The 131,148-nt window shown below is 43.6% G+C and overlaps 2 protein-coding genes and 1 long non-coding RNA gene across 8 annotated transcripts; 2 read left to right on the top strand and 1 right to left on the bottom strand.

Moving 5' to 3' along the window:
- Positions 1-9,535: 9,535 nt before the first annotated feature.
- Positions 9,536-54,098, top strand: MFSD6 (major facilitator superfamily domain containing 6). 5 transcript variants are annotated; one of them, XM_072979983.2, is made up of 8 exons: positions 9,536-10,004; positions 27,196-28,813; positions 38,631-38,728; positions 42,568-42,729; positions 44,358-44,456; positions 47,532-47,812; positions 51,014-51,032; positions 51,422-54,098. In XM_072979983.2, the coding sequence occupies exons 2-8, from the start codon at positions 27,252-27,254 to the stop codon at positions 51,433-51,435; spliced, it is 2,235 nt and encodes a 744-aa protein (XP_072836084.2). In that variant the 5' UTR covers positions 9,536-10,004; positions 27,196-27,251; the 3' UTR covers positions 51,436-54,098. The 5 variants fall into 5 exon arrangements, with proteins under 5 accessions (XP_072836084.2, XP_078249582.1, XP_072836072.2 ...); XM_078393456.1 differs by having other exon boundaries at positions 51,009-51,032; XM_072979971.2 differs by lacking the exon at positions 51,014-51,032 and having other exon boundaries at positions 9,537-10,004.
- A 5,937-nt stretch (positions 54,099-60,035) lies between these two features.
- Positions 60,036-90,485, bottom strand: NEMP2 (nuclear envelope integral membrane protein 2). 2 transcript variants are annotated; one of them, XM_072979777.2, is made up of 10 exons: positions 90,378-90,485; positions 84,062-84,177; positions 81,193-81,421; positions 79,944-80,016; positions 77,410-77,503; positions 75,025-75,139; positions 72,893-73,118; positions 65,364-65,540; positions 62,266-63,040; positions 60,036-60,448 (listed from the first exon to the last, which is right to left on the bottom strand). In XM_072979777.2, exons 1-9 carry the CDS (start codon positions 90,460-90,462, stop codon positions 62,806-62,808), a joined length of 1,350 nt encoding a protein of 449 aa, XP_072835878.2. In that variant the 5' UTR covers positions 90,463-90,485; the 3' UTR covers positions 60,036-60,448; positions 62,266-62,805. The 2 variants fall into 2 exon arrangements, with proteins under 2 accessions (XP_072835878.2, XP_072835872.2); XM_072979771.2 differs by lacking the exon at positions 90,378-90,485 and adding an exon at positions 89,455-89,931.
- Positions 90,486-96,169: 5,684 nt separating this feature from the next.
- LOC140703661 (uncharacterized) lies at positions 96,170-106,278 on the top strand. The gene is made up of 2 exons (XR_013545209.1): positions 96,170-97,553; positions 100,705-106,278. It is a non-coding gene; the product is annotated as an uncharacterized LOC140703661 (long non-coding RNA).
- Positions 106,279-131,148: the final 24,870 nt, after the last annotated feature.

Below are 131,148 nucleotides of genomic sequence, written 5' to 3'. Positions count from 1 at the left end.
CTGGGTCTAGAAAGATTACTAGCGGGTGTCCAGATTTATTGCAGAGTCAGTCAACTAGCTTGGACAGTCTAAGATGTTGGTTTTGTGGCGGGGGGGGGGAATTATATACCATTGATAGAAAGAAAGTCATCTGATTTATTACGTTAACTCCTGCAAGTACTTGGGCATTCTCATCTGTGGGCTTGTTAAACGTATGGTGCACAGGAAATTTGTTTCAGCTACAGCTGAACTGTGTACAAAACTGTTGTTTCATTTATTCATCGTGGAAAAGGGTAGGTTTGTCCTTGCCACATCTGAGGTCTCTAAAGCTAAGCTAATGTTGCAGTTCTCATATGCAGTCCCAGTGTGGTAAAACTCAATTGCCAAGCCAATCGACTTCAATCAGTTGCTTTTGGAAGGGAAGGGACACCCTCTTATCTTTGCCTTAGGCCAACACATTCCTCAGGCCAGGCATATATCCCAAGGCCCTCGTCCCTACTTAGATATCACTGGGTAAGACCCCCAAATGTTCCCTGAGTCTAGACTCCCGATACATTTACATAAAATATATTCCTGATACCCACCTGCCTCAGCTACAAAAAACAGGACTGTCCTGCAATATGCTGGACTGTGCAGATGAAAACCCACCATATGGAGTGAGGTAGGTTATCCTGCAACCTACCTAAACCAGACAATTTAAAAAATGTAATTCAGTAAACAAATTTATTAACAGAGCATAACAATTATAACAAGACATACTAGTTAAAACAATTATGTTGTTTAGTTGTTAAGTCGTGTCCGACTCTTTGTGATCCCATGGACCAGAGCACGCCAGGCCCTCCTGTTAAAACAGTCTCTTATTAAAAATGGGGGGGGGACAATAGGCTAACCCAGTCTAGCAGACTCCCTTTTCAACAGCTATCCTAACTGCCCAGGTCTTTCCTTTGTCCTGCTTTTCCGCAACTGCTCACAATGGACTTTCTGAACAGAAGCTCCATCTCTGCCACTGACTCACAAGAGAGTCCCTACCATATCTTCTCAATTTCCTGCTGTTACTCATTCTTCTGTTACAGACAGTCAGGCTGTCCCTCTTTTTTAAGAGGCAAGGGAAGAAAAGGAACAGTGGGCCAGCGAGTTGCTTAGCAACAGAGATGCCGTGGAGAAGGAAGGTGTGGGGCATTTTCTAGAGAGCAAGACCAATTACATGGTGTTCAAGTGTCAAGAGTGTCAAGGTGATCCCCTTGCTCCAGCAATTAATAATGTGGCTTTGCTTCTGAAGGATGATCTTAGCAGATAGTCAGGGAATGAAAAATATAATTGTTAAGTGGAGGTTAAATGTTTCTTTCCTTTTCTTTTCGAGGGGTTCTTAATTCATTCGAATTCATTCAGATAACAACTGTTCTTTCTAAGAGTGTTTGCTCTTCTAATTAAAAAGCAAAGGGCATTTTTCAATTACATTCATTAAATCTGAGTGTAGTTTCTGAATCAAAAGTGTGCAATCAGAAACAAACATTACAGGCTATCCTGCCAGGGCATCACAGTGGTTGCAGAGTCATTTGTGTCCAGCCAGTTCAAGTCAAAGCAGAAATCAGGACCCTGGAAAGCTCCAGTGGTGGTGGCACAGCCAGGGAGAGATTGGCATAAGGGGGGCAAGCAGGGAAAAGCCCTGACGCCTTGAAAAAAATCAGCCATGTTGCTTAAAGAGTTATTGACAAATTCTGAATCCCTCCCTAGCATGATGTGGCTTGCCTTTCCGTAGGTAAACCATTTCCGTAGGTAAACCATTTCCAGTTCTTCAAAGAGCCTCTGGGCTTATGCCAATGCTGCCCCAGCTTTGTTCTGCAGAGCACTTACATTTTTTGTGTGTCAACAACTGCCATTTTTGTGTGTTAACAACTGCCATTTTGTGAACCATCTCCAGTACTGGTCCTGCTGGGAAGGATAGTGTAAGAGATGAAGAAGCTCTAGTATAGGCTTAGGGCGCTGCCATGTGCTGAGTCAGAATCTTGACCAGCAGAAAAATGGATGCTAGGCTTTTCATAATAAAGTGCAGCCTGAATGTTGATAACATCAGTGGAAGCAGTCAGAATCTTGACCTAGGTATCCCCCTATTACCAACACTGACCGGCAACAGAGTTTCTTTTCTAGTGTTCGTTTTCTAACCCTCCCTGGATATGAAGGGGGTTGAACTTGAGACCCTTTGCATAGAAAGATATTATTGGTGCCTGAGAGGGCACTAATAAATTGTCCTGATAGCAGGATCCAGAATTCTGTAAGCCAACTTTAAAAATAGGTGCCCCAAACAGAAATGTATAACTATGACACTGGATTTCAGATCAGCACCAAATTCGGCATGGATGTAGTGGAAAGTCTGTTCTTTCTCGGTGCTAAAGTTGGGGGTCTGAATTACAATTTTTTTAAAAAGTAACACAGTTTTACCCCTGTACAGAGCCCAGTGACCTTGAGTTCCAACTGATTTAAAAATAGATCAAATACACTGATAAGACCAAATTTGCATACCTAGAAAAAATTGTCTGTCCCAGCTGCTTTTTTCTAAATTTCATTACCATTCACTCTTGTTGAAAAACAGCCCCAAGTATTGCTTTGTGTTTGAGTGAGAAGTGGTTAACTGATGAAAAAAGGAGTCAGCTTCTTGGGATTTTCTCTTGTGTGGTGTCACTTTGTGAATGATAGTGAGCAGAAGAGGGTATCCTGTACCACCTTGACTGCTTCCACTGATGTTATCAACATTCAGGCTGCCCTTTGTTATGTAAAGCCTGGCATCCATTTTCCTGCTCGCAATGCGGGCATGATATAGTGCAGCAATATTGGGCCATTTCCTGGCTTTTTGAATTGTGGGTACAGAAGCATTTTTTTAAAAAAACAAACTGAATGTTCTGCTGAGCGACTGCTGTTCTTCCACTGAATGTAGGGAGTCAGTGATGGGGAGGGGCGCGGAGAGGGATTCATCCTCAAATGGAAAGGTGAAGCAGGCCTGGTGTTAACATTGCATGTGTGTGGATGTGTGCTTTTGGACTACAACTGTAGTGCCAGGAGAATTCTGGGAGTTATAGTCCAAAACCCACAAATCTGCACCCCTCTACTCAGGGTGCAGTACCTTCTGGCAATTCCTAAGCCTGAGGCACCTGCACCAAGTTGCTGAAGACAAGGTATTCTTGTTTCTCATAACCCTTCTGAATGCAAGTGTTGTTCCAGGGCACTGGAGAAAATTAAAACAGCAACTGAGACTTTATCCTGTGTTGTGGATCATATTGTGGCCACTGCCCATGATGGCTGATACTGACGTGCTCCAGCTAAGCAGAGTGTAAAAACTGGGAGAATGGGGACATCACAGGGTCCTCTGTTGAGGCTGCCTCAGAGCTAGAGGCTCAGAGCTAACGCCAGCCTTAGAAGAGTTTTGAGGTGAGGTGGTTGAACTGCAGTATTGCAGCCAAAACTCTGTTCATGACCTGGATTCAATCCCAGGTAGCCAGCTCAAGGTTCACTCAGCCTTCCCTCCTTTCAAGGTCAATAAACTGAGTAGCCAGCTTGCTGGGGATGGAGGGGTTTAATGTGTAGACAGCATAATTGAATTGTAAACTCCCCAGAGACTACTTTGGGTGCTATAGGGTAGCATACTTTCCTTTTTAGTGTAAGAGGAAGGTAGGTATTGTCCTCTGACCCTGAAAAAGCGTTGATTTAACCCATGCGCTAGTTTATTACACTAATAAAGTTAGCACCTCAAAATGAAATAAAAACAGACTAGTCTAACTGTGAAATTATTGCTGAACACATGTTTCCTAAAGTCTCTTTTTCTTGAATTCTCCAGTCAATGGAATACAGGATTGTCTTGGTTAGTAAAATTAAACACAGATGCTCTTGAGCAGGAACATTTATCTTAAATGAATTGGTTCCAACCATTTAAAGTAGGTGAGATGCAAAGTAGGTAAGAAGCAGTAATCACTGTAACTACTGGTTAAATAATTACACTACAATGTTCTATAATGAAAGTCAGTGGGGCTTTGCTGAAGAGAATAAATCTTATTTCCCACCCCTTGTTCTACCCAAAATGGAGAAACTGGCAAGCCAGCCAACTAAGGGAGGATATTGCCCTAGGCAGCATACCATGCATACATGTTGGAAATGCCTTCTTTGTGAGAAGCCTTATTTGTCTTCAGCTTGTTACCTAACCCTTTTCCCGGTACATCAAAGTTTCTATGGTTTTGTCATTTCATGCATCCTGTTTAGAAAAATGCTGAGTTTCTGAAATCTTTGCAAGTACTAGTGTTTGTTCCTGATAAGTGCTCTAGCGTGAAGGACATCCAGCCAATATAGCCTGGTGAGGACAGGTCTGCAGATCTCCACAGCGGCCTTCAGGTAAGGAGGGGTGTTACATACAGCACTGATGGTACCTGTCTGTCATGGGTTTGGAGGGAAAGTTCCATCCTATGGGGAGTGGAAGGCGGGACATCAGGGAGGAGGGGCTGTACTGTATATATATTTGGAGCTGATGTGGAGAGTTAGGAGTTGGAGTCTGTGTGTCAGACTGAGTACAACTGTGTGTCAGTTAGTACATACCTGATAGGTTCAGGTTTCTTTATAGGTAGCCAGAACTGATAGGTTCAGGGTCTGTGCTTTACTTTAAAGTGTTCTGTGTGAACCAAACTGTTGTATGTATGATTGAGACTAAGCCACGTTGCAGTATCTTATTTACCTGATCTTTTTATTTACCCTGTTTGTTATTTAAACAAACCTTGTTCTTTTGTTTAGTAAAATCCATTCCTGGTCTGTGTGACTCCTTACAGGGAATGGTTGGTGGCAGCATAATTAAAGTGTGGCATATTCCAGTAGGTCTGGGGTTGTCACAAGGGGAAACTCAGGTATGGTTCAAACTAGCACAGACTTAGGATAAACAACACCTTGGAGAGGACAACCTTTAATGACTCTTGCCCCTTTGATGCCCTATCTAATCAGTTTTCCAGGGCTAAGTTGCATGGTTTGTACAGAACTGCAAACGCAGCAATATAAATCTACATTCCATAGATTTTTATGATTTTTATGTAGAACGCAATAGACACTAGTTCAGTAAAGCATCTGTTCCCAGCCATTGGCCCTGAAGATGTTTTGGATTTTTCCTTCCTCAGTTCCTGGCCATTTGCTATGGTGGCTCGGACTTCGGGAAGCTCAGGTCCAAATGCCTGGAGGTACAAAGATGGAGAACCACTACGGGAGATCAAATGGAACACTGCTCCACTACCTCAAGACTGCCTCCAACCAGGGATGAGACCCTTGCTTGAACTCCCAGCGCGATCACACTCGAGGGTGGAGGAGAACGAAATTGAGGAAGTGAAGGTGAAAGAACCCATCAACACTCCACATTGAACCCAAGTGCTGAGGGAAGCAACAGGAACTTTTCTTCAAAGCCGAGACAAGGTACATCTTTCTGCTCTTTGGCTGAATTGTGCAGTGAAGGGATGGGGCGGGAGTGAGCTAGTGTGTGCCTCCCCACCTGCCTCCCTCCCTCTTTGGGAGGACATTAATACCCACCATCTGCTTCTGTGTCTTCCACATGAAAACCACAGTGCCGACAAACCATCAGTTAGACCAAAGCACATATAATGGAAGCAGAAGAAAAAGGCTTTGAAGTGAATTAATGGAAGTTTACTTTCACAAGTACACAAAGAATATGTCAAACATCAAGGGCTGGGAGTTTAAAGACACTCACTGCTTTTAGGGGACATCCAGGATGCTCCACTGCAGACTGTACACTCATAAAACACTAAGCCAAATGCAGCTTGGTCCATTGAGCCAAAAAGCACTCCGCTGGCCCTGGGTGCAAAACAGCTTGAAAACAGCGCTTGACAACAGCCTGCCCAAAAAGTAGGCAAAAGGTTTCTGCATCTAGGCCAGCTGATAAATTGCTGCTTTTAAATTCTTAAAATTGCTGCTTTTAATTGCTTTTATGCTATTTTATTGTAAGCCGCCCAGAGTAGATGTGGTCTAAATGGGCGGGGCATAAATTTAAGAAAGAAAGAAAGAGAGAGAGAGAGAGAGAGAGAGAGAGAGAGAAAGAGAGAAAGCACACCCATGAAGTGACAGTGTGCCAGTTTAACATTTGCTGCCCAGTGCATACACCGTGAGCTGTGAAATACCGTATACCAGTGGCCAATGAACCTCTGCAGTTACATGAGCATTACAAAGTAAAAGCTCAGCAACACATTCAGCTTGGGGTCTTCATACTTTACCCAGAGCAAGCACTACTTGGTTTATTAGAATACTGTACTATACTTATTTGAACACTACGTATTGTACTAAGGCAGTGATTCCCAACCTTGGATCACCCAGGTGTTCTTGGACTGCAAATCCCAGAAATCTTCACCACTAGCTGTGCTGGCCAGGGCTCCTGGGAACTACAGTCCAAGAACACCTGGATGACCCAAGGTTGGGAACCACTGTACTAAAGCAATACTTCCAAACTGTCAACCCACCCCATTTTTTCTTCAATCTTGATTGTCGAAAATCTCCTCTTCTTAGGCCTCCTTTTGTACTCCAGTTGGGAGTATCAGAAGAATCCAGCCCCAAAAATACATCAAACAAACAGGCACACTGGAGAGAGCCTGCGTGCATTCTAGAGAAATTTAGGCAAACCACTTGTTAGATATCCTTTGATTTGGATTCCTGCCCTGAGCAGGGGATTGGACTGAATGGCCTTATAAGCCCCTTCCAACTTCATTATTCTATGATTCTATGACTGCAAGTCATTTTCGTCTTGCTCTCCAGATCAAAGTGTACTTTGTGCTCCTTGTAGCACTAAAAAAATACCTTGTTAAACTCCCACTCTCCCAGGAACGAACAGGCACTTTTCCTTGGCAGTTAAGGCACTCCCAGAGTTTGTTTAGCAAGGGCGTTTGGCCACCCTTCCTCTCCCTCCTTATACAAATGGAAAGATATCTGTCCTTTTACAGGAACACACTTCAGAAGGGCAGTCGTCTTTACACAGCAGCAACAGCAAAACATCAGTCTGGTGACATATTTAAAATCTACTTGATTTATACTCTATAAGCTTTTATACCAGGATGAAAAATCTGCAGCCTGTCACCTGTGTTTGGGCTCCATCACTTGGGAGTGATGAGAACTGGAGTCTAAGAATAGCTGGTAGGTCATAAATTCCCCACACCTATTCTGTAATATAACCTACTTCCAGCAGGCACACACTGTGAATCGACAACTAATAATTATGTGCCCACGGCCTGAGGCTGCGACTACATTGGCCAATATTCTAGGATTTGCTTTGCAGCTCACATGAGTGAATTTGAAGTTTTTTCTCAATGATCACACAACCCAAAGGCCAGTGCAAATCAGTCTGGCCCTTTTTGTTTCCGATTCAGAGATTCTCCCCTGCCACTGGGATAGGGTGTGGGGGGGTAGAGTCTACTTTTTTAAAGCCAGAACTACTTGAACAGTATTTTCTCAATGTGATCGTCTGCTTCGAAAGTGTGGGTGGGTGACCCTTGGTGGTATTATGGTGACGTATTAGGCTATGGGCATGATGTTTTGGAACAGTGGGAAGACCCACCTCAGTAACCTTTCTTCCTAGTTGTCCTGCAGTTTAAGTTTTATTTTTAAAAACAAACTACCAAGTTTAGTGCTAGATCACTGCAGCACAGAAAACATAAATATATAAGAAAGGAGAGCGGTGTGTGTGTGTCTTCAGGTGGGCAGTACCAAAGCAAGACGCATCATGGGCTGTGGGCCCATATAAAATCATATCAGATTGAAGGCCAGTGTGGACATTGGTTCTGCAACAATCCGGGATCTTTATGTGATCACCTAAAGTGAACACAACTGTAGAAGAGACTGTGAATCCAGTCACAGCAAAGCCGAATCACTCTGAATTGGCTTGCCAGAGTAGTTGCACCCTCAGTTTATAATTTTAGAATTGAAGTGCTGGAAGGGACCTTATTGATGGGGTCCAGCCTGTATCAAGGAGGTACAGTTGGGGAATCGAATTCTGAAACTCTGGCTTTGCAGTCAGATACCTAATCCACTGAGAAAGAGAATCAAATGTCAATAAGACCAATGGAGATCATTGTTGAACTTTAAATGCTAACATATTTTATTTGTCATCAGATGCATCAGTGGACCGTAGTCCACAAAAGCTGATGCCAAATAAAGGTTTTTAGCTTTTAAAAAGCTCTGGAATGTTAATAAAGCAGTTTATCTTTCAGTAGACCTCAACTCAAAGTATCTTCATTTTTTCTTTCTCGTATATGTGGTTATTTCTGTAATTAAGGGGTGTTTTTTTAACATATTTGCTAGCATGGATGTAGGCACAGACAAAACCCTTGATTCTCAGTGTTGTGTGTAGAGGATAGAGTGACGCACTAGGACTCTGGAGAACAGGGTTCGAATCCCTGCTCAGGCATGGAAACTCACTGGAGGAGTGGAACTGGTTAAACCAGTCATTAAATATTTCACTTTGAAAGCCCTATTGGGGTTGTAATAAGTCGGTTCCGACATCGGGGCACAGAACACACAGAGAGAGAGAGAGAGAGAGAAAGAGAGAGAGAGAGAACCCTTGTAATTATACCTGATCAAAGGTCATTAACAGCACATTTCTCTATATATCAGAAGTATCTCGTTATTTCATTTGTGCTTTCTTGCAAGTAAACCTGCACTGTCGGGCGACCCAGAAGCACTTAACAGCGGCTGAGAGGAAATAATATGGAAAGTCTAATTATCTTTAAAGGAATGTCTCCCAAATGGTGACATCCATATTTTTTACCTCTTTTGCGGCCTCTCTTTCTTTGCTCTCCTCCCACTAAGTGCGGTGCCCTGATATCTGTGGAAGCCCCGAGGGGTGCCAGGAGGCCTCTTGAAATGCTGAACGGAAAGGTGTGGTTTGTCATCCATCGCTGAGGCCCTGCGTGAGAGCAGCAGTGTGGTTAACTGAACGAATGTCTGCCTTATTGGACTATAGAGCAGAAGAGGAAAAGGTTGCAAAGCACTTTTAATTAGGATGGGGGGAGGGAGAGAGAGACCTGTGGCCTTCCAGACATTACAGGATTGCAATTGCTCTTCAGCGTTGGCCAGTGCTAATGGAGGATGGGAACTGTAGTTCAACACCCTCTGGAGGGGCATGGGTCTTCCAGCAAAGGAGGAAGGGGGCACCCCACTGGTGGAAAGCTCCTCCCCCCCGCAGAAGTATGCTTGATATCTTATTGTCAGTTTAGATGCCAGCCACGGACCGTTCAGTTTTTCCAAGCATTTCAGGTACAGTTTTAAATCTCTCCCCTCTCCTTCCCATACGCCTCTGTGGCACTTTAATTTGTTTTATTTGCCAATTGCTTCACAGTTGCTTTTCTCTTGCTTGTGAGTCACCCTGGGAATGCGACTGAGAGGCGCTATAAAAACATGGGCGTAATAACTAAGAAAGGTGAGGGCACTCTGCACATGCTCTGAGGCACTCCGTTCATGTTTGCGGGGAGCCGTGTCACTCCGCTCTGACGGGCAGCCGTTGAAAAATCACACCGTGCAAAAAGGCAAAGCCAGAGGGCTGGGGGGGGGAAGAGAAAGCAAGGCAGACAGACCAGGAAGGCGCCCCAGTCACCGCCGCCGCCGCCGCCCCTGCCCGGGGTGGGAGGAGAGAGGCGCGGCGCTGGGAGCTGCGGGGAGGCGGAGCGCTTCACCGGGCGGCCGCCGGTCCTGCCTTCCGCGGGCAGCGCCTCTTCGCCGGGGAGTCCCGCGGGAGAAGGACGCCGCCCACGACGACGCTTCCTCCGCCGGCCGGGGTAGACTCTTCCTCCGCTCGGCCACCTGGAACAGGCGGGCTCTGAGGGGCCCGGACGAGGGCGAGGCAGCAGGAGATGGTGCGCGACGCCCGCAGCACCGCCGCCGGCAGCAGCAGCAGCAGCCCAGCCCGACCTCCCTGCCGCGCCCGCACCTGCCTCGGCCGAACGGCGGCCGCCCGCTCCCCGCCGTGACGCCCCCGACACCCCCATCCCATCCCACCCGGGCGCACCCAGGTGAGAGAGTCCCCTCGGACAGACGCCCCCGCCTCCGCCGCCACCACCGGCGGGAGTGGCGAGGAAGAAACAGAAGCGGAGGCAGAGGAGCCGCCCAGTCTCTCTCTCTCTCTTCCCCCCCCCCCCCCCGCCACCGTGAACAAAAGGCTCGGGGAAAGAACCGGGCCGGCGGGGAGAGGGGCGGGCGGGCGCTGCTGTTGACAGGACTCATGACTGGCAGACGAGGGGTCCTCTCCGAGGCCTGGCCGCCGCCTCCCGCGAGAGGGAGCCAGGCAGGCAGGCGTCCCCCTCCCTCCCTCCTTCCCTCCACCTCCAGGCACCCGGCCCGGGGGGGGGGGGAAGGAGCCGGCGGGGTGGGGGGGGGGTTGCGCTTTGGACATAAGTGGAAATGAGTAGAAAGGCCGTGGGGATGCGCTCCTGGGCGTTTGGAGGGAGGCCCCGCCCGCCTTGCAAAGTTCCCCCCCCCGTGCAAAAAAAAGGGTGGGTGGGAAAAGTCGAGAGCTTCGCTCCTCAGGATGCATTGGAAAGGGGGGGGCTGGTCGCTCTCTCTCCCACCCCCGACACCTTTTGGAAAGCCTTGTGTGAGCTTTCTTGGTCGTGAGGGGAACGGACAACGGCGGGGAGCTGAGCGTCACCGGCCAAATCCACCTGTTCCTTTGGAACTAGCCAGTCTCCCTGCGTTCCGCGGGTCTCCTCGGGAGGTGTCACAGAGTAGCTTTTGCCAGGGCAAATGTTTAGGAAAGCCTCGCCCCCCTCCCACCGCGGGCTGAAAACCGAAACCTGCCTCAGCGTTAAGGAACCTTAAGAGAGCAGCTTAAGGATCTTAGCTGTGAGAAAGCCTGGCCCGTGGCCGCTTGTGTTTGCTTCCTAAGCCTCTGCTTCTCCTTTCTGCTGAAGTTTTTGCTCCTTAATTGTAGACTTTTTTCTTTTTAAAAACGGATTAATACCTATATTAGGAGTAGTCTACGGTTTCAGTGCCTGAGGGACCTCGAGACAGTTCATAAATCTTTGTTTTCCTGAAGTGCCAAGAGAGCCGGCATCACCCGGGCGGAGATTTCCGCAAATATAAGAGAAGCTTTGCAAAGCAAAGGCAACTGGGCGGTTCGCGGTGCCAGAGGACTGACTCATGGGCTAGAGACGCTGCCAATCACAGGCAGATTTGACTCCTGTGCCTGTATGCACAGTAGTTGCCGTTGGGGGAAAAAAGGAACCTCCTGTATCCTTTTCTTATGACTTTTTGTTGTAATTTATTAATTGTTAAATCAGTTAAAACGCACGACGTTCTTTAAGAACACAGGAGTGTATCAGACTCCGCCAGCATTCTTCTTCTGATGATGATGATGATGTATACATGTATACTTGGGTTTCATTTGAGTGGTGTAATGAAGAGTATAGTGTTCTTAAAGTCACAACGGTTAAACAGGCCAAGCCTAATGAGTTTTATTTTTAACAACCCAAGTGACTCTCCCCGACCGTATAGAAAGACAATTAGAAACCAATAGATATTATTAGGTGGTGTCACTGGCATATGGAGGCTGCTGAAAATCATGTGTCCTTCGCCATGATGAAGGTTTAATGATTGTTTCAGTATTACAGTATTCTTCCGTGAATACTAATAAAAAAACTGTTCACGTTGGTTTGTATTGTGCCCTTGAAGGGGAATTTCGGACCAGGTTTTCATAGGGTGAGTTTCTTTATCAGGGCAGGGTCTGGAGGCTAATTATTTTCGAAATATCCATTTAAATAGCAAAATGCTTTCAGAGCAGAAATGAGGAAGGAGCAGACAACATTCAGCATCCAGGCAGACAGTTCTTAACTTTGAAGCACCTTCAGTACCTCAAAGGAATAGCAGATCCTTGAGGACAGTGGAGATGGCCTGGTTAAATGGAAACAGACCGTTCATCCACCTGCATTATTAGCATTGTCTATTTCGTGACTAGCAGCAGCTTCCTGGGGTTTTCAGATGGGATTTTCCCCCAGCCCTGAGTGGAGGGATCAAGGACTGAGCCCAGGAAGTGAATGTGTGTATGAAACCATAGGTACATAGCGTGTGCTCTGCCACTGACCTATGGCCCTTGCCTGACTGCCTGTAAACCATGTAAAATTATAGCCTTCAGCCTTCAGCGTGGCAGGCGCAACATGACAAATGTTCTGGCGGCTTGGAGTAGCTACCAGCCATCAAAAGTTGCTTAGCAGGTATGTCCATCTTTCAGCTTATCCAGAAACTTCAAAAAACATTGCTTGTACCCAATAAGTTTAAATCGATATATTATTAGAACGACACTGTGAAGTACAGGAGTATTGTTAGCATCAGAGAGATCCAGTTTGCCGTGTGTGTGTTTCCCCGAAAATAAGACAGGGTCTTATATTAATTTTTGCTCCAAAAAACGCATTAGGGCTTATTTTCAGGGGATGTTTTATTTTTATCATGTAAAACAATCTACATTTATTCAAATACAGTCATGTCATCTTCTTCTGCTTGCTGCACAGTGGTGGAGGGTGGGGTTTCACTTACTGGTAACTAGGGCTTATTCTTGGAGTAGAGCTTCCAGTATATTACAAGCATCCTGAAAAATCATATTAGGGTTTATTTTCAGATTAGGTCTTATTTACGGGGAAACAGGATAGGATGGCTGCGAGCATGTCTTTAGCCTTGCTCTTGCCATAATGGTAACATGATTTATTTGGGCCGGTGTGTGGTTCACGCCAATCCACACAGCTGAGAGAGACAGACAGTGGACTGGTGTAGCCTATGATATGATCTATACTATTGATTTTCTGGTCTCGCTTGGAGAAGGGATAGGAGAAATAATACTGGGTTTCCCAAGGTATATTGAGATCTTTTAACTGAATGCTGAGTGTGGGTAAACATGAAATGTGGAATGTCATTGTCTTCAGAGTCAGAGATTTGGGGGATGGCCCCTAACACTAAATGATGGTTTGATGTTACAATTATGAGCCAAAGTCAGTTTTGGATCACTGACTTCATCCTTTTTCCTCCTCTCATGTGAAATGAAGAGAGATTGAAAGCTATTCTGTCTATTTTAGTCTAAGCCCAATTTAATGCCAGTGTTCTTAATGCATGAACTTTAAGCTGTGGCTAAGCCTAGTTATGTTTTGCCTTATGAAACTGGGATGAAATTGGCTTGTTCCAATAAACTATCATTAAGGTTAACCACTGTTTGTTGAATTTGGGTGGCGCAGCAACTTGTGGTTGATTTCAGAAATGAAAGCTTCTGACCTAGTAGCTGTGCTTGAGGGGAGAAGGAGGGAAGCATGCAAATCTAGCTTAACCTCAGATTTGCTGTCCTAATGGTAAACTGTATTCTAATCTTAAACTGTGGTTTAGTGTTACCTCTGAACTGATATGGGACAGGTTTAACTTGTTTCGCAGATCTATTCTTGGTGTCTCTGGCAGTTCTTAGGAGACAATGAATACGAGTACTGTAGCTGGATTTGTACCTGCTTCTTAGAAGGATAAAGCAAACAAAGCAAACCTTTCTGCTTATATGCCACTCCATAGCGCTGAAAGCTGGCTGGAGTATTTAGGCCAATACTGTATATCATTTAAAGAGTGAGAAATAAGGAGTTCTACAGATCTGGCCACCTGCCTGGCCAAGATCCATTCTGTATCTCCCAGTAGCCTCTGTCTTTCCTTTTGTATTGTAGTAGTGCCATTTCTGCTAGCTTGTCTTAAGTTTTTTAGATCCTCCCACGGAGTTTCTGTGCTGGTCTGTTTCTCAATAGGTATTTTCTTCTTAGATGCTCCCTTTGTTTCTGGATATTTGCCTGTGCTGTTTTGCGCGCCTGGTGTCCTAAAAAGTGCCACTGTCGGCTTCTTGATTTTTATAATACTGTATGGTGTTTCCTGAATGTGTTAATATTTTATTGATATGGCATTTTTTGGGTTGGGTTTATTGCATTCATATCTATCTATGCATCTGTGGTATGAGTACTTGTAATATATCATTAACCATTCCAGTTATTTCATCTCAGAACAGATGCTGGAGTGCTGAAAAAGGAACAGGGAAAACAACCTGTCAGATAAAGTTGTTAGGCTTTTTTTTAAAGCTTAGAATAAAAAGGTAACAAGTGAAGGAATTTGAAGTTTTTTTAAAAAAATTGATAAGATGGAGAGGGTGGTCCCCCCCCTACTTCTTAATAATAGAACTCGGGGATATTAATTGTCCCAATTTGGATGTAAATCTATGGGTCGCTAAGTCCAGCTCCTATCAGGAAGGAATAGGGGGGGGGGGAGAGAGAATCAAACTCCCAACCTCTGGCTCAGCAGCCAGAGACTTCAACCACTGAGCTATCTGGCAGTTCCCATTAAAACACAGGTTTCTTTAAATAAATCAGGACCAACTTGTGGTTTATGATCCCAGTTTTTTAAAACTGAGGATAGTTTAAAGTCACCAGTTTAGATGAGAAATTCGGGTTCATTTGAGAACAGAACAAAAGACTTCCAATCTTCTGTCAGGAAAACGTGAGTCCACCATAACAGGTTCCTATGACTAGGGAACATTGAACTGCAGCTTTTCCCAATCTGGTGCTTTCTAGATGTTTTGCTTTATAATTTCCTTTATCTCTGACTGTTAACCACTCAGGCTGGTAGTGTAGCCCAACATCTGATGGGAGACACAAGGTTGTTTTTGAAGAGAACCATTGAAATGGATAGGGATCAGAACTGGCAAGAGGAAGTTGTTTCCCATGTTATCACAAGCTGTACAGGCAAAGAGAAAGCCACTAGGTTAACGCCACAAAGATTAGATAAAGGTACCCACCTCCTTACCTTGAGTTTCATTGTGAAAGTAATTATGTTTAGAGATCCCAAGCCCTCCACTGTTTTTGTTTTTTAAGAGGAAAATCATACCTCCATGCCTTGTTCTAGCCTCTGAGTCATAGGAAGTGGCCAGTGCTGGAAGTGACTAGCTTGGTTTGCAGCAAATTGAAGAAAAATGGGAAATGCCCTTCCCTCTTCCAATATTGCCTGCTCCTTTTCTATCTCTGTTAACTCTTGTATATTTTAAGACTTGAATTTTTTAAATTTTATCTAAGAAATTATTATCTGTGCTTCTCCTGCTCAGAACTTGAGGTCTGCTTTTCACATGATCTCATGTATGATTTATATCTTCTGCTGTTAGTTACTTCATAACATGGGGTTCAGGAGGATTTGAAAAGTGATTGCTTGGAGCCTGATGGAAAATTTTTTCTTCTATCTTCCTTCACAGCTGATGGCCTTGGAAAGTGACTTGTGGCTAATCTTTTTATCAATTCATGCTAAAGGCTCTGTTATTATGTCTAGGTATGTAGTAAGGTGGAAGAGATAATGCTTCTTATCTTGATTTTGCTTAAGGCCCTTCCTTAAAAAACAGAATGATAGCTAAGGAAGAAATCAGCTCAGTCCTACAGGAGAGTGAACAGAAGTATCTCATTTTAATTTCACCTATAAAAATGCGTAACCTATAAAAAGAGTTTCATCATGTAAATAAAAAGAGCAAAGATAATTAAGATTTTTTTTGTGAAACCTTTAAGGCTAACTGATCTATTTTAGTTAGAGATGGGATTGAATATACTGGACCCAGGTGGCCAAGATCTCCCTGAACTGAGCCATCCTGGATTGCCGTGCAGTGCACACGGCCAGCATCCTGCTCGTTGCACCAGTCTCGGAAAAAGCCTGGCTGGCGCTTCTCTGCCTTCCTGCTCATCTGGCCACTCCAGCCAGGGGGTGGAATGATGAGTCTCCCTTCTTGGCTGCTGACTGGTCAGAAATGATTCGTAATTGTTTATGAATATGAATCTCCCATCTCGAATTTTAATATGAGCTTTCACAACTATTTTTTTGAGAGACTGTAAAACATTGGTTGAAGACTACAGTTCTAATTAGCAGTAGCATATCTCAAAGACTGGCAACTTTTATTTAACATAAGCCATCACCATGTTGTCCTTCTGACACCTACCTTACTTGGAAAATAGTTGAATATAGCTGACCCAGACTAGCATTACATACCTCCCAATTGTCGCAAGGAACCATTTCTATTTTATGATACTTGTTTTATAGCATTATGGCTCAAAATCCTGTTGCACTGTTATGAAAAAAGGCGTAAATTTTTGAGGCGATTGGCTGTAAGTTCAGAAATCTCCATAAGCATTATCTGTTGCATAGTGAGTTGTGTAATTTATCATGTAACAGATAATCCAGGGATTAAGGAATTTTAAAACAATTTAAGGGTAATCTAGACAAACCATTTGTTCTTCTCCCCTTTATGCTCCTCGGTGTTGAATGAACATGGATCTCATCAGAGTACTGTCAGCATCTAACACTCCACTTCTTTTTCCTTTATGCAGTCAGTCAACTCTGCAGAGGTGGATCTTTTTTCCTTTTTTGTAATTTTTCTGCACCATCCACAGATACACAGTACCTTGCCTGATAGAGGCCCATATGGGCCAGATGGGAACATTTGTTTGTGATTTTTCTAGTGGCGTCATAAAGGTATTACCTGCCCTTGGCCTTTTTGATGCTGACGTACGTTTTGCATTATCTAGATGGCAGGAAAAAAACCAATATCAGGTGCATGCAAGGGAACACATTCTCCGTCTGGATGAGCCCTGATATTCCAGAACGCCAAATCCGTGGCCCACAGACCTAATCTGTTTAGCCAGAATTAGGGTTGTGGCAGATCCCCCCACCCCCAAGAAGCATCTCCTCTGAGCATGCCTGAAAGTTTCAGCAACTCAGTTTGTTGAATGAATTGATTAAACCTGTCTTTTAATCTACTGAAAGCAATTGTAATTGGGCAGTTTTTTTTTTGAAAAAAAAGTTTAATTACTCTCTCTTAAAGTCTACAGATGGCAGATACTGCTTTGGATAAAACATTCCCCTTTGCTTGAAACCTCAAGGAAAAGCTTCTTCTAAGAAAGCACATACAGTACTTACTGTATATGCTTTCTAAAATGTATTTAGTAACCTTTTAATACCAAAGCCAACATACTTGTTTCCATTCAGAATGGCTATTGGACATTTACAAAATTTTAATTAATCAAACCATATGTAAATGGAATCAGTTAATATAAAGTCAATTTGATTAAATCATATTTAATTTTGTGACAGCTTTATTGTGTTTGTCTGAGTGTTCACATACATACTAGACGTTTTTGGGATGTTCAGCTGTCTCCCAAATCTTCAGAAGTCAAGGTTGTGGTTTTATGTGGAATTATCTGTGAGTAATTACAGTGAACATCATAGTACAGTACTTACTTCTGAGTAAGCTTCCACAAGATTGGGCTGTTAAGTATTTGGACAGAGGAGAGCATTATCTTAAGTGGTGTAGAGACAGGATCTCTGAGGTTCCTCTCACACAATGCTGTACATTAGCTGCAAAAGTTCCTTGTGGTTAAGGAAAGACCATAGCTCAACGGAGGGCATGTGCTTTGCATGCCGAGAACCTGAATCACAGTCTCTGCAGGTAGAACTGAGAAAATCTGAAACCCAAGTGGTAAAACGGTGTTTCCAAGTCGGTATATTGTAATGTCTCAGTTTCTCTCTTCTGTTTAGGGTAAGGGTTCCTAACCTTGAGTCCCCAAATGTTCGTGGACTGCAATTCCCCGAAAGCCTTCAACACTAGCTGTGCTGGCCAAGATTTCTGGGAGTTGTCATCCAAGGTTGGGAATCACTGGCTTTTTGGGGTGACAGAGACCACCCATGCAGTACCTGGTTATACCAGTTTGAGATCACTTTGAGTTCCATCCTCTGGAACCCTGGGATTTGCTGTTTGGTGAAGTTCTTAGAATTCTCTACTGAGTTCAGGGAAGGGCACCAGCTCTCTCTAGCACAGCATCCAAAATCTTTCCCCAAACTACAGCATCCCAGATTCCTCAGGATGGAGCCTTGAGAAGTGAAAATAGTACAGGCTGCTAAACTGTGCAGGGTAGAGTAGGTGCAGTTGTCCAGCTGCCAAGCACTGATGGGCTTGCTTACCCCTCCCTTTCCCTGCTGCCTTCCGCTCCTCCATACGAATCCAGGTTGTTCTGGTCAAGCGTTTTATGAGTTGCCTTGCCTCATCAACTTCATGAAATTTACCAACGTCTGTGGAAGGGAAAATACATAACAATATGCAAACTGAGTGTGTAACACTTTTAGATTGCTAATTTTGGGAGCCTTGTGTCTGGAACCACCTCCAGGGGCCAAACACTTCTGAGTTTCGCTGAAGCATAGAACTCTCCACTTTTTAAATGAATAGTTCAAAGCACACCGGGGGGGGGGGGGGAGAGAACACGAAAACACTATGAAAAATTCATAGCAGATGAAAGTACACATCATCATTTAAACCCTCTTTCTAAAAGTCATAATTAATACCTTTTAGAATAAACATCTACAGGAGGCACCGTATTCATTGTGAAAATAAAATCCTAACGAACACAGCAGTATTTTAGAGAAATGTTGTGGTCAATTCAGAAGCTAGCTCAGGTCAAGCAGAATAAATTAAACCAGCAGGGAGGGGATGTACATGGTATTTAAACAATTGTTTTCTTTGAAAGAAATAGTTATTATAAGCGTACTGTTTTCCTCATTACCATTCAGTACTTCAAACAAGAAGGTTAATGACGAGTAAGATTAGGTGGTGAAATATAAGATGACTGCATATACAGTAGAAGGTGTATCTGGTTGCGCTTTCCCCCTTAAACCTTGCATTGGTCGGGGTTTAATGAGTCTTGGAAGAAATGATGTGTGTAGGAGCCTTCCTGCCTGCCTGCTGTGGGTCCAGGCTGGATTGGGGCAGCATGAGCCTCTTTGCGAGTATGAAAGAAAGAGACCCTAAATTTCACAGTGGACATTTAACATAAGATGTAGTTTAGCTCTGAGGAGAGAATTTAGCGTAAGCAATGCCTGATCTTTTAAGGAGTCATGCTTTCTCATGTGCATCGCCTTTCAGAATGGAAAATTGTAAATGTTGGAGATCCATCTTTGGTTCTGTGATATTATGTGAAACTTCTTATTTAATCTTTCGCCTGTCATCAAAGCTGGAGGCAAAGACTTTTCTCCTTTTTTGTTCAGGCTCTTTTTAATGCATTAGTTGTTTTTAGCAAACTCTTAATATTTTTAACATTTTAAATTAGCCACATGACTGTATCCAAATACCTCTGTGTCACAGGTGTGCCATCACAGTTGACACAAGCTGTGTTCCTGCCTCAGACAGAGCAAGAAATGGGAGCCCTTTCCTTCTTAAAATGAAACTACCCAAGTTATTTTGACACCCGAGGCAGCCTTTTTTCCTTATCCTTGGCCAAATAAATAAATAAATAAATAAATAAATAAATAAATAAATAAATAAATAAATAAATAAATAAATAAATAAATAAATAAATATGTGATGACCTTTTATGACACCCCAGATCTTTTCCCTGAGGACGGTTCCTTGCAATACCTAATGGTAGGACAGGCTCCGTATATCATTGCTCCAAGGATTGCTTAGGTTGTCTATATTTTGTTGTCAGCCACGCAGTCTGATAGTCCATGTACAAGAGTGCTGTTCCACTGGCTATTGGAAGAGGGGATGAGATGGTGCCTAGCAGAGTTTAGCATGCACTTAGCCATTCCCACCACCAAATTAAATAAATAAATAAATAAACAAACAAACAAATGTATGTATGTATGTATGTATGTATGTATGTATGTATGTATGTATGTATGTATGTATGTATGTATGTATGTATGTATGTATGTATTTATACCTGTCATGTTCCCGCCTGTCCTTTGGTTGTTTCACAAGTGACGTGTCATTCAGCTGCCACCACTTGATTACATCAACTTTATTCACTATTAATGACAGAACCAAGTAGAAATTTTAAGAACCAAGTAGAAATTGTTTATTGTTACAAGTGATAAAAGTTCAGTCAATGTCGTTTACTCTCAACTAAACAAGCTTATTTCTTCACTCTCAATCGCCTACTCTCTCTCCCTTTCCCTCCTTTTGTTCCCCCTCCCCAGTTAACTCCACACCTCACCAACTCCTCTTGGTGCATTCAAATCTCAACAAAAATATTAATGAGCAGGGTGAACGCTACAATACCCCACCTTTCTCCTCGAAAGGACCCCAAGAACCATACAGCATTGTGACAGTAGTTCCTATAAAATTGAAAGAGCTAATTTATTATGCACAAAATTATACAGTAAATGCAAGCTATACAACATTAGAACGGATTTGTATCATTGGAGCAGAATCACTGTGCATCTCACCTGAATGGAGAAGACAGTGCCCACATGGCCTGTGTGCCCCTACTGACTTTGCTAGCCGAGTCCTGCTCGTGGTGGATGCATGACTTGAATGTCCCCTTGTCTGCTTCTCAGAGGTTCTTTATGTGCAATTGAGATTGGACAACCCTGTTAATAGAGGATTCCTTCAAAAGGGGACTAACCTCTAGTTCTTTAAATAGAGGACGGTTGTGAGCCAGCCCCCAACGCCCCCTCCATGAAGGCACCAGAAGTGTCACCCAAAACAGGTCTTCTTATTGTAGCAACTTCAGAGTAATGGAGCCAACATGGCTCAACCACAAAACTTAAATGCTTTTAAGAGGTCTATGTGGACATGGCTGGGCTCACCGCATATCAAGGTGCAGCAGGAGGAGGAGGACTGGCCAACTGGCGCTGGGGGTACTGCTCTTGGCAGCCTGGTGGCAGGGTGGGTTGCCTCTGCTGCTTCCTCTGCCAATGGGATGCTCTGCACTGGTTCTCCCGTCGCTTTGCCTTTCACTGTCTCAACCAGTCTTGGTGTACATGGGCTGCTTCCTCTGGCAGCACAAAGAACTCCTCCCAACGCCTGTTTTCCGGGTCCCAGCAAGGAATTGTCTCCCAACCAGCCATAGAGCACGCTCCAGCTGTGCTGGCACTTTCTGGGCCTCAGACGCTTCCTTGTCGAGGCCGTCCACCCAGCCTCCTCCTCTTCCCCCAACTCTCCTCCTTTAGCCCCCAGCCCTCCATGTACACACGTGTGGCCTGTAAGGCGTGGTCCATGTCACCACCCAGTCGACAGATGAGCAGGGTCAGGAATCTCCCCCTTACTTGTGGGGAGGCAAAACCCCCACACTCTCTAGTAGGAGGAGGAGCAGGACCAGTCCCAGTCCCACAACTGTCCTCTGTAAAAGAGGACACATGGCCACTTTGGTGAGGTAATAATAGAGAAAAGGCTACACAGATGTCACAGTAGTAGATTGGCAAATCACTAATTTCAGTCAGTGGTCCCTGGAAGAAGACAGAAGTTAAGGTAGGCTTTTATAAACTACTTAAAATGCAGAACAGTGTATGTTTGCGGTAGAGAGCCCTACATTAGCATACTAATTAATATCAGGGCTTTTACTGTTCAAACCTTTTGCATAGCAATTTAAAGTTCATTTTGTTGAAATGTTCTTTAAGCACAGTTGTTTAGGGTGTGAAACCATATACACTTAACTGGGAGATGGGCCCTACTGAATTCTCTATAATCTACCTTTGAAGAAACATGTGTCAGACTACACTGTTAAACTCTGTATTTGTAACACATTAAGCTCTGATTTTATTGAGTTTAATGTGTGGGGGAAATTGTTTAAAAGTGATGATTTGCATTTGCACAATCCACAATCTACCAGTGAAGGTGTGCTAAACATCCTGTGTGTAATTATTTCCACTGATATGAAAATATGAATTGGGAAGCAGTGCCTGCTAAACTCAAAGGGACTTTCATCTGGATAAACAAGTTTGGCGTTACTGTATGTTTCTAGTCCCTTGATGTACCTTATCCATTGAAATCAGTAAGCCTCGTCATATGACTAACAGGGCACAATTCTGCTTTTTATAGGTATCAGCAGAGCTGCTTCTGTTTATTCTCTAGAATGTTGTTACTAATACATTTATTACAAATAATGTCTGGTGACATTTTTTAAAAAATCACACATTGTGCAGGTAGCAGTGCTAGGTGAGTAGTACTGTAGTAGTAATACTGTACATACTAAAGATAGTAGTAATTCAGTTGCCAGAGTAGCTGTGTTAGTTTGTATAATATAATAAAAAGTCTTGTGACGATTTAAATGTCTAACAGATTTTATTTGACACAAGTGTTTATGGACTACAGTTTATGAGTGTTGTCTCAGTTTGCGTATTATTGTGTATATACTTGAGTGGGAGGATGTAGTTAACAAAATGAGGAACATAAAATGCAAAAACTGCAATACAGTGACAGTTACTTCAACAGTGGATATTAAGAAACAATGGTTGCCTGCTAACACAAAAATACTTGTGTAGTTTAACTAATTAACATATAGTGGCATGATTGAAAAGCTTCATGAGACGTAAGAGTTGAATCTTTTGATAAATGCTTGTGGATTGGGGATTGTAATCAGTGGGTTAAAAAAATATAGCTTGTGATTGTTACCTTATCAGTGGTCGCTGACAAACTGTATTTAGTGGTAACACAGAATTCTTGTTTTGATTTCAGTTCGTGTAGTTATATTTGATTGCAGTTCTTGCTTACAACTGCAAAACAAAATGAACAGTGAGTTAGCAGCTAGACATGGTCAGATGATGCCTTCCTGACTCTGTGTGTGGTGCCTTTGTGTGGCTTCTACATGCATAGCTTTTTCAGTTTCCATAGCTCTTGGGGTAAAATTGCATGTTAAGGGGCTTGAGTCTGTGTAGTTCAAAGGAGTAGCAAGCAGGCTTCCTATCAATACATCTGGGAGCTTCTGACCCAGCAAGTGTTCATATATTGCTCTGTGGACATGGTGGCAGATAGGGCTCTTAAGATGGGTGAGATGGAAGATGAAATGGTAAACTCACCTTCTTTTGCCTGCTCTATGAACTCATGGGCCTGCTGTGTAATTCTGCATATCAATTCAGTGAGTGGCCTTCTTGCAGGAAGTCGATTTGCTGTAAGGTTCATTAAAGGAAGTCACTCATGAAAGGGTGGTGAAGAAGGATCATGAGGGCTGAACACAAAACCAAAGTATCTGTATATGAGCCGGAGTACAGTACTGGAAAACAGGTTGGAATGTCTTTCCATTGCATTGTTGTGTTGCATGGCAGTTTTACAAGTGAATGTGAATTCTGATTTCTTTGCAAGTTCTATACCAGTGGTTCTTAACCTTGGGTTACTCGGGTGTTTTTGGACTGCAACTCCCAGAAGCCTTCACCACCAGCTGTGCTGGCTGGGGTTTCTGGGAGTTGCAATTCAAAAACACCTGAGTAACTCAAGGTTAAGAACCACTGTTCTATGCCACTGATAGCTGCTTGAATACTAGATTTCTGTACACGTGTGTACACACGCACACACAAAGCACAAATCTAGCTCTTCTTGATTGTAAGGGAAATGCAAATGGGTATTTGGCATGTCTTTTCTGGCAGAACTGAAGTGATTGCTTGATTCCTCTTCTAAGGGACTTTAATTACCTTCTGTTTAATTACATGAAGTGATATGCTGTCATGCTTTTTGGACAGACTGTTTCTTAAGCCCTTCTCAAGAGGTTTTACACCGTGTTAGTAAGGGACAATGTTTTGGCACTCAATGGACTTAACCTTCATTTGGAGATTATCTGGCTGCTTAGTTCTCTTTTACTTCTGTCAAGACTCCTCACAGGACAATCAGTGAGGCATCCTGGTGGATGTAGCATTAATCTTTTTTTTTTTGTGAGGGTAGCATTAACCTTTAAAGCCTTCACTTACAGCCAATCTCCTTATCTGCAAAGGACAGCAGTTCCCCCTTTATTCCTCAATATGTACCATCCCACTTGTGATCCCCCAGATAATTTGCTGTGTGGATCAGCACATTGGAAAGTAGAAATCTCTATCTGTTAGAAATCCTTGCCTTCAAAAATGATCTTTGCTGGAACATGTCTGCACATATTTGTTTTGATTGCAATAGATAGATCAAGAATCTACCGTAATAATTCTGAGGGTGCTGGCGTCCCTCTGCCTTAACTTCCAAGGTGATTGAGATAGACCCAGAGAGATACCTCTGCTGAGTGGAGTGGATGGGAACTGCAGTCACCTGGCGTCTAGATTCTGGAAGACAAAACATGACCCACTCCTGCTCCACCACATGGTTACAGCATTTCTTACACTCCAGGGCAAGCTTCTTTTTCCTATTATTTACCTCAGGTTACTAAACAAGATCTTAGCTCAATCAGCAGCTGTTGATGTGGCTGAACTACCGAGGGCTCTTTCAGAGAGATGTACTGGCTCCAGCAAAAGAGCTAGGGTCCTTTTCATGTCTTTTTTTCTTTCTTTGCCTAATGAACAGCATTTGTTATTAGACTCGAAATAACCTAGTTTGTACCTTTGGAAAAGCTTCTGAGAACCCAGAGTCTCCTTCCTCGGTTTGCAGTGTTGTATTGCATGGAGACAGAAATGCTATTGTTTAGGCAGCAACTTTCATCTGCCTTAAAATAGTACTGACGACTTGACTTTTTCCAAATAGTTGTTTGCTCTTTTTCACTTTATTTCATTTTAAAGTATCTTTCTTAACATTAGGTGGGCCCTATTTTTTTTCCAGGCTACAAACCAAAAGGAAGAAATATTCAGTGTTTTTATTGTTCTCGTTTGTATTTATAGAAAGCATCCTAGCAGCAATAAAAGCTGTTTATTGTAATGTTTATAAAATTTATTACAAGTGTATAGCTTGCTGGATCAGGGCTACGCCTAGTGTGTACTATTTCTCTTCCCTCCTTTTCTTCAAGCCAAGCTGGTTAAACTTTACAGCCTGGTCTGAATTGTCAGGATGAGTATTGGGAGCGACCTTGTTTACAAAACAAGAGAAAGAGAAAGGACCAAAACAAAGGCAGAGGTGAAAGACTTCAGAGTGGGGCAAGGATCAACCTAGAATCAGAGCCACAGATCAGTGAGGGATGGGGAACCTTCTCCTCAACCTCTAGGCCAATACAGTATTCGTTTGGTGAGAAAGTGTTGGAGGCTGCAGGCCGTAGCTGTAGTAGGCCAGAGCTGAAGATGGATGGGGGTCGGCCAGATCGTTCATCCATGCTTTCATTTGCTTGTTCTCTTATCCTCTCTTATATTTTGCTACCTTTCTGCCTCTCGGTTTCTCCTAGTTTTTTCTCTCCCTCTCTTGCAGGCTGCCAAGAGAAGGAAAGATAACTCTTGCGGGGGGGGGGGGGTTGCACAAACTACTTGAGGGGTGGCTTGCTTTTGAAATTAAGCCAAGGGACACATGTAGCCCTCTAGGCTGTTGGTAATCCACCTCTGCTTCGTTCTTTGTTCCTTTACTATGCGCCAAGAGAAGAAAAGTGCCTTTTCTGAGGAGAGGATTTCTACTGTAGTGTCTTATTAAAATGAGGCTCCTGTTTTGAAGCTTGAAGTTCCTCTGAACTCTCCTCACCTTTCTTTCCCTTCCAACACATAGCCTCTGAAGCATTCTCTGTTAGAGGGATAAGGCTAATTTCATCCTCTTAACCTTGTGGATTTCTGTCAAACCATATTGCCTGTCTTTTACTGCACGCTGAAAACTAGTTTATGATCAGTTATTGCGAGGATGTTTGATACATCTTCTGGATTTCATATCCTAAATTATAACATTACTTGGATGATGGTAATGGGGATGATGATAGCATTGTAAATTTGCATATTGCTTTAAAATTCCGGTCTGGAAAGTAGGTTCTTGTCCAGATTTTGCGGAACAGAAGCTGAGGCAAAAGCAACTATCTTGTTCAGAACACAACACTGAGTGTGAATTTGAATTCAGGTCTCTTTTTTTCAGTAGTTAGTCTGCTGAACATGGTTCTCTCCACTGTTTACTTTCTCCTCTGTTTACACAGGGGAGAAAGTATAGAGTGTACATGTTAATGCTGTTATGGCAACTCTTTTAGATTACTTGTCAGCTCTCAAAGGGCTCCTAGTGGGCTATAAATCCAAACTTTATCCACCTGAAGCATTTAACGTGGTGGCATTTTGAACCTTGTGTTGAATCTTTCCTTATGATTTTCTGGTAGAAAACAGTGCTTTTGTGGAAAGGGAGTAAATGAAGAGTAGAGAGCTTCGTGGCACAGTGGTTAAACTGCTGTACTCTGCTCATGACACTCTGTTCAGTCCCAGGTAGCGGGCTCAAGGTTCACTCAGCCTTCCATCCTTCCAAGGTACTGTGTTTCCCCAAAAATAAAACAGGGTCTTATATTAATTTTTGCTCCAAAAATGTATTAGGGTTTATTTTCAGGGGCTGTTTTATTTTTTTCATGTACAACAATCTACATTTATTCAAATATAGTCATGTCATCTAGTTGCTGCAGAATGGTAGGTTTCACTTAACTGGGGTATTTTTGGGGTAGGGCTTATATTAAGAGCATCCTGAAAAATCATACTAGGGCTTATTTTCAGGTTAGGTCTTATTTTAGGGAAAATAGGGTAGGTAAAATGAGTACCCAGATTGTGGGGGTTGGGCAATGTGTAGCCTGCATAATTACTGTAAATTGTAAACGGCCCAGAGAGTGCTTTAAGCTCTATGGGCAGTATATAAGCAGCACCCTTTACTTTGTTTTTTTAAGAGATAATTTCCACCCATCTTGAACAATGATCCTATTTTCTCGCTTGGTTTCCCCATCTGCTTCTGCTTTGGCACCTTCTTGTCCTTATTGCGTGTTATCCTCTCCTTCCTAAATCTCTTGGGCAAACCTAGCAAAAGGAAGGTCATATTTTCATAATGCTACCAAAGCAAATCAGATTTGACTGTGTACTGATGAAGGAGAGTACACACATTGCATGCATAAAATCCCAGGTTTGGCCCCTCACAACTTTAGTTTGAAAGATCAGTTAGCATCTGATGCTATTCAGAAAAGATAATACTGGGCTTGATGGAATCTATAGCCAGTTCAGAGTGTGGGTGATGCATCTTATATAAGTGAATGCTTTTGAATATTTGACAAATTGCTAAGAAGACTAGCATTTCTCATGGGAATTAACAAATCTGTTTGTAATCCATGTGTTATCATTAATCACAAATTTTAAAAACTTTCATCCTATTTTAGTCACTAGTTTTTGTCACTTGTAATGTGGATTCGTAAATATGGGTCCATCCTGAGGTTCTACTTAAGACCTTGAATGGCACCTGCAAGTGATAAATATTACCCCTTCAAGGTGTTAAAAATATCTGCATTTCCCCCTTGTATCATTGAGTAAGGTTTTTTTTAAAACTATGGTGGTTTTTGTATGTTTCTACAGGCTTCTTAAATTCTACTCTGGAGGGCCACGTCCGTGTCTCCTATGTGCTGTAAACCATGGCCACAGATGATAAAGTAGCCATTTTAACTGATGACGAAGAGGAGCAAAAGAGGAAATATGTGCTTGCAGATCCTTTCAATGGTATTTCCAAAGAGCAAGACCTCCAAGCCCGAAGTGATACACCTTCAACAGAGACTACAACTACCATTCCAGATGAGGAACTAGATTGGCTCGAAAGGCACTGTGTCAAAGTGAACAATGATCTCCTGGTCTCCAAGGTCTTTTATTTCTTCTTCTATGCTGCCTACGGTTCCCTTTATCCGTTGCTGCCTGTGTATTACAAACAGCTGGGCATGACGCCAAGCCAGAGCGGACTCCTGGTGGGCATTAGGTACTTCATTGAATTCTGCAGTGCTCCTTTCTGGGGAGTGGTGGCAGATCGCTTTAAAAAAGGGAAAGTTGTCCTCCTGTTTTCACTTCTCTGTTGGGTGTTGTTTAATTTGGGAATCGGCTTTGTGAAACCAGCTACCTTAAGGTGTGTACCCAAGTTCCCAGTGCCAGTATATCCTACCAATGCCAGCCACCTCTTAACGACCACCCCACAAAACGTCTCGGTTTCTTCGGCACTGCCTGCTGTTGGAGCTACATCGCCACCAAACAGCCGAGGCAAAAGGGACCTGCCGGCTTCCAGCTTGCCAGTTCTGAGCTCAGCGTTGCCTCTGAACCTTGCAACCGTCCTCCCTCTGACTACCACAAATGGAGATGGGATGTATTCTTCAAAGAAGGAAGAAGGTATAATCAGCGAGAGCACCCCAAAAGTCACTCTGACCATGAGATCACCGGAGCATACAAGCCAGGCCACCATCTTGCCTGCAGTTACCACCAAGGCCGCGTTTTCTGATCAGGTCACTCTGGTTTATGACCCCCAGGAGGTGGGAGCCATCTTCCTGCTCATCCTTCTGGTGGTTATTATAGGAGAGTTCTTCAGTGCATCATCAGTCACTATTGTGGACACTGTGACTCTCCAGTATCTTGGCAAGCACAGGGATCGTTATGGGCTACAACGGATGTGGGGCTCTCTGGGTTGGGGTATCGCCATGCTGTCAGTGGGAATTGGCATTGATTCTACCCACATAGATGTGCCTTTTGAAGGTCAAGGCTGTAAACCTCCGGAGTATAAGAACTACAGGATTGTTTTCATTGTCTTTGGGGTGTTGATGACTGTTTCTTTGATTGTGGCAACCCAGTTCCGGTTCCATTATAACCACTACAAGCAAGAGGAAAACGAAAGCAAAGAAGCTGAAGTCTCGCCGGTGGATAGAAATTCTTCTACAGACTCTTCCAATGAGAGCCGTAGCAGTGACACCAGCCAGTTGCAATCCTTTAATTTTTGGGATTTGATAAAGCTGCTCTGCAGTATCCAGTATGGTTCTGTACTGTTTGTAGCTTGGTTTATGGGCTTTGGGTATGGCTTTGTGTTCACCTTTCTCTACTGGCACCTGGAGGACCTGAATGGCACCACTACCCTTTTCGGCGTCTGTTCTGTCCTAAGTCATGTATCCGAATTGACAGCCTATTTCTTCAGCCACAAGTTGATTGAGCTGATAGGTCACATCAGGTAAGCGAATCATATAATAATGTTTGAATATCCATAATTAAAACTGCATCAAGAATAGAAAATACAAAATGTGAAGAATGACACAGGAGTCCGAATAGAACAGTAAGCTGGAAAAAGAGAATAAAGAAAATTATATGTTCTTATGGATGTTTGAGGTGTAAAAGTAAATTGTCACGACTGAGGGACTGAACTGTATATAGATCAGGAAGTCACTTGTTTGATTCTCAGCTCCACTGTGAAATCACTAGGTGGCCTCAGGCAGGTCACTGTCCCTCAGTGTCAGTTTCCCCATTTGCAGTAGGGAGAGGGAGCCTTGTGGCCCAGTGGTGAAACTGCAGTACTGCAGCCACAGCCACAACTCTGCTTAAAACCCGAGTTCAATCCCAGGTAGCTGGCTCAATGTTCACACAGCCTTCCCTCCTTCTGAGGTTTGTAGATCAAGTACCCAGCTTGCTGCGGGGGGGGGGGGAGAGGGGGGAGAGGCAGGAAGAGACTCAACGAGTAACCTGCATAATTAAATTGGAAACTGCCCAGAGAATGCTTTAAGTGCTGTGGGGTGGTATATAAGCAGCATGCTTTGTTTTTTTTTGTTTTGCAGTATGCAGGATAATACAGCAGCAATATGAGGTACAAAGGTTTGCGAATAGATAATGCATATTGAATCCTTTAGACACTTGAAATTTATTATTATTATTTTATTTGTTAAATTTATACCCCACCCATCTAGACTGAATCTACTCTGGGCAGCTAAGAATAATAAAAAAAGGAATGAAAACAATGTAATAAAGTAAAAAAAACAACAACAATAGCAATGTGGCAGAAAATGGAGAAAAGAAAAAAAATGCAAGTAATGACAGGAGGGAAAGCCTGACTGAAGAGCCAGATCTTAAGTTTGCTGTTAAAAACACCCAGACAGATCTCTGGGGCCAGACTGTTCCATAGCCGAGGAGCCACTGTTGAGAAGGCCCGGTTTCTTGTTCTTTCTCTCCGGGCCTCCCTTGGCGTTAGGCCCCTCAGCCGCCCTTCCTGGCTGGAACGGGTGGTTCGGGTAGATCCAGGTGGGAGGAGGCCATATAAATTGAAAGTGCCATATAAATACTAAACATAATTACATGTTTTAAAAATATATTAGAGGAGCATGCGTTGTTGTTTCCATGTCTTCCTTTAACGAACAAAGAAATATAATTGTGATACTTTTCTTTCTTTCTTCATCCCCATCAAATTTGTACCAGTCACTGTTCTGACAGGTGCCACAGCTCTTTGCAATAACTGTCCACAAAAATGTCTTTTTGATGTTGTCTTCTCAAGAAAACAGACCAGGACAGTTCTTCTTCGAATGCCATTGTTCCATGGCACACAATCAGTTGTTAGGTGGTGTAAAATCCTCTATAAGTCCCATTGATTTAATGGACCTACCCAAATTGCAACGTATAACAGGATTTTAGCCATTGAATTCAGTGGGACTTAATTCTGTGTAGGCATCTTTGGGAAATAGCTGGTAACAGGGTTTTTTAAAATACTTCAGTGCTCGGATAATAACCATCCTTTGCCAATCTCTAACTTTGAAAGAGGATCTTTTAATAACTCCTGTGGGGCAGGGTGGGGGGGGCAATATTTGGCAGCTGTGATTTTTCCTGGTGGGGTGCTGTAACACCTTTCCTGCTCAGGACAGATTTCCCTGTAGAAATTAGATTCCAATCTCCATGTAGATTATTACGAACAGTGATCCCCATGAATGTGCTTTGCATATAATTTATTTATTTATTTATTTATTTATTTATTTATTTATTTATTTATTCATTCATTCATTCATTCATTCATTCATTCATTCATTCATTCATTCATTCATTCATTTATTCATTTATTCATTCATTCATTCATTCATTCATTTATTTATTTATTTATTGCATTTATATGCTGCCCATCTAGACATAGTCTACTCTGGGCGGCTCACAACACACAAGATAAAAACAATTTAAAATATACACAGTTTTACATAGATAAAAACAAAGAGATATAAAATATAAATCATAGATGTACAATTTTAACAATTAATTTAAAGCAAACAGTCCCAAGATAGCATGAATCCAAAGAAAAGAAATAAGAACTAAGAGTCACTCAATTGACTGAAGGGAAGGCCTGCTTGAATAGCCAAGTTTTCAAGTGGCTTTTGAAAACGCCCATAATTACATCGCTACTTGTCTGAGTATCACTTCCTAAGATCTACTACCCAGGCTACCCAATCATTTCATTTGGATACTTGTAGAGTGACAGGTGATCACAGCTTCTCAACATTTGTAGGAATGACAAAATATAGCTGTGTGGATTTGCCACATGTGGATGGTACAGGTTTTTTTTAAATATACATACATTGCCCCTCCCAGCATGGCCCTCAGGTGGGATTGCACGATAATTCTGCATTTACGATTGTACTGGGTGAACACATTCTAAGTCCTATGAAGTATATAGTTCTGGCTTTTAAATATTGTATGAAAACACCATCCTCGCTTTCTCTTGAAGTGTGGCAAAGGACCAAACTAGACATTCCAGATAACCTACCAGTGGATGGGTAGATGGATGGTGGCCTGCTCATCCAGGACCCAAGATTGGGCAGTATAATTCAGAGTTTGGTTAGAATGGAATTCTTCCTTCCTCTGCTCCCCAAACCATTTCTGAACAGAAGCTCATCAGCTGGCCTAAATTTTTCATAATACTTGCAGATAGTGTAAACCAAACCAGTTCTTTTTATTGATCATCTAGTTAGGAGAAGCATAATGGTTAGGCATGTTTCCTCTGAGATGGCAGATTTGAAGAACCACTACAAAAATTACAGACTAATAATAAAATAAATAAATAAAAACACTTTTCACAGCTTAGATATAATATAGGTGCCTTTCTGTGAGGATGCAAAATAGAGGTAGGTGGACCAAGGTTCTTGCAAGATAGCTTCCTCTGGGGTTAAGGAAGGCCAGCCAGTCTGTCTCCAGAAAAGCAAAAGCAAGCAGAAGTACTACAGCATCTTCAAGACTAACACCTATGTTTTTAGTGTGAACTTTCATGAATTACAATCTACCTGCCATTTGGAGAAATGGTTTGTGATCTACAAAAGCTCACATTGAAATGAATGTGTTCCTTCTAAATGCAATTGTTTTGCTTTTGCTGTTGCTTTAAAAAAAGTTAATGGAGTAGTAGCCAGATGTTTAAAATAATAAAGATTATTCAAAAATTTCAAGAACGTTCCCGTAGGCTTTTTTCTTGAGTAACTCCAGAAAAAAAGCTCAGACTGCAGGTTGGATAAAAAATTAAAAAAAAAAAAATTAAATTGATTTAAATCATGATTTAAATCAAAAATTTATTTTGATTTAAATCCAGTTTTTATTAAAATCTAGTTTTTAAAATTTAAATTGTGATTTAAATCCACCTTGTCAGACTGGGTGGAAAGCTACTGGAGTGCCTAGTTTACCCAGTACAATGTTACCAGTCTTTGGGTGGTAGAAATGGGAGTGGGGGTCCTTCCCCCCCGATCTAATCACAGTAATTGTTTACACTACAAATCTAAAAAAAATTAGTGGTGTGTCACACTGCATTTCTGTGTGCAGTTCTACTACTACAACAGAGAAGGAATGTAGGAAGCCTGGACAAAAGGTAAAGAAAACGAGAAATAGCTGTTGTATATAATGCATTTTACCAAAAGATTTCTAAATACCTTTTCGTTGCAATATGAAGAAATCATTTACACACATGGAAGACTTGATGATGGATATGGGATAGATCGTGTCAGTGTGAGATATAGAAACACACCATCTGCCTATCCTTTATGGTTAGTGTAATGACGTAGAGTGAACCACATACTGTAGTAGAGGGCAAATGCATTAATTGGCAGGAACGAACTGTTCCTTCAGATACAGTTCTCTCTCCTCCACAGCAGTTCAGATTTCTGAAGAGACAAAGCGCTTGAAATTAAATACTCACTTGCTTCTTCAAGAATGCTGGTCCAAAGAAAAATAGGATCTAGCCCAGATTTCAACTGTTTGTCGCCCTTTGGAGTTTTAGGCAGTGTTCTTTCCTAGCCCCATCTAGCAATCCTTGATGGTAGAAGATGATCTCCCTTCCAAGTAGTAACCAGTCCTGATTCTACTCAACTTCCAAAATCAGACGAGGTTGGGTGTCTTCGGCGTGGTAGGGTCATACCTTTGTTTTGCTTTCTTGTGTTTCAGGATTTTTTTTTTTTTGTACTTCTATATTTAGGGCTGGACCCAATGAGGTGCTTACTTGCTAATACCGTATTTTTCGCACCATAAGACGCACTTTCCCACCACAAAACGGGGGGTGGAAAGTCTGTGCATCTTATGGAGCGAAGAAAACAGATTATATTTTCCTGTTTTCTTCCCCTAAAAAATTGGTGCGTCTTATGGAAAGGTGCGTCTTATGGAGCGAAAAATACGGTATGTAACTCCTAGAGTCAGAGGCAGTTAAAAATGAAGAAGAACCAGGACAAAAGAAGTCTCAATCTACAGTGGTGCCTCGCACAGCAAGGTTAATCCATTCCGGATTAACCCTCGCTGTGTGAAAGCATCATTGAACGGGGCAAGAAAACCAATTGGAACGCATTAAACAGTGTTTAATGCATTCCAATTGGGCTGAATACTCACCGTTCAATGATGCTTCCGGGTGCCTGGCAGCCATTTTTGCGCCCTCCCCTCGCTGAACGAGGGCGCAAAAATGGCTGCGATCAGCTGTCCGGCGGGTCCAAAATGGCCGCCGGAACAGCCGAAATGGCCAGTCGCAGCGTTTTTGCGCCCTTGGTAAGCGAGGGGAGGGCGCGAAAATGCTGCGTGCAGCCATTTCGGCTGTTCCAGCAGCGTTTTCGCACCCTCCCCTCGCTTACCAAGGGTGCAAAAACGCTGCGCGTGGCCATTTTGGTGTCGCGCAGCAGCCATTTTGGACCCGCTGACCAGCTGATCGGCGGGTCGCAAAGCGAAGGTCGGTATACGAACCGCTTACCGACCTTCGCTCTGTGAATTGTGCCCTGTCTAGGTGCCGTTTTGCAATCGCAACGGCACCGTTGCGCGGATTCGTCGCTCTTTGGAGCGACCATTCTGCGAGGCACCACTGTATTGCTCTTTGCCATTGATGTAGTACTTGTCCTAGTCAATCCAGTTCATTTGTGCGCTGCTACCACCATACCAAAACAAAATGAAACAAAACACCCCATGCCATCTAACTGGGGGCTCGTACGTAACACTTTGCTCAACCAGAAATGTTGGAAGTATATTTTATTCTCTTCAGATAATTTTCCATTGAGTTGGACTAGTTAGTATTTTGATAACTGATTGAATATATTTTATTGTATGTTCATACTATTCAACTGTGATGCCATAAACTTAACTTATCAGTTAGATCAAATACTGCAAGAGAAAAGTAAACAGTACATAAATCCTGTAAACAGTGTCTTCAAAAACTAAGTAGGTTGAGTATGCAGGCTGTACAACAATATATTTATGTCTTACACACTTTCCCCCACATTCCCTTGGTTTTCCATTTACCCAAAATCCTAGCATTTGCACCCGTGGAGACATTTTGAGTCCTTCCTGAGATCTGGTTTTGCATTTTCCTTCCAATTTGTTTTTAAGGATGTGTATTTATTTATTTATTAAATTTATACCCCGCCCAATTAGTCAGCGTCTCTACCCCGCCCAATTAGTCAGCGTCTCTACCCCGCCCAATTAGTCAGGGTGTCTTACAATAGAAATAACATAAAAACAATTAAAAGTAGCAGTAAGCAAACATCTTTCTTTTGATATGGGAATGGTAGTGGTTCTTAATTTGAAATGTTTTTAGATTTGTTTTTTGACCACTGAAGTACTCATAGTTGCATTTTTATTAAGTGACGTTATATTTTTAATGTCAGTTTTAATCAGGTTAATCAGTCAACGGCTGAAATCCTGTTTCACAGCCACGCAAATGGGGTAACCTTTGAAAGTGAACTGCCATAAGTTAAGAAATCTCCACAGACATTACCTGATTCAAGTTACTCACTGTGCAAACATAACAGCTGAGGAGATTCCCCAACCTATAGCAACTTGTGTCAAAAAGTTACATCATTTGCGTAAATGTGCTACAGAATCTCAGCTAATGTGTGCCCATTTTGTAACAGTGAATCATCATTATTTTGCCATATTTAGAGCTCATCCCAAGAGGCAGGAGGCTACTTTTCATGTATTTAAGTACAAAATTTTGACACCAGTGCCCTTAACAAGACCACCAATTCTTGCCTTAAACACATCTGAGCATGTGTGTGTCATGTACAAGCAGTCCCATACGTTCATTTACTCTAGATCAACACCTAGCTACTTTAACATTTGGATTTCTGTTGAGCTCTCTGGGCAGCTGTCGTGTCTATCTCTGAAAACATTAAAAATATATTTTCTCCAGTGTGAGCCAAGAAATAGTTCATCAAGGAAATAAGCTATCCAGTAAATAAGATCATTCTTTCTACTTTTTTTTTCTATCTATGCATTCCTTCCTCTTTGTCTTGATTTTTCAACTGCTCCCTTCCATTCCCTCTTATTTCATACTTTTCAAGGGGTTTTCAGTCGTTTCTCACGGGGCTGTTTCTGCGGGAGGGGCATGGGAGCAGAAAGTTTAGCTAATGTTGAAAGGTGGTGGTTGGTGGGTTTCTTCTCTGTGGGGAAAAGTTGCCATACACAGTAATGTAAATATTTGAAAGTCATTATTATAATGACTTACAATGGTAAGCTGTAGTGTTGCCTAGCATCAAGAGACCAAGAAAGCATTCTGAATAGCACTCATCAATCCCTGAGTACCATTTTCTTTTTAAAAAAAGAAAGAAAAAAGGGGGGGAGAAGGAAAATTTGTTCAATAATCCCGACTAAGGGCAGGCCTTATCTTTTCACATTTGATTTCCATTCACAGAGAGGATTATTACTGAACACTTCAGTGTCACTTTTAGCAGATAAAAGCAGGCTTTTTTACTTCTTTCATGTGGTCGCTCCTTTAAAATGGAGAACTAAGAGGGCTGATGAGTGAGTGTCTAGCTGAAAGCCTTTGGTTCCTGGTATGTTGGACTAAACCAGCCCTCCCTGTCACGCATGATTTGTGAGAGGGAAGTTACCTTCAGTTATATACCTCCTCACATGAGACGTTGGCGTAGAGGTGTTTATGGTGCTCTGTGGGTTGCATTGAAAAGTCCTAGCATGATTGCGTTGAGTGGACCATGCGCTTGCGAGTGCTGCTTCTGGTGTGGTAAGTGCGCACTTGGAGCTGTGGCTGGAAGTAGGACAACCCTTTAAATGCATCCGGCTGGTACTTGCATAAATAAAATTTTCTGGTAGGGCACACAGTGTTATGAATACATTTCTGGGTTTGTTTTTGCCCCTTCGGAGAACGTTTCCTCTCAGATGGACGCGTGCTTGCTATGAAGTATCATTGCTCTTTCTCTGAGCATATTTCAGTTTGCAGGGCTGGTGCAAAGCAGCTTCAGGCCAGTTACTTTGCTGGCATATTTGCCCTTGTTCAGTAGCTAATACTGCCTTGATGCAAACATACAAACATCTGTACCCTTTCTTAAAGTCCTGTGTCTCCCAACCCCGCCCCCCACTTAAAAGTTCTCTCCAACAACAGGCCTCACAAAGTGATTTTCAGAATGTCATATTTACGACTCTTCATTTTTCAGATGTCTTCCCTCGCTTCAGGTCACATTTTAAATGTTTAGTCACTGCCATGCAGAACAAGTCCAGCTAGTGACCTGAAAGGGGAAAAAACAGGACCTTTTCCACAGAACACCGGCTGCGAATTTGGCAGCTAGAAATCGGCAGAGAATGCTTTTATCTTTCCGCAGATTGTAATAATCTGCAGATAACAAACAAAGGCCTGAGATGCTTGGGTTCTCTTTAGCATAGTGTGCTAGGAGGTCTGTGTCTCACCTCTGTAGTTTCTAATTAAAATGTATGTGCTGTGTTCTTCAATCCTTCTCCACCTGATTGGTTTTTTTTTAAGGGGAAAAAATTGCTTTCAAATTGCACAGGAAGTTTGATATACCATTAAATCTCTGTTTATGCAAAATACATTACTCTCATCCCAACATAAAATCCATCCAAAGTGCCTGTAATACAGTTAAGCCCCTGATTACTTCCCAGTGACCAATCACAAAACGAAGCTGGACTGCAAGAGGCAGAGCTGAATGAAAGCATGTGCTACGATAAATCTAATCCTGTGTTAAATGTATCCTTGAGTTTGACCCTGATATTGACCAAGTTTGGCTTATGTTAGGTGGTAGGTGTTTGTTTTGCTTTAGCTGTTTATTAAACTTTGGAACAAGAAGAGATCAGTTAGCTTAGAGGACAGCATGCTTTAGGGCAGTGGTTCCCAGCCTTGGGTCACAGGATGTTCTCCTGGCCAGCACAAGAACATCTGGGGAGCTAAGGCTGGGAATCACTGCTTTAGGCAAACAGCACTAAGTCAGAAGGCTGCCGTGTATAAGCAGATTGTTTTGTTGAATTGTTCATCTGCAAACAGGGTTTCCAACGTCCTAGCTATTTTTAAAAAAAAAACTTGCTTATTTTTGTTTTTGTTGAGGGGTCTATTTGCTTGAACAAACCCTGGATTATACTGGTTCCCTGCTTGCTTGCTTGCTCACTCTGCAGTTCTTTGCATGTATACCATAGGCCAAGGGTAAAGTATCTGTAGCTGAAGGTGTTGGGCTGATGAGACCCAAAGTCTGCCAACATCTGGAGGGACACAAGCTTCCTATTCCTGCTTTAGATGATCACACAGCTGTTGTGCTAAGCTTATCCATGGATCCCTCAGTTGCCATTCCTCGTTCTCTTTCAGAATTACTCTGGATTCTAACCAGACAACCTTACCCATGAAGTAGAGTTGTAGTTGAAATAAGTGCAGATATTGTAACACTGGCTTTGGATTGATAGTGACCTAATAACTTGCCCTTGTGAAGGTTTGAACTACAGTATTGTGAAAATCTTGATGTAACCTAGATATATGTGAGGTCTTAGAAAAATAACATACCAGGCTCAGCATCACAACTTGCAGATTCCATAGGAGAAGCCATTTTGCTTATTAGAAAGTCCTGGGGCATCTTATTAAAATCTTAACAAAACAAATTTTAGGGTGACGTCTGGGCTTCAAAACCATGTTAAACCTATGGGTATGTAAAAGAAGGAAAGTATGAGTAAGTAAAGTGCTCCAGGAAATGTCTGGGTCTGTTTACTGTGTGATGAAAGCTGGATTTGTCAGGAAACTACATGGTTTTTCCATCCTTTGAAAAACCATCAGAAACTAAAATGCACCCAGGACAAAGAAGGTTGCATATATACTAACCATTGAAATACACCATCTTCCATTACTGTATCTGGCAAAGATAACATTGCATGAGAGGTGCTGATTCTTTTGGTACAAAAGCAGGAAATTAAAACTGAAGTTCATTCACTAGTACAGTATTTAATAGTCTGTGTTAAATAAAATTGTGATAGTATAGTTCTAAGCCAGTATAGTAAAATATATTCACGAAGGCTTTCACGGCTGGGATATAATGGTTGTTGTGGGTTTTTCGGGCTCTTTGGCTGTGTTCTGAAGGTTCTTCTTCCTAACGTTTCGCCAGTCTCTGTGGCCAGCATCTTCAGAGGACAGCAACCTGTGCTCTGGTGTAGTTGGCTTGGGAGTGCAGTATTTATGACTGTGAGATAGGCTTTTGTCTTTTTCTTGTAGATGGGTGAAGTCAAGTTTGTCACTGCTATGTGCAAAGCATATCCAATATATTTCTTCTTTTCTATCTGTGTAGAGTCCTGTATATTGGCCTTGCCTGCAACACAGCTCGTTATATTTACATCTCCTATCTGGAAAATGCTTGGACCGTTTTGCCCATGGAAGTACTTCAAGGTAAGAAGGCAGCATTCTCCCAAGCCTCCAGCGCAATAGCTGTGTACTTCAATTATTCATAGTGCCTGCTGGGTCATAAATTGAAAATGCAGCCATGTTTTTACACCCGTCAGTAAATAACCCTTTCTTTCCATGCAATGCTGTTGCAGCCTTCAGAGGAAAGTATGAATGAGCCAGAGGCAGTTTCTGCAGGTGACCTGAGATTCTGCGGGTTTAATCAAAGCAAACAGCAGAATGCCAAAGCACACCCCTTAAGTAAACAGCTAACCTACTGCAAATAAGGCTTAGTACCTGCCTTTGTTTCTGCCAATAAAGCATAAATCTTCTAAATCTGCTGATTTTTCACGATTGAAAGGAAGCCTTTGCTTTTCAGTGGTACATCTTTAAAAAATAAAAAAGCTGCGGTGCTGAACATTCAGGAATAACCAGTTCTCTTAAGTGGTTGTAGTTTATCCCCTACATGAACACATGTGTTTTCTCTGCTCCCTTCTTTCATTCTTTCTTTCCCCTTTTGAGGTTTGCTGCATCTTTAGCCCCACCTGCCCACCCTGCTCTCTTCTCCCCCCCCTTCCCTCCCCCCCATCTCTTCTCAGACCTGGTGTCTGTTTTCTGTCTGTGTTCTGAAGGAAGATCAAAGATAGATCAGAAAGTCTGGGGGGGGGATGACTCTGAGATACCGGGACACCTTGGATTGTGAGGCTGGTTGAGCCATGCCCCCTTACAGTCCGTGGATTAGTGCTAATTCATGGTGGTGGGAGGAAAAGTGGACATGTGTGGTTTGATGTTTATTGCACTTGCGATATATGATACCAAAATAAGATAATTAAAGTCAATCAAACTAGCATAAAAATGAAGCTACAACAGCTAAAATTAATACAATAAAATGAATACATATTAAGTATGCATGCATGTTAAATACCTTTAAAATGGATAAACCTTTACCTGTACAACAAATAAATATTATTAAAATGCAGATAAAACTCTTAGGAGGCAGCATTAATGGATTTTGTCAGGTTACCGTCAAATTGCTGTGTATTCAGATCACCCTGCTGATTTACAGATTCCACAGATTTTTCTCTGCATCTGTAAAATAAAGCCTGTACTGCAAATAATAAACCAACACTTTTGTCACATTTTGGTTTGTCCCTTGAAGCAGGAAGCCCTGTTTTCCTTTGAAAAGCAGTATCATGCGGCAACTGAAAAAGATAGTGCTGCACAGTTGAAAAAGTGGGTGTGCAATTGTCCACAGTCACTTTTCTCCAGTATGCAGTTTCTCCCCTGTACAGGCCTTCATAATGGTGGCAGATCCTTCACGGTCCTCCTTGAGTAACAGTAATAGGAGATACTGTCTTCTGTTATAACAGTAGAAAAATGTATTAACATGTCTGTTACTGAAAAATAACACCTCTGTATTGATTAGTAATATTGGGGGTAACCTACCTGTGTTCTGATTGCAATATGTTCTATATTTCTGTCCTAATATCCAGTAATGTGCAGATGTGGCTAAACGTAGTGTAATTTTGTCCAGATAGGGCTGTAGTAGATGTTGCAAATGGATCTTTTCCCATAGCAGCCCTTATGCTCAGTGCCATGAACCATCCCCCGCCCCCAATTTCTCTGTGGTAGAGGCTGATTTTCAGTCCTGTGTCCATCCAGTGCTTAAGGCAGCAACCGTTCAATTAGGGATATTTATCCATCATGGCGATAATTATCTCCTGTGTGTGTTATAAATTCTACAAATTTCTCTGTCTGGGACATATAGAGTACCACTCTATTCTGCTTTGGCCAGAACTCATCTGGAGTATTGTGTCCAGTTCTGGGCACCTCAATTCAAGAAGGATGTTGACAACCTGGAATGTGTCCCAGAGGAGGTCGACGAAAGAGGAGGTCTGGAAGCAGTGTCCTACGAGGAGTGGCTTAGGGAGCTGGGAATGTTTAGCCTTACAAAAAGAAGGTTGAGAGGGGACATGATAGCCATGTTTAAATAGTTGAAGGGATGTCATGTCGAGGAAGGGACAGGTTTGTTTTCCACAGCACCAGACACTAGGACAAGGAGCAATGGTTTCAAACTACAGGAAAAAAGATTCCACCTGAATCTCAGGAAGAACTTCCTGACAAGTCAGAGCTGGTCGGCAGTGGAATAGGCTGCCTCGAAGGGTGGTGGAGTCTCCTTCTTTGGAGTTTTTAAAGCAGAGGCTGGATGGCCATCTGTTGGGAGTGCTTTGATGGAGTTCCTCCATGGCACGGGGTTTGGACTAAATGGCCCCTGTGGTCTCTTCCAACTCTGTGATTCTATGATTCTATGACATATTTTCAAAGGAGACGTTGTCAAAGCCCCATGTGCTACAGCTCCATCGGTGGCAATTTTCTGTGCCCATGTCCCTGCGAATGAGGTCAGTTGTCCAAGAGCCAGACATTTCCTTTCAGCTCTTCCTTCCTTTATTTCTAGATACGTTCTGTTCAATCAGAAATGGTTGGATAAAGGTAAAGGTAAAGGTTCCCCTTGACAATTTTTGTCCAGTCGTGTTCGACTCTAGGGGGTCGTGCTCATCCCGGTTTCCAAGCCATAGAGCCAGTGTTTGTCCGAAGACAATCTTCCGTGGTCACATGCGACTTAGACACGGAACGCTGTTACCTTCCCACCAAGGTGGTCCCTATTTATCTACTCGCATTTGCATGCTTTCGAACCACTAGGTTGGCGGGAGCTGGGACAAAGCAACGGGAGCTCACTCCGTCGCGTGGATTCGATCTTACGACTGCTTGGTCTTCTGACCCTGCAGCACAGGCTTCTGCGGTTTAGCCCACAGCGCCAATACACACAAAATCCAGAACAGTTTGGATCCTTTCGCTTGGGTCCTTGCTGAATGCTGGCTATAGCTGAACGACAGAGCACACTCTGTGGCATGCAGGAAGTCCCTGGTCCAGTCTCTTTCACTTTGGGGGCCCTTCCGTTTGAAATCTTTGAATTTCGCTTCTGGGTCAGCGAGAGTATGTCTAGCTGCGTCATTTTCCAGCTGGGAATGAGCACAATGACAGCATACAAATCTGTTCATTACTGGTGTGGTATGTTTGTCTCTGCCCCACGGCTAAACTTATCCAGAGTCTGAAAGGAAGGTGTTACATATAGTATTACCTGTAACATTGTCTGTTCTATGGTATAATGAGTAATATTTGCTGGTTGTAAAAAGAAATGGCCAATATGAAGCCCTGCAACACTGGAACTCCCCAGCAAGCCCACATATCCCTTGTTTTACATTGTGTTTGTGTGTGTTTTAACAGAGGGAAAGTCCTCTTGTGCCTTCTAGAGGGAATAGGAACAATTTTACCATTGTTTGAGGAGCCTCATCTGCCATGTCCCTAAGTTTTATTTTAAAAAATAAAATAAAATTTGCCACTAGAGGGTGCAAGGGAGCATTTTCTGCCATCAAGGAAGGGTCTCCATCCTTTTTGGACCAGGGAGCAGATCTGGAATTTAAGGAGGTGTCATGGGAAATGGATTCTTCCAGCCACAATGTATTGCTGAGAGTTATATTCCTCTTGTTGTGCAAAATATATTGTGGCTGCTTGGTCTTAACATCTATTAGCTTTATAAAAGACTGGTCCCTGGTAGGCATGAACATTGCTACAGTTGGTTTGTTGATACAGATAAAGATAGTTGCCTGCATTTTGTGATGTTGCTGGAGGTATGGTTAGGCTCTCTACCATGCTGAGCACTTGCACTTCAAAATCTACCACCACATCACTGCCCTAGAAATGATTATTTTGCCAGCTGCAACAATATACACGAAGAAGCATAATCTCTCAGACATTGCATCTTGTAACATGTTCCTTCCTTGTAGGTGTGACACATGCAGCAATCTGGGCCGCTTGCATTTCCTACCTGAGTGCTGCTGTGCCTCCGGAATTAAGAACATCAGCCCAGGGCATCCTTCAGGGTCTCCATCTTGGCCTGGGGAGAGGATGCGGAGCAATGATTGGCGGAGTGCTGGTCAATTTTTTTGGTAAGAGAAATTTAGGTATTTAGTCTTCTCTCATCCATTGGCGAGTTTGATGTAGATCAGGAGTGGGCATTCCAGCACCAAGACAGGCTTCGGTCATGTTGACAGATACTTTCAGGTTTTAACCAGAACCAGTTGCATAAACTATTTGTGTAAAATTAAATAATTTGATGCCAGGAATTTGTTTTCAGCACCAGAGTTTAGTGCATTGAATCACTATATTTTAGAGTAGGATCAAGGGTAATATTGTTCTTGTTTTGTTAAGCAATTGGGAGTCAGATATCCTTGATGATTTTCTGCAAATCAGTCATCAGTTTACCAGTTGAACTTCTGCCCATCTCTAGATTATTGTCTGCATTTACTTGGGGATATCATAGATTGTTTGCCTGTTCAGAGATCATACAATTAAGTTAAAGTAATTGTTCTTTTTTAACCTACACAAGATAGTGCCTGGAATCCTGTTGGCAGAGTTGTGCCATGACACTTTGATGATGTCATCAGCTGCAGCCATGCCACCCCATGACTTCTTTTGGGAGAATTGCAAGCTTCCTATTCTCCTTCCACAAGATTTGAGGAAGCCATTCAGGAGCTGCGGAATAGGGGATGGGGATGGAATGACTTAAAATTTGGGGGGGGGGATGTACCCCCTGTCCCAGTGGTGGGACCAAGACGGATAGCTATGACCTTCCAACTTGAAATCATTCCCTACCCCCATTCCATGGCTGTCAAAGGCTTCTCCAGAACAAAGGGGATCTCTAGGAATCCCCCCCCCCCAAACCTGAAGGGAAATAGGAAACTTTTAATTCCCTCCAACAGCTGCAGAGTGTTAGTGGCTGATGTTATCAAACTTGCATTGCATAAGTAAGCAACAGCATTTCAGTCAGTATGTGGGTTTGCAAGAAAGAAAAGCAAATCTTTCCTAGGCATAATAATAAAGAAGTGTTGAATAGCCAGTGATTTGTGCATATGGTGTTCTATTGGCAGGGTTTATCCTTCTTAGACTTTTCGTTATAATAATCCCCATTGCAACAACAACAGACACAGTGTGCAGATCCCATTACTACTGCCCTGAAGGCCACAGAAGTAACTGTTAAAAAGCCAGCGTTCTACAGTAGAATTCATGTACAATGTACATAACAGTTGAGATGATAATTAATAAGGGCATAGATACCTTATAATTCTAATTGAGTTCTTCTTATAAAAAGGAAACCACCTTTGTTTAAATAATGGCCTTATTCTCTCCTTCACAAAGAACCCCCTTTGTCAGCCAGCCCGGAAGATGCAGTCATGGCTCCTCTCATTGGGTGACAATCAGCAGAAGTATATGAGGAACGATTTCTTGTTAATGCCCCACCAGACAGAAGTGCTTCTAGAAAGTTATGTCCCGTGCAAGCCACTAAAGCTAGTTCACAGCTTGTAAGTGTAGTTCTGTGAGGCCCTAGCATCCCCAGCCAGCGTGGCCAGCAGCCTTATGGGAGTTGTAGTCTAAGATTTGTACACCCTTGCTCTAGCGGTCAGTTCTGCCGAAATCAGCTAGGCTTTCTTCTGGATAGATCTGTATGGAATTCCATTGGAAGTTGCTCTTGAGCACAATTGAATTCAGTCTCGCTCGTTCCACTTCTTTTTTACAGGAGCTGCTTCAACTTTCAGAGGGATTGGAATGGCCTGTCTGGTGATCCTCTTGCTTTTTGCTTTGATCCAGTGGTTAGCAGTTCCTGATGAGAAGGAAGGTAAATCATCATCTTAATTCTTTGCCGTCACCAGGCATCGTACATGGAGCTTATGAACCAAAGATATATTCAGACGCATTGGCAGTGGCTTGTACACAGTCCCTGCTTGTTATCGTACAGTGGTTCTCAGCTTACGTTGCATGCTTCCAGTTGCTCTGTCAAAAAAATCAGAGAGCGACCATGATGAGAAAAGTTACTCACTTTTGTCTAAAGTTACTATTGGCATGCTCCAGTTGCAAATGGGTAATTCACGTCAGTGAAGGTTGGGAGGAGGCAGCATGGTGTACTCATACGACTGGGGCCGTCCAGAGGCTATTGGACTGCCACTGCTAATATCTTTCATAATTGGCTGTACTTCAAGGGCTGGTAGAGATGGCATTCCCTCAACATCTGGAAGACCACACATTGTGCACCCTTCTTTGGAGGGCATGAGGGACTGACAAGGAGTGAATTCTTAGTACAGTAGTAGTTAGGAAACATCCATGTCCCACTAGTCTACATCTATGTCCTGGCTGACAACCGCAGCTGGAGTGGTTGCTCAACCCTGTTAACTGCCCGTTGACGATAGCTGCAGTTATTCAGAGCAAGGAGATCTCATAGCTAAATCCTTGAAACTAAACAGCAACCATTTATCATTTACTTCCATCTGTTTATGATCTGTGTTTTTCAGGCAGTCCATTCTGGTGCCAGCACTCTCGTGGCCATCCTCTATTGTCCATGCTAGTTCTAAATACCAAAGAGTCTTAGCAGAGACCTTTGTGAGTGAAAGATTATTTCCTTAGAATAATCTTTGCCTTGTGTTTTTACCCAGTCTTGAAATCCTTCTCATTGTCTTTTGCCCCTTGGTGTTCTGCTGGCTTAGTTGCTCATTCGGCCGGAATGATAACTCAAACATTTTAGGACAGGACTTGCCTGGGACAACTCTGGTGTATTGTTTTGTTTAAGGGGAAACATCGAACACCTGGCACACGTGGATTTCTTAAATATTGTCAGCATAAAACCACCTTATAGTGGCAAAGACAATTCACCCTCTGCTTTTGAGATAAAACCAAGGCAAGGACAAGGGAAGAAGGTTAGCCGCTTGGATCTGCAGCATCCTTTGATGTCAAGGAATCAAATATGTTGCTAAAAATAAGTGTTTGCCTGTAAACAAATCTGTCTTATGTATAATTCAAGGGTATTTTAAAACACAAATAGATTCCAGACATAAAGATATGCAGATTTTTTTTTGTTTTTTTGTTTTTCTGTCTCTGGGCAGAAATACTGATTATAATATTTAACTTGTTGGCAGAAGAGGAAACTTTTAATGGGCTCTGTGTGCGTGTGAACTATGATTTTTCAGTCATAAAATTTTGCTTGAATCATGTCTCCCCAAAGCCTAACGTGCTTTCAGTTATAATCGCAGAGTAATGTCTGTTCCTGCCCTGTGTTTAATGAATTCATCTTAGCAGTTGGAAATGGTGAACCATTGGTTGGTTATGTGATCTTCCATCATGCATTGTGTTCTGAGTGTTTTTTTTAGTTTGGAGGGGATTGCTTTCCTTTGGTCAATGGGACTGGACATCGTTTTGATACTATTAGTTTTGCTTGTTGTTAAGCACTTCCTTTTGGGAGTTAAAATGGGATAACAGCATTGGGATGCATACATAAAACATCGAGAAGTACCTCCCTTCCTCTCCCCACACCTTGCGGCCACTAAAACCATTCCTTGCTATAACTGCCTGCTAAAACCTCAGAGATGGATCTGCCTGTTATCCTTTAGATGCAATACAAGGCACTACTCGTGTTTCTCCAGCCCCAAATGGCAGGGACAGGAAAACGTGGGCTTGCTAGATGTTTTGGACTACAACTCCCATAATCCATTACCATTGACTGTGCTTGTTGTGTCTTCTGGGCAGTGTAGGATGAACACATCTGGAGGGCCAAAGATTCCCCAGCCATGCCTCCCCCTCCCCTCACTGTGACAGCACTGCTACAACAGAACATGGGGGGTGTTACTTAGGTCCCTGGAACCGTGTGTGTGTGTGTGTGTTTAATAGTCCTTCCTCCTGGCATATTCATTGGAGGAAAGCTGGGATGCCATACCTTGAAGACAGTATAGAAGCTTCAGCAGGTCCAGAATGCAGCAGCTAGCTAGGCTAATCTCTGGGGCTAGGCGATTCAGTCAGGTTAACCTCCACCCTGGCTCAGCTGCATTGGGGTTCCTATTAGCTTCTGTGTCAGTTTTAAAGTTTTCGTTATAACGTACAAAGCCTTGAATGGTTTGGTATCTCTCTACCTGCCAGAGCGCCTCTCCTCAAGAATATCTACCCGCCTAATCTGATCCTCTCAGGTCTCCCTATGGAGGGTGGCTCCCCAAGGAAATTAAAGAAGACCATTACTAGAAATGGCTCATTCTCAGCTGTGGCACCTTCTTTATGGAAGAAACTTTGATGAGAGATCAGGCAGGCCCCCTCCCTACAGTCCTTTAGAATACTATTGAAGACCAGACTGTTCCGGGAGGCCTTTGGTAACATCTGATATTAATTCTGTGACCTGTATTATGTTTGTCTGTTTTTGAGCTATTCTGATTTGTTTGCTATTTGTTGCTAGTATCAGCTGATGGTCACCTTTCAGTTCATTTATTTGACTGTCTGATTGGGAACTGGGTTTTTTCCTTCTTTTTGTTTGATTGAATGGGATATTTACATTTTGTAAACCACCCCAAGTAGTTATTTCCCTAAGTAGAGTAGTCTGTAAGCTTTATAAATAAATCAATGAAATAAGATATAACTGCAGCTCAGCCTTACCGATACTAGTCATGTTCATCTTCATTTATATCCCTGCTTTCCTCCAACCAGGCCAGGTCCATCTATGTTGCTTTTTTTTTCCTCCCTACTTTACCCTCCAACAACCCAGTGAGGTAGATGAGGGCTATGAGAGAATGAGTCATCCATGATCACTCCATGAATTTCATTGTGGTTCTAGTCTGGCATCCTTTAAAAAGAAGCATAGTATCCATTGGTCTGCCGCTCCCTTGCGAGCAAGTCAGGGCTGTTGGAAAGGACACTGACCTTTGCTGTCCTTTGACTTCAGAAAAGACGATGCTGGCAGAAAGGATCCCCGTGCCTTCCAGTCCTGTGCCCATAGCTACGATCGACCTTGTCCAGCAACAGACCGAAGACATCATGCCACGGCCTGAGCCCAGGTTTCCTCCCAAGAAGACCAAGCACCAAGAAGAGCAGGAAGACGTGAACAAACCCGCCTGGGGGGTCAGCTCTTCTCCCTGGGTGACTCTAGCCTATGCGCTCTGTCAGATCAAGGAAATGGTTCGACTTTCCAAAAGCAACCAAGCCCTGGAGAACCAGCCTTTGCAGGTAACCCAGCCTTTGGTGCGTAACAGATATTTCTAGCTTTGGGATACTAAAACATACATTTCAGTGCCATTAAAAAATTAGAATCAGGCATTCCTTCCCTGCCCCAGAGCGTTAAGTATTAATGCTGTTAAACCAACAGCAGAAGCAGCATTTGGGGGCGGGGTTAGGTTTTACTTTTATTTTTGTGCATAGGCACAAATCAGCCGTGGCTTGTGTTGGGTTGGCTTAGAGCTGAGCCAAGCTGCTTCTCAAGAGAGGGCAGGGGAAGAGAGAGAGAGAGAGAGAACTAGGCCAGTCCTCCAAGTCTGACACATGCTCGTCTCAGTTAGACAGGATTGGCTTGCAGGCCTCCCAAATCCTGGGCTATCAAATGACAAATTCAGGTTCCAAAGGAAATCCTGTATGCTAAGTATGACCCCACAAATCTGCCATGTGGGGGGAAGAAATTAGGAGTGAGCAGGAAGGGCGGTAGATTGGAGTTTTTCTCCAGTTTTGATTATAAGCTGCAGGGAAGTAGGGTGTGCATACAGCGCTCATCTTTTGAGGGCAAACTTTACAAGCTGCAGAAGATCATGTCCTCGTTGGAGTACAGAAACGCCCTACAGTATGTTTGCAATATACAAGGGTGGGGTTTATTTTTCATGCAGCCTCTCAGTGAAATGTATTTATTGACAGTTTAGTTCAAGAAAAAAAGAGCTCTGCTTTGTGTATACATATATTTAATCTTTAAAAAATCCAGAGAGGTTGCTGCATTTCTTCTTCTTCTTTTAAGAGGAAGACAGATTCATGCAGGTTTAAGGATCTTTTAGCAGGAGCACCCTCTGTATTCAGAGGCGGTGTTTCTCCAGTTGCTATACATCAGTGCCAAGGAACAGGAAGGGACTTTTCTACTGTGTTTTGGGGCATCTGAAGAGTGTGTGGTTAGCCAGTGTTGGAGATAAAATGCTGCTAAACTAGATGGACCCTTGGTTTGATTTAGCATAGCCATTTCCTTACCTTTCTGATGTGACACTTTTTTTTTTCTAAAGAAGTCTTCTTGGTAAGCACCTCCGCACCTCCTGGTAACACAGCACATACTTTTTTGCTGCTAGCTGCTTGCAGACTGATGAGTATAAACCAGTAACTATGTTCATTCCTGCTTCTTACTTGTGTCATCCATCTGATGCAGTGAATGTGCATCTGCTTTGAGAGGGATAAGAGGATTAACATTAAACCATTATGTAGTTTAACACAATATCCAATTAATTAGCACCCTATCTATGAAATGGGGAAAGGACTATTCCCTCTCTCCCTTTGAAGTCCTAGTATACTCAAGTCTGCTCCAAATTACATTTTCAGTTCTTCATGGAAGAGTACAAAATGACATGCTTACATTTAGAAAAAGAAAAATTCTGTGTGAGCATCTACCTAGGATTGTCTTTGCGTGCCTACCACATGTACTCAAGGGCGATCCTAACACTTGTGTGGAAGGCTATTCAGCTGGCTCCTTAAGACATTTGATCTCCTGGTAGTTTCCCAAACTCCCGGCTGTGAAGCCTGATGGAAATCGTAGTCAATATACTGTGATTCTAGAAGTGCCTGCTTTTTGGTGAGGAAATCTGTCCTTGAAAATTAAGGGTTTTCTCTAGACTAAGGCTGTCACCAGCCTTGTGATGAATCTGAGGCTGCCATATTTTGGGCACCTTAGAAGAAGACAAGATTCACAGGAAAAGGCAGTAATGTTGGGGAAAGCTAAAGACAGAGCAGGAAAAGGAGGAAGGCCAAATACGATATGGATTGACTCCATAAAGGAAGCGACAGCCTTGAATTTACAAGAGCTGAGCAGGGCTGTTGAGGAGAAGATATTTTGGAGGTCACTCATTCATAGGGTTGCCGTAAGTTGAAGGCTGTTGTAACAACAGAAACAGCCTTCTGGTATCCTGGTGGATAAATCATACAAGGCCTAATTGCCTGATGGCTAAACTGCATAAATATGCATATCTTTAAAAACAGTAGCTCTGAAGGGAATGCCATCCTTTCGAAAATATTTCCAAGGATGCACCACACATCGCAGCCGTTGGGAATTTTAAAAGAGACATTGCCCCGCCGTCTGAGACAGCACTTGCTACTTGCAGCCTTCTGTGTGCTTGTGTTGAGGTTTTTGATTTTAAAAAATGGTTTGATCAAAAAGCATCTTTTCTGTCGGTTCATGCAACTAGAATATCAACTGGGTTCTTGCCCTACTTTGGGCAGATGATACATAGCCTGACTCTTACCTGATTCGTAGGTGGCATTGGAGCGATGGGAACAAAGATGGTGTGATCAGTTTTCAAAAACATGGTTGGCATTCCTCCGGAAACATAGTCTAATCTTTTATAAATATGATTGTTTCAAATGTTATTAAAGCAGCAGTTTCCTAACCAGATTAACCAGTTACTCCTAATTCCCCATTGTTTTAATTTTTTTTGGACTGCTAATACTGCTCCTTTCCTTGTAATGGCCCATAGGAAGAAACCAGCGCCTCCTAGAGGCCCTGCCGCTGGGCTGCTTGAGAAAAGAGATGCCTCGTCAGGAGCTGACAGTAATTACAGTCCTTTAATATTGTTGCACACTTTAATTGATCTACTCTTAATCTAAATCTCATCCCCTGCTTCAACAGGGATCTGCTCTTAAAGCAAAACAGGAACCTGGTCACCTTACAGTCATGAGACTAGATCTAATAAAATCTGCATATGTAACCCTGCATCCTTGTGCAGATTGCCTTGTCCCTGGTTTATCTTTAAATGAAGCTGAATTCATCATGATCTGTGGAGTATGTTATAGTGTTTGGCTTTGGAGTAATAAAAAATAACCTTGATCTTTAAATGTATATTTCTATATCCTGTAGAATAGCTTTAAAACACACACACATTCTTTTGGCGTTTCTAAAAGTGTCTTGCCACCCCCACTCCCCGTGTGATGGTTATTAAGAAAGGCCTACTGCTTAGTCAGGCTGCTGAAATATTCATAATTCTTCTCCCAAAATAGAAGAGTGCTGATGTTCCCTGGTTTCTCATGCAAAGTACTATATGAAAAAATATGTCAATGAAAAGTAAGTGCGGTTCCATGAAAAGTTCCATTTTAACAAGTCGTGCAACTATTTTTCTTGAATTTTTTTTAAAACTTTAAAAAATCTTAAAATACAATAAGCTTTTTCCCTACATGCTTCTTGGGGAAGAGCAGTTAGGAAAAGACAAGGGAGGTAAGTTCTTCTGTCATTTTGCTGTCTAATATTGTCTGGATATGACAGCTTTCCTTGTTGCTTTGATGCTTGTGTGCTGTGCTGTGTATTTTTTCTTTTTCCTTCCTTCCTTCCTTCCTTCCTTCCTTCCTTCCTTCCTTCCTTCCTTCCTTCCTTCCTTCCTTCCTTCCTTCCTTCCTTCCTTCCTTCCTTCCTTCCTTCCTTCCTTCCTTCCTTCCTTCCTTCCTTCCTTCCTTCCTTCCTTCCTTCCTTCCTTTTTCTGTTATTATGAAGAAGCTGTGTGGCTTACCTGGAATGGCAGAATACATATGTTTCCTGGGCAGGAAATTCACAAGCACATTTTAACATGACTTCCTTCCTCCCCCCCCCCGCCCCTTTGTCTTTCCTAGGAAGCCAACAATAGCCACGGCTCTGCACCAAGCAGCCCTCTGGATCAAGGAGACAGTGGTGCTTCTGGAGAACCTTCCTTACCTACAGTACCTCTAGAAACCCACCCCAGCCCAGACGGCCCAGTTCCCTCTGAGTCTACTAGTCCTCAGCCTCCTGAGGCAGGGCATGAATAGGACTTGGTTGTATCCACCTCACTGGTGTTGTGGTCGGAGAAATATTGAAATGGGAACTTGGCCCAGCTACTCCCTTCATCTTGGCAATGGTAACACGATACAACACGTGCTTTTAAAATATTTAAGGCATTTTTCTGTGGCAAATCCCAGTGGGCCTACTGTAGTGAAGACTATAAAATGACTAGAAAAACCCTGGCAGAAAAGGTTGGGTTATATAATAAGTGGCAAAGGAGTCTATGTTCTACTTGAACGGTATTTCCCCCCCCCCGCCCCAAGTCTGTATGGAAAGGGGGTTTGGGGTTGCTTTGCGTGTCAACATAAAACAAGGCGTCAGGGTTCTTGATCAATTATGACTGTTCTCACAAAAAGGAACAAAAAATCATTTTAATTTCTGAGAAGGAATTTTGCACTTCATTTCTTCTTGCATGAGGCAGTTGATATTTTTAATTTAATTTATTAGCAGAAGGCAAGGAGGGAAGTGCTTTTCTCCATGAGAGTTAATTTATTACAAGGTGAGATGGTTTCCCAGGGAAAGTTGCATAAACTACTGAAACGACAGAGAAAAATGTACTGGTTTAAAGAGGTAAATGAAGGAACAGCACAGAATTCTGTCTTTTGTGAAGACTTTGAATAGCTTTGGGCTTGTGGAGTTCTAACGTTAAACACCTATTAAGGCTGCTTTCTCCTCAGCCCCAGTTGCTACTAACTCTTCTGTGGCCAGCTGCCTAGAACCCTTCGTGGACAAGGGTGTTGGTTTACAGTGCGTGAGTCAGGCATCGTGCTTGGAAGACTTTGACTGCAATTTTTTGCACCCCGAGAGTACTTCCGGTTTCATAGGGGACACAGTTCCCAGTTCCAACAAGGGAGACCCATCCAAAACAACTGCCTGTGTGTTAGATTGTCCAGTTTTGCCCTCTGAGTCTGTGTACGTGTGCATGCAAAAAAAAAAAAAAGCCTTCCCCACCCATCAGCACATCTGGAACCTTTGGCTCCTTCTGCTGCTCACACACCATCATACTGGTGGTCAATACAGTCAGCTATATTTTGTTGCACGTGTCTTGACTGAATTCCTCCTAATGGAATACACATGGTCTGTACTGGCAGCACTTATTCTTTGAGGTGAGAGAGGGAAAGGTGCAAAGACCATCCACTGCTCAACAACCTCTTTGAATGAGGGCAAATGCATTTTAATTCAAGGATGTGTAAACCTGCTTGTTTAATTGGAGGAGGTTTATACTCTTAGAATACATTGTAAGTGCCTGTGGGTCAGAAAGGGGAGGGCCATCATTCCTAATTGAGTCTATGTTAGAAAAGGAGAATATGGTTAATGTAGAAGTGGTTTGAATATGAGAGAATAGTCATACATCATGAAGAATTTACACAACATATTTTCCACTTGTGTTGTTTGTCAAAGACACCAACAGGCTTATGGTGTTGTCTTTTCATGTTTTCCCAGTCTTAGCTCTCTTATATGCTCACTGAGAGAAAAGCTTAGATCCAAGCAGAAGTTCATTGACTGCGAGGATGTCTAAAAGCTTTGTCGCTCATTAGCATCTTCCCATTAAAAGGCAGATTTACACACCGGAGTCTTAATAGGAGATGACATGTAGTGGCACCCAACTGCCATTGTTTTCAGGCAACCAAGCCAGGTAAGGAAACAGCAGGGTTTCGCCCCAAACATTTATATCCTACTAGGCTAAAGGTGCATCTTGGGATCCCTCACTGCCAGTTGCTTGGACTGGCTGTTGGGAAAAGTCAAGTAAGTTTTGTCCTGTGTGGTCAAGAGCATTGGGGACTGCAGACAGCTGGTGCTTTGGAAGGACCAATGGGAATACCTGAATTAAGAGGCCAGCCCTACAGATCTGTTAATTGGTAGAGGTTCACACAGCATTCCTGTATTTTGAGTGCAGAGCATGTGATAGAGCCAACCAGGACAGGTTGAGAGGAAAGGAAAAAAGGAGTAACTGCTGGAAAATGAAAGCCCATGTCCCTCAACCAGCCCCATGGAAAACTGAGGGATGTCCTCACTGCATAAACCTTATGGGGCTTGTAATAGCATCTGTAGTTGGATATCTGGGACCAAACATCAAAGAGTAGTCACTAGCTGTTTTTTTGCACTTCTACTTAAATGTACTGTACTATAAATCTCTCATGATTTGTTTAAGTGTCCTTTTAAAAAAAAGAAATCAAAAAATGTATTTATTATATGTTTATACTTCTGGGAGGGAAGATAAGAAAACTAGGCAGGTAACCAACTAAAAATAGTTATTTAATTCTTTTTAAAAGAAACTTCTTCAGAATAATGGGAGTTCACATTGAGAAAAGCTATGGTAATACCATTAATGTTCAGCTACCGAATGGTGAGGCATTGGACTTTAATATGTTCTGTTTACATGTCTGGATTGTCTCTTGAATCTGTTCCTTCATTACACACGGGCTTTCAATATTTGTGAAATTGTTAAGATGTAGCAAGAGAAATAAAATTCCACTGTATGTATAAAAATACCTAGCATTGTTTGTATATGTTCAGATTTATTATCTAATGCAGTGGTCCCTAACCTTTTCTGAACTGCAGACCGGTTGGCAGGGCGGGATCTGTGCGCAAGCGGGTGGGGAACCCATGCACGTGCGTGAGTGGGTGGGAGCACCTGCGCATGTACGTGTGGGGAGGCGGGGCACGCATGTGTGCATGCATGGGTGGACAGGGCACACACGGGTGATGGGCACCCGTGTGCACATATGTGGGGTGGCGTGATGTGGCGTGCAGGGGGTACATGCAGGGGGTGTACATGCGGGGGGGGGCAGGAGATCTGTCTCCATGGCGCAGTCCTGCCACAGCCCAGTACTGGGGGTTGGGGACCCTGGATCTAATGGAACACTTTGAAAATAAATGAAAAAAAAAACATGAGATGGGAAATGCACTCTTTTCTACATACCTGGACAGCAAAAGGGAACAATCTTCAGTCCTCAGCTGTTTGGGACTCCCATTCCCATAATCCGCTAGTCATGTTGGCTGCAGATTTTCGTGAGCTCAGGCCCAAAACATCTGATTTTTTTTCACCCGTTCTCTCTTCTTCCTCTTTTGCTATTGTTAGATATAGCTAGTTATCAAAATTGCTTTCCTGGCTCTAGCTCACATCTCTGTTTCCCTCGTGGGCTGCAAGCTGCCCCATGTTATCTGTCTTTCCAGAGCAGGTGGTTCAGTGAAAAGATCTTTGAGTCTACCCATTAGTTCTGGGGAAGACCAAGCATGACCCTGGGAATTATTTTGGCCTGCAGTTCCTGTCAGCCTATAGCAATGGTTCTTAACCTTGGCTCCCCAGATGTTGTTGGACTAAAGCTCCCAGAAGCCTTCACATCCACGGCTTGGGCCCTGGATACCTGAAGGACCGCCTCCTTCCATATGAACCTACCCGGCAGTTAAGATCTAGCCAGGGGGCCCTTTTGAAAGAGCCATCCCTCAAGGAGGTAAGAGGGACGGCTTGTAGACAAAGGGCCTTTTCGGCAGCTGCCCCCAGACTATGGAATGCCCTCCCAACTGAGATTCGTCTGGTGCCGACGCTGATGACATTTTGGCGCCAGGACAAAACCTTCCTGTTCCAGAAGGGTTTTAATTGAAATAATATTAGCTGTGGGTCTGATGGCAATTTTTATATATATTTTAATTGTATTTTAATTGTTCTAAATTTTATTGTATTTTAAATGTTGTAAGCCGCCCAGAGACCTTTGGGTAGTGTGGGCGGCATATAAATCAAATCTAATAATAATAATAATAATAATAATAATAATAATAATAATAATAATAATAATAATAATAATAATGATAATAATAATAATGATAATGATAATGATAATGATAATGATAATGATAATGATGGTAATAATAATAGCTAGTATTTCCGGGAATTCTAGTCCAGTAGCCTCTTACTGGCCCATAGCATTGTCAATGGTGAAGCATTCCAAGAGTTGCCGTCTGCTAACAGCTGGAGGCTGGCACTAGGACTGCTCCTGCATTACACACTTAAGGTGATAAAAACTGAAGACTGAGTTATAATGAAAAGATTAAAGCAGGAATCTATGGTGGATGGGGGGTGGGTGTTTCTCATCTGTATGAGGGGGTGGGAGCCCTGAGGGAAGCTTGCATCCTGCCTGGGTGCTCTGTGGCAATATAGCCCACTGTGAGCCAGTTAGGTGCTTGAAACATACAGTCAGGCAAGCTAGCGCCCGATGGCCCAAGACTTGTCTTCTGAGTGGCTCTGCTGGCTGGGGATGATGGCAGCTGTAGTCCAGTATATGCACAGAGCGGGGAACGCTGTTCTGAGGTAACTGAGACAGTTGTGCTAACACTTGCTGTGCAAGTAGCAATCTTTCGTACAGATATATTTTCCTTTCCTGATAATCATTCTGAGGTACAAAGATGGTCCATTCCAGAGAGGTGAAAACACGGCATGGCAGTTTTGGGGTGGTGGTGGCATTGTCCATGGCCTGTCCCACCAGCCACCTGTCCCCACCCCACAAGGACCTCTCTGCTGATCTGTACCAAATGTTCCTTGGTGAGCCTTCTGTTGTTTTCATTCAATAATTAATGAAGCACTGTATCTTGGTGCATTGTTTGAAAAACGATGCATGCGCTGGATACATTGGCTCACTTTAGTTGAAAGGAAACATTCAAAACAACCTGATTAAGCAGGGTTCAAGTTGTTACGTTCGTTAGCTGCAGTCTGTGCAAGAAGGCTGTGCCCACATATGTAGGGATCCCTGAAGGATTTCCATGGGCTGCCAGTACACTCCCAGTCTTGAGTTCTAGGTGTTGACGGTGAGTTATAAAGCCCTAAACAGCTTGGGGTCTGGGTTAGATGGGTGAGGAACCTGCCCCATCACTAAGACCTGCTGGGGAAACTCTCCTCTGTGTCCGACCACTGAGAACAGTTCATTATGTGGAAACACAAGGGGAGGGAGTTCTCTGTCATAGCACCCCCAACTGTGGGATGCCTTCCCTTGGAGGCTCAATCAACACCAATGTTGGCACCAAGTCAAGACCTGCTTATTAGAACCTCTGGGTGTTGAGGATCGTGGCCTGCAACTGTTTTAACGTTTCAGTTTTGTGCTGTTTGGTTTACAATTGTTTCTGCATTAAAACAGTTCTATACAGTTTTTAAAATTGAACTGAGATCTTAGATATATGGTGGGATATAAATGTTCCCTGGTGTATAAAGTATAAAGGAATAAACTGGGAATCCCAGTATAAAGGATTCCCAGTGTGGTATAGTGATTAATGGACTAGAACTCAGGAGAACAGGGTTCAAATTCCTACTTGGCCATGGGAAGTCACTGGGAGGGGGGTGGAACTGAAATATCTCACTGTGACGTTTGCCCTCGTGGCCCCTGCTGGTTTCCCCAAACACAGAGCTCACAAGGTACCCCAGCACCACCCTCTGATACGCTGCCACCAGTTGATCTCTTTTACCAACTTATTTTACTTAGCAAAGACAAAGGTCCACCCAGTACTGACTTTTCAACAAAACAGGTTTATTAATTACAGGTGGTTTCTGGAATAATTCATAAGCACATTCTTCAAGATTCATCAATCATCAATCTTAACCTTCTCTATTAATCATCACAGGTTACACTCTAACTAATCACTCCTCAGGCCCCCAAACTATCTTTCTCTCTCTGATTCCAGATTCCAACACACTGACTGACTGACTCCTCTCAGGCTCTGCCTTTTAACATCTCTTTTGGCCCCACCTCTTAACCACATTAACATGTAACATGAATAATGCATAACTTTTACAATGTATAACTTAGGGTGAACGCTACACTCACTTACCTTGGAAACCCCATTAGGGTTGCTATATGCCATTTCTGACTTGATGGAGCAGAACACACATACATGTTTAAAAACAAAGCGAGAGAACTGTAAGGAGCTAAATCTACTGTTAATCCTATATACAGTAGACCTGCTGAAATGAATGGGATTTGCTAATCAGTTTAAAGTCTATTGATTATTACTGCGTCTACACTCGCTAGATTAATGCAGGATATAGCTTGTAGACTCCCTAACCAGGAACCTCACACTTGATACAAATCATGTATTTACAGGCTTTTTAATCTCAAGATGTGTGTGAGGCGAGCTGTAACATGAACACACGTTGGGCTAGGCCCGGAGAGATGCCTTGTACACATGCATCATAGGAACCCTGTCTGCTTGTGGATGTGCACATCTCTTTAACTGCACAACTCCATGTTTCAAACCAGTATTAGTAGGTAAGAAAACCTCATCTTTCAGGAACTACTCTGAAGTAGTTTTCTGCAAATGATCACCCTATTGGTTGAGTGGGATATAATTTGTCTTAGGCCAATATGCCATACTTTTAATACTGCAAACTGATGCTCGTTCTGTTCTCATCTTCAGCCTATCATTTGCCCATGCCAGCAGAAACCCCAAAGGCACAATATTGAGGTTTTTTTCATTGTTGGATAGTTTATGTCGCCTAGAGCAGGCTATGCAAACCAGTCAGACTGAAATTTTATCCTTGGTTACCATGAGGTTCTGTTGAACTAAAGAGTTTAGTTCAGAGTACACATAGAGAGGACTGCATGCCTCGTGTTGTGTAATTGCATTTAAGGCAACCTAATAAGCAGACTGAATTGTTTAAAGTATTTTCTGGCAAGGATAGTGAGTCCAGTGCCTTAATGTTCGGCCTATAATAGATCTGAACTGCAACGATGGCTTTAGCATGGAGACGGTAATCTGAGCTAACAAAGACCTTCTGGAGACAACATTTAAAAATTGAGACAAACAAGTTTTATTTGGAATAAGCTTTCACACAAAGCCCCCCCCCCCAAGTCTTCTGCAGTCCACAAAAGCTTCAGCCAAATCAGTTGTTCATACCGGTAGCACCACAAGAGTGCTGTTGTTCTTACAACAGGCCAATTCAACCACACAATAAAGGTAAAGGTTCCCCTTGACATTTTTTAGTCAGTCGTGTGCGACTCTAGGGGGCGGTGCTCATCCCCGTTTCCAAGCCGTAGAGCCAGCGTTTGTCCGAAGACAGTTTCCGTTGTCACGTGGCCAGAGCAACTTAGACCTGGAACGCTGTTTACCTTCCCACTGAAATGGTACCTATTTATCTACTTGCATTTACGTGCTTTTGAACTGCTAGGTTGGAAAGGAGCTGGGACAAAGCGACGGGCGCTCACTCCATCGTGTGGATTCGATCTTACGACTGCTGGTTTTCTGACCCTGCAGCACACCAAGGCTTCTGCGGTTTTGCCCGCAGCGCCACCACGTCCCTCACAATACTGACATAAAAAACGAACTAGTTTGCACTTTGCACCTCTTTTAACATTACTTTACTTATAAAATCTATCATCTGAAGGAAGCTGCTCCAGCCTGCCCAATGGTAGGGCCTGGCCTTGTGAAAGGTTAGCACATTTCCCATGAACCAGGTCACTATCAAGCAGCAAATAGTACCTTACAAGAGGGAAGGATGTTTGAGCATGCACATGGTGAAGATGGCCACAGATGGTTTTTTTCATTCGTGTGCCAGAGTGGAGCCCCCACAACTACATTTCCTAAAGAAAGTGACAGTACTGGTTTTTAGGGCACTCATTAGAAATACTTCTAACATATTAAAATGGTTGCTTTTGAGCAACAGAAGGAGACCTCAACTGGCACAATGAAATAATAATGTTTTGAAAGCAAAATTGTAAACATTATTTTCTAAAAGTTAATTTTAAAAGATTAGGCATATCTACTTAACATAACAGTGATGTGAACTCTAATTTTAAGAGGGGTAGCCATATTGTGTTAACTCCAGGGTGTTATGCTACAAGCTCTGCATATGGTTTGGCTCTTACACAACCAATGTGAGGATATTCCTCTTAAAGACGTCTGTTTTAGCTATTGTTGGACTTTATCCCTCCCCGGTTTTGCACCTTCCTTTTGGAATCTGATTGTACATAGTTGATGGCATTTGAAGCCATAAAATGCGGCCCACAGGGCTACTCTCATAATTTATAGGCAATTTCATCTGAAGGTGGGACTGTGTTTACTCTGTGCTGAAATGTAAGTACCTGTGCCAAGATTTTCTCAGTTGAGTAAACTGTTTAGTAACTCATGTATACAATTTTGCTTCTATTTACACAACTACTTCTGCTACCATGCATTGGAGCAGAGTATTAAGGACACAGTATCTTTTGTTTTGAAGACTAGTGCTGTGATTTTTCAGAAAAAATATTGAGAGTAAAATATTGATTTTTATGCTGAATACCAAATTCTGTAGTGCTGTGGAAATCACAGGCTATCTGCCAGTTCTGAAACAGCCACAGATGATACAGGAAAGATGATAACTGCAGTCACAGGCAGGATCACAACTGCTTCCAGAACCTTCAACTCCCGTGCAAATTAATTTCATGCAAAATCACACCCTTACCCTAGAGTAGAAAAATATTTATTTATTTATTACATTTACAGCCCACCCATCTAGTCATATAGACTACTCTGGGCGGCTAACAACATATCATATAACAATTTAAAATCATAACAATATATTACTAAGTAAACAATGATCCAAGATGGAAGAAAGGAACAAGATAACAAAAATTCAGATGATGGATGGAGGGAAGGCTTGCTTAAACAGTTTTCAATTGGCATTTAAAGATACCCAGCGAAGGGGCCAAGTTAGGTTAAAACAGAAAGTTAGGTTAAAACAGTTAATTGTGAATGGCTTTAGTTTCAGCTTAGTTGGAAAAACTGAAAAGGTGATCAAGCCAGATAGGCGAACATCCCTTTAGAGTGGTCCTCTTTGTCAGGGCCAGCTGTAGCCTTAGGCAGAATGAGGCGGTCACCTCAGGGAGCAGCTCTTTTTTTTTTTTTTTTAAATTTTATTTTCAAAACTATTGGGTAATGGGGAAGGAATACAAAAGGCAAAGGGCAGTGGGGGGGAATGGAAAAAGAGTTTTGAGAATAAGAAAACATCAAATGCATAATCATTCAGTCTTACATATCAAGTATATAAACATCTAATCTATTCATGTTCCAATAAAGGTTCATCTTTCTTCTTCTTTTTCTTCTTCTTCTTTTGACTATTTTGTCTATGTATTAACCTCTTTAGCTTTCAACTTATACGTGTAATACAGCTTAAATCTATGTTATTCCCACAGTATCAGAACACCAAGGCCAATTGTGAAATATATCCCCTCTTTCACCCTCCTTTTTTCTTGAGAATGCACTCAGCAGACCCAAAATAATATAAATCCTGTTCTCCCCTCCCCTTTCCTCCCTGTGCTTGTTTTGTTTCTGCGCCTCTTTTTTCTTCCATATTTTAAAAGGGGAAACAATATCATTCAAAGTTTGCTTTTCAACCTCAATTTCCTTATCTGCTATCGCTACATCTCTTACTGGGTGGTCCTCCATCCCTTGTATATTATCTGATATCTTCATCAATACAACCAGTTCTGAGATCTCTTTTTGGTGTAATTTAACCTCTGCTACCTTCCCTCCCCTAGAGCCTCCAATCACGTCTTCCATCTGGTCAATATAATAATTTACCTGCATGAATTTTTGCAACAGTGACATCTGAAAAGAGGTTTTCCAGTCTAGCCACTGATCTGTATTTTTCTCAGGGGGAGGTTCCATTTTCTGTTTCCACTATTTTCACTTAAAATTCCCTCTCCCCTTTACCCCAGTACACATCCAATATTTCTAATATTTCACCTTACAACTATACCATATTAGCAATAAGATAGCAGGTACATTCAAGTAAGAGATGGAATCTAAAACATAAATCTCTCAAGTGTCTTTGTAGTCGCTAATATCTTCAGACCGGTTGCTTCTTTTTTTCCCCTTCTTTTCTCTTCTCCAAGTTTGTTTTAACCTTCACCCGGCAAGACTCTATTATTAGAATGTCATTTGTCAAGATCCCAGTTCAGTTCAAACCACATAGCCCCCAGTTCACAGCTCACAGTCCGTTTCTTCCTTTTACTTCCAAAGACTTCCTTCTCCTCCCCCGAACAGGGAGATCCAGCAATCAGAGTCCCGGCAATATATTATCCACGGAAAGCAGAGTCCCACACAGTCTAAAAATATATAACCACAGAGGAAAAGGGGTCCAAAGTGAACAGTTTGCAACAGAATTTATTTTTTCAAGGCCCGTCAGTTGATTCTTCAAGAGTTATTTTTCCTCCTTTAATGGAGACACGAGCTATTTCTGCCTGGCTGTTCCTTTCGAAATAACCCGACCTTCAGCTTGGGTAAAGCTGGAATGCTAGGAATGCCGCTCCTTATCTCATTTGGTCATAAATTTGCACACAATCACTTGTTCTTCATTTAATGAGGTTTTTCATAGAACAAGGGCTTCCACTTACTTTGATGTATACTTTCGCCCTGCTTCTGTTTTCTTATTCTCGGCGAACGGAGCTGTCTTTGGCTAGTTGCCAAAAATGGCGACCATCTTCGTCTGTGCTGATGTGAATTTCCAGAAGACAAATCGAGTTGCTGCCCAATCTTCTAACTTCTGTGGCTCACCAGCTGCTGCAGAAGGGTCTCTCCTGACTCTTCCTTGCCCCCCCATTTCTGGAAGGGTCCCAGACCGAAGTGGTTCTAGCTTTCCCCGGGAGCTATTCCCAAGAGCTGCTAGCTTCACCAAGACAAAACTCCTCCCCACCTCAGGGAGCAGCTCTGAGGGCATCGTGAAATGGTAGGAAACTGTTAGTCCTTAATGCATCATTACTGCCTTTCTAAGGAAGAAAGTGACATCTGAGCATCTTTCTGCTTCGGGTACTCAAATAACTTGCTTGGCCTTTGGCGCAATGTGCCATGACTTTGAGGGAAGGAGGCTGTTTGCTGTTCTGCCTTAGATGGCAGAGTATCTTTCTATGGCTGACACTCTGTGAATGGAGATACTGTCTGGATGCAAGTTTTCCCCACAGTCCACTTATTGACGAAAAAAAACCCCAAACCTACACTTGGTAGAACAATTGGCTGAGTTCAGTACTTTTTAGAAGTCCACGTCCTTTCTCCTGAATCAGTGTTATTCTAAAATAATCACTATACCTTCTCAGGACGGGAAATCAAGGAAGCAGCACTTCAGTGCTTCAGGCAAGTCCTGGCTGCCCCTTTCGATTCACAGGGAAGGATGTCCCGACCATCTCCTCCCTCTTGCGGCTGCTGTGTGTTGGCCCCCCGCATATCTTGAGCGGGCGGCTCAGAGAAATTCCCTGCCATGAAAGTGCAAACTGTTTTGTTGGGCCGGCCCTTCGCTCTCCTCTTCGTGGTTTTCCTCCGCTTCAGTGAGACCGATCAGTTGATCAGGTTCTGTCTTGTTCTCTGTGTTAAAAAGCTGCTCTTCCAAGATGGCTCCTCCGAGACCATATAGTTCATCGTGGGCAGTTACTTCTTCAGGTGACACGTGAGGAAGTCCAAGCACAAAGTTGGCAAACCTGAAGGAAACAAAACAAAGAGCAGGTGGGGAAAAGGAGAGGCACTGGGCAAGAAGCAACAGAAATACCACGAGAAAGGCAGGAATGGAAAATGTCTGTCAACCCACACGATTCCTGGTATGAACAACAATCTTGATTTTGCCTGGAGCACATGAGACAAATGCAGCCACTGTGCATGAACGGCCTGCACCAATCACCAATCCTTAACAACGGCTTGTCTTTTTTGTTATTTCTTCCTCCCTTTCATTAGTTCCTGAGCATTCCAAGTGCTTCATAAACATCCTCCTTATTGCCAACCATCCTTCAAAAGCATGGTCGGCAAAAGCATCCTTTAAAATTATAGGGTCTGCAGGGCCCCGACTTTAAGGCTTCCAAGCCCCATCTGCTAAATTCCAATGGCAAATCATACTCCCTGATCTCAACAGTAGCCAGGAAATTTCTCCTTGCTCTGCATACAGCATAGCAGTTTGCTATAGAAATTTGGTGGCCGGTAAGGAGCCCCTGTCGCTGTCCCAGCTCCTGTCAAACAAGCACTTCGAAAGCATGTAAATGCGAGTAGATAAATAGGTACCACCATGGTGGGAAGGTAACAGTGTTCCATGTCTAGCTGTGCCGGCCACGTGTCCATGGAAGATTGTCTTCGGACAAACGTTAGCTCTATGGGTTGGAAATGATGAGTACCGCCCCCTAGAGAAAGACAGGACTGAACAAATAGTCAAGGGGAACCTTTACTTTTACCTTAAGGATAAATAGCTGATGGCGTGTCGCTGAATCTTGGTGATAAGGCAGCCGACAGAAGCAAAACACTTGCTTCAAAGGTCTCCCCCTCCCCCCCGCCCAAAGCTGGTTTCAAATTTCAATCTTGAGTGTGTGGCTCACTCTGGGTAGAGGGAGAGGACAAAACCCTAAAACCCCTGCCCGCTTCTGCTGTTGTCCATCTCTGTTGTAAAGGGTTAGCTAGCATTACTATTTCCTGTTGTGCATATAGGACTTAAAATGGAGGAACTAGTAAGACTCAGGAATTAACCATTTCCCATGACTATTCAATGAGCTCATAACTTAGGTGAAATCTGAATGTGGTTCACAGCTTATTCTCTTATGCACCCAACCTATGCTCCCTTGAAAATCCTCATCCATGAGTTTTTAAAGATTGCCTTGTTTGTTTATTAAACCATACACAGGCAAAACCCCATCCAACCCAAAGTACTGTGGCGTCTCCTAGAGTAAATACATTTAGTTCCATCTGAACTTCTATGGATTCAAATCTACTTCCCCAGTCACAGGGAAAATACAGCATTTAGGCCGCAGGTTTATACACAGTATATACATATACATATTATATATACAAAGCCGTATTGAAACACAGGTTTACATGTGAAGTATCTAGAACTTTGTCTATTACGGCAGTGGTCTTCAACCTTGGGCCTCCAGATGTTCTTGGACTTCAACTCCCAGAAATCCTGGCTAGCAGAGGTGGTGGTGAAGGCTTCTGGGAGTTGGAGTCCAAGAACATCTGGAGGCCCAAGGTTGGGGACCACTGTATTATGATATGTATCGGGTTGTTGGGATGGCCAACTTGAGAAGCAGAATACAGAGACAAATAATGACACAGGTCACCTGGTCAGCCCCCAAAACCATGTATACAGCATATAGAAAACTGAAGGTTAATTAATTATCTCATTTTTTCACCTGTTTGTAACATTCTAAAAGATATTCTATGAATGGCTTAAAGTTTTAACAATCTCTATTTGAATCTCTAACAGGTAATTTAAAGTAATTTTTAATCACTCATTTATTGCTCATCTTGTTTATTTCTCTAATTACTGGAATATTTTAAATCTATTGTGACACTCATAAAGTGCCTATTGCAAATGAGCTGATCGCTGACCACATTAATAAACTGACAGACTGCATATAATATAAACCTTTATGTCAATGTGTATAGGCAGTATATTGTATATATACTCTGTATGCATACACCTTTATCTTAAATATTATAGTCCATGTGCCTGAAGAAGTGGATTAAAGCCAACAAAATCTCACACTCAAATAAACATGTTAGTCTTGAAAGGTGCCACAACATCTTGTTATGCAGAGTATTACAGAAAGACATTATAAACTTATAAACTGCCTGACAAATAAATATTGCATCTCATCTCCGCACAGGAAAGGGTTTCGAATGACAAAAGATTCTGTCTAAACCAGAAGCAAACGTAATGCTTTGTGGAAAAGTAAAACTTTTCCTTGGTATAACTATGCATTAATGTGTTTAAGCACATAAAAACAGCGTCAGGATGTCAAATTGCAACAGAAACATTCTCACTTTTGTGGGGTTTGCAGCTTGACGACTGCCACCCATGAGGGAAATTCGGGCCGACTGCAGAACCTCCGCAGTTCCTCCAAGGCTCTGGCAGTCTCTGTTTCACCTTGCTCCCGAAATTCTTCTTCAGTGAGATGACGAATTTTGATCTTTTCAGATTTGAAAAAACGAGTGGCTTTCCTAGGTGGGAAGGAAAAAAAGGAAGGAAAACTGAAGGAAAAAAGGAAAAGGGAAGAATAGTGGCATTTTGAACACTGTGCCATGGATTTGAAATACAAAAATATGTTCAAGTATTGATAGACAAAGATACCGAACATACACTGTAGACTGCAGTGCACAGAATCCATGACCAGAAAAGCTGAAGAACGTGACAGACTGAACTTAAGCAGTTTAAGACATCAACCTTGTTTTGGTACAGTTAGATAAAATTCTATGCACATGTACTTGCACATATTCCACTGAATGTCTCAAAAACTTAATATTTTATGCTTTTAACTGTAATTTATTGTATTGTACTTGTTTTACTGCATTTTATATTTGATTAATGCCCCAACTGTGTTGATTATTCTTATTTTGTATATGTATTACTTTGTTACTCTGTTGTTTCATCTGCTGTAAACCGCCCAGACTGGCCCTGGCTGCCGGATGGGGAGTATTTAAATCAAATAAATAAATAAAAAGAAAACTTATTTTTGAGAATGTTCACAATTGCACTGTAATGATAGTTGCCCGAACCACAGAAAAAGTTCCCAAATCATGGCCTCTGAAAGTTCCACTCGACACTTGGATATCAGGTCTTCCCCAGGCATTGCCAATTTCTTTTCAAGCCTTGTTTCTGATCACAAAGACTAGGAATCTGAGATGCACAGTCTCGGGATACTGAATTCATATCTCTCTGAATAAAGACCGCCTTTGGTGAGATTCTAAAATATTATAACCAAGCACACCATGCTTTTCTTTTTCCTATTTTTCACTGTAGTTAAAAAATCTTATAAAAGAAAAGGCACTTGATACCTTTCCTCCTTCCCCTAGTTATAGTAACAGCTGTGCTGTCTTGATACGGCCTCTAATATAATCTAGCAGGTAAACAGTTGTGCCTCTTGAAGGCCCTTGTACTTGAAGAGACATTGAACTTAACAATATATCCAAGTAATTTATGCAGGTCTTTGTTTGACTTCAACAAACCACACTTGTATTGTAGAAATTATATCAGTGAGTGAAAAGGTTATTATTAGTGAAACAGTTTTAGTTCACTTCTATTGCCCTTCAACTCAATTTTACAATGTGCGTTGGGGGAATTTGATCTGCCAGATATTTTGGAGTTCAGTTTCTAGAAACCACAGCCAATAATAAAGGATTAATAGGAATTGCAGTCCAAAATGTTTAGAGGGCCACATGTTCCCCACCCTTGCATTAGTTTACTACCTTCTCACCGATTACAGCTTAGCCTCTGGATGGTGACCTCAGTTTATGTCAGTCTCTGGACTGGGACCTCCCCTTCACGGATTGCTGCCTTGTTGTGGTGAAGGGGCTTGAGTAATTCAGAGATCCTATGGGCTATGCCGTGCAGGGACACTCAAGACGGACAGGTCATAATGGAGAGTTCTGACTAAATGCGATCCAGCTGGAGCAGGAACTAGCAGGCCACTCCAGTGTCTTTGCCAAGAAAAGCCCGTGGTCAGAAACAAAAGGCTAAAAGATATGACACTGGAAGATGAGCCACTCAGGTCGGAAGGCGTCCAACATGTTACTGAGGAAGAGCGGAGGACAAGTACAAGTAGCTCCAGAGCTAATGAAATGGTTGGGCCAAAGCCGAAAGAACGCTTAGCTGCGGATGCGCCTGGAAGTGAAAGGAAAGTCCGATGCTGCAAAGAAAAATACTGCATAGGAACCTGGAATGTAAGATCTATGAACCTGGGTAAGCTGGATGTGATCAAACAGGAGATGGCAAGAATAAACATTGAACTAAAATGGATGTGAATGGGCGAATTCAATTCAGACGAATATCATATCTACTATTGTGGGCAAGAATCCTGTAGAAGAAACTGAGTACCCCCCCCCATAGTCAACAAAAGAGTGGGAAAAGCTGTACTGAGATGCAATCTCAAAAATGAGAGAATGATTTCAATACGAACTCAAGGAAGACCCTTCAACATCACAGTAATCCAAGTTTATGCACCAACCACCAATGCTAAAGAGGCGGAAAATGACTTGCAGTTCAAAACGAAGCAGGGCAAAGGCTAATAGAGTTTTGTCAAGAGAACAAGCTGGTCATCACAAACACTCTTTTCCAACAACACAAGAAGGACTCTACACATGGACATCACCAGATGGGCAATACTGAAATCAGACTGATTTTGTTCTCCGCAGCCAAAAATGGAGAAGCTCCATACAGTCAGCAAAAAACAAGACCTGGAGCTTACTGTGGCTCTGATCATCAGCTTCTAATCAAAAACTCAAAATTAAACTGAAGAATGTAGGAAAAGCCCCTGGGCTAGTCAAGTAATCTAAACCAAATCCCTTATCAATACACAGTGGAACTGAAAAACAGATATAAAGAACTAGATTTGGTGGACAGAGTGCCTCAAGAACTACGGATGGAGGCTCGTAACATAGTACAGGAGGCAGCAACAAAAACCATCCCAAAGAAAAGGAAATGCAAGAAAGCAAAGTGGCTGTCCAACAAGGCCTTACAAAAAGCAGAGAATAGTAGGGAAACAAAATGCAAGGGGGATAGGGAAAGTTACAGAAAATTGAACGCAGACTTCCAAAGAATAGCAAGGAGAGACAAGAGGGCCTTCTTAAATGAGCAGTGAAAAGATATAGAGGAAAATAATAGAAAGGGAAAAACTAGAGATCTGTTCAAGAAAATTGGAGATACTAAAGGAACATTTTGTGCAAAGATGGTCATGATAAAGCACAAAAATGACAGGGACCTAACAGAAGCAGAAGACATCAAGAAGAGGTGGCAAGAATACACAGAGGAATTATACCAGAAAAATCTGGATATCCCGGACAACCCAGATAGTGTAGTTGCTGACCTTGAGCCAGACATCCTGGAGAGTGAAGTCAAGTTGGTCTTAGAAAGCATGGCTAACTACAAGGCCAGTGGAGGTGATGGCATTCCAGTTGAACTGGCAGTGCCAAAGAATGCTCCAGCTACCATACAATTGCACTCATTTCACACGCCAGCAAGGTTATGCTCAAAATCCTACAAGGTAGGCTTCAGCAGTATGTGGACCAAAAACTCCCAGAAGTACAAGCTGGATTTCAAAGGGGCAGAGGAACTTGAGACCAAATTCCTAACATGTGCTGGATAGTGGAGAAAGCCAGAGAGTACCAGAAAAACATCTACTTCTGCTTCATTGACTATGCAAAAGTCTTTGACTGTGTGGACCTCAGCAAAGTATAGCAAGTTCTTGAAGAAACAGGAGTGCCTGACTGCCTTACCTATCTCCTGAGAAGTCTATATGTGGGACAGGAAGAAACAGTTAGAACTGGATATGGAACAACAGATTGGTTCAAATTTGGGAAAGGAGTATGACAAGGCTGTGTATTGTCTCCCTGTTTGTTTAACTTATATGCAGAATACATCACGCGAAAAGCTGGACTGAAGGAATTCAAAGTCAGAATTAAGATTGCTGGAAGAAACATCAACAACCTCAGATAAGTAGATGATACCACTCTGATGGCAGAAAGTGAGGAGGAATTAAATAACCTCTTAATAAGGGTGAAAGAGGAGAGCACAAAAATGATCTGAAGTTCCACGGTCCCATCACCTCCTGGCAAATAGAAGGGGAAGACATGGAGGCAGTGACAAATTTTACTTTCTTGGGCTCCATGACCACTGCAGATGGTGACAGCAGCCATGAAATTAAAAGATGCCTGCTTCTTGGAAGGAAAGCAAACCTAGACAGCATCTTTAAAAGGAGAGACATCACCTTGCCGACAAAGGTCCGCGTAGTCAAAGCTATGGTTTTTCCAGTAGCAATGTATGGAAGTGAGAGCTGGACCATAAAGAAGGCTGACCGCCAAAGAATTGGTGCTTCTTAATTGTGGTGCTGGAGGAGACTCTTGAGAATCCCCTGGACTGCAAGGAGAACAAACCTATCCATTCTGAAGGAAATCAACCCTGAGTACTCACTGAAAGGACAGATCCTGAAGTTGAGGCTCCAATACTTTGGCCATCTGATGAGAAGAGAAGACTCCCTGGAAAAGACCCTGATGTTGGGAAAGTGTGAAGGCAGGAGGAGAAGGGGACGACAGAGGACGAGATGGTTGGACAGTGTCATCGAAGCAACCAACATGAATTTGACCAAATTCTGGGAGGCAGTGAAAGACAGGAGGGCCTGGCGTGCTCTCCTCCATGGGATCACGAAGAGTCGGACACGACTTAATGACTAAACAACAAGACTGGGGCCAAATCCATTTTGTTTTGTGTCTTGCACAGTATTGGCATTAAAGCACTGCTTATAGAAGAGTTAACATTGGAACAGAATGTCTGAAAATACATTTCAAACACCAGTACTCAGAGGTACAGTGGACCCTCTACTTAAGGAATTAATCCGTATTGGAATGCTGGCTGCAAGTCGAAAAGTCTGTAAGTCGAATCTCCATTGACCTACAATGCACTGAAAACCGATTAATCCCATAACCAGTGGTTTTTATTCTATTTTTATTCCATTTTGGTTTTTTTCTGGTCTGTGAGTCGATTCTCTGGCTGCAAGTCGAATCTAAATTTTTCAGCCAGAGAAGTCTGTAACTCGAAAAATCTGTAAGTCGAGCCATCTGTAAGTCGAGGGTCCACTGTAGATTCAGCTGCAGGCAGCTTCCCATCTGGCATCTACTCTAAGGCACAGGGGAGGGAAGCTCCTCGTTGCCCCCTTCTGTCTCCTCCTTCTTCCTTTTTTTTTAAAAAAAGTGATGCAGCGTGTCTGTGCTGCTCTAATAATCTGAACAATTTAAAAAAAACTTCCTCTGCCTTTCCAGAGGAGTGGAGGAAGTCTTTAATTTGCCAACATATCTCTTCTTGAGCCACTTCACCGTATGGCAAACTGACAGTGGAAGGAGCCTTCAGGCAAAGGCTCACCTTGGCTCGTTTCCACAAACCACACAAGCTGGAAACGGTCCAAGCCAGACCAATCTTACCGAAATAGTAAAAGCTGCTGACAGAGGCCCACAAAGGTGCAGATTGGAATGTTCTGAGGGATGGGCTGGTTTGCTGTGATCATCAGAAAAAGGAGTGAACTAATGAACCATTCATGCAAGTGAGAAAACAGTGGGCTAAGTGCCCATCTGATCACATCCTAAGCTTGAGAAAAGGGATTTCAATCATTTATAATAAGGACAGAGGGGAAATTACACAAAAAAGGAAAGCCATCAAACAGTGAGGCACCAACCCATGTCATGGCACAGGGCACATGGTCATCTATAGATCTATAGATTCCCCATATCTGATTTAAAGAACCCTCCCTTCAAGAAGAAGAAGAAGAAGAAGAAGAAGAAGAAGAAGAAGAAGAAGAAGAAGTAGTAGTAGTAGTAGTAGTAGTAGTAGTAGTAGTAGTAATACTTCAAGATATCCAGGGCAGACTTCTAGACTAGTACAGTGGTGCCTCACATTACGACGTTAATTCATTCCAGCGAAATCACTGTAGAATGAAAACGTCGTAATACGAAAATAAAAAGCCCATTGAAACGCACTGAAACCCCTTCAATGCGTTCCAATCGGCTGGAAACTCACCATCCAGCAAAGAACCTCCATAGGGCGGCCATTTTCGGTGCCTGTGCAGCGAGGAATCCGTCCCAGAAAACAGTAGGGAGCCATTTTAATTACCCAGCTGCCATTTTGAAACCACCGATCAGCTGGAGGAAAATTGTCGTTTTTGTGAAGAATCGGTTCCCGAAGCAGGGAACCGATCATTGCAAAGCGAAAAAAAAAACATTCAGACCATCATTTTGCAATCACAATTGCGATCGCAAAACAATCATCATCATGTGGTTTAGTCGTAATGCGGGGCAATCGTAAAGCAAGGCACCACTGTACTCAAATTACCTTTCCTTCCCTCTCTTTAACCCAGATACTGTTTACCTAGGGGTTTTCAATCAGAGATGTGTTTCGCTAGATCATGCTAAGACAACTGGGTGCAACTTCATTAATACAAATTAGAACTTAGACTCACAGAATAATTGAGTTGGAAAAAACCTATGAGGCCACTGAGTCCAACCCCCTGCTTAATGCAAGAATCAAAGTCAAACCAGATCTGACAGAGGGTTGTCCAATTTTCTCTTGAATGCTTCCAGTATCACAGCACTCACCACCTCCACAGGTTACTGGTTTCATTGTTGTACTGCTCTAATAGTTAAGAGGTTTTTCCTGATATTCAGCCTAAATCTGGCTTCCTGTAGCTAGAATCTATTATGACGTGTCCTGCACTCCAGTATGATCAAACTTGTTTATATCCACTCTGAAATCAACCTTCAACAAGGCTGTCCAAATAATGGTCCTTGGCTACTCTCATTCTATTCAACAGTAAGAGCAAGTAACAAATCTTACAAGATTATCTCCGTCTCAGCCTTTTTCTGCTCCTTTACCTCACAAGAAGTGTAAATAGTAAAGGTAAGAAACTAATTAGTATTAAAACAATTGTTTTTTTTTTATGTGTGTTCTAAAGAGATCTTGCGTCTTTCTACCCCCCCCCCCATGATCCTCGATTAATGTCTACCTTCTTAAAAAGGTAGAATGGAAAACAAATAACCTCTTCTTGTAAGTCGTAAAACAGCAGCTGATGGCAAAGCCATGGCCTAATGAAAGACCTTTTGTGTAATCATTAAAAACAAACCAAGAGCCCACAAGTTCAAATCTGGCCACCCCTGTGCTACATCACCCAGAGCCACACAATAGTATGTCTGAAAAGCAAAACAAGCCCTATCCTCTTCATCAACTATGACAAACAACACACACAAAGGCGTACTGCAGAAAGCACGGGATGGCTCTACCAAAAACTGTGCAACCCACGTCAAGCCCCTCTCCATAACATTTATTTATAGTGACCTCTCTATCCCATCTTCCTCCAGTGAGCTCCAGGCAGCACAGATGACTCTTCTTTGCCGTATCCTCAGAACAATACTGTGAGGTAGGTCTCCTTCATTGGGAGATTTTGGTCTGCTCAGTTTCGTAGCTTGGTGGCAGAGCTCCTAAGTCTTAGGTCAGTATTGTAATGACGATGGAACCCTGGTGTGACCCATATGGCATTCCTTAATTCAGCTGGTGACGTTTACCCACCTTCCCCTGTCTGACCGGCTGCTGCTGAGGCAGACATATAGCACTTCACTTTGGGCATGATGTCATCCAAACTCGCCCATATGATTCAGAGCAGGAGGATTTAACCTGGGGCTACCATGTTTGTTAGCACTACTGTTTTGCTACGGTACACTGCAAACAACCTGGGTTGCCTGATTGCTTAATTAATTCAGGATGGGGCGGGTGGAATGACTTCAATATACAGGAGCTTAATAGTCCAAATAATACCAACCTGCCCAAATAGCAGACTATTTGAAGAAGATACTGCAGGATTTTTGAAAAGAGCATAGTGGCTATTATCACATAGGCAACCTGAGGGATAGCAATGCCAAAATAAACGAAGACCAAGCCTAGAAGCTGCAAAAGCCACATCAGAATGTTCATGCTTTGCACGCTGTGGAGAGGTCCATGCAGGTAACAAGCAGTAAAACTGAACAACCCAACTGTCAAGACATACCCTGGAGAAGGAAAAGAAAGAAAGGAAACACAAAGCCATGTTAGCCATCAAGGCAGAAATCATGCGACCATAGTCTTCTTCCCAGATTATGAATAGCTCCCGAGCTGTTTCCCTGTGGTAAGTGTCAGCTTTCTGGGAGCAGGCAAGGGCACTTTAACTGCTGGGGAAATAAGTTCTTCCTTCCCTTTTCCATGTTGCCTTTGGAAGGCTGCTATGGCACACATGTGGCCCGGCCAAAGGCAGAAAGAGGGGCCAGCCCTTTTTCTGAAGTTATTCAAAATGCCAATTTCTTTTAAAGGTATATAAACTGAACAGGAAACTCTGAGAGCAAGTTCACGATCCTTTTCCAATGGCAGCTTCTATGTTACCGAATAAACCCAAGCGTACCTTTTAAAACCTGAATGGGTAATCCGGACACTTGTTAGAACATGACTTACTCATGAAGTCCAATCTCAACTCAATCTCAACTCACATTTATTCAGAAGCACATTTCCCGATGTTTATTGTCGCTTACTCCAAAGTAAGCAGGCACGGGTTGCAGCTTTAAGGCCCCACTATGCAATGACTGTAAAGCAAACAAAAGTGAAGTGTTCTGCATATACTGTATATACTGCCCCACAGTACTTAAAGCACTCACTGGGTGGTTTACAAGTTAATTGCACAGGCTACACATTGCAAGCTGGGTACTCAGTTTACCTACCTTGGAAAGCTGGAAAGCTGAGTGAACCTTGAGCCAGCTACCTGGGATTGAACCTTGGGTTGTGAGCAGAGTTTTGGCCGCAGTACTGCAGCTTAACCACTGCGCCAGAAGGCTCATATAACCCTAAGGGATGACTTCCCCTAAGTGACATGACTGGCAGCATTAACAACAACTCATGTTATCCCTGACATACATAATACTTTTCAGGAGGAACAGCCTTCAGGTAATCTGTTCTGCAGAAGGTGGTCTCTGCCTGAGAGTCTGCTTTTCCTGTTCCGGTGGGAGGGACTGCTTTCCTATAACCCCAAAGTGAACCAATCAGCCATCTTAGAATCTCTGAAGGAAGGAGGAGTTAAGACTTACCATACATCGCCATTCTCAGATGCTCCTGAGGTGTCAGTGTTCCCACACTTCACAGGCAATTGAGCAAGATTCCCTGTGGTTGTTCTGCAGATGTCTGGGCCTAAAGCTCCTGTCATTTCTGCCCACTGGTCAGGATGACGTGAAATCCCAAACATTCATAGCGTCAAACATCTGGAGAACACCAGGATGGGGAAAACTACAGTGGCATCAGGACTGTCAGGGTCTGAGTCAGGGGTCAGACTCCTTGGGAAAGCAGTAAAAATATCTAGTTTGGACATTGGTAGGTTGTATGTTGCATGAACTACCTGGATAGCTCAGTGTTTTAGGTCACAGGCTTGCAGAGACAAAGGTTCGGAGTTCGATTCCCCCCATCTGTGCCTCCTTGACAAGGGCTGGACTGGATGATCCCTTGAGGGTCCCTTCCAGATTTGCAGGTCTAAGATGATGACGATCTATATGCATGTCTGTGTGTGCAATGTTTGATTTCAGGATAAGAGTCTACTGCTTCATGGTACTTTGCATGAACCCTTTTTCCTCTAACAGAATGTGAGGTTTTTATCTTGCAATGTTTCTGCTACAGGGTATGTTTCCAGGGTTCAATCCAGTGGCTCAAAAGCAGTCTCTCTCCTCAATAGTATCACTTCCTGCTGACTGCTCTGCCGGGTTACCGAAAGAGATACTTCCCTCAAAAAATGAAAAGCTGCCTCATTTGGAAATCTCCAATGAAAAATGTCATTTATTTTATAAGCTTTCTGTGTTATGAAGGGAGGCAGCCATGTTGCTCAAGGGAAGAGGATGACCCTAGTCATGTCTTAAGCTATGATATTTCTATCCTTCCTCTTACCCAGTATGTAGTGTGCAGAATTATACCACAGCCACTTCAAATCTTCTTTCAAAATATAAAAAAAGTAGAGTGAAGAGAACCAGCATCCACTCATTAAAATCCAGAAGGTACTTAACTACAGGGAAAGAGAAAAAAAGACAAGGACGGGGTGAGCACTGAGCCATACATGTTGCAGGGTTTACCACACAAATACAACAGAATGTTTACTGAGCATAGCTGACCAAAAAAGTTGATGGCAACCCACACATAAAGATCACCTTACAGTTTGAGATCTAAAGCCAATACTGGTGAAGCCAACAAGGACTCCATATTGTATTTTCTATTAGATTGAAAAACTCTATCACACATCTCCTCCATGTGTTGAAAGAAGGCATGAAGGAGGCAGGACCATCCACCAGAACTGCCTGGTACCTCCCCTCTGCTTGGATGAAGCTATGGTGGATATTCATGAGAGCATGCCTTCAGGAATATGTCTATTAACACAGGCAGAGAGCTGCTCTGAGACTCAACTATAAGACTTAGATTCATATTCACAGATACCTCTTTTAAAAAACAACTGAAGAAGCAAAGGTAGGCGGCAGGCAGCTCCGGTGGCAAATGCGGCCAGTCCATGATGATTGGAGTATTTTATGAATCACGGGTGAGATGTCAGGTACCCCCACCCCCAATAATGAGCAGGTAGCATGAGACATGGGAAAAGAATGATGCAGGAGATTAGGCTGGCCTAACAGAGCAAAGGACACTGTATTACATGCAAGAAGATGGTGTTTTGTGCACTGCTGATTCTATAGCTTTAGTTTTATTCACATACAGTGGTGCCTCGCTTAATGAGCGCCCCGTTTAACGATGAAATTGCATACGACGAAGAATTTGCGATCGCTTTTGCGATCGCATTGCAATTTTAAATAGGAAAAAATCACTTTGCGATGATCGGTAAGCTGTTTCGCTTACCGATTATCACATAGCGATCTTTTTCCTACAGCTGATCGGCGGTTCCAAAATGGCCACTGGGTAAAAATCATGGCCGCCCGCTGTGTTTTGGGACGGATTCCTCACATACCGGGCAGCAAAAATGGCTGCCGTATGGAGGATTTTCACTTAAAGGTAAGTTTTTTGCCCATACGAACACATTGAAGGGGTTTCAATGCATTCCTATGGGCTTTTTAAAATTGCTTAGCGATGTTTTTGGTTAGCAGTGATTTTTGCTGCACCGATTAACTTCGCTAAGCGAGACACCACTGTATCTATTTCCAATATGGGATGTTTTGCCAGCAGCAATTCCACCCCCACCACTAGGTGGTTATTTTGGGACACGCTCAGCTATGGAATCCTCAAACTTAGCTTTGGAGAACCCTCAAATACAGGTACCAAGAAGCCACTGCCAACCTTGAATGACCAGCTTTGAAGCAGGGGAAATACAGTAGCCTCCCCATGTCTATGGGGAATTGTTTCCAAGCCCCCCCCCCCCGGTGAATGCTGGAAAATGTGGATTATAGCAAATACTATCCATAGCATGGTCTGACTCCCTCTAGTGGCCCATTCTAGTAGCTTCATCTTTAGAAATATATATTTCTACGATTGTTTCATTTAATATATTTAATATTTTCAAACTGGATAAGCAAATCAGCAGATTCTGATCCCATGGATGGGTGTGTGTGTGTTACTGTAAACTAATTACTGTCTGCAAATATTTTCTTTTCCCAAACCAGGTTTAAACCCTTGTGAAAAGTTTTAATCACAGACAGCATGTGTTTCCTGTGTATTTGGCTTTTTCAGTTCATTCTTTTGCAGGATAATGACGAGAGTCCTGTGGCAAAATAATCCCAAATTAAAACAAGGATATGTCCGGAGCGCCTAATTCATCATCATCATCATTTTATTTATTTATTTATTATTGGATTTATATCCCGCCCTTCTAGACAGTCATCATCATACAAGATCTTAATCATATGGGGTGAAATACAGTCATCCAGATAGTCTGGATTTCCATTTCCAGACACTCTTGTCAGTATGGCCCAAGGAGCTATGCAGTTCTACGATGACGATGAAGAGGATTTTGGAAATTGTTGTCCAAAAGACTTGGGGTGCTGAAGGTACCCCACTCCTGGTTTACAACATGCTCTTGCCTTAGATGTATCCACTGAGCATTTAAATGCCAAACAAGCAAGAGATTAGAATAAAGTAAGCAACTGTTACATCCGAAGAATGGGTTATATAAACAAGTCACCACTTTAATCCCATAAATTCAGACAAAGCAATTTGGAACCAATTATATTTCAGCATTACTTTTCGAGCCTAGAGACTGACTTAAATGCTCAGGTAACAATGAAAAACCGAGCTACATGGCAAACACTCCTTATTTTACGTGATCAACAGTGTGCCTACCTTGGGAATAAATCTTTTAAGCATCAAAAGGAGAAAGATTAGAGTGGCAAAAACACCAAACGCTACTCCAGCAGAATAATAGAATATAACACTTCTGTTTGGGAAGAACAGAGGAATGCAGTTAAAATGTTGCAATTAAGGACAAGGGGTTTCAAGTACACAGAAATGTGAACACATGTACGCTGAAAGCCTCAAGGCCCACCTCCCCACAGCCTTATGGCATGAAGGCCTTCACCTTGATTCTAATCCACAAGCACCGCCTTTCGTTAAATTCTAAGTCCTACTCAGGTGACATGAATTTCAGCCTATGGGAAAGGTATCAAGCTGCTCCATCACAGCTGCATTGTATGCTTTCATGCTTTAAAGCAGTGGTTCTCAACCTTGGGTCCCCAGATGTTCTTGGACTAAAACTTCCAGAAGCTTCACCACTGGCTGGGGTTTCTGGTAATTGTAGTCCAAGGACATCTGGGGACCCAAGGCTGGGAACCACTGCTTTGAAGTCTACTTTTATTATTTTAATGTTCTGGTCAGCATCCTTCCGCTGCAGGCCAAGCCAGCCCTCCCCTCCCCTTCTTTCCTTCTACTAGCAGGAAACACCTTCTTTTAGGGCAGGTTTTTAATACGCAAACTGTTGCTGAGGCAGTGATTTTAAGCAGGGAATTGTTAGTTTCTCTTTTTAAAATGTTTTTTAAAGGATTTTAGTCTGCGTCTTTAGATAATTTTTTTTAATGATGTGATTTTCACAATCTTAACTGTTTGTACATATCTTAAACCATTTGTAAGACACCTTGAGTCTCTCTATGGGGAGAGGACAGGGTAGAAATCAGATCTAATCAATAAAGCTGGTAGCTCCTTGCAAAGCAAAAAGCAAAGCGTGCTGCTTATATACCACCCCATAGTGCTTCAAGCACTCTCTGGGCGGTTTACAAATTAATTATGCAGGCTACACATTGCCCCCCCCCCAGCGAGCTGGGTACTCATTTTACTGACCTCGGAAGGATAGAAGGCTGAGTCAACCTTGAGCCAGCTATCTGGGACTGAACCCCAGGTCGTGAGCACTTTTGGCTGCAGTACAGCAGTTTAACCACTGTGCCACGAAGCTCTTGCAAAAACCTGCACCCTGCTAAATGGCCCAATGATGAGTCAGAGACCGTGTGAGATCACAGGGGCTCCCTGGCCAGCCCATTATGCTCTGCCCATGATGAACAGGATAGAAGCTTAACTGTTTTAAATAATGCATTCACTGATACAGTATTTCTTTATGTTCCAAGCACAATCTTGCGTATTTTATGAAGCACCCTATACACAAGATCAAATGCCAATGTGTACTGGCTAGAGTGTTAAGCTAGGACTCAAAACACTTGGGTTCATATCTCCACTCAGCTATGGAAACTTAGTGGATTGGGGGTGTCAATGCTAACTCATTCCTTGAACACTGAACGTGGTTGCACGTAACTCAGAAGTGACTTGGCCATGGGTAACAGCAACACAGAAAAGCTTACATAAAGAAATCCATAGAATATGTAGTGATGAAGACATCCTTTTTATTTGTGGATGCACAAAAGGAGGTGACAAGACAATACAGTGGTGCTCGCTTAATGACATCAATTTGTTCCAGCAAAATCATTGTAGAGCGAAAACATCGTAAAGCGAAAATAAAAAACCAAACGAAACACATTAAAACCCAGTTAATGTGTTCCAATGGGCTAAAAACTCACCATCCAGCGAAGATCCTCCACACGGTGGCCATTATCGGTGCCTGTATAGCGAGAAATCCGTCCCTAAGCACAGTGGGGAGCCATTTTGAGCACCCGGTGGCCATTTTGAAAACCTGACGATCAGCTGTTTCGATCGTCGTAATGCGAAGAATCGGTTCCCGAAGCAGGGAACTGATCTTCGCAAAGCGAAAAAAACCCATTTAAAACATTGTTTTGCAATCGCAATTGCGATCGCAAAAACATCGTCGTGAAGCGGATTCATCGTAATGCGGGGTAATCGTTAAGCGGGGCACAACTTTAATGTAAAACTAAGCCTCCCACCCGAAAAAACTTTCTACATCCTGGGGTTTTCTTGCTGTGAAGAGAAGTACCTACACAATCTCAGAACAAAGCAATTCCACGTTTGTTTTGGAAAGGAAAATCCTCTCTTGCTTCCTACAGTTTGCTTAGAAAACCTACATCTTTTGCTGAAATAGCTATTTGAATATTCTTAACAGCGTGCTTTCCTCTTGAGATAAATCCTAATTTTAATCCTAAACAGAGCAGACCCATTAAATGTCTCAAGTTTACAGAAGTGCTGGCTTACCAAAGTCTAATTACTCTAGTGGGCCTCCTTCAGTTGAGACTAACAATTGGGGTTTGCTTGAAAGTAAAGAAACAAGAAAGGTGCACGCTATTGTCCTGTATACAGTAGCTTCTCTTAAATCATGCTGAAATTAAAGTGTAACTTCTGTTTATATGCAGAACTGTTTTTCCCATAGCCATGAATTATAGAAAGAGATACACGAGAAACAGTATAAGAAAGCCAGGACTCACCGACTCAGGTTGCGTGCAAAATGGAAGAGAAGGCCACCAGCAACAAAGAGGAGGAGAAGCTTTTCATCCAACACTGGAACCAGTAAAGCAAGACAGGGAATGTCAAAAGTCATGTCCTGTTCGGCCTGGATCCAGTCAATAACGCGGGCATAGTTTTAGGAACATTTTCCTCTGTCAGCCCTTTCAGAACACACCAACCTAAGACCCTTGAGAGCACCATCCTTTCACCCAATTGCTGCCTGTTTTTAGTTGTTTTAAATGTTTATTATTCAGTTTAATTTGTTAATTTAATTTAATGTTGTGATCGGGTTCTTCTAAGGTCTTCAGCGGTTCCAACTTTGGAGAAGATAAAGACATGAGAGGAGATTCATGTAACGTTTTATTTCTAACAACGGGGTTTTTCTCAATTAAAACTTCAATATGGTCGTTATAACTTGGATTAATATTGGAACTGTCCCATAACATTGGTAATTGACTTATTAGACACCTGACGCCTAACGGTACGTTTTCTTGAACAGTTCTTGATCTGTTGGCTTCCTCAGACACTATCCATTCTGGACTGCACAAATTGTTCCGCAGCACGAGTGTTGAGCCCACCCTGTCTCGGGGGGCTTCTCTCCCAACTGCAGGTTCCGACAATGGTTCACGTATTTCACAGGACCGTGTTGTTTCGGATAGACCAAGACAGTCCATTCTTCTTCAGACAACCCCACAATGACCGGTTTGACAGTTGGTTTTTCTTCCTCACACGCACCTTTTATTTCCCTCTTTCCCTCTATATCCTTTTGTGGTATCTTAAACACTTTAGGACTACAGTACTTTCTTCCTCCCACTATTCTTCTTCTATCACGACTACTTTTTCTGTCTCCTTTGATACTCCACCTTCCTCTGTTGTTAAGAACACATCCATTGCTTTCCGACCTTCTTTTCCTGACCCCTCCCTTTCTTTTCCTACTGTGATATCTTTCATCTCCTTAATTATTTCCACCATCTCTATTACCGTCACTTTCTCCTTTTTATCCTTCTGCTCAGACGTTGGAGGGGACGGCACACTCCTTTCCATTTCCTTTTTCTCCTCATCTTTCTCACTAATGCACTTGATTATGCCATATTTGTTTTTGTTGTTGGTTATCTGTGAACCACCCAGAGTGACCATCAGTTAGATGGGGAGTATAAAAATCAAATCAAATATCAAATCAAATTAAACCAAACCAATAAAGAAAGAAATGGATTTCTAAAATTTACTCACTGTTTTGTTGTACACTCACAGTGTAGGGCATTTTATTTGTAGGCTGGACCCTGAGACACGTTTTGTCTCCATAGTAGGCCACTGAAATGACTGTTTCTTTAGATACCCTTGGCTGCCAGAGATTGTTCAAGAGGCACTTTAAAAAGGCAAACAGATTTTCTGACTGATGACAGTTCCGTTCCTCTGAGATAGAAACCACCTCAACTGGTTCAATGCTATTTATTTTCACCTGGAAAAGAAGATAATATGAATCCTGCCTCACCCATACAGGTTTGTTCACACGAAAAAAGAAAATGACAAAACAATATGACAAATAAGCAGGACTCATATAATTTTTATGATTTATTTCTGGCCTTGTTTACATATCATTTCAAGGTAGAAATCCTGATGCTTACTACCTGTTTATATGGGTGGGCAAATAAACCACAAATGCTCGGATTAGTGTTTTCTCTGCAGCCAGGATCCTGGTCTGCTGTTCACAAACAAGCCAGAATCCACAAACCATCATCTGTCTGACCCCTGACTCATAACCCAGGTTTCAGTGGAAGCAACAAACCAGGATGTGAAATTCAGATGTAACACTAGGCCACTCACTTCTATTTTGTGTACCTGTTCACAAGCAAGCAAAGCAATAAGGCCAAAATGCCATGTGTAGCTGCACGCTGCTTATTCATGCCAAGCCAGGATGAACCCAGAATCTTGGCTTAACACTTTGAGAGTACCAAAACTGACTTCTGAAAATCAGTCTGTATACAGCCTCAGGATTCTAACCAGAGCCAATGTCTGAGATTCTTCCTAACCAAAACAACCTGACACTTTCCATAGGTTTTAGTTACAACTCCTATATGCACTAGCCAAAATGGTCAATGGCCAGGGATCATGGGAGCTGTTGTTCAAAACATCTAGAGGACACCACTGTGCCTCTCCTTCTTTTAAGAAACCGGCCAAAATCCTGTTGTTTAATGTAACAAATTGCATTAATATGAGCCCATTGAATCAGTAGAGATTTAGTAAGTCAACGCCTCCATAAGTTTAATTGATTCCGATAAGCCTACTCTGACTTCATTTAGCATAGTAAGTCTCAACCAGAGTAGGCCCATTTGAATCAATCAAACTTATGGAGTTGACTCACTAAATCTCAATGGATTCAATGGGCCTACTTTAATATGATTTACTATACTAAACTTCAGACTTTTGATCAGAAAGTTTATTTAATTTCAAGCTAAATAAGGCCAAAAAACCTGGTTCTACTTCATTTCTTTTTTAACCTATGGTCTCTTTTAACTCAACGAGAAATAAGCAGAGGTGAAAAAGACTCTTTGGGGGCAAGATGTTCTAACAGAGAAGCAGAGGATACTTCTGCCATCATCCTATTCTTTTCAGGCACACTGATGGTCCTCTGAGAGTTTCCTCAGGGGCCTGTTTATACTTCAGACTGATTTGTCAGCACAGCATGTCCAAGACAATTTGCTGCCTGAGACACAGCACCACACAGCACTCCTCCGGGTGGCCCATGGTCTGAGTAAGGGGGACAGCCCCACATATCAGGGTGAGGCATCCTTTCCCCCCATTCAGGTCATATAAAATCTATGGCAACTTTCGAGCTGGCAGAGTAATCAAGGCCAGCCACATTATTCTAGTTCCTGAAGCAGCCGTCCTCACAAGATTTCTTCCCAACTCTGACAGTAAAAGACATTAATAGCAGACTAATAACTAATATTGCACTGCTTTTTCATGAAAACACAAACCTCCCACCTACAGTAGCCACTCACTCAGACCAATAAGCCCAGCCTGGTTTTTCTAACGAGAAGGCTGTGGAAACAAACATTTTGTGTGAAGGGAAGTTGGGGATCACTCGACATAGGATTTTTGGCACTCTTCATCACACAATTCCCAGCATTCCATTTGAAACAAGGATTGATTTATAAAATCAACGTATGTTTACAGTATAGACTTATCTTTACGTAGCAACACTATGCATGCTTAATCAGAAGTAAGTTCTGCTGTGTTGAATCGGACTTACTTCTGGACAGTCATGTATTGGTTGCTATATTGGAAACTGCTACTCATATATATAGACTAAGAAATCATAAGACCCATAAAACAGAAAGCTCAAACCTTCCAGCCAAGTAATGGTCAGTGGCAAGGGCGAGAGAGAGAGAGAGAGAGAGAGAGAGAGACTGCCTTTTTTTTTATCCCAGGGGGAGTTAAATTCCCATGACTCCATGCCACAGACTAGAACTGAATACAAAGCACCATACCATGCTTCTTTTCACAGCCAATTTTATAGTGATGCCTTGCTTAAGGATTGCCCTGCATTACGATGAAATCGCTGTACAACGATCTTTTTGCGATTGCAAAACAATGGTCTAAATAGGGTTTTTTCGCTTTGCGATGATCGGTTCCCTGCTTCGGGAACCGATTCTTTGCAAAACAATGTTTTTTAACAGCTGATCGGTGGTTTCAAAATGGCCGCCGGGTGCTTAAATCTGGTCCTAAATGGTGTTTAGGGACAGATTCCTTGCTATACAGGCAGCGAAAATGGCCACCGTATGGAGAATCTTTGATGGATGGTGAGTTTTTACCCCACTGGAACGAATTAAATGGGTTTCAATGCGTTTCAATGGGCTTTTAAATTTCATTTTACGATGTTTTCGCTTAACGGCGATTTTCCTGGAACAGATTGTTGTCATTAAGCGAGGCACCACTGTATTCTTCTTGCATATGACATTCTCCTGTGGCCCATTAACATTCATTCTGTAGCTATGGTCCCAATATTCATTGATGCAAATTCCAAGATAGTAACAGATGCCAATACAATTCAGTTTCATTTGGGATTTTGAACCACATTAACTGCATCTAACCATACCTGGATAGTTGTCCAAATATTTTTTAAGTGGAGGGATCCATTTGGAAGGTAGCAGAAACAGGATGGCTCTGAGCTACGCATGATGTCCATTACCTTCAAGTACCTACAGTTATAATCTAGATAAACAAGAGAGATGGAAAATGACGACACTACAAGGTTTGCAGACATGTCTGAATTTTCTCATCGTTTGCAGCTAAAATTATATTTTATGCTCCTATTTATACTGATCCTTCTAGTTACAACCCACACCAAAATTGCCACACAGTTGTGTCCTCTGTGCTGGGGTAGGGAACCAAAATGTTTTGGACCTCCGACAGCCAGCAGACTGCAACTTGCAGAAATCCTGGCGAGCACCGCTAGTGGTGAAGAACATCTGGAAGAACATCTGGGGACCCAAGGTGGAAACCACTAGAGACTGGGGAAGCCATATGCCGAAACACCTGCAGGCTTAATGGTTCTTCATCTGTACCAAAGAGCTATTTTGCAGGGTGGATAAAAATCAACATTTTTAAAAAAAGGTGGCTTAAGTAAAAAAAAAACATTTTTTAAAAATTTAAATCCTCAAAAAACCCATTAAAAAATAAATCAAATCCGTTCTGCTACTTTGATTATGGTCCTGAAGCACTTAATGATATAGACCAGATTAGGATATCTGCGGGGTGATCACTGGAAAACCCCTCATAAATGTGTACATATAACATTACTAATATTACGTAAAATGTGTAATATAATTCACTATATGAAACTAATTCTAATTCTAGTTTCTTGTCAAGAGACAGAACACATCTCTATAGATTGTCAGAAAGACATGAAAGAGGGTTAGAGAGATAACACTTTTATCAGGATCGGGGAACTTGTGCTCCTTCAGATATTTTTGACTAAAATTCCAATATTCCCTCATGATCAGCAATAGTCCCATAGGTTTTTGAGAGTTGAATCAAACCTACAGGTGGGGGGGAGGGCAAATATTCCCAGATGTTGAATGTAAACTATGCATATTTCCCCAGAAGCTCTGATGTAAGGTGCAACTTCACAGGAAGGGAAAAAGATTTATTTATTTATTTAAAATATTTTAACCCTGCCTTTCTCTTTAAAAAGGACCCAAGGTGGATTACGTCAAAGCTAAGCACAGCATATATGCAAATATTTTAGATGCCTCAAATAATTATAGCGCTAAAACAGTAAACAAAAAGACCAAAACCACATTCGAAGCAGTGAGGCACAACCATCCATTTACAAATCCCTCCCTGTTGCCCAATCATTAAGGGAAAGGCTGCCTGAAGAGAAAGATCTTTGTTTGCGGAAGGACAGCAAAGGTGGGGCCAGTCTGGCCTCCAATGGGAGGGAGTTCCAGAGTCTGGGAGCAGTGACAGAGAAAGCTTTCTCCCGTGTTCCCACCAAACAGGCTGGTGAGAGTTGTGGGATTGAGAGGAAGGCCTCCCCTGACAATCTTCACATATAGGCAGGCTCATAAAGAAAGACATGCTCCTTGAGATAGCTTGGACCCAAGTTGCTTAGGGCTTTATGAGTCAAAATGAGCACTTTTCAGTTGTGACCAGACGGATTGGCAGCCAGTGGAGCTGCTATAAAACGGTTTTTTTGTGATCCCTGTAGGCAGCCCCAGTTAGCAATCTGGCTGCAGAGTTTTGGACCTACTAATGGTTCTGGAAGTGAAAGGAAAGTCCGATGCTGCAAAAAAAAATACTGCATAGGAACCTGGAATGTAAGATCTATGAACCTTATAAACTGGATGTGATCAAACAAGAAATGGCAAGAATAAACATTGACATCATGGGCATCAGTGAACTAAAATGGACAGGTATGGGTGAATTCAATTCAGATGATTATCATATCTACTATTGTGGGCAAGAATCCCGTAGAAGGAATGGAGTAGCCTTCATAGTCAACAAAAGAGTGGGAAAAGCTGTAATGGGTTATAATCTCAAAAATGATAGAATGATGTCAATACGAATCCAAGGCAGACCTTTCAACATCACAATAATCCAAGTTTATGCACCAACCACCAATGCTGAGGAGACTGAAATTGATGAATTCTATGAAGACTTACAACACCTTCTAGAACTGACACCAAAGAAAGATGTTCTTCTCATTCTAAGGGACTGGAATGCTAAAGTAGGAAGTCAAGAGATAAAAGGAACAATAGGGAAGTTTGGCCTTGGAGTTCAAAACGAAGCAGGGCAAAGGCTAATAGAGTTTTGTCAAGAGAACAAGCTGGTCATCACACACACTCTTTTCCAACAACACAAGAGGCAACTCTATACATGGAAATCACCAGATGGGCAATACCGTAATCAGACTGATTCTATTCTCTGCAGCCAAAGATGGAGAAGCTCTATACAGTCAGCACAAACAAGACCTGGAGCTGATTGTGGCTCTGATCATCAGCTTCTCATTGCAAAATTCAAGCTTAAACTGAAGAGAGTAGGAAAAACCACTGGGCAAGTCAGGTATAATTTAAACCAAATCCCGTATGAATACACAGTGGAAGTGAAGAACAGATTTAAGGAACTGGATTTGGTGGACAGAGTGCCTGAAGAACTTTGGATAGAGGCTCGTAACATTGTCCAGGAGGCAGCAACGAAAACCATCCCAAAGAAAAGGAAATGCAAGAAAGCAAAGTGGCTGTCCAATGAGGCCTTACAAATAGCAGAGAAGGGAAACAAAATGCAAGGGAGACAGGGAAAGTTGCAGAAAATTGAATGCAGACCTCCAAAGAATAGCAAGGAGAGACAAGAGGGCCTTCTTAAACGAACAATGCAAAGAAATAGAGGAAAAGAATAGAAAAGGAAAAACCAGAGATCTGTTCAAGAAAATTGGAGATATTAAAGGAACATTTTGTGCAAAGATGAACATGATAAAGGACAAAAATGGGAGAGACCTCACAGAAGCAGAAGATATCAAGAAGAGGTGGCAAGAATACACAGAGGAACTATACCAGAAAGATTTGGATATCCCAGACAACCCAGATAGTGTGGCTGCTGACCTTGAGTCAGACATCCAGGAGAGTGAAGTCAAATGGGCCTTAGAAAGCTTGTCTAACAACAAGGCCAGTGGAGGTGATGGCATTCCAGTGGAACTTTTTAAAATCTTAAAAGATGACGCTGTTAAGGTGCTACATTCAATATGCCAGCAAGTTTGGAAAACTCAACAGTGGCCAGAGGACTGGAAAAGATCAGTCTACATCCCAATCCCAAAGAAGGGTAGTGCCAAAGAATGCTCGAACTACCGTACAATTGCACTCAGTTCCCATGCTAGCAAGGTTATGCTCAAAATCCTACAAGGTAGGCTTCAGCAATATGTGGACCGAGAACTCCCAGAAGTGCAAGCTGGATTTCAAAGGGGCAGAGGAACTCGAGACCAAATTGCTAACATGTGCTGGATTATGGAGAAAGCCAGCGAGTTCCAGAAAAACATCTACTTCTGCTTCATTGACTATGCAAAGCCTTTGACTGTGTGGACCACAGCAAACTATGGCAAGTCCTTAAAGAAATGGGAGTGCCTGACCACCTTATCTGTCTACTGAGAAACCTACCGTATATATGGGACAGGAAGCAACAGTTAGAACTGGATACGGAAACACTGATTGGTTCAAAATTGGGAAAGGAGTACAACAAGGCTGTATATTGTCTCCTTGCTTATTTAACTTATATGCAGAATATATCATGCGAAAGGCCAGACTGGAGGAATCCCAAACTGGAATTAAGATTGCTGGAAGAAATATCAACAACCTCCAATATGCAGATGATACCACTCTGATGGCAGAAAGTGAGGAGGAATTAAGGAACCTTGTAATGAGGGTGAAAGAGGAGAGCGCAAAAAATGGTCTGAAGCTCAACATCAAAAAAACTAAGATCATGGCCACTGGTCCCATCACCTCCTGGCAAATAGAAGGGGAAGATATGGACATAGTGACAGATTTTACTTTCTTGGGCTCCATGATCACTGCAGATGGTAACAGCAGCCCCGAAATTAAAAGACGCCTTCTTCTTGGGAGGAAAGCGATGACAAATCTTGACAGCATCTTAAAAAGCAGAGACATCACCTTGCCAACAAAAGTCCGAATAGTCAAAGCTATGGTTTTTCCTGTAGCGATGTATGGAAGTGAGAGCTGGACTATAAAGAAAGCTGACCGCCAAAGAATTGATGCCTTTGAATTGTGGTGCTGGAGGAGGCTCTTGAGAGTCCCCTGGACTGCAAGGAGAAAAAACCTATCCATTCTAAAGGAAATCAAGCCTGAGTACTCACTGGAAGGGCAGATCCTGAAGCTGAGGCTCCAATACTTTGGCCATCTCATGAGAAGAGAGGACTCCCTTGAAAAGACTCTGATGTTAGGAAAGTGTGAGGGCAAGAGGAGAAAGGGACAACAGAGGATGAGATGGTTGGACAGTGTCATCGAAGCGACCAACATGAATTTGGCCCAGCTCCAGGAGGCAGTGGAAGACGGGACGGCCTGGCGTGCTCTGTTCCATGGGGTCACGAAGAGTCGGACACGACTAAACAACAAAATGATTCTGAAGGCAGCCTCACATAGAACGTGTTAAAAGTAATCGAGCTGGGATGTAACCAAGACATGTGTAACCGCGTCCAGTTCAGACCTCTCCAGGAACGGGTGCAGCTGGCACTCTAGTTTTCAGTGCGCAAAAGCACTTGTGACCACCACCAACGCCTGGACGTCCAGGCTCAGAAATGAATTCCAGAGCACACCCAGGACCTGCACACCTGCATTTTCAGAGCGAGTGTAACCCCATTCAGCACAGGCTGTATCCCTCTTCCTTGAGCTGCTTTTCCACTGACCAGGAGCACCTCTGTCTTGTCTGGGTTAAATTCCAGTTTATTTACCCTCATCCAGTCCATTACTGACACCAGACACTGATCAAGAACTGAGAGAGCTTCCTCAGACTCTTGAGAGTCCCCTGGACTGCAAGGAAAACAAACCATTCTGAAGGAAATCAACCCTGAGTGCTCACTGGAAGGGCAGATCCTGAAGCTGAGGCTCCAATACTTTGGCCATCTCATGAGAAGACTCCTTGATGTTGGGAAAGTGTGAAGGCAGGAGAAGGGGACGACAGAGGACGAGATGGTTGGACAGTGTCTGTGAAGCTACCAACATGAATTTAACCCAACTCAGTGGAGGACAGGAGGGCCTGGTGTGCTCTGGTCCACGGGGTCAGGAAGAGTCGGACACGACTAACCAACAACAAAAACGGTCGTGTGGGGCGGCGCGTGGGACTTGGGCTCGAGCCAAACGGGTTCAGATTCTCCCTTGACCCTGGGAACTGAGCGGGGGCGACGGGGAGCCCTCGCCTGAAATCCCTCCCGGGAGGGCCCTTTGTGGGCGCAGAACGGGGAGGGACACCCCGGCCCGGAGTTACCTTCCCGCAAGGCCAGCTCTCCGTCGCCCACGCCCGCCCGGACCCCCCACGCCAAGAGGGGCAGCAGCCCGAGCCAGAGCCGGAGCTGCGGGGCGCCGGCGCGGGGCGGCATCTCTTCAGGCGCCGGTTTGAACACAGCGCCCAGCCGAGGCGCGAGGCAGCCGTTGCTCTGACGTAGGAGGCGGGCTCGGAGAGGCGGGCGGGAATCCAGAGCCGCCTGGATCGGGGCTCGGCTAGCCGGGCCTGCGGGGAGGGGGAGGGGGAGGAGGAGGAGGAAATGGTGGAGGAGGCGGTTCTCTCGGGGGCCTCCGGCCCGGTGCAGGCGCTCGTGGGGAAAGGCCTGCGGCCGGGTTCGGGGCGGCACGGGAGGCAGCGGGCGCCTTCCTCGCGGCCTGAACATCGCTTGGGCGCGTCCCTTTTGTTCCGGGACGAGGAGGCTGGGCGCCTTGGTCTCGACCTCCCTCGGCAGGGTCCTTTCCGTAGCCCTGCAACCGGCCGTCTAGGGTTGATGGGAGTTGTAGTCCCAGCAGCACCGGAAGCGGTCACAAAGTGTCTGTGGTGCTTTGAGAGGAACCTCCCGAGCTTTAGGCGCCCCCGGTTAGAAGAATCGCTGCCGGCTGAGCAGTGCCCTCCACCTCCACTTAAAAGACGTTAAATAAATCATCAATCAATCATAGAGAAGGGTGCATTGAAAGACGACCAACGCGCTTTTAATACTGGAGACGGCGGGTTCAGCACACGTAGCTAGTTTGTTTTTAAGGGGTCCCTTGCTGCAACAGACCAGCGCAGTTCACCCTTCCCACCCCCACGCAGCTGGGAGTCCTAAATGGCAGGAGCCCAGGATCGGTGCCCAACTTTAATTAGCCCTGGGCAGGGTGCCAGCAGCTGGATCGTGCCCACCCAGCACCAGTGGCCCTTCTTACCTGCTCCTGAGCCCCATACAATCTCTTCCCCTTCACATCCCGGCCCCCTTGCCCATTGGGAAATGCATCTGCTTTCTGCTGCCATCAGTCACTGACTGACTTCATCATCCCCCTCTTGGTGAATGTTTTCCCCATTGGCAATTAATGGGACAGAGCGAACATGGGAACAAATACTAGTTTGGTTATACGGCAGATGGCTCCTGTGTTGGATTTCACAAGATAGTGCCTGGCATCAGGACGGCCGGGACAAGTGACTGCAGCAAGCGGCATTAGTGCCATGGAGGGGTACCTGTGACCGAATGCCTGCAACAAGCGCCATGGGCACTGCTGAGGACTTGGGGGGTTTGCTGAAGACCTAAAGGTGCCAGCCTTAACATCAGACGTAACAGGAGCGCTGTTCTCTTTGGCATCTGACCATCCTAACTTCACTTAGGTCTGGCCCCAAATGTCTGCCTCTTTCCCGGGATTAAACATCAAGCAGCTGCTTGCAAGCTATGGAGCTCCTTGCTTCGGGAGGCTAGGCTGGTGCCCAACCTGTTGTACTTCTCCTGGAAGGGGAAAGACCTTTATATTCAGACAGGCCTTTGGACACCTGCTGTCTGCTGAGCAAGAGGCATTTCGCTGGTGGGAGCATGATCATTTCATTGGTGCATGTTAAAATTGGCTTTGTTTTTAAAAAATGAGTAGCTTCTTAGTGCTGTAATTTTTGTGATTTGTCTCTACCTGGTTTTAATCTTTTTGTCTAGCATTCTGTTTTGGGAAAATGCTGAATGTCCTTAGTCAAAGAAATAAATGAAAGAAATACATTGGGACTTCTGCCTGATCAGACAAGAATGCATTGCTCTGTTTGTGTTGCAAGGGAATGCTTGAAAAGCCAGAAGGCAAACCTCCGGGATGTTTAGTTGTATGTGTTCTCACCTAGGAAAGTTTCCAAGTTACACAAAATATTTAAGGAGTAACTGCCCCTCACCAGTGAGTCTCCATGGCCATATGGGGATTTGAACCCAGGTCTCCGGTTTCCTAGTCCACCACTCCATCCGCTGTATGCACAAACAGGCAAAACCTTTTTAAAAGGGTTTCTCTGGGTCCTCCTCTGACACCTTCCCCATGATTGTGCCAAACAGAAAGAGTGCCCACCAACAGCCAGCCGTGCCGAGGTGTCGGGAAAGGACTGGAACGGGCATTCTGGCTGAACCCTGAGCAATGGGGATGCCAGCAGGAAATGCCAGTGGCCATGGGGAAGCGGGAGGCGGATCAGCCCGGGGAGTGGATGGGCAAATGCCCTGGCAGGCAGGCTGGAGCCGCAGACCGCCGGTGGTGGGTGGGAACTGTGCCCGCAGCATGGGGCACGGCAGAGTTGAGGGAGGGAGGACAATCTTGGAGTAGCAGACGGAAGAAGGAAAGGGGCGGAAGGAGAGGATACCAGATTGAAACATGGCCTCCCTCGTCCTGTGAGCAGAGCGGGCCGTTCTCTCTTACTTCAAGGGGGGATTCTGGGAAGCCCAGCAATAGCAGGTTGGCCTTAACCAAGCGAAGTTTTTCTACCGAGCCAGGTTCCAGGCTGAGAGAACTCTGTCTCTCACTGGGCACATGAATTGGTGGGCAAGACTAGAGTCCCGCTGCCACCTTGGCCAGCCCCCCCATGACCCCTTTTTAGTCCACCCACCTCCTCTGTAATCATACCTGCCACAAAAGATGGCACACCCTTTTCTTGTATTAAAGATAAATCCTTTATTTCCAACAATGGATTATGTTTTATTCCAACATTCAACTCGATGCCTTCCTTCAGAGGCCTTTTCTTCAACTCCTAATTCTTACAATCCAAAAGGTCCCTCACAACAGGCAAGGATGTGGAAGGCTGACACTCAGCATTGAGCTTGGGGCCTGATCTCTCGGATGCTTTGTCCGGCTCTCTCTGGGTTGGGCGGGTAGAAACCCTCAAATGATTCCCAGACCTTCTTGCTTGGGACTGGTCGTGATCTGGGTTTTTAAGGGACTCTGCCCATAAGAGTTGACCTATGGGGTCTGAGACATTGCTGGTTCCCCCTCTTTCTGGCCCCCTCCCTCTTTTTCTTCCTCCTCTCTCCCTCCTAGTGGCTTTGGCAGCAAATGTTTCCACTCTGTTTATAACATGTAATTTAGATGTTTATAATCAATAGCTCAATTTCTCTGAGTTGCTCCTTTTTCTCACTTTTTGGGAGCTCCGGTGTTTGACTGCAGGCTTCTAACTGGGATAGCTAACATGTCATCACTACTAGTTCTGGCCGCTGGTAGGACAAGTGCATGACAAGTGGGACAAGTGTATGAATATGGCACACCGTGTTTCATGCTTTTCATAAATCTCTTTCCTAGCCACAAAAGTACTGCTGCTGCCCAAGCTGACCGTGTCAGCCTGAGTACGGGTGCCATTCCTTCTCTATCTGGGAGAAAAATGCCTTCGCTATCTTTTTTTGCCGCTTACGCCCTGGCTTCCCTTCCTACGTGGCACAAAGATGTCACTAGAACAAATCTGAGGCTTGCTTGTATCTGCCCCACTTTGAACTAGAGGTGTCTCGGCCATCTCCTTGGCTGGCTGGTAGGCAGGCAGGCAGGCAGGCAGGCAGGCAGGCAGGCAGGCGCGCGCACGCACGCACGCACACACACACACACACACACACACACACACACCTCATGTACTCCTGCCTACTCCTGTTTCATAGTGTCAGCACTGAACAAGCTGTTGCAGTGGGAGGAGGCAGCATGCCTGCAGCCTTCCTTAAGGGCCTACTACTTCTAGCACAACCACCTTTCAGAACAGAATTCTGCTACAGCAGAATACAAAACCTCCCAATGAAAATCATACACGTAAACACAGAGATAAAAATACATATACAGTATATGAATACAGTATATGCATCTGTCTATATATAACAGGCTCTTGTTCCCCTGCTGGATAGACCACAAAGGGACTTAAATCTCCTCTAATATTTCCCTGTTGATTTATAACATATTCATCTATGAATCTATTAATCCTAAATCTTATTTACAACTGCATTAAATAAACAATATACAATGAGATGTAGAGAATATAAATGTAAATTGAGGGTTCAGAAAAGGAACCCTCGACTTACATTCATGGCCCCTTCACTGGGGATTTTTAAGAGACTTCTTAAAACATGGTTATTCGGACTGCTCTTTCTAGATGTTACATCAACAGAGGGCAGAGGTTCTTTTAGCTCTTAAGCTACTCCACCATAGAATCATAGAATGATGGAGTTGGAAGGGGGCCTCTAAGGCCATTGAGTCCGACCCCCTGTTCAGTGCAGGAATACAAATTAAAGGATATCTGCCAGATGGTAAAGAAAATTCAAAATGTCTAGTAAATTTGTTCTTTAATATTTGGGAAAGGTCATTCAGTATTTTATTATGTACTCTTGCTTATTTAATTTTACATTAATTAATTGTTTTCACGTTTCTTAATTGACTGATATGCTTAGTTAATTGTGGTTATGTTTTGTGGCTATTATTTATTCTGTTATTGTGGTATATTTATGGCCTTAATAGCCAGATGGGCGGTATATAAATGTAATTATTTAATACAGGGAAAACTGCTGCAGTGCAGGCTTGCACCAGAGCATATCCTAACAGCTAATGCTGTAAAGATTTATAAGTAGCTATTCCCACCCTGAAATTGAAAAGAACCAATGTAAAAAAAAAAAAAACACCTTTGGATGTCTGTGTCTGCTTCTAGATTTCACTGGAGCAGACAGACATAATTATCAGATTTTTGTCTTCTAATCTGTAGGAATAATTGGGACTTTGAATATTAAGAATTGTTATTGCAGATATTCAGAACTATCAAAATTGGATTTATTCAGAACTATCCGAATACGGCATTATTCAGTGAATTCCAAATATTTCTGAATCCAAATGGACATCCCTAGTCTCGCTTTATAATAAGCAATTGTAAATTCCGGCACAAAGATGAAGTCATTTGTACACCTTCACCTCCCCCTCATTTCGGAGATGATTCAATAATGGTATTTTTACAGATTTGCGGAGGACGTCTTCCTCTAACCACTGCAAAGCCTCCCCCTCCCCAATATCTGATGCTAAAGTCTAAAGCATCCTGGTGGGTCTGATGTGAGTCACAGTGACCCTGACTCATTCTCCTGAAACATTCAGGCTGTTTTTCTCTTTCTTTTGGCAATCACAACACTGGTGGTGAAGATGGTTGTTTTTTTTCAAGAGATAGTAGATGGTGTTACGCCTGCTTTAGAGAGGTGTTTTTTGAGACCAGGAGTAATGACGTGGTTTTGTTAAGACACAGGCTCGCAACTGAAAAGGAACCTGAAGTTTTGTCTCCCGGAATCGTGAAGCACAAAAAAACCCTACATCCGACTTTCTCTCTCAACCTACAGCTTCCAAGCCTCCCGACTTTGGAGAACTTGTTTCTTCATTAGAAATAGCAAGTTGCTTCCGGGCCATTAGTGACCGGCATCCCTTCCTCGGTGACATTGCAAAGCCCCCACCTACTGACCTTTGGTTTTAGTCCCCATAACTCTCAGGGCCTTGACAGCTGCTAAACTGGCAGTTCTAACGTGAACTCTGTGAACTGACAGCAACCCAAGATGGGAGATGGGCCTTGTAGTGGAACCCAAGAGATGACGTCATTCCTACATGTCAATCAGAAGATAGAGCAGGAGGGGCGGAGTCAGAATGACAGTTAAGGCAGCTGGAAGAGACAGAGAGTTGGAATAAGACAGGGATAGAGAGAAGTAGGGACAAGGAGATGTGGAGAGAGTACTAGGCTTTAGGAAACGATAAGGAAATTGAAAGAGTAAAATATATTGAACAAGCAAGAATGAACACATAAGCATAACATAAGGAATACTGTGAAGGAGCTGAAGGCAGTGTGCTGTCCTCTGGTGGGAAAGAAGACGTAGAGGAAGGAGGATGTGTGGAAGGGGTGTTAATAGAGTTAGATCAAACGGAGATACTGACTGAAAAAGCTGCGGAGGTGTGTCTTGTAGAAGAAGGAGGGGAGGAGTTGGATTTAATTATATGGGAGGAGATAAAAGAGGGAAAAAGCGCGCGCGATTTTAGAACCTGGACGGATCTAAACCCGGACAGACCTAGGCACCGAGGGGTGCAAACGGAACCCATTCTCGGAATAAGCCAAGGGACTGATGTAACCCCGGGATTCCCCAACTTGATGACAGGAGGTGGACTGCTCCCAGACCCAGTAGCCACAGGGGCCAAGGGCAGAGGCATTGAACCTCTCGAATGGAAGGTATCGGTTTTCCCCCTGAATTACCCTGGAGGGGGGCGGCGGGTAATTCGTCCTGGCCCGGAGTTCCAGAAGAAGCCTTTGGAGGGCGATTGGGCCCGCCATCCGTGCTGCGGCACGGTGTGCGCGGTGAGGAGCGCGCCCATAAGGCAGATGACGGACCGCGAGAAGTTTGGGCCAGCTCCCTATTAGGGGATCCTGATGTTCCACTTAGTGTCCGCCCTAAGAAATATAATCTGTTGCCGGATCACCTGTTGCAAGATCCTTTTGATTCGCGCGAGTTGCGAACTGTTTGTAATAAAAATATTGTTAATGAAAATCCCGAGGAGCCTCCTCGTCTTTTTCCCGCCTTCGCCACTAGCGCTCCCCCCGCCGGAGAAGGACTTTCTTACACTGGCGCCCAACGTGGGGCGGGGGCCGCGCAGAAGGCGGGAAACGAGGAATGGCTGAAACTACGTGAGTCTATGGACCGGCAAGCAAGGTTGATAGAGAATTTAGTGGAGCAGCAAACGTTGATGGCTAGACAAGTAAGGAGGCAAGGGTCAGAGGAGGAGAAAATAGAGAGACCGGCGGCGGCAGTGAGAGGGGGTTTGATAGCAGGACCAGCCCCCATCCGTATGCAAAAGATGACGAATTCTGACGACCCCGAGGCGTATTTGCATACCTTTGAAAGGGTGGCTGTAGCAGCAGGATGGCCGAAAGAACAATGGACACTTATTCTGATCCCATGCCTCACGGGGTTATTACAAGAAGTAGTGGACACTTTGAGTGCCCAGGAAGCTGTGCAATATGAATTGGTAAAAAAGGCAATATTGTGTACTTTGAACCTGACAGAAGAGACTTATCGTAAAAGGTTGAGGGAACTCAAATGGAAGCCGGGCTCCCACCCGCGCACCATAGCCCAACGAATGAGGGCGAATGCACTAAGGTGGTTGAAACCCAGTGGAGAAGACAGCGAGCGAATAGTAGATCTGGTCGTCCTAGAGCAGCTGGTTCAAACACTGGGAACCGGCGCGAAAAGCTGGCTCCAACGCAACAACCCTAAGACATTGGAAAAAGCGATTTCCTTATTGGAGGATTACTGCTTGACAGACGAGGCTGCAAAGGAAGGAAACACCCAGTGGGCGGAGAAAGCTAAACCACGCGGCGGAGAGGCTTCGCTTTCGGTTCCAAACTTTATTGCGCGGTCGGCTGCAGAGCAGAGTGGAACGCAGAAATCCAAGGGAAAAATGTTCGAGCCGTTTGGACCTAAATCAGTGCGCCCGGTAACAGTAGACCAACGGATCTATGCTCCCGGGACGGGATGGAGAGAGGGCAAGGATGGGCGCCCTATTTACACTCCGGGAGCTGGGGTACGCGAGAGCAAAGAAGGACGCCCCATCTGTTTCGCCTGCGGGGTTCCTAGCCACGTAAAAAAAAATTGTCCGGGGGCTGATTGTTCATGGGTGGGGCTATTGGACAGACCCCCTCCCCCTAAAACGGAATCTTCAGAAAGGTGGGAGGTGGAAGCGTGGGTGAATGGGGAGCGGAAAAGAGCCTTAATAGACACGGGATGTGCTAAAACGCTGGTACGGGACTTACCAGGAGAGAAAAAACAGGAAGGATTGACTGTTCGCTGCATCCATGGGGATGTGAAGAAATATCTGACTTTATGGGCCACGGTGAAAGTAGGAAAGGACGAAAGGAGGATGAATATTGGAGTGGTACCTGGGTTATCAAGGGAAATGCTATTGGGGAGAGATTGGGTTGGGTCCAGAGATGTGGGGAAGATCAAAGAGGGCTTGCAAGGTGAACTTGAAAAGGCTGAAGATCAGTCCGATTTTTTGCAGCGTACGTCGCGGGAACAAATGAGGCTGATGCAGCAGGATGACGCATCGCTTCGGGAGCCGTTGCTGGCAGCGCAACCGGTGGGAACCACGTTAAAGGGTCAAACGGGATGGGAGTTGGACAGGGGTCTGTTGTATTGGGTGGAAAAAGAGGGAGAAAAGAGGCTGGTGGTACCCCTGAAATGGCGCAGAAAAGTATTGGAGTTAGCCCATGACATACCCTTGGCTGGGCATTTGGCAGAGGAGAAAATGGGGGCGCGAATAAAACAAAGGTTTTGGTGGCCAGAGATAGATAAAGAGGTCAGGGAGTATTGTGCCACCTGTCCCCAATGTCAAAAGACACAAAAACGACCCTCTAAAGGTGCAGAATTGATACCGATGCCCCTTATGGATCAACCCTTTCAACGGATTGGCCTTGATATAGTAGGGCCGCTGGTAAAGTCAGCCGGGGGACATACCCACATATTAGTCCTGGTAGATTATGCGACCCGGTACCCAGAGGCTATACCTCTGAGGTCCACAACAGCCAAAGTAATTGCGCGAGAACTGATGCTGATATTTTCACGGCTCGGTTTTCCTAAAGAAGTCATAACTGATCAAGGAACCAATTTTATGAGCAACACGTTAAGAGAGATGTGGCGCCTCCTAGAGGTCAAACCAATCCATACCGCCGTCTATCACCCGCAAACCAATGGCTTAGTGGAGCGTTTTAATAAAACGCTCAAGGGTATGTTGAGAAAGTTGGTTATGGAAAAACCTAAGAGGTGGCATGTGTTAATAGCACCACTTATGTTTGCCATTAGGGAGGTGCCACAAGCGTCTACGGGTTTCTCTCCTTTCGAGTTAATGTATGGTTGGAATCCTCGGGGCATTCTGGATTTGGTGAAAGACAAATGGGAAGAAGGGGAGGATGATGCCCATATTACGGTGCAACATGTGATGGAGATGAGAGATAATTTGAGAACTGTCTTGGGCATTGCAAAGGAGCATTTGAGAACTGCCCAAGAAGGACAGAAAAGGAGATATGACCAGAAAGTGAAAGTGAGGGAATTTCAACCAGGCCAAAAGGTCTTGCTCCTAATGCATGCTGAACAAGCTAAGCTGTTTGCTACGTGGCAAGGCCCTTATGAGGTAGTAAGGAAAGTGGGCCCTGTAGATTATGAAATATATATGCCAGACAAGACAAAGAAGAATGGGATCTTCCACGTTAACTTATTGAAAGAGTGGAAAGAAAGAGAGGCCCTTTGGGGAGAAGTAGGAGAGGAATTTGGACCGGAGGCCCGCATGTGCCTAAATAAAGATTTGTGCTTGGAGGTGGATGAAATGTTAGAGGAGTATCAACAACGAGATTTGAGAAACTTGGAAAAGGAGTTTGAAGAAGTATTCTCAGGCATACCAGGCGAGACCAATTTGATTCAACATGAGATACATACGCCCCCGGGAATGGTGGCCAGAATGGGAGACCGCACCTGGCCATATCATCTTAGGGACACCATCAACGCAGAGGTAGAGGAGATGGAGAGACTAGGTGTAATAGAGCCCTCCCGTAGCCCGTGGCGGAGCTATCCTGTCTTAGTGCCCAAGCCAGACGGGCAGGTAAGAGTGTGCATCGATTTTAGACGGCTTAACGAGATGTCTAAATTCGACGCTTATCCGATGCCCAGGGTGGATGATCTATTAGAAAGGCTGGGAGGGTCCGTCTACCTCAGTGGTTCTTAACGTGGGCAATAATGCCCCCCAGGGGGCGATTTCATTTTTCAGGGGGGCAGTAGAATGAAAAGGGGCGGTGTGGGGGCGAAAGAACAGAAGGGGGGTGGTAGGGGGGCACTGGAGCGAGCCAAACCTGTGAAAGCGACTGCAGCCGCAGTGCTGGCAGTAGATCCAGTGCTGCTGCTGCTGCCGCCAGGTGATCCAGCTCTTTCTACCTGCCACGTCTCGCCTTTTTCTTTTAGGGGAGCACTGAGTGTGGATTGGATGGAAGGAAAGGGTCTCTTGGGTCCTCATCCTTGCCCCGTGAAGCGCTGCCTCACACCCGGGTGGGGAGGGAGACTAGGTAGGTAGGTAGGTAGGTAGGTAGGTAGGTAGGTAGGTAGGTAGGTAGGTAGGTAGGTAGGTAGGTAGGTAGGTAGGTAGGTAGGTAGGTAGGTAGGTTATCATCACCTCAGGGAAGGGGCGATGATAACTTCCTCAATGGCTCAAGGGGGCATTGCTTTCAAAATGGTTAAGAACCACTGGTCTACCTGACCTCCCTGGACCTCACTAAAGGTTACTGGCAAATTCCGTTACGTGAAGAAGACAGGGAGAAAACTGCATTTGTCACCCCAAAGGGGCTGTTCCATTTTAAAAAGATGCCCTTCGGGTTACATGGAGCAGACGCCACCTTTCAGAGGCTAATGGATCAGATATTAGAACCGATGAAAGATTTCTCGGGAGCATATATCGACGATATATTGATATACAGTAAAACTTGGGAGGAACATATGGATCACCTTAGAAAGGTGTTAAGAGAGATAGGGAAGGCGGGGTTGAAGATCAATCCCTCCAAATGCAAAGTAGCTAGGAAAGGAGTTAAATTTCTAGGGTTCCGCATAGAAGGAGGGAAGATTCAACCAGTCTCGGATAAGGTAGACAAGGTGGTGTCTTGGACTGTCCCGCGTGATAAAAAGGAGGTACAACAATTTCTAGGGCTAGCAGGGTATTATAGACAGTTTGTGCCTCATTTTGCAGAAGTGGCATCACCACTCACTGATCTAACGCGAAAAAGGAAAAAGGGCATCTAGAATGGGGCCCGTTGAAACAGAGAGCTTTCGAAGAGTTAAAGGGGGTGTTGTCCTCCTTACCGAGTCACTTTGCCCCTGATTTTTCTATTCCATTCATTTTACAGACAGATGCGTCAGACAGAGGTTTGGGGGCGGTATTGTCCCAAAAGAAGGGAGAGATAGAATATCCTATAATGTATTTAAGTAAGAAATTGAGCGATCGGGAAAGGAAATATGCCACCATCGAAAAGGAGGCTTTGGCGGTTAAGTGGGCGATACATGCCTTACGGTATTATCTATTGGGAGCCCCCTTTCTTCTAGTAACGGATCATGCTCCCTTACAGTGGCTCAACCGCATGAAAGATACTAATCCAAGGCTCACTAGGTGGTATCTAAGCTTACAACCTTATTCTTTCCAGGTGCAATAGAAGAAGGGTGCGGCCCATTCTAACGCGGACTATTTCTCTCGACAGGACAGTGGGGAACCTGATGCGGAGAAGAGGACGGCCCACTCGGAAGGGGGGGCGTGTGAAGGAGCTGAAGGCAGTGTGCCGTCCTCTGGTGGGAAAGAAGACGTAGAGGAAGGAGGATGTGTGGAAGGGGTGTTAATAGAGTTAGATCAAACGGAGATACTGACTGAAAAAGCTGCGGAGGTGTGTCTTGTAGAAGAAGGAGGGGAGGAGTTGGATTTAATTATATGGGAGGAGATAAAAGAGGAAAAAAGCGCGCGCGATTTTAGAACCTGGACGGATCTAAACCCGGACAGACCTAGGCACCGAGGGGTGCAAACGGAACCCATTCTCGGAATAAGCCAAGGGACTGATGTAACCCCGGGATTCCCCAACTTGATGACAGGAGGTGGACTGCTCCCAGACCCAGTAGCCACAGGGGCCAAGGGCAGAGGCATTGAACCTCTCGAATGGAAGGTATCGGTTTTCCCCCTGAATTACCCTGGAGGGGGGCGGCGGGTAATTCGTCCTGGCCCGGAGTTCCAGAAGAAGCCTTTGGAGGGCGATTGGGCCCGCCATCCGTGCTGCGGCACGGTGTGCGCGGTGAAGAGCGCGCCCATAAGGCAGATGACGGACCGCGAGAAGTTTGGGCCAGCTCCCTATTAGGGGATCCTGATGTTCCACTTAGTGTTCGCCCTAAGAAATATAATCTGTTGCCGGATCACCTGTTGCAAGATCCTTTTGATTCGCACGAGTTGCGAACTGTTTGTAATAAAAATATTGTTAATGAAAATCCCGAGGAGCCTCCTCGTCTTTTTCCCGCCTTCACCACTAGCGCTCCCCCCGCCGGAGAAGGACTTTCTTACAAATACCAATGACTGAATACGTGATTTAATACTGTATATGCATACCTGACCCAGTTATATATTTGATTCTCCTTATGATTTTGTTCATTAATAAAAGAATGTTTGATCAAACCCTTTGATTCCTAAATTATATGATCAGCTCCTATGTGTGTGGGATTTGAATCGGTATTAAGAGAATACCTGGTGGCAGCGAAAAGGGCGTATTTACCTTTGTAGAGCCCAAAGATATCAAGGGCACAAAGGGGGATCGCCACAGGCCTCTTTCTGGATTTCTTCATTTATTATCCAAACATGAATTTGGACCAAAGGGCAGTAAGTAAACTGCAATCCATTCATCATTTCCATCTGAGGTGGGACATTATTTCGTCCTTTGTGAGTCACAGAGGATGACAAAGCGGATCACAAGTGAGCGATCTGTGCTTCCTTGCTATGTGTTCACTCTGTAGCGTAGGTACAAAGCTAATCATGTCATCGTGACCAGATGAGAGCAATAAAGAGCTGCATGGCAAGTGTACAAAGACTCAAGATAATTCCAAGTTATTAAAAAAGTATTCTCCCAAGAGTCTATAGGCCTGGCTGATATAAGTAGTGCTTTTAAAAAGTTGCCAAAGAATCCATTTTTATTTTTATTTCCAAACCATTCCAAGGTGGCTTGCATTTTTTTTTAAAAAAATCTATCAAACCTGCAAATTAATGAAATTAACAAATGTACTTAGGCCAGGAATAATTAATACCAGGAGTAAAACCAATGCCAGGAATAATGAAAAGCATCCTGCCCAGACTGTACTAAAATCTGAAACTCCGCTGCAGCTAAAAACCCAGAATAATGACTAAAAGACTTTTTTACCACAGAACAAAAATAATTACACTCATTTCAGGTTGCAGTTCATGAAAGTGATACTATTTTTGGACAACATAAGTACCTGCTGCTGGCACAACCGGCTGAAAAACTCAGAAGAAGAGGAATTCGTTGTCACTAATTCTGTATTCTGATCAGAAAGCTCTTTGTGATATATGAAGAAAAGTACGTCATGCTCCCTTGAAAGGTCTCTGTGGGAAGGAGGGAATCACGTCGCCTACATAGCAGCAGTGTCACCTGTAAGGAAGCACATTGTGTTTCCTTCCTCCCTTGTTTTTGTAAGAGAACGGAGGGGGTGTATTTGCCCTTGAAACAATCATTTCTGGAATTTTTTATTTCTCCCTGTCTAGTACATCAGGCCAACAGGAAAGGTTTGAGAGAACTATGCTAATTCCCCTCAGATACTTAAGTGGCTGAAGAAATGTCTTCCACATAGTCTGAAGATCTGGGCCATCAAAGTTACTGCACCTCAAAGTTACACTAGCTCAATGCTGCACCCTCTTAGGTCTACATCTTTAGGAATAATGGGATTTGTACTTTGAAACTTTCTCAGAGTTCCCTGCTAGCGTTCAGACATCCAGGAACCACAGCAGAAAATCCTAAATTCTCCAGCAAGTTATCAATCCAAGAATTCCAGGGGAAAGATCTATGGCAGCTATAAGTATTGCTTGATTGAGATAACTAGGTTGTGCAGATATGCCCCCCCCATCGCTATAGTGTTTCTTGGTGGTGGCTGCTACTAGATTGCTTATTCATTCCCAACAGCTACGTACATTCCTCAAGCTGAGGAGAGGAATAAGAGAGACAAAGAATAACAGCTATTCCCCCCTCCTTTTAAATCAGAAAAACCAGGAAGTATATGCCATTCCAATTTGCAGATTAAAGCAATTTACAAAACCCAGACATTCCCCCCCATAGTTATATCTTGTATTAAGATAATTTATATTTATATTCACAGCTTGCCAGCATCTTTTCACTAGAATCAGCCCTTCTGGGATCAGGAGAAACACGTTGTAATATGCAAAGACTTTTCCCTTTGGACATGGGCCTGAATAGCAAGAGATCCCACTGGAATTAGTGAGGAGAGTTGGTCTGTGGCTATTGACTGTTTGAATTCTCTATGTGGTGGCTTCAAATTATTTTCCCCTTCTTGTCTTCAACTGATTAGTAAATACAGACATACTTTTCCCAACACTTAAAAAAAAGTAGGGAAAATCCAGAAGATTACAGGTCTAACAATAGATTGGGGGACTGGCAAGCGCTTCTGGGCTAACTAGTTGTAGAAATAAACACAGAAAGAATAAATGGGTCTAGAAACTGTGTATGATCTGACTAACAAGGTAATAGGGTGCTTCTGAAGAACCATATCACCTGCCCACAATTAGTTTTTTTTCTTACTACTGCCAGGATTTGAGCAAGCAGGCTCAAACATTGTGACACTAGAACTCCTGGAGAATTTGGTTATTTCCCTTGTAGTTATCAGAGTGAGGAATGTGCAGAGATCAGTCCAATTTTACCACCACCACCTCCCTTAGTGACTAGCACTTTATGTTTTAATAATGAAACAAAAAGCATTTGAAGTAGAATATAAGGTATCTTTACTTACAGTTACTGTCTGTAGTTATAATCAGAAGAATAAAAAGAATAAAACAATGAGTCAGAGTCATTGCTATGGAGAGGAGACGTCCTCCACATCTGCTACATAGTTTTTGGTCAGAGGAAACTAACAAAACAAAATACAGTATAGAAAGAAAGAAACAGGAAGAGGGGTTGGGGGCTTGCCTCAAGTGAGAAAAGAACTCCATCAATGAAGGCAGTGGCAAAACAAAATCACTTTAGGCCATAAAATCCCCCTCACACTGATACTCAGTGTTAGTGCATGCAAGATTGCTATTATCTCAACAGGCATTCTGTGCCCTGGCTTTCTCCAAATGGGCCCAAATGAGTGGATCCAGCAGCTCTCCTCAGTCTCCCTTGCTGGTTCCTGACTTGTGGGGCACTAATGTTGTGCAGTTACAACACACATACATACATCTTTGCAGTGAGCCACTGTGCCAGCTGGGAACAGATAGAGACGGGTGCCCAGGCTTTAAGGTCACCTGACACACAACAATCAAACTCCCACCTGCTGCTTACCTTGAGATTTGTCTCCCCATCTGGAGCCCTAGAGAAGAGTAGCAACTCCTTGAGGCGTCCAGTGTCCAGAGACATAACAAGCTGCCTCTTAGCACTGTTTCATAGTACAATTCATTGCCCAAACTATCTTTCACAGCTTCGTCCTTCTGGAAGGTGGCGTTCAGACAGGCAGAAATGAAACCACCAGCTTTCATGCAGAAAAGAAGGCTGCTGTTTTCCTCCACATTTATGAGCCGACAGCCCAGTTTGTCAGTTCTTGTTGACAAAGACCCGAACCTCACTGGATAAACTCGCTTTCCTAAACTGGTGAAATTATTTGCTTTGAGGATGATTCAGTAGCAGCCCCTCTCTCATTTCTAAGAAATGTATTTCCATCATCATATGGTCTTTTAACCCACACCCCAGTTGTCTCTCACTTTTTGAAAGTTAATAATAAAAGATAATAATGCAATTGAAATCACGACATAGCCTCCTGATGACTAAGGACTTCCTCATGGTCTTTTCCCTTCCTTTTTACGTCAGTGCTTATTTTATTTGCTTTGTGAGCTACAAGGTGTTTTATCTTTGGCTGGAACTAAAGTGGATGCAGGTTGGATTGATCTAGAGCCGTTCTCTTTTCACAGGTTGGCAGGTGGGCGTTGGATAGTGTGTGTCATTTGTAGGAGGCAAACGTCAAAGGAAGTGGGCTTAACTTCAAGGAGTTTCATAATTCAGGTACTTAATATTGAGTTTCCTGAAAAGAATGAGCAGAGGACAACTACAGAAGGCCTTTTTAAAAAATAAAAAATAAAAGTTCACCTCTTGCAGTGGAAGTGGCTTGGTATCTTCCCTCATTTCATCAAATTATGTTGTTTTCTGGTTTTGTTTGTTTGTTTTTACTTTGCTTTAATAAACCTACAACTGAAAGTGGCTGTCTATCTCTTCAAGCAAGCTTACGGGTTTCAGAGTGACCTGTATGGATTCTGTTATAGCCTACATAATTCTAAGAAGTAGGTATGTATCTACACATTCAAATTCTGATCCATCGTATTTGTTGCAGCATCACAGCTAGGTAATGTCTTTATGAACAATCAAAAGGGCAGGAAAAAAAACTGCAAGCTTTTAGGTTACCCAGGACTCTTCATCAGGCTTGGTGATATAAAAACCAGGGGACGGAGGAAGGAACAATGAAGTACATGTAATAGCTCAGGTCTAATTTAGGGATTTCCTGACTCCCTCCCCCCCCCAAAAAAAATAGACTGGTACAGCTATTTTCTTTTTCGTTCTGTGCACACAGCAACACAAATACCAATATATCTGAGCCTCATTTTATATTGAGATGTAAATAATATTGTTTCCTTCTGGTTATGAAACAGAATAGTGGGAAATACTTTGTTTGATACTATAACATGAGGCTTGTGTTTTTTTGTTGTTGTTGTTGTTGAAGGAGGCTGTGATTTACAGTAGGCTGTAGTACTGAACACTGTAGCATTTTTATTTTCTAAACTTGGTGTTTTTCACAACATTAAGGGATAGTGGGATGTAGTCAGTTCTGTTGTCAGGAGCATTCATTCTAAACAGTGTTTATACCCACAAAGGGCTTGTATGGCACTTTTGTTTTGAAACCTGGCGCGGAACAATAAGAGCTGATTTGAAAGCCGAGCAAGACATTTTGAAAGGCTCTGGAAAAGAGTTTGCAAGCATTGCCCGTGAAGCGTTGCACCCAGGTCACTTCTTCCCATTCCAGCGGATTTACCTGGGCATGGAGCTCAGTGTTTTTAGTTTGATTTCTTTTGATCACATAATTCGTTTGTGTGTTTGACTCTTCAGCCAACCCCCCATTTGAAAAAGGGCATAGGGTGAGACATAATTTTGGGTACAGGCACATTAGTGTCTGGGGGCGGTTTCATATGGCCACTCTGCTCCTTCCACACCTCTACCATACCTGAACCTGTGACAGCTCTTCTCTGAAGGCAGTGAATGGGACAGTGTCTTATCTGCCATAAAATGCCTATTCAGGATGACACATTTTTTTGCTTCTGGAAAATGAGTCATCAAAACAGTCGACATGTGAGTGCCTCCTGGAAGCTGAGCTTCGCTCATATGGTTATGTTGTTTGTTTGAACTGCTGGCTCCATATGGATAAGATCTAAAACAAACAACAAGTTTTCCATATTACTGACAGCGCCTCTGAAGAGAACTGCCAGCATAAATATCCCAGTAAAATCAGATGATACACTTATCTCTTGTTTAGAAGAAGACCTTCCTCAAGTAGTCAGAAATGTCTGTTTGTCCTAGCAGATGCTTTTCCTCACCTCTGTGTCTTGCATCCCAAGGTGTTTTTGTTTTGTTATTGGTCACTGGAAGATAAACCCAGGCTTAATTTGCAGATTTTCAGGCACCTATCCATGAAGAAATCCCATGGTTAAAGGGAAAATCTGCTGTTTGCAGGTAATCTATAATTCCCTGAATCACCAATACAAACATTAGTGGGCTGCTTGCATGCACTGTTCAAATGAAGGTCATGATTTCATGAAGCACGCAAGAAAGCATTGCCCGCCTGAGAATCCTGCGGGCACCCCTGTCCGGGGACCCCTCTCGACCAGCACTGAGGAGCTGACCTTCCTGCCTGTCCATCCTCCATCATGAATTGTTCAGGGGGATAACAGCAGCAGTGTGGACAGGGGATGCCCCCCCCCGCCATTCCCTATTCCTGTAGTGCCCCACAATGCATATTGCAGCATTGTTTATGGGTTGTGTGGGAAATTACAAAGGGCAGGTGAAGGGCCAGTTGGTCAGCCTGAACCTGCCACTTCCTACAACATCAGTCTAGCCCACTAGAGTGTTCTAAGCCACTGAAACTGGGCCGGGGTCTTAGAATCCTTTGGCTGTTGCCAATGGGCTTCCTCAAGCTAATATGCCACTGTTTTCCTCCATTGTGAAGCAACTTTGTTTTCGTCACTCAGTGATTTGTTTGTTCCCTTGCTGTTTAACCTTCATGAACCTCTCCTATAATTGCTACTGTTTCCTAACGTAATCATTTTGTACATTTGGAGGTTGGTTTGTTTTTTTAATTCTCCCTGTGACTCAAGCCTATCTAAGTGCGGACTAAATTACTGGGACTAAATTGTCTTGATTCATGGCCAGGGTTCAAATGATATTTGCAGGACTAAATTTCTAGAGCATGAACATATGTTCTGAGAGGATACTGTACTTAATAACAGCTCAGCTCTTTAGACTCCTTTCCTGAAAACATCAGCTTAGGTAATGGTACCCAAGATGTAAACCTAAACGTTAGCATAGGAGCTGCACTTAACAACGTAAAACTGAGGGTCCAATTACACTCTATGGGAAATGTGTATTTCCTGTGATTACAGGTGTGCAACCCACCCGATATTCAAACAAAGCTCATGTTTACCTCCCCATGACCGATCATAAAACAGATGCAAATTAATTTGGCAAATGTGGAGTAGGGTGTACTTATGCTCAATGAACAGAATACACCTTAAGGGAGCTCCACTTCAAATGACATGCTACCTATTAACATTTGATTTGAGCCTTAATCTGCACTGAGCTTAAACTGAAAGCTAAATCTGTTCCTCCTGTCTATAAGCAGATTTTTCCATTAGCTAGGCCTGTCTTATGGCCCTTATCAGTGTAGAACTAAATACCCTCAATAAGGAGGAATCAGAGGGTGGGAGCCCAGGAGAAGCGGGGGGGGGGTCTGAAAAAAAAGGTCCATGGAGTCCTATGATCCCCACCCTTTGCACTTCCACAGCCCAAGTGAAGAAATGGTACAGATGGTAATTCAGCAGATCTATCCCACAGGACTTTTCTATAGGCAAAGTTTACTCTGTAGGGGCTATAACTCCCAGCATGCTCCAGTCAGTATGGTCAGTGACCATATTGGCTAGGGTAATGTTGGGAGTTGTAGTCCAAAAATACCTTTAAAGGTAAAGGTAAAGGTTCCCCTTGACAATTTTTGTCCAGTCGTGTCCGACTCTAGGGGGCGGTGCTCATCCCTGTTTCCAAGCCATAGAGCCAGCATTTTGTCCGAAGACAATCTTTCGTGGTCACATGGCCAGTGCGACTTAGACACGGAACGCTGTTACCTTCCCACCGAAGTGGTCCCTATTGATCTACTTGCATTTGCATGCTTTCGAACCGCTAGGTTGGCGGGAGCTGGGACAAGCAACGGGAGCTCACTCCATCGCGTGGATTCGATCTTACGACTGCTTGGTCTTCTGACCCTGCAGCACAGGCTTCTGAGGTTTAGCCCGCAGCGCCACCATGTCCCAAAAAATACCTTTACCTATGTCTGAATATACCAAAACCAAGGGCTTTCCGTATTTCAGAATACTGGCATCTAATACCACTCTTCTTTGTTAAACATGTTGGCCAGTATCCTATTACTCAAAAGTGGAGCAGAAGGGCAGTCGTATAAGCATCCCAGCACTGCTCCTGCAGGCTCCCTGTCACATGCCCAGTCTCACACTGGTCACAAGATCAGTCATGCAACTGGTCATACAATGAGAAGCCCAGTGGTAGGTAAACACTTACGTGATTACACTTCTGGTCCACATTTAGACGATAGTATATTAGCCGTAGTTCACACAGCAAAAACTACTGGAAAAGGTGTCAGGCTGTTGAAATTATTTTAATCATTGAAAGGCGAGTTTCTCATTCAGCAGAAACATTATGTAGTCTCGGGATGCCAGACAGCAGTGACAGACTGTCAGTGTCTTTGTGTGAAAGCCCTCAGGGCAGCTCTACATCTCTCAGTGACAATTCCCCGGGAACTTGTTTATCGTCTCTTGAAAATAATTTGTGTATATTTCAGGTATTCACATCTGCTTCCAGCCCAAAAGGAAGGAGCAACAAGGGGGTTCTTCAGTAATAATTTGGGCCTTTTGGAATATCCACTTACTCCTTAACTGCAAACAACTCCCTCAAGAATAGTGGCTGAGTGGTTCAGAGAAATACTGTAATTAATTGAAAAAACTCCTTGTTGACTCTGAGTCTGGCAATTAGCGTTCATGCTTCACAGAGTTTAAAAGCTTGCTTACATACAGGAGAGAGAGAGAGAAGATGCATTATAGATATTTCACAGGATTGTCAGCAGGATGCTCTGACGGCTGCATGGGGAGTCACCTGCACAAACCATTCCTGAATCTCTTCAAGGCTTTTGAGTCCTTTTTAAGGTGAGGTGGGCCGGGCCTCAGGCAGCAAAATACCTTGAGCCAGCCCTGTCCTTAGCCTGCTTACGTGATAAAACGGCTGTTCATATGAGGTTGCAAAGTTTGCATACGTGCACACAGATCTCATAAGGAGGATTCCAGGTTCCAATTACAACCGGCATAGCTGTAGGGCCAGTACTACTGCTAGACGAAGTTAAGTAAGAGCCTCCTGCAGCAGATACTAGGATGTGGCACCCAAATGTTGGAGGAAAGACTCATATGTTGTGCACCCTCTTCTGCAATCCCCTGAACTAGCCTTCAGAAGCAGTGGGGGATGCTGACTCGCTCTTGGTCTTCTGGAAGAGATTCCACACAAGCCCTGTCAGGTTTGGCAACACTCTCTCACTCCCCCGAGCCCCCTTTTGCTAATGTCAACTCCAGTCCACTCATTAAAGGGTGACTCCAAGAGAAGAGTGTTGCCGTTTTTGGTCATCACCCTTACCCTATACGGTCACTGAGGTGACTTACTGAATTATAAAAATTGCTTCCTGTACATGCTCGTTTATCTCCTTGCTCCCATTCCCCCCCTTTTTAATTAATAACTTGGGATAAGGTAAGGGATACAGAGGGTAAAGGGGGATATGGGGGGGAAAGGAGGGGAAGGAGTAACACAAAATGTACTGACATTTCCGCTTTTCTGCTATTTGATTGCCCTTCAGGTTTTAAATTATATTTACATCCTAGTTTAAATCTATGTTATTCAAGCACTATCTCGTGACTCAAGCCATTTATATAATAAATCCCATCGTTCAGTTGCCTTTTGTATTGGACAGTCTTTCAACACTTCTGATAAGATATCCATTTTCGCCGCTTCCCATATCTTCTCAGTAAGTTCCTCTTGTTTCGGTATCACCGGTTTCTTCGAATGCTTGGCATAAAGAATTCTGTCTGCAGTGACTATATACAGTATATAAAACTACAGTAAGTAGTTTTTTGTCTTCTCCATATTGTCTGGTATAATACTCAGTAGGAACAGTTCTGGGGTTACTGGAACCTTACAAAGCAAAATTTTTTGTAACAGAGTATGTACTCCGATCCAATATTGTTCCCCCCCTCTTTTTGATTTGTTTCTATCAGATGCTAAACTTGGTGCCAGTGGCTTGCCCTGTTTTATAAACCTTATTCAGAGTTTTTAAAATGTTCTGTGCTTTGTCAACAATATTTGATGAGATAGTGTTCGGAAAAGTTTAAAAAAGATTCTATAGCTCTTAGAACCCCCACCCTCCAATCTGCAAATTCATTGTCAGAGAGGTTTTTGCAGATGTTTTTAAGAGAAGCAGCCAGTTATGCACTTAATTCTGCACCAGCAATCTGAAGTTACAAATAATTCTCTCTTTCCCCCGCCACCTTAAAAAAGGATTGAATCTGCAACTGAATCTCAGAAAGTTAGTTTTGTTGGGATAATAGCAACCTTCATGCACTAATACTTAGTATTAGTGGGAGGGCTTTCCAGCCTAATAGGATTATCCTTTGCCACTAACTTGATTGGTAAAGTCATTTTCCCACCTCTGGCTTTGAGGCAAGTCTCCTCCATTCATTCTCTATTTTTTTTGCTCCCATTATTCTGCTGATCGTTGTTGTTTAGTCGTGTCTGACTCTTCGTGACCCCATGGACCAGAGCATGCCAGGCCCTTCTATCTTCCACTGCCTCCTGGAGTTGTGTCAAATTCATGTTGGTTGCTTCAATGACACTGTCCAACCATCTCATCCTTTGTCGTCCCCTTCTCCTCTTGCCTTCACATTTTCCTAACATCAAGGTCTTTTCCAAGGAGTCTTCTCTTCTCATGAGATGGCCAAAGGATTGGAGCTTCAGCTTCAGGATCTGTCCCTCCAGTGAGCACTCAGGGTTGATTTCCTTTAGAATTGATAGGTTTGTTCTCCTTGCAGTCCAGGGGACTCTCAAGAGCCTCCTCCAGCACCACAATTCAAAGGCATCAATTCTTCGGCGATCAGCTTTCTTTATGGTCCAGCTCTCACTTCCATACATTCTGCTGATAGTCCTCCTCTTCTTCCTCTGGCTATCTTCCAAGCAGCAAATGTGCTGGGACTCCTGCACACTGGGGACTCTATTTCCCCTCATTTTTCCTCTGACTGAAAATGCAGATGGTTACTGTAAGTAAATATACCTTTTTTTATACTTTACATGCTTCCAGAGTGATTTTTCCCATACAAAGTCCTAGCTTGCGAGCAAATCAGGAAGAGTGATTGGTAAGATTAGGCTTTCTTCACATTTCCATGTCCCCCCTCCCTGCCATATATTCTGCTAACTAAAATAATGTCAAATTCCAAGAACCCCATCCCCTTCTAACCCAAATTCCCTAATAAGTCTGGGAGTGCAGAACAGGTTTTGTAGCCGTATGTCGTTCCATTTTTCAAGAAAGGAAAATAGTCCCGATTTTGGGAAAAGTGGCTTGCTATAGAATGCTGTATTGCTGCATGTCCACATTTGCCACCTGAAGGAGTGGCCTCATTGTGCCTCATGGTAGGACTGGGCCTGAACCTAACATTAAATTAATACCAGGATGTGTAACAGGTCTTATTGTTTTCCTGTTCTTGCAAGTAAGCCCTTAAAGCTTTGCTCAGTATAGGGGACTTCCATGTATGGAGAAAGAAAGGACATTTAACCTCCCTCTCACAACTACCTCCTTCCAAATCTCCCTCTACAAACCTTTAAAAGGAAGCTTTAAAGGGAAGCTGCGAGGGGAGCCTTCGCCAACACCTGTATCCCTGTGGATGCTAAGGATTGAAGTGAGGCACTTTTTTCAGACATAATTTCAAGGGAGCAGCGATGAAATGCTAGTCAGAATCTACAAACGCATTCTGGCGATCTGAGAAATATACTTGATTTTTCTTATATGGGATGAAGTCTTTAATTTTTTTATTTTATTTTAAATTATTTTTTAAAATTCTGCCCCCCTCAAGGAAGCATCTGGCAGGCATATCTAAATCTACAGTGCCTTCTGGTGGGATTTACCTTGTTTGTGAACAATATTTTCCAACAGCTGCTTTTGTCCCCGGCACCGCACTTCCATGTTTGCATATGTATAACCCATTAGTATTTAGTATGTCAGTAGCATCTGTTCATAATTTGAGGCTCTGAAAGCACTCTCTTGGAAATTCAGGACCTAAAACTGTAGAAAACAGGGGAAGACTGCTATATTTCAAAATGTTCTCTCTCTCTCTCTCTCTCTCTCTCTCTCTCTCTCTTTTTTCTTTTTTTTTAGAATTATAGTGTAGCCCTTACATGTTCAGGCACCTCAGTGATTAAGCTTTGCATGATCAAAGGAATGTGTCAAGCTTCATGAGATGAAACGAAGCTGATATATATTTGGTGCTCATGATGGCTCCAATAATGACTTTCCATTATTTTGAAATAATAGTTTATAATTAGCCCTGGGGTTGTTGGTTCATCAAGATACATTTAGATGGGGAAGGCACAAGGGTGTCATGGTAACATTGTCACAAACAGCACTGCAGGAATTATGAAAAGCTGGAGACATGTCGGCAGGGAGCAAGGAATATTCTCCCTGTCTGTATTTGCAATACAGGGTTGCAAGAGCTTCAGAAGACGGGATGAAGTCTCCAGCAATTGATGTGTTTCTCCAGGTGGGGAGACAGATCTCAAGATGAGCAGCAAACTCTAATTTTTGTGTGAACCTGGGCATTCTGCTCCACCCACTACCAGCTGGCGCTGGGGCTCACCAGCTCAGCATGCTAGTGTTCATAGAAGGGGACTTGAGTTGCAGGATTCGCTCTCAAGTCGGACTTCAGTTGCATCAGTGACTCAACTCGAACTCAACTCAGGTTTTCTTCCCTCCAGTGGTTTGGATTCGACTTGTGACTCTGAACTAGAGATGGCGACGAAAATAAAAATGGATCAGTTTTTCTGACGAATATAGCCGATTTGTCATACATTTGTTGATCCGTACTTGTAAAATTTTAAATCAGGACGAATGTGGCTTGACAAATATTTCCTCGGTTTTATTCGTCCATGTAGCATTCACCCTTGTTACACAATAAGTTATGTATTATTTATTAGCTATGTGCTAATGTGGTTAAGAGGTGGGGCCGAAAGGAATGTTAAAAAGTGGAGCCTGAGAGGAGAGTCAGTCAGAATCAGTGTTAGGAATCAGGGGGAGAAGGATAGTTTGGGGTCTGAGGAGTGATTAGTCTGAGTGTAAATTGGGATAATAACTATAGAAGGTTAATATTGAAGCTTGATGAAACTTGAAGATTGTGCTTATGAATTGTTCCAGAAACCCACTGTAATCAATAAACCTGTTCTATTAAAAAGTCAGTACCGAATGGACCTTCATCTTTTCTAAGTAAAGTACGTTGATAAGGAGATCAACTGGTGGCAGCGTATCAAGAGGTGTTTTGGTTTGCCTTCATGAGCTCTGTGTTTAGTGAGACAAACGGGCCATGAGGGTGAACACCACAGTCAATTTGTTCATATTTGTCTATATTTGTTACCCCTTTTGGGGGGCCTCTCTGAACTTGCTGGTGCCGATTCGAAGCTCTGGCCAATCAGGATCCTAGATTGGCATGTCCAGGAGCCAATAACGCTGCTGAAAGGTGTATCTACTTTTAGAGATGCTACATATAAGCTTTTCCCGACCGGCCGTTCCCCAATTCTGTTTGTGCTCACCGGAGTGACAACAGTTGCTGCTTGCTGGCTTGCTGGTGCTCTTGTGGTTTCACTTATATTTTTCTTTTTCATCACCATTCATCAATCATCATCAACTTTACTGGGAATTTGGGGAAGGATTTCAGGTAGCTTAGGCTACTTCTTCCGAAGGACTTAATTTTATTTCAAATTCAAATCAATCAAACTTTTTTTTGGAAGCTTGTAGGGGGGGGGGACTGTCGTCGTGTGACTGTGGAATCTCTTTTCTTTTATATTCAGTTTTCAAAAGTTTATTTTAGGATAATCATTTTTTCCTTTCCCCAAATAGGTTTGTGTGTGTGTGTGTGTGTCTAGGTGGGAGGTGTGTGTGTGTGTGTCTAGGTGGGAGGATTATTCAGTTTACAAAAGTTCTTTTTAGAGAGGCTTGTGTCTCTCAGGGAATTTGGTGGATGGTTGGATCCATCAGTCCTTTTTCTTTTAAAACTTATTTCTCTGTGTGTGTGTGTGTGTGTGTGTGTGTCTGAGACTTAGCTGGCAGGGCTTTTCTTTTTGGATTTTTTTTTTTTGGCTTCTCTGCCACAGTGGGACGGGGGGGGGAATTTTGCTAATTACATTATACTGAGGGGGGGCTTTGTTTAGGCAGGCAGGTCACATTTTAGTGAAAGAATTACACCACCATCATTCTAAAAATAAAATTTGCACACACTCTCTGACCCTCTATTAGTTTCCTTCCTCAATCTCCATTGCTTTATTTGTTTAGTTGGTTTGTTGGGCAGGCAGTAGAAAATGAAGGAATTTCTTCAGGGCAATCCAAGGGGAAGAAGGCTGTGAAGCTACTCAGGCTAGGTAGCAGCACCGTCATCATGATCACTACGTGCACAACCACATCTACGATAACCGGTGCCACTGTCCCTCCACCGGCGGCCTTGCAGGCAGGCAGGGAACCAAAGTTTTCAGAGGTGGCAAAAGAACTGCCGCTTTCTGAAGATCCCCAGTCTGATTTGGAATCAGTAACAGCAGGGCAGGCTTCACAGCCCCCCCCCATCCCCAGAGTCATCTGTTCCCTCCTCCTAGACCAGCAGCACCCCTGGGACACAGAGTTCTTCCCAGGCCAGCAGTCAGGGGCAGGCAGTGGGTCCTCGTTTGGGCAAATATGGCAGAGGGGCCATGTGGGATCATTTCACAGTGCTCAGCGATAACCCATGGCTGGCACGCTGCAATACCTGCCTTGGGGTGGTCCGGAGGGGGTCATACCCCAGGCATCTGTCCTCCACCACCCTCTGCCAACATCTGGAGAGGCACCACCCAAGGCTCCTGTACAGGGAAGGCACTTCGTCTGCGCCATCTGGAAGAGGGAAAAGAGAAGCTCCAGGAGAGGCAAGAGGGGGCACCTCCTTTCAAAAGGGCAGCCACAGGGTTTTCTGGGGCCAGGAGCATGAGGTAGGTCACGCTCCATGAAGTGGCACCAGTTGGGTCAGCCATGACACTCAGCCAGCGGTTGAAAGGCAAGGCCCAGCAGGTGGCCTCTTGTCTCATCGGCGAGACAGTCGCCCTGCTCGGACTTCCACTATCCATCATGGAATTCCAAGCCTTCCTTCTCTACGTTGCTGCTGCCAACTTGCCTCAGTGTCCCAATGGGGCCCCAAAGCCTGCTTTCCGGCTGCCAACTATCTCAGTGCCCGACAGACTGCCATTACTAGTACCTTACCACCGAGGTGGTGCCTATTTATCCACTTGCAGTTACATGCTTTCCAAACGGGTTCTGGCTCAGCACCCCAACCTGACCTGACCCGACCTGTCTGGGCATGGAAGCATCAACCAGGCTGGTCCCTGCCCCACTCAAAGCCTGTCCAGGTGTCGCCCCATCGCATGGCTTGAAACTGCAGAGTTTATCTTGTGCCAGCAACAACCACCATCCCTTTTCTTCATCAATAACAAAACAAACAACACCATCACACGGCTTCAGATTGCAGAGCTGATCATCTAGTTTTCCAAAGCTGTCCTCCTGGCTTCCCCGTGCCAAGAGGGCTGGGCCAACCCAACCCCTTCCTGACAGTCAAAAACAGCATACTCGACTAAATAATTGATTCTTTCTGGAGGCTTGTGTTTCATATGCCACCTCGATGGCAAACGCCACCCTCTTGCTCATTGATGTTGAAGATTTCTGCCACTACACACCCAATGGGCAAAGCCCACTTTGCTGCCAATTGCCTCGGCACCCGATGCCTATTAAGACACGCTTTCCCACCTACTTTGGAGCCAACTACCTCAGTGCCTGATGGGGCAACACACTCTGCTTTCAGTCCCATGCCAACTCAGTAGGTAGGCAGAAGTTGGACAAAACTACCCAAACAAATTAGCTCAGCTCGCCAGTGGCCCCGTGGATTAACCACTGTAATAGCAGCGCGGCCGGGCTCTGCCTCACCCACCCAAAGCCTGTCTGTGCATCACTCGAACATCCCAAGAAGGCCATCTAACCCTTTTGGCTGGCACACCCAAAACCCGTCCCAGCACCCCCAAACAAGTGAAGAGGGCTGTCCAGCTCTCTTGGCAGACCCAGACTGACCAGTAAGAAAAATGAATAAATAGTTGTTCTTGTACAACTAAAGTGTACAAGAGCAAAGTGTTGGGTGACGCCCATAATGTGCCACAACAGAGGGCTGTCCGGCCATGTTGGCACACCCAAAGCCAGGCTCTGCCCCATCCAGGCCTGTCCAGGTGTCACCCCATTGCCCCATCGCACGGCTTCAGATTGCAGACCTGATCTAGTTTTTCAACACGTGCCAAAAGAGCCAGCCGGTCCAAGCCCCCCAAAACCTCTGGGGGCTATCTTTGTTGTCAACACAGTTGGCAACACTTTGTTGGCAACACAATCTACGTTGCTGCTGCCAACTTCCTCACATAGCAAGCATGACTAGACACGGAACCCTGACGCCGTTAATAGTATCTTCCCAATGAGGTGGAGCAATTCATCTGATGCTGTTATAGTTGCTGCTAATAAGTGTTGCTTGCCTCCTTTTGTTTTCAAAAACAAACAACACACCTCCATGGCCACCTTTTGCTAATCCCCAACCAGGCCTGTCCCAGCCCCACCCAAAGCCTGTCCAGGCATCCCCGTGCCAAGGGATCCGGCCTCTCTAAGCCCCCCCTCCAAACCTCTGAGGGCTATCTTTATCATATCCGGGCGGTCTCAGCAGCAAAGTTACAATTCCCAGTTTTCTAGTTCTAAACAAGCATCTTTGTCACCCCATCACCCGGCTTCAGATTGCAGAGCTGATCTGTTTCCAACAGCCCCGCGGCCCCGTGGATTAACTGCTGTTAGTAGCACCAACCCTGTTCATCTGATGGTGATGTTGGTGCTGTTGGAAGTTGCAAGCAACCTCAGTTGCCTCCTGGGGGGCAAAAACCTTTGCAGGCAAATCTGATATTGCTGAAGAAGAGGGGAGTCTGTTCTGCTGCCTTTTGCCTCAGTGTCCCGATGAGGCAAGACACACCACTTTGCTGCTGCCAACTACCTCAGTGCCCAACGGAGCCAAAAAGCCTGCTGTGCTGTCAAATACTTCCTTGCCTCCAGTCCTCCTGAGGGCAAACTCTATTTCACTGGCCTATGTAGGGTTGTGCTGAGCTGAAGACAAACTCAATGCCTCATGCATGCCTCTGCCAAAGGGACCTCTCTTTCTGTTGGGGCTAAATATAATCCCGTCAATGGCATGGGCTTCTGTGCGGTGTGGTAAACTCTCTTGGGGGGACCCAATTTGTGGGTGAATGCCTCAGAGTTCCGATATTCAATCTTCACCAAATTTGGCAGGTGTGTTGGGGAAAGACATAGGAAGCTCCGTTATGATTCTGGATTCTCTAAATACCTGGGGGGAGCTTTCCTGAGGGGGAACTCTTTGTTACTATATAACTCGGGGGTCTGTGATCCAATCCTCACCAAACTTTCAGAAATTGTTGGGAAGCATCTGAGGAAGCTTCCCTGCAACTTTGGTGTATCTAGGTCATCAGGGACCAGTGTTATAGCCATTTAAAGTGCAGATGAATGGGCGGATTCATATTCGTTGAACTGTTAACCTTGACGAATAACAGATCAAAACGAATCACCATTTTTTAAATTCATCCCCATCTCTACTCTGAACCCAAACCTTCCATTTTTCTTGGGGGAAAAGCTTCCTTTTAATAGGGACTCAGGCTTGTGGCTCAGGACCTGGACTCAGGACTTGGTCTTGCCAACATCCTTACCAGTGTCTCTGCGTCTGTGTCGCTGCGAACAACATAGTTGTCCTTGAACTGTTGTTAGCCTGCAGCCCCAATTGTGGTGAGGAGCATAACCCTGTCACTCAGGGTTGAACTAAGATCAACTGTCAGTCAATCTGGCTTCCCTATTGCAGGTATTTTGTCCCTTGCCTCAGGCATCAGAATGTCTTGGTTTGGTCCTGAATGTTGGGCTTCCATCCAGCGCTTTTGCTGCTCTGCCTCCACAGAATCACGACTTAAGGGAATTCAGTCATTCTCACATCTAAAAACGAGAAAGGGGGCTATGGTTGTGATAGGAATACTTTTCAGTTGAGCAAGCTTATGTAAAGGGAAGAGTAAATCAAACCCATCATCAATGTACAGCATTATTTCTTATTTCTAAGTTCCCTGCCAGGCGCTCTGTGTGGGATCCACTTAGGGAAATGCAAAAGTGAATCTGAAAGCAAGAGACTTATTAAAATGGAAATGTTCTTGAGAGAAAATAGATGCAGAACTGAGGATATTAGATCATTTATGTGTGATGCAGTCTGTTGTTTAAATATCTTACCTCAGGATGTTAAGAGAAAATTGTTCATAATAGCTTACTCTCAAGTGACATGTCTTCTATGAAATTTAAGTAGCAATAAAACGAAGGAGAGGAAGGGAGAGGAAGAGCGTGCACACAACAGACAAGAGAGCAAATTAGCAAATAAAACAACTTTTGTGGTAAACCAAACTCTGTGTTGTTGGTTAGACGGGTTAATTATTTCAGTTTACTCCGTAAATGAATATGGAACGCACCAGTTGAGACGCAAGCTGTCAAAAACAAATCTGAACAGCTGTCAAGGCTAAGATAAACAGACTAAGACGATGTTTTAATAAATGTCGCTTTCTTTACAAAACTAAGTATGACTGCAACCACTCCTGGTCAGGGTGGGAGTGGCCGGGAAGGTCTCCCCAACGGTGGGTTCCCTGCTGCTTGAACTGGTCTTTATTAAGGTGCAGGAGCAGGGTACAAAAGACGGTGGGGCACCTGGTTCTCCTCGTCCCGACAGATGACAGGGGGACTTAGTTAACTCTGCTAGTTCTCTGCTGCATCTAGTCCTCACCCGGGCCGGAGTTCTCGACACTGGGCAAGTACTGTATAGTGTGCAGTACGTGGCTGGGCTCTAGCTTTCCACATTGACCCCAGTCAGTTGAGGTCTTTGAAGAGGGAGAGTGTAGTCAGACCATTGCAGGCTCCCACGTCCACTGAATTTGTTCTGTCCCCAGTGGCTCTGCTAAACGTGCTCCTTCTGCCACTTCATCTGCCGGTGCCTTCTGTGGGTTGGGCTGGGCGCCCAGCAGGTTGCTGGGATCTCTGGCAGTTGTCAGAGCAGGTGGCTGAATGCCTTTCCTGCACGCTTGCCCTTTAGCAGGCCGGGACAGGATCCCTTCCCCAGTCCAAGGTTTCTGCACCTCCAGCAACCAGCCTCCTCCCAGGGCACAGAAAATGGGCACCGGTTCTTCCGCATCCTTAGGGGTTCTGGAAAGTCATTGTTGTCACCCTACCAACTGCCTAACAAAGAGGGGAATGCATTGCAGTCATGACCATGTATTCCACAAATGGGTTGACTAATGAAGCAATTGGAGCAGGCGAAAGCCTTGTTCCTCGGGTGATGGGCTAGAGAGGATTATTTTAATAATGGGCTCAAGGTATAAGAAGTGAGATTTAAGCTGAATATCAGGAAAATCTCTGAACTGTTAGAGTAGTACGACAATGGAACCAATGACCTTGGGAGGTGGTGAGCACTCCAGTGCTGGAGGCCTTCAAGAGAAAATTAAACAACCTTCTGGCAGATATCCTTTGATTCTGATTCCTGCACTGAGCAGAGGAGTTGCACTTATAGGTCCCTTCCAATTCAATTCTATGATCCTATGATTTTTTTTTTTAAGTCTGTTACTACCCTTTGAACATATGCAGAGTGTTTTTTATTGGTGCTGAATACAACCAAGCCACCCCTTTCCTTATCAAGAAGGGCCTTCAGGCAAAAAGTAGACTTGCGTTTGGGTAATATTTCTTTTTCAAATTAAGACTTGGCCCTGAGATCTGCTAGCTCCATAAGATCATTCCTTCTTTCCTACCGATTCAATGTGGACATCTCATTAGGAGCCTCTCCTTATTTGTTCATTTAACTTAAGATTTGCTTCAGGTATCTTCCCTAGGGCAGAGTCCTTAAGTGGCACGGGTGCAGGAGGAAGGGCAAAAACAGCAAGAAGATCTAATTTCCAACAACTAAGCAGCCCTGGCAGCTGAGACTAATATGAAATTTGCCTTTGTGCTGGTTCATTGATCTCTCCCATGGTCCCTGACGCATTAAGCATGTGGGCTACAGCATATACAGACTTTAAACTTAAGCTACAGATTATACTGCTGCACAGAAGAGCCATCCGTGTGCCTCTCTCTCTTTCATCTCATGTTTATGTATGTGTGGCGACAGGGTAATGAGTGTTATGTGTAGTATGGAAATACACACATTAAAATCCACTTTTTCTTTCCATCTTCATTTGGTTGTTTCTCTTACTTTTTGAGTGAGATGTGGTGCTGCTGCGGATTAAACCGCAGAAGACTCTGTGCTGCAAGGTCAGAAGACCAGCAGTCGTAAGGTCGAATCCACGCGAGGGAGTGAGCTCCCATCGCTTTGTCCCAGCTCCTGCCAACCTAGCAGTTTGAAAGCATGTAAATGAGAGTAGATAAATAGGGACCACCACAGCGGGAAGGTAATGGCGTTCCGTGTCTAGTCGCGCTGGCGATGTGACCAAGGAAACTTTCTACGAACAAATGCTGGCTCTAGAGATGGGGATGAACACCGTGCTCTAGAGTTGGACACGACTGAACTAAATGTTAAGGGAAACATTTACTTTTACCTTTACCTTACTTTTTGTGTGTGTGTATGTATGTGCATAATTGTGCGCATGCATGTGTGCATGCACTCTCAGCATGCACTAAGAAGCATTTTGTAAACAGTATAACCATATTTGATGGATGAGAACATAATTTACACATCATGTAAATTAGATGTGAATTTTATGCAGATCAAATGGATGATGTTACCATATTTCACGTCTGCAGTTGTGAACAGATTCAGTTCTCCTTCCACAGCTTCCTGGAGGCAACAGAAGAAAGAGGAAATTAATCTCAGGTTTTCACTTGAAAGGCTTCTCTACGCTATGGACTTTAAAACTGTACTGTATCTCCTCATCATTCTCTGTTCCTCAGGAACACTGAAAACTATGTATTGTGAGGATGGGGCTAGGAATCTTGAAATGGGAATTGCAAACATCTTGGCAGGCAACAAATCCTAGTGTTCTTTAGTGGAAGTCATGACTTACTGCTCAGCTGTAATAGCTTTCCTGCAAGAATACTGAGAAATGAAAGAAAACTGATGTAATTTTGGAGTAGAGCTCGGAAATTATGTGCCACAACAGGAACAAACCAGTAACAGTTCACTTCTGCCTTGAATTGCACTAGTCTGAGCAGCACAATTTTAAAAGTGTGCTGCTTATATACCGCCCCATAGTGCTTCAAGCACTCTCTAGGCAGTTTACAAGTTAATTATGCAGGCTACACATGTTGTTCTTGTTTAGCCGTTAAGTTGTGTCCGACTCTTCGTGACCCCATGGATCAGAGCACGCCAGGCCCTTCTGTCTTCCACTGCCTCCTGGAGTTTGGTCAAATTCATGTTGGTAGCTTCGATGACACTGTCCAACCATCTCGTCCTCTGTCATCCCCTTCTCCTCTTGCCTTCACACTTTCCCAACATCAGGGTCTTTTCCAGGGAGTCTTCTTTTCTCATGAGATGGCCAAAGTATTAGAGCCTCAGCTTCAGGATCTGTCCTTCCAGTGAGCACTCAGAGTTGATTTCCTTCAAAATGGACAGGTTTGTTCTCTTTGCAGTCCAGGGGACTCTCAAGAGTCTCCTCCAGCACCATAATTCAAGAGCATCAGTTCTTCAGCGGTCAGCCTTCTTTATGGTCCAGCTCTCACTTCCATACATCGCTACTGGAAAAACCATAGCTTTGACTATGTGGACCTTTGTCGGCAAGGTGATGTCTCTGCTTTTTAAGATCCTGTCTAGGTTTGTCATCGCTTTCCTCCCAAGAAGCAGGCGTCTTTTAATTTTGTGGCTGCTGTCACCATCTGCAGTGATAATGGAGACCAAGAAGGTAAAATCTGTCACTGCCTCCATATATTCCCCTTCTATTTTCCGGGAGGTGATGCAATCACTGGCCATGATCTTAGCTTTTTTGATGTTGATCTTCCGACCAATTTTTTGTGCTCTCCTCTTTCACCCTCATTTAGAGGTTCTATATTTCCTCTTCATTTTCTGCCATCAGAGTAGTATCATCTGTATATCAGAGGTTGTTGATATTTCTTCTGGCAATCTTAATTCCGGTTTGGGATTCGTCCAGTCCAGCCTTTTGCATGATATATTCTGCATACAAGTCAAATAAGTGGGGAGACAATATACAGTGGCACCTCGCAAGACAGTTACCCCTCAAAACGACGAATCCGCATGACGACAACGTTTTGCAGCAGCCATTTTGCTTCACAAAATAGTGATTCCTATGGGGGAATTTCGGTGGACGACGATTTGGTCAGTTTTTTTGCAACACAATGATTTAGAACAGCTAATCAGTGGTTCACAAAATGGCCTCCTCGCAAAACAGGTGTTTTCAGGCCTGTTTTCGCAAGGCGGCGATTAAAAACAGCTGATCTGTGGTTCGCAAAGTGGCTTTCCTATGGCCGATCTTCGCTAGACAACAACAATTCTTCCCATTCGGAATGCATTAAACAGGTTTCAATGCATTCCAATGGGGAAATGCTTTTCGCTATACAGTGGTGCCTCGCATAGCGAGGTTAATCCGTTCCGGATTAACCTTCGCTATGCTGAAGCATCGTTAAACGGTACAGAAAAGCCCATTATTTATTTATTTATTTATTTATTGGACTTATATACCGCCCCATAGCGCTACAAGCACTCTCCGGGCGGTTTACAATTTTTAATTATACAGGCTACACATTGCCCCCCCAGCAAGCTGGGTACTCATTTTACCGACCTCGGAAGGATGGAAGGCTGAGTCAACCTTGAGCCGGCTACCTGGGATTTGAACCCCAGGTCGTGAGCACAGTTTTTAGCTGCAGTACAGTGTTTTAACCACTGCGCCACGAGGCTCCTGGTTTAATGCGTTCCAAATGGGCCAAATACTCACCGTTTAACGAAGCTTCGTAATGGCCGGCAGCCATTTTCGCGCCCTCGCCTCGCTTAACGAGGGCGCGAAAACGCTGCGGGCGGCCATTTTAGGCCATTTCCCGGCTTAAGCTGATCGGCGGGGGTCGTTTTGCGAAGATCGGTAAGCGAAACGCTTACCGGTCTTCGCGAAGCGAATTTTTCCCTATGGGAAAAACGTTGTACGATCGCATTAGCGATCCGAAAAAACGGATCGCTATGCGATTTAATCGTTATACGGTGCGCTCTTTAAGCGAGGCACCACTGTACAATGATTTAGCTAAATAGCAATTTCAGTGGAACGGATTATCATCGTCTAGCGAGGCACCATTGTACAGCCTTGTCATACTCCTTTCCCTATTTTGAACCAATTAATTTTAGCTATACACAAGTGTTTTTTAAATACATAAAATTTTCAATAAATAAATATTCAATAAATAAATTTAAATAAATAAATAAAGTCTCTGGCAACCCAGAAACAGGGGCATGAGTTCAACATCAAAGGCACTGAAGGGGTCTATTTGCCATCAAACACAACATTTCTCATTCAGCCTCTAGATCAGGAGGTCATAAGGACCTTTAAGGTTCACTGCAGATGTTACTGTATGGAAAGGATTGTTAATGCTACGGAAGAGAACTCATTAGAGAGAACTGTTCTCTCTCTCTCTCTCTTTCTCTCTCTCTCTCTCTCTCTGTTAATCAGCTGTTTATGTTTCATACTTATGTTTTTGAGGGTCTAAAAGTTATACACAGACTTTGAACTGTATGGCGGTCCAGTGCCCCTAACCCCAGTGTTGTTGAAGGGTGACATGTAAAACTGAGTATTGATAAATGGAAATACAGTACTGCTTTTGTTCAAATTAATTCATTACGTCTAGTTTAGAGTGGTGGTTCAATAGCTTAATGAGTCAAGTGTTCGTTGGGAATTCCCTCCCACAGTGTATGTCTCACGAAAAGAGCCCGCCTCTGTAGCCCTGGGCAAACTTCAGAGTACAGTACCACCAGAGGAAGGGAGTGGAAAACCATTTCTCAGTACTTTGTACATAGGAATCCCTGGAAAGGATCATCATTAGTCAGAACTGGCTTGATGGCATGTGATTATCATTATTATGGCCTCAGTGAGGCTTCTTGCAAGATTTAACCTCTGCCTCCAAAACATGCAGTCCCTGCCATGGAGTAGCTCTCCAGCTATCACAATTGATGACTGATGGGTTGAAAAAAATTGGATCCTGTACTTTAAATAGACACCAAATTTGAGGGACACACGTTAGAATGAGACACAGCTACAATACAAATATTAAAATGCATCCTTTTGTTATCTTACGACAGCCAGTCACAAAACTAAGTGCATTTCTGCAATGACAGATATAACCGTAAGAAGAACTCGTACTAGAACAGACAGACTCCTTATCCATGGGAGCTAAGCAGATTTCAAAGACTGACTCTGAGTCACCAAAGCAACTTTCAGGCACAGAAAAGATGAGGCCCATACCTGGCACAATGTAAAGAAGCCTTCTTTGTTGGCAGTGCAAAGATAAAGGAAGATTGCAAGTGTTTCTGTGGGGTCCAGACATCTCCCAGGAAGAATGGAAAGGGACCAACCAGTAGCTTGGAGGTGGCTTGTCCTACATCCTCCAAGTGAATCCTGGAGGGACCTATTTAAGTTAAACTGAGCCCTTGGAAGTGCAGAATGTAAAAAGTGAAAATTAGCCTGGAAAGTATAGACGTATAGATTAAAGTTTACAGCAACCTGGCAATATTCTTTTGTCCAGATGCATTTGTAAGAAGGGGAAGCTCATCCTACCTTCACGGATGCATCTCAAAAGGTTGTTGGTAACTAGATAACAGCTCAGGGCAGGCTGGCATTTTGATGGAACTGGATGCAAATGTTGACATGAATGCTGGAGTCTTTGGACAGCCCTAGTCCAGAAATATCATGAAGTCCCCACCTTAGTTCTGTCGACTACCCTTTGTGATCTGTAGGTACATTTCCCACACCCTCCCAGGGATTTGTTCTGAAACAAAAGCAACACAGACAGAGGGAACATTTCTGGAACCATTCCCTGAGAAATGATTCTGCTCTGCTCCTGCCTCTTCCTCAAGGCTGTGGATCAGTTGGAATGTGTGCCTGCTGGTGGGTGCAGTGCCAGCCATGGTACCCCCCCTACAGAAGTGATACCGTTTGTGCCTCCTTCATTTTGTCTGTAATTATCAGAGCATCATCTTTCATAACTGGAATTCAACAAGATTTATTGCAAAGCCACTGCAAAGCTGGATTTCTTCTCAAGTAAGAGTAGGAGTTGTGTTGGCGTTCGTGAGATTCGCATCATAGCTTGCTTGGCTGCCTTCCATTGGAAGATGTAAGAAATGCTGAATTTCATTTTCAGCTAATGGTCCTTCTTTGAGTCCCCTCTGGCATTTAATTGTTTTTAGCAGAAAAAGTCTTATTTTACCCCTTCTGCAGTTTCTTAACTTTTTAATACAGAAGTTTAAATATACATACGTTATACACAAATCCAGTCAGAAATTTTCCATCGTATAGAATGACTCAGTGGTAGAGGATTCCAAAAGTTGCCACTATCCCCAGCCATAAATAAGTAAATAAATAAATAAATAAATAAACAAACAAACAAATAAATAAATAAATAAATAAATAAATAAATAAATAAATAACAGTAATTGTACAGCTTAAATGAGTGAGCTGCTGAATATTATTCTCAAGTTTTTTGAAATATATTTTTAAATATTTTCACAGGAAAGAGTTAAACGTTTGGCCAGGAAGGAGGTAAATGTTTTCTTTCACAGTCATTGAATAGGGTTCTGCATAGCAAGATCAAAAGTTCAGTCCATTTAGAATGGTGACAATTTATAAGGAGGCCCAAATTCTCAGTTTTCTTGCTTTAAAATCATTATTTTCTGAATTCCTTCAAAATTGTAAAAACAGGATGGGACTGACCATTTTCTTTCAAGTTATGCAAATTTGGTCTTATCAATATATTTGACCTGTTTTAAATTGTCTGGAGCTCAAGGTCGCTTACTTCTGCACAGGGATAAAACACAGCTATAGGCATCCTTCAGTCTCGAGAGACTATGGTAATGTGCTCTGCATGGAGGACTTGGAACAGCATCTAGAGTTTTGACGCTGTACGCAAAGCTGGAGTGTCCTCTCCAGGGCATGAAGTCTGGGTAAAATAACATGGAGGATAGGCTGTTACCCAAGCAGCAAATCCCCCATCTCCACATCACTGAAATAGTCCAGTGGAAAGGCGAGAGCCAATACAACTGGTTACAGCGACGTTGCAGGAATTGACATAGTGACACGAACTGCCTCCAGGACTCAGGCTCCGGATTTTGCATCGAGGTTAACTCCTGAAGCCCTTTCCATCAGTGGATATAGCCACAAGGCAGTGGAGGTTTGAAGTCAGAGTTTTCCTTCTCTTAGATGGGCTGCCTTCCAGGGCTGAACGAGTCCCACCTATCCAGCCTGTTCCCTCATGGCATGGAGGACAATGACGGCATCTCAGTGGGGGCTTGAAATCGGAGTTTTCCTTCTCCTAGATGGGCTGCCTTCCAGGGCTGAATGAGTCCCACCTACCCGGCCTGTTCCCTCACGGCATGGAGGACAATGGAGATAACACAGTTACCTTTCAAAAAAATCATAATTCAAAATCCCTTTGTCCCAACATCCCCAAATCTGGCACAGAGCAAGAGCAGACCTTCTGCTATATTTGTGCCAAATTTGGTGCAGATTTGAGATTCAGTTTCATAGTTGTAAGTTTGTTTGTTTGAGGTACTTGTATTTTTTGAGTTGGCTTACAGAATGCTGAATCCTTCTGTCAGCACAATATATTGGTGTCCTCCCAGGCATTCGTGCAGTCATGCGCCCTATGACTGGAGGGCATAACATTCTCCTCACCAAACTCAGTGAAACTTATTTCTGAGTAGATCTGTACAGGATTGCACCCATAGAGTTCAAAGCATTTCAAATACTGTACATGTATGTGTGATGGAATGTGTGTGTGTGTTTGGGGGTTATGTATGTTTTTATTTATTAAAATACATAGGTAAACGCTATTTATCAAAAGACCTCCTAAGGCAGAATACAAGCATTTGAAACAATGAAACAAGGTCATTTCAAATCGCTGAAAACAAAAGCAATTCAAACCATCTCTAAATGATCCCTGTACGCTGTGTCAAAATTCCACCACCTACCTAGTCAAGCTGTGGTTCTCCAACCCCCCAAAGGGTTAACAAAAAAGACCCAGGTTTTTACTTGGGGTTGAAATGAAGCCAAAGGTCTGTATGACTCAGGCCTCTGCAGGCAGCGCATTCCAAAACATGGAAGAGAAGGTCTGCTTGTAGATTCCCACATCATGGAGTGCTCCCACTGGTAGGGCACAGAGGTGGTCCTCCCTGGCCAATCTCAGTGTTCAGTCAGAGATGAATCAGGAAGAAGGTGCTTTCCAAGTACTATTAGTGTCCCAAGCGGCCTCAACTTTTGGTGGAGAAGTATACTGGCAGATACTGGGATTCCTTTATAATCATTTAGCAAAATGCTTCAAGTAGATAGACAGATATGCGCAGGCACAGTTATACACATGGAGCTTCACTAATCTCGATAATGACTACCTTCTGAAGTATGCTAGCAACACGGGGTTAGCATTTCTATGTTGCTGATTATGGAGGAGGAGAGTGGCACGGGGAAAAAGTAACTTGCCCTAAACCGCCCACCGAGTGCACCATCGCTACGATACAGAGTGAAGTGGGAACTTTCCTATTGACAGTGTGTTCACTTAACCACTGCGCCACACAATCTCGGTGCTTTCAGCCTGTCTGAGAAAATACAATGCTGTGTGTCCACCCCTGCTTCCACCCACTCTCTATTGTACACCAGCTTCTCGGCAGTGTTATCATGCTCCGAAAACTCATAATCTTGTCATGTCATTTAGTACCTCGTGCTTGAATCCTGAAGGAGAGAGGGGTGGTATGCCTAATTATGAGTTCATTTCCCCCCCTTAAAAAAACATCAGCCTGCCCTACACTGTTATTTCATTTACAATGATTCGGGCCTCAATTTGGGGGAGCCTGTGTTTCAGATCTACAGCTACACATTGAAAAAGTGGGCTTGCATGTCTGTGAAATGGAGTCTTCACCCAGCATTGGGATGAAGGTCAATGGTAGAAGCGAGGGTCACCATTGCAGGTCACAAGGGTTATGATTTTTCATTGTGTGTAATGATTGTGGGAGCTGGCTGGATAGCTCAGTGGTTTGGGTCTCTGACTGGAGAGCCAGAGATTGGGAGTTAAATTCCCCTCCTGAGAGAAGAGCCAGCTTGGGTGGCCTTGGGCAAGCCGCAAGGTCCCAAGATGCAGCCCCCGAAAGAAGAGAATAGTAAAAGCATTTCTGAGTACTCACCACCTGGAAAACCCTGAAAAGGGACATTGTAAGACAGGATTGACTTTGACAGCACATTATTTTTATTTTAATGATTGTGAGAATGCCGGGTCCTAGATGTACACTTCCTGATTAGTCTTATCTTTGCAGGGTAACTGAGAAAAACGTGGCATGTGTCAAAGAGACACTGTGGGTTTGTCAGGCTGTTCTTTGTCGATTTCTCAAAAAAATGTTCAATATCAAAAAATGTGGTGACTTGTGGCCTTCTTCCGTGAATTAAGAAATGCAGTAGCATCAATGGGTTGCTTGTGGCTTGGTGATCAATCAGCTGCTCCTTTTGTGCTGAGTGTGTAGGAGTGTGCTCAGCTGAGAGGCACTAGTGTTGTGCTGCCGCAGTTTGTGCAGAAGCTAGAGAAAGAGAGAGGGGGAGAGAGTAGTCTCTTTCCTACACAGGGGATAAAAACTCTTGTGGGCGTTGGAAAATTCTTGATAGTTTGTTTTGCTCTGTTGAGATGGCCTATTCTGACCTAAAACACAACATCGATACTTTCTTCACACCCCTGAAATGATATTGGTACTAAGGACATATTGCAGACTGTCTGTGGCTTCTTTTCCACCACATCTGGCCAGCTAGCTCCATTTATGCTGAAGAAATGGGGGGGGGGAGTGATAATTCCTTGAGCTTTCTTTGTTGAAAAGGATAATGTCTGGTCTATAGCAAGGGTCCCCAACCTTTTTAACCCCACAGACTGGCTGAGCAAGGCAGGGCACCCCTTGTGCTCATGCGCATGTGTGAAGGAGCAGGAGGGTGCTTGTGCGGGGGCGTAAACACTAATGTGCAAGCGCAAGTGCAAATGGCAGTGGACGGTGTTGGTTTCCAGAGTACACCTTTGGATGTTGGCCTGCACAAACGGTGTAAGGTGCCGTGTGAATCATGTGAAATCTTTCTAGAGACAGGGATCACCCTTAGCACATCAAAGCTGGGATTTTTGCAAATGGCTCGGTCTGTTCAGCATAATAGGTTAAAAGCAAATTATTTTATGAGCTATTTGCATGCCATGCCACATTCTGTGCGTCTGTTGTTTTTGGAATGCAGCCTGTTTGAAGTGGAGCTCTTCCTAGTCTTTGATTATCATATTTTTAAAAGCAATGCTCAGGAACATTCTCCGATGGGCATTCTGTGGGTGGAGGACGTGAAGATCATAAGCAAAGTGGAAGCCGTTGAATCCCTGCGTGGAACTCGCTGTGTGGTAAACAGCCATCGTTTTAGTCACAAAAGAGCTATTTTTTGTCAGAATAAATGCCCATAGAATTTCAATGTGTTTTCAAAATCAGTCTCTTTCTCTCTCCCTCTTTGTATTTTTCCCCTACTTTTAAAAAAAAGATGGAGCCCATCCTTGAACGAAAACCTTTAGGAGAAGCAATGTGTCAACACTAGAAGCACATCCGTCAACAACAACAAAAGCTCCTGAGGTATGAAGTGGTGTCTATACCAGCAACAGATGTTGCTGTTGAACTGTGTCTCCCAGCCTAACTAGTCATGAAGCAGGATGGAAGTCGCAGTCAAAAAGCACATAGGAAATTAACTGTGGACACCTTCCCCCGCTTTTCCCAGTCAGCCTACCCCAGTAAAAACCACAATGCTTGTTTTCCAGAAGGGCAACCAAACCTATGATCCCTCATTACGGACCTGTTTCTGCTGGTCATTCTCCACACCATTGCCCAGCACTGCTCCCGTTTAGTTTTTTTGGGGGGGGGATATCAGCTGTTCCTGCATTCTGCACTTTATTTTATTTTAAACGTCATCATTTTTGCATTGTAGTGCAAAACTAAAACTAACCCCCCCAAATGTTAGAAAGCATTGCAG

The sequence above is a fragment of the Pogona vitticeps genome, chromosome 1 (genome assembly GCF_051106095.1).
Source record: "Pogona vitticeps strain Pit_001003342236 chromosome 1, PviZW2.1, whole genome shotgun sequence".
Lineage (NCBI taxonomy): Eukaryota > Metazoa > Chordata > Lepidosauria > Squamata > Agamidae > Pogona > Pogona vitticeps.
The sequence above is the reverse complement of the archived record's forward strand: the minus strand, read 5'-3'. Positions and strand labels throughout refer to the sequence as shown.

Excerpts from the sequence above, each read along its gene's own strand:
- MFSD6 (XM_072979971.2), top strand. The coding sequence starts at position 27,252 with ATGGCCACAGATGATAAAGTAGCCATTTTAACTGATGACGAAGAGGAG. Across the intron at positions 38,729-42,567 it reads GCCCATGGAAGTACTTCAAG|GTGTGACACATGCAGCAATC; the intron begins GTAAGAAGGCAG and ends CCTTCCTTGTAG. Across the intron at positions 44,457-47,531 it reads AGTTCCTGATGAGAAGGAAG|AAAAGACGATGCTGGCAGAA; the intron begins GTAAATCATCAT and ends CTTTGACTTCAG.
- NEMP2 (XM_072979771.2), bottom strand. The coding sequence starts at position 89,854 with ATGTTCAGGCCGCGAGGAAGGCGCCCGCTGCCTCCCGTGCCGCCCCGA. Across the intron at positions 81,422-84,061 it reads ATATTTGGACAACTATCCAG|GTGAAAATAAATAGCATTGA; the intron begins GTATGGTTAGAT and ends CTTCTTTTCCAG. Across the intron at positions 63,041-65,363 it reads AAGCTGCAAACCCCACAAAA|GTTTGCCAACTTTGTGCTTG; the intron begins GTGAGAATGTTT and ends TGTTTCCTTCAG.